General features: G+C 36.9%; 9 protein-coding genes and 2 long non-coding RNA genes across 23 annotated transcripts in view; 6 read left to right on the plus strand and 5 right to left on the minus strand.

Moving 5' to 3' along the window:
- The window catches only part of LOC138893324 (uncharacterized), a 7,088-nt gene extending 5,468 nt beyond the window's left edge, over positions 1-1,620 (plus strand). The window contains exon 2 of the long non-coding RNA XR_011408602.1: positions 1,093-1,620. This is a non-coding gene — a long non-coding RNA (uncharacterized lncRNA). The remainder of the gene's footprint in view (positions 1-1,092) is intronic.
- A 12,433-nt stretch (positions 1,621-14,053) lies between these two features.
- On the minus strand, positions 14,054-15,475 carry LOC138900478 (uncharacterized). Its single transcript, XM_070187313.1, has 2 exons — positions 14,810-15,475; positions 14,054-14,575 (listed from the first exon to the last, which is right to left on the minus strand). The coding sequence occupies exons 1-2, from the start codon at positions 15,473-15,475 to the stop codon at positions 14,054-14,056; spliced, it is 1,188 nt and encodes a 395-aa protein (XP_070043414.1).
- Positions 15,476-17,749: 2,274 nt separating this feature from the next.
- Positions 17,750-19,393, minus strand: LOC138900483 (uncharacterized). The gene is made up of 2 exons (XM_070187342.1): positions 18,907-19,393; positions 17,750-17,862 (listed from the first exon to the last, which is right to left on the minus strand). The coding sequence occupies exons 1-2, from the start codon at positions 19,391-19,393 to the stop codon at positions 17,750-17,752; spliced, it is 600 nt and encodes a 199-aa protein (XP_070043443.1).
- An 11,775-nt stretch (positions 19,394-31,168) lies between these two features.
- LOC104089451 (nuclear pore complex protein NUP62) lies at positions 31,169-42,233 on the plus strand. Of its 2 annotated transcripts, XM_070177411.1 has the most exons (10): positions 31,169-32,213; positions 32,256-32,869; positions 33,779-33,860; positions 34,980-35,058; positions 35,433-35,555; positions 35,954-36,031; positions 37,234-37,337; positions 40,002-40,089; positions 40,210-40,308; positions 41,779-42,233. In XM_070177411.1, the coding sequence occupies exons 1-10, from the start codon at positions 31,345-31,347 to the stop codon at positions 41,872-41,874; spliced, it is 2,232 nt and encodes a 743-aa protein (XP_070033512.1). In that variant the 5' UTR covers positions 31,169-31,344; the 3' UTR covers positions 41,875-42,233. The 2 variants fall into 2 exon arrangements, with proteins under 2 accessions (XP_070033512.1, XP_009592648.1); XM_009594353.4 differs by having other exon boundaries at positions 31,169-32,869.
- Positions 42,234-42,411: 178 nt separating this feature from the next.
- Positions 42,412-44,685, minus strand: LOC104089450 (uncharacterized). The gene is made up of 4 exons (XM_009594352.4): positions 44,287-44,685; positions 43,534-43,681; positions 43,336-43,432; positions 42,412-42,895 (listed from the first exon to the last, which is right to left on the minus strand). Exons 1-4 carry the CDS (start codon positions 44,562-44,564, stop codon positions 42,618-42,620), a joined length of 801 nt encoding a protein of 266 aa, XP_009592647.1. The 5' UTR covers positions 44,565-44,685; the 3' UTR covers positions 42,412-42,617.
- A 777-nt stretch (positions 44,686-45,462) lies between these two features.
- On the plus strand, positions 45,463-65,473 carry LOC104089448 (elongation factor G-2, mitochondrial). Its single transcript, XM_033654352.2, has 20 exons — positions 45,463-46,012; positions 50,609-50,830; positions 52,658-52,779; positions 52,862-53,012; positions 53,718-53,789; positions 54,528-54,623; positions 54,720-54,808; positions 54,894-54,960; positions 56,107-56,145; positions 56,370-56,430; positions 56,527-56,636; positions 56,744-56,818; positions 56,923-56,991; positions 57,086-57,207; positions 57,854-57,979; positions 58,254-58,374; positions 58,547-58,647; positions 58,750-58,810; positions 64,449-64,502; positions 65,137-65,473. The coding sequence occupies exons 1-20, from the start codon at positions 45,584-45,586 to the stop codon at positions 65,236-65,238; spliced, it is 2,289 nt and encodes a 762-aa protein (XP_033510243.1). The 5' UTR covers positions 45,463-45,583; the 3' UTR covers positions 65,239-65,473.
- Positions 65,474-65,834: 361 nt separating this feature from the next.
- LOC104089447 (3-hydroxyisobutyryl-CoA hydrolase-like protein 1, mitochondrial) lies at positions 65,835-78,500 on the minus strand. 2 transcript variants are annotated; one of them, XM_009594349.4, is made up of 14 exons: positions 78,221-78,499; positions 78,040-78,120; positions 77,631-77,699; positions 77,428-77,491; positions 76,979-77,058; positions 70,605-70,688; positions 69,794-69,878; positions 68,872-68,957; positions 68,637-68,758; positions 67,756-67,816; positions 66,658-66,756; positions 66,469-66,570; positions 66,347-66,388; positions 65,835-66,220 (listed from the first exon to the last, which is right to left on the minus strand). In XM_009594349.4, the coding sequence occupies exons 1-14, from the start codon at positions 78,341-78,343 to the stop codon at positions 66,101-66,103; spliced, it is 1,218 nt and encodes a 405-aa protein (XP_009592644.1). In that variant the 5' UTR covers positions 78,344-78,499; the 3' UTR covers positions 65,835-66,100. The 2 variants fall into 2 exon arrangements, with proteins under 2 accessions (XP_009592644.1, XP_009592645.1); XM_009594350.4 differs by lacking the exons at positions 76,979-77,058; positions 77,428-77,491 and having other exon boundaries at positions 78,221-78,500.
- A 20,882-nt stretch (positions 78,501-99,382) lies between these two features.
- LOC104097607 (malate dehydrogenase, cytoplasmic-like) lies at positions 99,383-102,646 on the plus strand. 3 transcript variants are annotated; one of them, XM_033656487.2, is made up of 8 exons: positions 99,386-99,631; positions 99,809-99,930; positions 100,726-100,884; positions 101,034-101,209; positions 101,330-101,607; positions 101,767-101,902; positions 102,009-102,120; positions 102,343-102,646. In XM_033656487.2, exons 1-8 carry the CDS (start codon positions 99,498-99,500, stop codon positions 102,435-102,437), a joined length of 1,212 nt encoding a protein of 403 aa, XP_033512378.1. In that variant the 5' UTR covers positions 99,386-99,497; the 3' UTR covers positions 102,438-102,646. The 3 variants fall into 3 exon arrangements, with proteins under 3 accessions (XP_009602485.1, XP_033512378.1, XP_009602484.1); XM_009604190.4 differs by lacking the exon at positions 99,809-99,930 and having other exon boundaries at positions 99,383-99,540; XM_009604189.4 differs by lacking the exon at positions 99,386-99,631 and having other exon boundaries at positions 99,753-99,930.
- Positions 102,647-104,179: 1,533 nt separating this feature from the next.
- Positions 104,180-121,132, plus strand: LOC104097609 (uncharacterized). 8 transcript variants are annotated; one of them, XM_070177476.1, is made up of 6 exons: positions 104,180-104,343; positions 106,087-106,176; positions 106,256-106,514; positions 120,019-120,163; positions 120,255-120,302; positions 120,461-120,871. In XM_070177476.1, the coding sequence occupies exons 2-5, from the start codon at positions 106,093-106,095 to the stop codon at positions 120,271-120,273; spliced, it is 507 nt and encodes a 168-aa protein (XP_070033577.1). In that variant the 5' UTR covers positions 104,180-104,343; positions 106,087-106,092; the 3' UTR covers positions 120,274-120,302; positions 120,461-120,871. The 8 variants fall into 8 exon arrangements, with proteins under 8 accessions (XP_070033577.1, XP_070033562.1, XP_070033558.1 ...); XM_070177461.1 differs by lacking the exons at positions 104,180-104,343; positions 120,461-120,871 and adding exons at positions 104,350-104,498; positions 120,967-121,132; XM_070177457.1 differs by lacking the exon at positions 104,180-104,343 and adding an exon at positions 104,350-104,498.
- Positions 121,133-132,679: 11,547 nt separating this feature from the next.
- LOC117275207 (uncharacterized) lies at positions 132,680-133,989 on the minus strand. The gene is made up of 2 exons (XR_004505369.2): positions 133,093-133,989; positions 132,680-133,050 (listed from the first exon to the last, which is right to left on the minus strand). It is a non-coding gene; the product is annotated as an uncharacterized lncRNA (long non-coding RNA).
- A 6,326-nt stretch (positions 133,990-140,315) lies between these two features.
- LOC104090092 (squamosa promoter-binding-like protein 8) lies at positions 140,316-142,786 on the plus strand. Of its 2 annotated transcripts, none has more exons than XM_009595125.4 (3): positions 140,316-141,159; positions 141,729-141,860; positions 142,413-142,786. In XM_009595125.4, exons 1-2 carry the CDS (start codon positions 140,546-140,548, stop codon positions 141,853-141,855), a joined length of 741 nt encoding a protein of 246 aa, XP_009593420.1. In that variant the 5' UTR covers positions 140,316-140,545; the 3' UTR covers positions 141,856-141,860; positions 142,413-142,786. The 2 variants fall into 2 exon arrangements, with proteins under 2 accessions (XP_009593420.1, XP_009593422.1); XM_009595127.4 differs by having other exon boundaries at positions 142,422-142,786.
- Positions 142,787-143,328: the final 542 nt, after the last annotated feature.

Genomic DNA, 143,328 nt, shown 5'->3' on the forward strand with positions numbered 1-143,328 from the left:
GATGTTATTTTAGACATAGGGTCTCCACTCTATAGTCTTCTTTTCCAACATAGGGTCTCCACTCCCTAGTTGATGTTATTCTAGACATAAGGTCTCCACTCCCTAGTCTTCTTTTCCAACATAGGGTCTCCACTCCCTAGTTGATTTTATTTTAGACATAAGGTCTCTAATCACTAGTCTTCTTTTCCAACATATCCAACATAGGGTCTCTACTCCATAGTTGATTTTATTTTAGACATAGGGTCTCCACTCCCTAGTCTTATTTTCCAACATAGGGTCTCCACTCCCTAGTTGATGTTATTTTAGACATAGGGTCTCCACTCCCTAGTCTTCTTTTCCAACATAGGGCCTTCACTCCCTAGTTGATGCTATTTTTGACATAGGGTCTCCACCCCCTAGTCTCCTTTCCAGCATAGGGTCTCCACTTCCTAGATGATGTTATTTTAGACATAGGGTCTCCACTCCCCAGTCTTCTTTTCCAACATAGGGTCTTCACACCCTAAGTTGATGTTATTTTAGACATAGAGTCTCAACTCCATGGTCTGCTTTTCCAATATAGGGTCTCCACTCTCTAGTTGATATTATTTTAGACATAGGGTCACCACTCCCTAGTCTCCTTTTCCAATATATGGTCTCCACTCCCTAGTGGATGTCATTTGAGACATAGGGTCACCAGTCCCTAGTTTCCTTTTCCAATATAGGGTCTTCACTCCCTAGTTAATATTATTTTAGACATAGGGTGCCACCATTCTCTAGTCTCCTTTTCCAGCATAGGGTCATCATTCCTTAGTTGATGATATTTTAGACATATGGGCACCACTCCCTAGTCTTCTTACCAGTACAGGGTACACTATTCCCTCATCATATTTTCTCCAACATAAGGTACACCAATCCTTAGTTGAGGCATCATTTAAACGCAAGGTACAACATTCCCAAAGAATCATGTTTTCCCAAAGTACACCAATCACAACCTTTTATTGCTTTTAATAATGAAGTAGTATAGAGTTTTGTTAGAAATAACTCACGAAATTTTTCTAGTGAAAACTGGGGCATGAAAATTTTGTTCGTTTGTTTGTTTTGGTGTCTAAGCAGGTTTTACCTCGAGGTACGTGATTCGAGATGACCAAAAGAAGAAGTTTCAATCCAAAACAAAGAAAAACAAATAAAAAGAAAAAAAGAAAAGAAAAAAAAAGTGAATCCAAAATGCAGAAGCGGATGAAATGATGTCGACTGCTCAAGACATGACTAAAGTCACGAGCATCGCATTTCCCGTTTTGATCAGAAAAAGCCATCGAAGAATGAATTTGCACCTGCAGCTAGCAAGCATCAAGGTTCAGATCAGAGTCTGCATGAAGGACCAGTCAAGACTCAAGATCAAGTTTCAGAAGACTTATAGATAGGAATCTTGTAACTCATAGTTGATATGCTTGTTTAGTTCCTTTTCATTTTGATTTGGTATAATAAGGAGTTCAGCAAGCAGCAACATCAGTGTAATCACAGCTCTTCGGTAGTTCCAACTACCAAAACTTTTAGAACTACACTAACCTTATTCCTTTATAGCCAAGGATATGTAGGCAACCTCCGAAGCAATGTTCGGTCAAACCTTTTCAAAATGCTTCCTATCGAGTATCAAACGGGCAAAAATTACTCATAATTGCTCACTTTATCTTTGCCCAAAAATTTTTCATGTTTTCGAGCAAAGGGGGGCAGCTGTGAGCACCTAATCTTTGCCCTTCATAGGAATTTACTCCTAAAAATAGTCCAAAATAATTTTAATTGTTGTTATAGAATTTTAGGAATTTTTCTTTTATTTGTTTTGCATTTATTCGCATTGTTCATGCATAGTTAGGAATGTTTTAAATCATCAAAATCATCAAAAATATTTTACCTTTCATTTAGTGTGTAGTTGCATTTAGCAATTAATCATATGTTAAAAGCATGATTAAAATAATAGTCACAAAATATACATTAGTTGTTTTTGGCGTCTTCCTTGCATTCTTAGTCTTAATTAATTAGTTTTAATATAGTTAATTATGTAGTTGCTAGTTGAAAATTAAAAATTAGATTAATTGTGCAAAATTAGTTCAAATTAGAATAGGTGGTCTAATTTTGAGAGAAAAGAAAAGGGTGTTTGGACATTTAAAGTATTTTGGGCTAAGATTTTAGCAGCCCAAGTTCACCAGGCCCGTCCAAATGCCTTTGATGCCCGACCTGCCTGGTCCAGTTCCTAAACGACGTCGTTTAGACCAAAATGATGTCATATCTCTCTTTTTCATCTACTAAAACACCCTCGTCTTCCCAATTCCCAGATAGAGATCATCTCTCCCTTTACACAAAAACTCTAGCCGCCCTTTAATTCCAAAACCCCTCAACACATTCACTCTTCTCCTACTGGTAACCTATCTTAACTCACACACACTCTCTCCTTCACAGAGATCTCACACGAAAAGAGCTAAAAATAATTTCTGGAATTCAAACTTTAGATTTGAGATCTGAAACAAAAAAAAATTCAAAAAGTTTCAAACAAAAACGAAAAAACAAAATTGCTCCAATTCCTTTTGGTTTGGCTTCGATTCTGCTGATTTTCTTGAAGAGTATTTTGAATTTCAAAGGACTCGTTTTGCTGTTGTTTTCCCTGCTGCTGTTGTTGAGCTTCATCCCTCCCCTTCTCTAATAAACTTTTATTTGGTTTCCCTGTATTTGTTCATCGGTAACAGGTAAATACCATAACCCCTTTTGTAATCATTTTTATTAGAATGAAGAAGTTGTGGATTTGAATCTGTGATGGATATTTAAAAGTTTAGATTTTGCTTTGGATGATTGAAATAACGGCTTGTAGTTTGTTTAAACATGTTTTATGTTCCATCTAATTGAATGTGCCGAAATAATATGATAAATGAGGGCACAATTAAAGACCCACTTGGCCCCGCTGTTATTGAAATCTATGAGTTGTTTAAATATGATTATGTGTTAATATCTGCTTGAAATCTAAGAGCTTAGTTCTGTTTCTCTCTTCGCTGCACAATCGTGCATCTGTAGCTACGGCATCGTTTCAAGTAATTTCAGCTTTTAAAGGTTCATTCTTACTATCGTTGCCCTGTATGTTTCGGATGATTTTGAAGCTTTGACGAATTAGCACATTGGTTGAATGTTTGAGTGCCTTTACAGTATTATCTTTATTTCTTTGCTCTCGATAAGTGTTTGCTTTTAAGTTCCTAATATTGTTAATTGTAGTTGGATTTATGAGATGTCAACACTAATTTTATTAAAGAAAGTATAAAGGTTTTAATATAAAAAACTTTTGGAGTGGACTGAACTTTGTGGAGTAAACGAACAAAGACGTGTGCTTGTTTTAAACTTTTCGCTATTTTCCCTACTGTGAAGTTATGTTGGAAGTATCCATATTATCAAATAGATTGTCTGATGTTTGCTGCTTGAAGTATTTGGATATGGTCAAGTTAATTTTTTTGAGTTAGGTCACGTATTAGATACAATTGTATAGACTAATGTATTAGTTCGTTCATTAATATTAATGGTAATTTCTTTTAGCCACAGTGTGATTTTCTTTTTAATGTTGAGATAGAATACTGAGTTATAATTAGTGACTTATCATAATAGTCAAAGTCATACATTCTTTTCCACAATAATCTTCCACAAATCTTTGAACTTCACGAGCCATCTCAAGTTAGTTTAGGAACAATTTTGAACATCGTAGCTTGCTTTAGCCGCGATTAATAATAAATTATCGTGACTATGGGTACGGTTCCCATGGCATAGTCATGATACGTAAACCCCAATTCGAGTGCGCGTTTCATGCGACTCGGCCATAACTTCAAATAATAATAATAATAAACATGTTGTAAATCAGGGGTGCGTTTTATGTGGCGCGGTTTGCAATGCTTACCAAAACGACAAGTGTACGATATCGTAGCTTGTTCAAAAATAACTCCATAAATACTAAAAAGTGGTTAAGTAAATAATTAAAAGCGGTGAAGAGTAAATGCACAATAGGTCTAAAACATATAATCATATAAATAAGTCATGTATTAATTATTAAGCGTCCGTGCTAAAATCACGAAACTCAGGAGTGCCTCACACCTTCTCCCATGTTAATAGAATTCCTTATCCGGTCTTTTGTGTTCGCGGACTATAAATAGAGTTAATTTTCTCGATTTGGAATTTTAAAAGCAAACCGGTGACTTGGGACACTACAATAACTATTCCAAGTGGCGACTCTAAATAAATAAATAACCTCATTTCGAATAATATCACTTTACTTGGAAAAACTCCATATTCTTCGAAAAAAGGTGTGACAATATGAATTCAAGGCATATGCTGGGGCCTTCGCTATATCTTACAAGGAATAAAGCCCAAAAGAGTTGAAGAACTAGGAATTCGTGCCTTACGACAAAGAGGAAGAACAAGAAGGCGAGGATGGGGGCAAGTTTCCATTCGAGAATGAAACTGAAGAGTCTATGCATATCACTATGCTCCTTGATGCATGAGCCTAAACTGCAAGTCGTAATGCTCGTTAACGCACGAGCCTAAACTGCAAGTTATAATGCTCCTCAACGCACGAGCCTAAACTGCAAGTTATAATGCTCCTCAACGCACGAGACTAAACTGCAAGTTATAATGCTCCTCAACACACGAGCTTAAACTGCAAGTTATAACACTCTTTAACGCACGAGCCTAAACTGCAAGTTATAATGCTCCTCAATGCACGAGCCTAAATTGCATGTTGCAATGCTCCTCAACGCACGAGCCTAAACTGCAAGTTATAATGCTTCTTGGTGCATGAGCATATATTGTATGTCACGAAGCTCCCCAATTTTGAACTAAATCTTTAAGTCGTAAAGCTCTTCAAATTCGAGCAAAGTCTTCAAGTTGTAAAGCTCTTCAAATTTGGGCAAAATGTTCAAGTCACAAAGCTCTTCAAATTCGAGTAAAGTCTTCAAGTTGTAAAGCTCTTCAAATTTTGGCAAAATGTTCTAGTCGCAAAGCTCTTCAAATACGAGCAAAGACTCAAGTCGAAAGCTCTTCAAAGACGAGCAAAGACTCAAGTCGAAAGCTCTTCAAAGACGAGCAAGGACTTCAAATCGCAAAGTTTTTCAAATTCGAGCCAAACTTCAAGACGTAAAGCTCTTTAAATTCGTGCAAAGACTCAAGTTGAAAGCTCTTCAAAGTCGAGTAAAGACTTCAAGTAGCAAAACTCTTCAAATTCGAGCTAAACTTCAAGTTGCAAAGCTCTTCAACTTTGAGCTAAATCTTCAAGTCATGAAACTCTTCAAATTCGAGCCGAACTTCAAGTTGCAAAATACTTCAACTTTGAGTTAAATCTTCAAGTCACGAAACTCTTAAAATTTGAGCTAAATCTTCAAATTACTACGCTTTTGGACGCACGAGCCTCAACTGCATGTCACGACGCTCTTCAAATTTGAGCAAAATTTTCAGGTTGCAAAGCTCCTCAAAATACGAGCTTAAATTGAAAATCGCTATGCTCTTTAACACAAGAGTATAAACTGCGTGTCACTCCTGGCCCGCATGAGTCTAAACTATATACGGTCCACCAAAAAAATAGTTCTCTAGGTTGAAAACCTTGAAAGAGGAGGCCTAGATAAAAGTTAGGACATATAAAAAGAAATCACTGATTCTGAACTACGGTATGATTGATCCTCTTCACCGAGGTACGTAGGTAGCTTAGAGTTTCCTTCTAAGTCCAGTTGCATAAGTTCAAAAGATACATAGTACCCCAATCTTTGTTCGAATGAAGTATGATGAAATGCAATCCATTCAATCAACGCTTGAAATCGAGTTGAGATACCATCTTTCTATTGAACTTTGGATCCCATTTGATTTAAAGGGGGCAAACCTCTATGGTAAATTGGTATCTTCAATGGAATGGTTAATTGGTTATAATCTTTTAAGAGGCTACTAAGTATTTGCATTGAAGCCCGGAGATTCACTATGTCTTCATGTTCGCCAAATCTTTATGCCTGCCGGTCTTCAAGTTCACCGCTCTTCAAGTTGAAATATTTAAGTCTTCCAAGTTTTCGAGTTGAAGTCTTCAAGCTTGTCAGCCTTCAACTTGAAGTCCTCAAATTCGCTGGTCTTCAAGTTGAAATATTGCCCTCAAAATCTCCATATTGAAGTCTTCGAGTCCGTCGGTCTTCAAGTTGAAGTCCTCAAATTCGCCGCTCTTCAAGTTGAATTATTTAAGCCATCCAAATCTTCAAGTTGAAGTCTTCAAGTCTGTTATATTTTCAAGTTGAAGTTTAAAAGTCTGCCACTCTTCAAAGTTGAAGTCTGCAAAGTCCACCAAGTCTTCAAAGTCCGCCAAATATTCAAGTCGATGTCGTCAAGCCCACCAAGTCTTCAAATTGAAGCTTTCTAATTTCTCAATCTTAAGGTGGACATTTTAGTTCCTTAGTGTCACACCTCTTTTTTCCCGAGTGGGATAGGAGAGTTTTTCCAATTGAAGTGACATTAATCAAAATGGAATTATTTATTTAATTCAGAGTCGCCACTTGGGATAATTATGGTGTCCCAAGTCACCGATTTACTTTAAATCCCAAATCGAGAAAATTGACTCTTATTTATGGTCTGCGAACACAGAAGACCGGGTAAGAAATTTTATTAATCCGGGAGAAGGTGTGAGGCACTCCTGAATTTCGTGGTTTTAGCACGGTCCTCAACTATTAAAAATTGGCCTAATTATCTGATTTATTACATGTTTAAAATATATTATGCATTTTTATCTTTTAAACCGCTTTTAATTATTTTAAACAATTATGAAATTTGTTTGAACAAGTTGCGATATCGCACACTCGTTGTTTTTTAATACATTGCGAATCGCGTCACATGAAATGCACCCGCAGTTTATAACATGTTTGTTTTTATTATTATTTGAAGTTATGGTCAAGTCACATGAAATGCACACCCGAATTGGGGATTATGTATCACGACTATGCCACGGGAACCGTATCCATAGCCGTGATGATTTATTTATTTAGCGCGCCTAAAGCAAACTGCGGTGTTCATTTTTGAAATCGTAATCGTGTCACGCGAACGTGTACATAATCACAGTAGCTTGATTAAAAACGTGTCTAACAGCATTTCTACGAACATTTATAAGCTAATTGAGTCTTGCTAAGTTTGGAATTTGCCTATGGCTGGCCATGAGTTATGAGATGTTATTGAGGGACAACAATCTGGAAATGGGCCTACAGGAAGCTAAAAGATTCCAGACATGATCACTGGAAATTATATATATACAAAAGATAAGTTATGATAATGGATCAACAAATTATTGGAAGAATTTACGGTTGAAATTACTAAAGCCTAAATGGAGCATGAGGACTTGCATAAAATCGTATGGGCCAATTTTTAGGCCCAATGACCTCTAAAATCCAGACCTGCTTGTCAATACCCTTAATGGGCTGATTTTGCAGGTCTGGCCCATTATGCATCCAATTATTTCAAGCTAAAAATATGTTCAAAATAGATTCCCATACCAGTTTTTTTTTTTTTTTTTTGTGCAAGCTATCACTAAAACAAGATCAACTCTCAAAGTTTTGAAATAACAATACAATTACGAGAGCTATACAACATTGCAAGCTATCACTAAAACAAGATCAATTCTTAAAGTTTTGAAACAACAATACAAAATCCGAGAGCTATACCACATTCAATCACTACTGAACTCACATGAGTGTCATGATAAAATCCTTTTCACACTTACTGGCCATCCCAGTTACAATCCTCATAGGGGTAATAGACACAACTATTTTTAATACTTACAAAACCAAAATCATTTACGCTAAAAGCATACGGAACCAAAATCAGTTATACTAAAAAAAAGCTAATTCAAAATAAAATATAACTAAATCTTCAACCTAAACCTCTTTCTGCCGACGACTTTGAATCCATTCCATGGCCTTTGAATTTACTGATCTGATCAACTAGTGGTTAGATCCGCAAACTACAATGATAAAGCTCTTGGTAGCCTAAAATCAACACACAGTTATGTACAGAACATTATAATGAAGCTTATGTTTGAACTGTTATCAAGTTTGCAAGATTAAAACAAAGAACTTTGATCTCATTCAAGCTTAACAAATTCAGCAGCTAATGAAAAGTGCTTGAATAACCAGAAATATTGGATTAACTCAGACGACTGCAACATTTCAAATTAATTTTCACGATTTCAATCACGTTTGAATTAAACAACTCATGAAGCCAGATGTTAGGGTAGCAGCAAACCAAAACATATAAGGATCAAACATGAACATAAACATATTTGGTCATTCAATGCAAATGTAATACATAAGACTTGAAACCGACCTATTCCAGCAGAACCAAATAAGAAAAACAGAAAATAAGTCTCTGAAGTTGAAGTGGAGCAGGAACACAACTCAGGTGCAGAAAACTAACAAGAATAAAGAACCAGCAGCGAATGAAATCAAGAAACCCAACTCAGGTCCTAGAAAAGATGAAAATGAGCTTTCTTCTCTTTTTTTTCCTCTAAAACTCTAAGGCTGGAATCTGAGAAAGATTGTGGATTTTCAGAGTGTATTTCGTGTGTGAGGCCCTCATGTGTGTGAGTGATATATGGCTTCTTATCTAGAATGTAAGAGTGTGCTTTTGCGAGGGAAAAATCAGAGGGGTGTGGGGAATCTGTAAGCTGAAATTTAGGGATATGGCATCTTTTTTTTCAACTGAAAATGGACAGCTGTCCAGTTTCAGATATTTTCTTTATTTTTAAAACCTTTAACTTCTGAAAACTATCCCCTTTTACCCCAAAATTGATCTAATTTCTGGTTTTTTATATGCATTTTAACCCCTTCTAGAGACTCCCCCAAACAACTGAAAAATATTCTATATTTTCAATGCCCTTTAGCCCCCTTAAGTTTCAGTTAATGCCAATTAGTGCCTTCTACCCTAACTATATTGTCTTCTTTCATTAAACAGAAACAACAATTACTGAACAACAACTAATTAATCTAAATTAAAATTAAATTATCAAGTACGATTTAATCAAAAACAACAAACTAGTTAACCTATCAATTTAGCACATACGTATTTTAAACCATAATCTAATTAACAATCGACTAATTTCAAATAATTATTTAGAAAGATAAAACATATTTAGGCGTTTAATTCTTAACCTAAGCATGTAGTGAAGCAAAACTGACAATTAAAGAGGAGGAAGTGATGAGATTTTACCCCCCGATTAAACTTGAAAAGAACAATAATGATGAAATCCGGTGGGCGAATGAAAAAAAAAATGAATTCTCGCCAGCCAATGAGGGGTCGGTCAAATTCCGACGACTTCAAAATGAACCGAAACTAACGGCAATCGATTGCTGTTGACAAGAGCAATCGATTAACGTAAGTTTCAGGCCAAAACGAGCTGGTATCACCAATGAAATCAGAAGAGGAAAAGTTTACATTTTTTCTAGATTTTAGATCTGAAATTGGCCGAGTTTGGTGGGGATTTTGGGAAAATTTGTGTGGGATTAAGGTTTAGGAGAATGTGGGGAGTGTGTGGTGTCAATTTGGGGTGGTTTGGGGTGTCGTCGCCGGCCAGTAAGGCTTGGGAATTTAGGGCGGCTAGGGTTAGGTTGGGGGTGATGAAGATGGGAAATTAGGTAAGTTTTGGAGTTTAGGGGGATTTAGACACTTTTAAATGAATTAGGGGTTTAGTTCTCAACCGTCTGATTGGAGATAATGAAGGGTTGAGATGAAATGCTCCAAACGACGTCGTTTGGTGGTCTCTTGGAGACCAGGTGAAGTAGGCCTGGTCCGGGGCGACTTGGGCAGGGCCATTTTGTTGGGCCGAATAAGATTGCCCAATTTTAGAGGAAATAGACTTCCTTTTCCCACTCTCTTTCATTATTTTTGCAAATTTGACCATTTAAAACTCAACTCTTAATTAAATCTTCCCCTTTTCCAAATAGCCTAAGATACTTAATGATGTGAGAGATGACAACTAAATATTTTGACTTTTTTCATAATTTAAAGGGTTCCTAATCATGCACAAAAAATGCAAATAGATGCAAAACAAACACAAGAAAAATTCTTAAAAATCTATAAAAGCAATTAAGATTGTTTTTGGACTACTTTAGGAGTAGTTTCATGTGACGCAAAAATTAGGTACTCACGGCTGCCCTTCTTTGCTCTAAAACATGAAGAGTTTTTGGGCAAAGATAAAGTGAGCAATTATGAGCAATTTTTGCCCGTTTGACACTCCATGGGAAGCATTTTGAAAAAGTTTGACCGAACCTTGCTTCAGAGGTTGCCTACATATCCTTAGCTATAAAGGAATCAAGTCAGTGTAGTTCTGGAAGTTTTGGTAGCTGGGACTACCGGAAAGCTGTGATTTCGCTGCTGTTGGTGTTGTTACTGCTTGTTGAGCTCCTTATTACACCAAAGTCAAAATGAAAAAGAAGCTAACTAAGCCTATCAGCTATGAGTTACAAGATTCATATCTATAAGTCTTCTGAAGCTTGATCTTGAGTCTTGGCTGGTTCTTCACACAGACTCTTATCTGAACCTTGATGCTTGCTAACTGCAGGTGCTAGTTCATTCTTCTTCAGCTTTTCAGATTAAGACGGGACATGCAAAGCTTGTGACTTTAGTCATGTCTTGAGCAGTCCACATTTTTTCTCCGCTTCTGCACCTTGAATTCACTTCTTTTCCTTTTCTTTTCTTTATTTTGGATTGAGACTTCTTTTTTTTGGTCATATCGAATGTTGTGCCTCGAGGTATAACCTGCTCAGGCACCAAAATAAACGAACGAAATTTTCTGCCCTAGTTTTCACTAGGAAAATTTTGTGAGTTATTTGTAACAAAACTCTATACAAAGGGTCGGGAATGGTGTACCCAGAGAAAACAAAGACTAGGGAGTGGAGACCCTATATTGGAAAGCGACTAGGGAGTGGAGACCCTATGTCTAAAATAAAATCAACTAGGGAGTGGAGACCTTATGTCTAAAATAAACATCAACCAGGGAGTGGAGACCCTATGTTGGAAAAAAGACTAGGGATTGGAGACCCTATGTCTAAACTAAACATCAACTAGGGAGTGGAGACCCTATGTTGGAAAAGAGACTAGGGAGTGGAGACCCTATGTCTAAAATAAACATCAACTAGGGAATGGAGACCCTATGTTGGAAAAGTGACTAGGGAGTGGACACCCTATGTCTAAAATAAACATCAACTAGGGAGTGAAGACCCTATGTTGGAAAAGAGACTAGGGAGTGGAGACTCTATGTTGGAAAAGAGACTAGAGATTGGAGACCCTATATCTGAAATAAACATCAACTAGGGAGTTGAGACCCTATCTTGAAAAAAAGACTAGGGAGTGGAGACCCTATGTCTAAAATAAATATCAACTAGGGAGTGAAGACCCTGTGTTGGAAAAGCGACTAGGGAGTGGAGACCCTATGTCTAAAATAAACATCAACTAGGGAGTGGAGACCCTATGTTGGCAAAGAGACTAGGGATTGGAGACCCTATGTCTGAACTAAACATCAACTAGGGAGTAGAGACCCTATGTTAGAAAAGAGACTAGGGAGTGGAGACCCTATGTCTGAACTAAACATCAACTAGGGAGTGAAGACCCTAGGTTGGAAAAGAGACTAGGGATTCGAGACCCTATGTTTGAACTAAACATCAACTAGGGAGTGGAGACCCTATGTTGGAAAAGAGACTAGGGAGTGGAGACCCTATGTCTAAAATAAACATCAATTAGGGAGTGGAGACCCTATGTTAGAAAAGCGACTAGGGAGTGGAGACCCTATGTCTAAAATAAACATCAACTAGGGGGTGGAGACTCTATGTTGGAAAAGAGACTAGGGATTGGAGACCCTATGTCTGAACTAAATATCAACTAGGGAGTGGAGACCCTGTGTCCAAAAATCATCAACTAGGGAATGGAGATCTTATGTTGGAAAAGAGACTAGGGAGGAGACTCTATGTCTAAAATAACATCAACTAGGGAGTGAAGACCCTATGTCAGAAAAGCACAGCTAGGGATTGGAGACCTTATACTACCATGATTTGGAACTTTCTTTCTTTTTCTTTTTCTTTTTCTTTTTTTTTTATTTCAAATAATGAGTAAATGCGGGAAAGAATTTGGAGGAGACTTCCCTTTTGGAGTGGTTGCTACAAAGTTATTTCTAGCCTTTGCGCAATTTTATTTTGGTTGCACCTGCTTCTTGCAAAGTTGCTTTTGGATAGCACATGTTTCCTGTTTCTCAAACAAAGAAAATTTTGTCATTTTGAAACGGTGGTTGGTTTTGTGGCCTTGATTGTTTTAGTCACTTGATCTCAGCCCTTTCAATTGTAACTAGTTGTTTCCTAAAAACCGATTATATTTCTAACCTTGGAGAACCTCTGGCTTTTCAAAACATTACCATGATGGTTGGTCGCGTGGGATTCAACCTTTTTTGACTTTATTTTGTCATTGTAGGCCTTTCACTTCTGACTTGTTTTTTTTTCAAATTTTAACTTCGGAACATTGGGGAACTTTTGGCTCCTCAAACTTTGCTGCAACGGCTAGTCGCGTGGGACTTAACCTTTTTCAACTTCATTTTGCCTTCGTAGGCACTTCAATTTGATTTCCTTCTTTTGAGAGTTTTCAATTTTGGAGCGTTGGCTACCATGGCCAGTCGGGGTCAACTTGATGCACCTACCGAGGCTGGGTACCTTCTTGAATATTGGCTTGTATCAGTCAAAAAGGTTGTAAATCAATCTTGCCATCCTTTCTTTGTCTTAGTTTCAGAACAGAATTAGACCGAAAGGGATTCAAAGAAAAACAAACAATGAAATGGACAAATGAACTTAGACGAGAGGTATCCCTTTCGGAGAAAGGAAAGAAGGACTTATCTGGAGTATATGCGGACTTCAATGAACATGACATGCCTTTTGGAATGGATGCCTGATCTGCGTAAACCGTCCAACTCTCAGAAATTCATCATAACTTATACCTCAAAATTGAGAAACCTTGCCAGGACTCTGCCGATGCCGATGGCTGTGAGGATCCCCTTTTCGATCAGTGATGCCCATTTTGGATTTTTACCAGCTGGCCTCTCTTATTTCTCTTCTCATCGTCGCCTTATAGTGCTCTTTGCGAGTTTCCACTAACAAGACTCTCTCATTTTAATTTCTCTTCTTACCATCGCCTTACGGTGTCCGTGAGGATTTTCACCAATAAGACTCTCTCATTTTATTTATCTAATTTTGTTGTATCAGATCCAAGTAATTGTATCCTCCAAGTTGAACATCTTTACCGATTGATCAGAAGGACTTGAACAGGGTTTTGGGGTAAAAAGCATTTGGATTGAATTATAACCTTGGAACCTTTCAGGCGAACCACATCGCCGAACCATTGTAACTTCTGCCCCAGTTTCAACTTTTGGGGGAATTTGAATTTTTATTTTGGTGTGACTGAACCCCAGAGAGAGGTTGCCTACGTATCCTTTTGGAATCAAGTCGAACGTAGTTCAAGGAACTTTTGTTTTTGATTTCTTTTGTTTTCTTTCTTTTTATTTTCATTTTTTCATCTATTTTTTCCATTCATATTTTTTTTTCGTTCATATATTTTTTTTAACATGACTTTCTGGTTCCAAAGAGGGTAATCAAAGAAAAGGGAACCGGTTCAAAGGGTTTGCAAGGGTTGGTAGTATTTGGGTAGCGAGAATGAAAGCCTTTGTCATCCCAATCAGAGAGTATTAAAATCGCGAAAAGGGTCAAACATAATATCTTTTGATCGCATCTGCATTGACAGTTGTTTCGGGGTCATTTCATTCAATGTCTCCCAAGTACAATGCTCATTTCGACAACAGTTTTCTTATAATATACGGACCTTTCCAATTTGGAGCAAATTTTCCTTTTTCTTCCTCATGATGCGGGAGAATACGTCTCAGCACGAGTTGCCCCACTTCGAATTTCCTAGGCCGCACTTTCTTGTTGTAGGCACGGGCCATTCTTTGTTGGTACAACTGCCCATGGCAAACTGCGGCCATCCGCTTTTTATCAATCATGGTCAATTATTCCAACCTGGTCTTGACCCATTCATCATCCTCGATCTCGGCTTCAACAATGATTCGAAGAGAGGGAATTTCAACTTCTGCAGGTATTACGGCTTCAGTGTCGTAAACCAATAAATAGGGCGTGGCTCCAACTGATGTGCGCACGGTTGTGCGATATCCCAATAATGCAAAAGGCAGCTTTTCATGCCACTGTCTAGAACTTTGGATCATTTTCCTGAGGATCTTCTTGATATTCTTGTTTGCAGCTTCAACGGCGCCATTAGCTTTGGGCCGATAAGGGGTAGAGTTACGATGCGTAATCTTAAATTGTTCGCATACCTCCTTCATCAAGTGGCTATTCAGATTTGCAACATTGTCTGTAATGATAGTTTTAGGAACACCAAAACGACAAATAATGTTGGAATGCATGAAGTCCACCACCGCTTTCTTGGTGACGGCTTTGAAATTGACTACTTCAACCCACTTTGTGAAGTAATCAATGGCAACCAGGATGAATCTGTGCCCATCTGAAGCTTTCGGCTAGATTGGCCCAATAATATCCACACCCTAAGCAACGAACGGCCAATGTGCTGACATATGATGCAACTCTGAAGGCGGTGCATGAATCAGGTCACCGTGTATCTGACACTGATGGCACTTCCGGGGAAAACTGAAGCAATCCTTTTCCATGGTCATCCAGTAATAACCCGCCCGAAGGGTTTTCTTTGCAAGGACATATCCATTCATGTGAGGTCCACATACTCCCTAATGTACCTCATTCATGGTCTTTTCAGCTTCTCGGGCATCTACGCACCTCAAAAGATTCAAATCTGGAGTTCTTTTGTACAAAACTTCTTCGCTCAAAAAGAAATTGCTGGCAAACCTTCTGATAGTTCTCTTTTGATCTCCACTAGCCTGCTCGGGGTTTTCCTTTGTTTTCAAAAACCTTTTGATATCATGATACCATGGCTGAACATCTGGTTCTATTTCAATTGCATTACAATAACCATGCCTTTCTCGAATTTGGATTTCCAACGGGTCAATATGGAGGTTGCCAGGATACGGCAGCATTGAGGCCAACGTAGCTAATGCATCTGCTAACTCGTTGTGGAATCGAGGAATATACCTGAACTCGACGGACTTGAATCGTTTGCTAAGATCTTCCACATGTTGCCTATATGGGATAAGCTTGATATCTCGAGTTTCCCATTCACCTTGGGCTTGCCGAATGATCAAATCAGAATCTTCCATGATTAACAATTCTTCCACATCCAGATCAACTGCCATATTCATGCCCATAATGTAGGCTTCATACTCAGCAGTGTTGTTGGTACAGAAGAATGGAAGCCGGGCGGTGGCCGAATAGTGCTGACCAGTGGGCGAAACCAAAATTGCCCCAATCCCGACACCTTTTGCATTTACAGCTCCATCAAAGAACATTTTCCAAGCATTGGTGTCTTCTGGAATTACTTCAACTGAATTTACTTTCTCGTTTGGAAAGTAAGTACTTAGGGGTTGGTATTCATCATCAACCGGGTTCTCAGCTAGATGATCCTACAAGTCTTGATCTTTCATTGCCGTGCGGGTGACATAGATAATGTCGAACTCCGTGAGCAGGATTTGCCATTTTGCTAACCTTCCCGTGGGCATTGGTTTTTGGAATATGTACTTCATGGGATCCATTCTGGTTATGAGATTTGTGGTGTAGGCCAACAAATAATGTCTGAGCTTATGGGCGACCCAAGTTAGGGCGTAACAAGTTATTTCCAACAAAGTATACTTGGCTTCATAACTGGTAAACTTCTTGCTCAAGTAGTATATGACTTGCTCTCTCTTCCCGGTCACATCATGTTACCCTAGGACACAGCTAAAGGAATTTTCCAAGACTGTCAGATACAAGAACAAAGGTCTTCCTGGCTCGGGTGGAACCAACACTGGCGGATTTGACAGATATTCTTTGATCTTATCAAAAGCCTCTTGACATTCATCTGTCCATTTGATCACTGTATCTTTCTTCAGCAACTTAAATATGGGCTCACACGTGGTAGTAAGCTAAGCAATGAACCTGCTTATGTAATTCAATCTTCCCAGTAGACTCACGACCTCTTTCTTGGTTCTTGGAGGGGGCAAATCCCGAATAGACTTTATTTTTGTTGGATCTAGCTCGATACCCCTCCAGCTAACTATAAACCCCAGAAGTTTCCCAGATGGAACTCTGAATGCACATTTAGTTGGATTCAATTTCAAGTCATACCTGCGTGGACGCTCAAAGAACTTTCTCAAATCTCGCACATGGTCTTCTTACGTTCTGCATTTAATGATCACATCATCCACATACATCTCAATTTCCTGGTGCATCATGCCGTGGAAAATGGCAGTCATGGCTCTCATGTAGGTTGCGCCATTAAATTGAAGACAGGAGGGTTTACATCAAAATTAAAGACAATAAAATAAAAACATTTGAGTTACACCCTGGAATAACTCGTAATGTAGAAGAGATGGCAAGACTGGTCTACCGGGACTCCCGTCTGACAGGGAATGGGGTAGCTTTCCAATTTTGAAGCTTGGCATCGGGCCCCATGTACAACACCTCGGCATTGCTCGTGCCTTCCCCGGGCTGAACCATGTGAGACTCATACAACATTTGTTTCATGGCTTCACAAATATCCTCAATCTCTTTGGTCGTGAAGGCCTCTTCTTCTACTTCTTCCGCATATTTGGGTTTAACGAATGACTTGGAAAGATGCGAAACGAGCTGGGGCAGGACCCACCCATTTTTCTTGCGCTCATCAGCCCATTTTCTGTCAGCCTCTGTAGCTCGAAAACCTATACCGAAGAACTTCTCATTGGCTGTTGAAATAACGGGCTCTATGATGCCTTGTAGAGATACCCCGAGACTCTTTCCGGGCTTGTACCCATGTTTAATCATTTCAGTGGCAACCATGACCGAGGCATTAGATAAGCAGGGTTGAGGGAATGAAGCCCCTTCTTCGCATTGGTCGGCGACCACAATTTCAAAAGTTTGGTATACAATTTGCTCACTTCCTTCTCTAGCTTCGAGACACGGGACTCAAGGGTCCCTGTAAATGGACTGTACATCCTCCCCATGGACAACAATTTCTTGGTTTTCAAACTCAAATTTGACCATTTGATAGAGAGTGGAGGGCACAACTCCTGCAACGTGAATCCATGGTCTTCCTAGGAGAAAATTATACGAAGTATCCATGTTCAGAACCTGGAAAGTCACTTCGAAGTCCATGGGGCCAATGGTCAAAATCAAATCAATTTCCCCTATTGTGTCTCGCTTGACACCATCAAAAGCACGCGCACAGATATTGTTTGGCCGAATTCTTTCTATTCCAATTTCCATCCTCTGGAGCATTGAGAGAGGGCAAATATCAACCCCGGACCCGCCATCTAGCATGACCCTCTTCACATAATAACCTTCGCATTTGACAGTCAAGTGAAGGGCTTTGTTGTGGGCGGCTCCCTCTGGGGGCAAATTATCACGGCTGAAGGAAATCCTATTGACTTCGAAGAATCGTTCAGCCATTCTCTCCAGTCGTTCAACTGAAGTTTCAACCGGGACATATGCCTCGTTCAATGTTTTCAGGAGTACCTTCTGATGTTCATTCGAGCTCAATAACAGATATAGAAGCGAGATCTGGGAAGGAGACTTCTGAAGTTGGTTAATTATGGCATATTCCGAAGTTTTCATTTTTCGAAAAACTCATCTGCTTCTTCAGCACTCACAGACTTCTTGGGTAGAAACCGTTTCTCCTTGTTCAGTTTTAACTTCTTTAGCTCTTCTAGGTTGTGGTACTTCCCTGATTCGTTCATTTCGTTCACTTATCCCATAATCTTTTTCCCCTTGTAAGTAACCACTGATTTGCTATAATTCCAGGGGACTGCAGTGGGGTCTCTCATAGGGCTCTGTGATGCGCGGCTGATAACCACGGGCTCAGTCAGCTTTGGTGAAATTACCGGCCCCCGCGCCACATAAGTCCTTTTTGGCACATACAACTTTGGCACATTTAGCGTGAATTTCCTTTGCTCAAATCTTTTGGGAGTGTTCAACATGAGTTATTCTTTCCTTGGGGCCCTAGGAACATAGAGAATTACGTCCTTAGCAGGTGTTTCCCTAGTATTTGTTTCTACACCTTTTTCTGCAACTTGAGGGATTTGAGTGATTTTCTCCTCATTGCTGGCTTGTTTTGCTGTCGCTTTGGGTTTTGCCTCCGAATCGGCAATGGCAATGATGAATTTTAAAGTTGGATCAAACTCTTTATCATCACAAATCATTCCAATGACTGGCCCATTATTGTGAGCCGGTAATGGATTGTTAGTCACATTGGGGACTTCCTCGTCCCTCAGCACCACTCATTTTTGTTCTATCAAATTCTCAACTGCCCTCTTGAGAGTCCAACAATCCTCTGTATCATGATCCTCTGCCCCCGAATGATAGGCACACCTGGTATCGGGCCGGTATGATGGAGATTTCGGATTTTGCCAGTTTAGAGGCACAGGTTGCAATAGGCCCATCTGGATTAATTTTGGAAACATGCTAGAGTAGGACTCACCAATAGGGGTGAAGTCATTTCTCTTGGGAGGCTCACGTGGGCGTGTATTATGTTGGTAGTTATTTTGTGGTGGGCGGGGGTTATATGGAGCTTGGTGAGGATGGTTATTTCTGGGAAGTGGAGCTCGATTTTGGTTGTAGTGCTGTTGTGGCCGTGTATAGGGTTGGGCATTCATCACCGCATAGGGAGGCGGTGCCACGACATATGCTGCATCTTGATGGGGGTAGTAGTGTTGTGTGGTTCTGGGAGGCAGGTAAGAATGATCACGGGATCGACGGGGGTCTCTCGAACCCGAAACCATCATGGCTCCTTCTTCCCTCTTCTTTCGATTTTCTAAACCTCCCGAGCCGTTCTGGGTGGCTTGGTAGGTGGCTCTCAAAGCAGATTGACTTATGATTTGGCTAGTTTTCAGGCTATTTTCTACCATTTCTCCGATTTTTATGGCCTCTGCAAAAGGTTTGCCCATGGCAGACATCATGTTCTGAAAGTAATCGGCCTCTTGGGCCTGCAAGAAAATATTGACCATTTCTGTCTCATCCATAGGCGATTTCACTCTGGCTGCTTGCTCACGCCACTTGATAGCATATTCACGGAAACTTTCCGCGATTTTCTTCTTGAAATTGGTTAAGGAATTCCTATTTGGAGCTATATCAACATTGTATTGAAATGGCCTAACGAAATCTCGGGCTAAGTCATCCCATATATGCCAATGGGAGATGTCTTGGTCCATGTACCATTCTGACATAATTCCCGTCAAGATCTCCCCGAAATAGGCCATCAAAAGTTCTTCTTTTCCACCCGCCCCTCTCAGCTGATTGCAATATCTTTTCAAATGAGCGATCGGGTCTCCGTGCCCATCGTACTTTTCGAATTTTGGCGTTTTAAAGCCAACGGGCAAATGAACATGAGGAAACATGCATAGATCAGAGTACGAGACACTCTTTTGGACACTCAGGCCTTGCATGTTCTTTAGGCTTTGTTCGAGCTCTTCATCTTCTCAGCCATCTCTTCTTGTTCGGGGTTTCTCACTGCTCTTTCCTGTTCCATGGGAGACTCAAACTGCGGGTGCTAAGGGTAAGAGTTTGGGGTAACATGAGTGGTGTCTAGCTGAAATTGGGGGACTTTAAAAGTGAAAGTTGAAGGCTCGAAGCATGATCTGGGCACTGTTGGTTGTGCCATAGTAGAGACTGGTGGTGCAGTGAATAACGTAGAAAGTACCCCTGAAAACGGTTCCTGGGGGCAAACCTCAGAAGGCATACCGGTGAAATTGACTGATATAGTGGGGTACCCAAACTGGATGAATGGGTTGGTTAAGGGGAGCAAACATAGCCCTAGAATCTTCCCTTCTGAAGTGCTGAAGGGTCGTATCTGCTAAAGTAGCCGTGATTTGTTTTAAATTGAATTTTGCTAAAATAATCTTTTCTGATCAGTTTTCAAACAAAACTCACATGTTTTAACCCAGTCACCCTATTTTAAAAATGTGCAGAATGAGCATTGTTCAGAATTTACCGGTGAAGGTCATGGATCAGATTCCACTAGCTCTCCACATGTGGTGAGAAGACTTGGGAAAGCAAGGGCAAGACAAGGTCAACCGATACCTAGGGGCACTCACTGGACTATTGAAAATTCAACCTAGAAGGGATTTGATAGAGGCACTGGTTTCGTTATGGGATCCCGCTCACAATGTTTTGTATTTCTCAGATTTTGAGCTTACACATACCTTGGAAGAAATTACGGGTTATTCCGGGAGTACGGAGGGATTAAGGCACAAGTATATGATATCTCCAAGGACCGTCACTTCTCATAAGTTTCTAGACCTACTGAAAATAAACAGGCAGATCAAGACTGAAAGTCTAGTATGTGGAGCTTCCACTTTTCACTTTCCATACCAGCGGTATGGGCACTTAAGGGAATTTGAAGACCCAGAAAATGGACTCTGCAGCAAAGGAAACCGGTCAAAGTGGAAAACGCATAGATTCTTTGCCTTCATGGTGGCAGTTTTAGGCCTTTTAGTGTTCCCGAGGGAGGATAGGTGCATTGATTTACGTGTAGCCGAATTTGTCCATGTTTTGACTACCCAGGCCAAGAGTACCCTCGCGCCCATGATCGTATCAGATATATTTCGAGCTCTCACATCTTGTAAGGCCGGAGTCATATTTTTTGAAGGGTGCAATCTGTTATTGCAAATGTGGATGATCGAGCACCTTTGTCACCATCCCCGATACATGAACTATAGGTCTACGAAAAAAAATGCATCGAAGAGTTTGGTACACGAGTAACAGAGTTTGAAATGCCGGAAGGGGTCAAAGATTGGATATTCCGCCTTCGTTCTATAACCGCGGATCAGCTAGAGTGGACATTGGGTTGGCTTCCCATTGATGAGATTGTTTACATGCCCGCCACCGGTCCCTACTTCTTTCTAATGGGTATCCAAAGCATCCAGCCCTATGCCCCGTACCGGGTGTTGAGACAACTTGGAAGATGCCAAATAGTTCCTAGAGATAAAAATCTTAGTACTCATATGGTTGAAATCCGTTTCGAGGCTCAGAATGCCAGTATTTGGGGGCAAACACCAGAGTACGCGATTTGTCCAGGGGTGAGATTTTACCTAATTATCTTGCTTGGTATGGAAAGAGAGTCGCAACAAATGATGAATCTGAAAGGCTGACTAAAAGGCCTCATATCCAAGAATTTGTCGACGCATCGCAGGAACAATAGGCTTGGTTAGCCAAAGAGAATGACTACCGGACTACCATAAGCAAACTAGAAGATCAAATCAGAAACATCAAATTTGATAGTAGTTTGCAGGCCGCTGTGGATGAAGGGGAAAAGAAAAAGTTGGCTCAGGAAAATGAAGCCCTCCGAGCTCAGATTCAGAAAATGAAAATAGTCGCTGAAAACTCGGGAAGAAGCGAAAAAGATGAAAGACTCATAAGGAGTCTTAGGCAAAAAGTGCATGATTATGGGTTTGATCTGACAAAGGCCGAGGATGAATTGGCAAAAGCTTGGGCAAAATTGGCAAAAAATGCAGAAGAACGGACAAGGTTTGTTCAGCGGTTAAAGCAAAAGTATGACAGGGGAGTCACGATCTTAAAGAAAAAGCTGACCACTCTTGAAAATAAAATGGTCTAGCAAACAAAGGATTTCAAAGCGGAAAGAAAACATGCAGCAATAGAAGACCAAAACCACACGGCCACGCAAGTATTGGAGTCCTGATCTCAGCAAATTGGATGCCTGCTCCAAGAAAAGGTTGTCATTAGAATGGGGATTAAAGAAATCGCTGATTACGTCGCAATGAAGTGCCATGAATGCAAAGATATAACCAGGTCCATGTTCTTTGCTTCTATGATGACCTTTGTCCGTCGAGTGATGGCTGATTTAGAGTACCTTCAAGAAGAGATTGCACGTAGGCCCGCATCGAGACCGACTGATGTCGCGCGGGCCACCGGAGTAGTGTTGGAGGCTCTTATGTATTCCTGATTTTTATTTTTTTTATTTTTTGGCTTTGAGTCTGTATTTTACCTTTTTGAGTCTGTTTATCTTTTCCAAGTCTATTTTCATGTTTTGAGTCTGTAAGTTTAATCGTCAATACTTCCAAAGTCTTTGTAATAGAAAAAACCCAAAAAAGATTTTATTTAGTGAAATATTGAAAAAACCAAAATTTTCTTTTCTTTTATTCTGCATTTGTTTCCTGAACTACGTAATGATCTGATTCATGCAACGTCATGATACGTAGGTAATCTCCATCGGATTCGATCATAGCTATAGACAATTTGAGTTAAAAAAAACGAAAACGAGTGAAAAAAGAGAGAGAAAGAAAAAGGACAAATTGAGTAAAAAAAAGGAAAGAAAAGAGTGAAGAAATAAAGAAAACAGCAAAGAGAAGGGAAAAGAAATCAGGGTTTGAAATTTGCAAAAAGAGATAACAAAGGGACCATAGGCGACTATTCTTGCAAAAACGGCCTTCTAGCGTTCGGTCGGGATATTTTTGGCTATTTGGACAAACACGGCATCACCTAACTTATTTATGACAAAATGATAGCATTTCATATTTTGGTTATTTTTTGTAGAAAAGCGGGGCTGGACCCGATGAAGGTTACCTACGTATCCCACATCCGGTGAGACTCAAACCCGCGTAGTTCGGTAAGTTTTGACGCAACAGGAAAATATGACTTATTTTGAAAAAAACTTTTTCCTTTCTTTTTTTTTTCAAAATTTTGGCAGAGTTTCGGGATATTTTGAATACCGGAGTTTTCAGAAACTTATGACTTTCTCTCTCCTACCTCAATCTTGATTTTTCTTGATTTTTCCTCCATATTCTAGAAGCCAGCCAACATGCAAGCCGAAGCAAATAAATGTACAAGTAGCATATAAAATGCATCAGGATGGTCTTTTTATTTCGGGTACACCTGTCCTAGACGGACCCAACTCATGTGTTGAGTCCCCAAAGTCAAATGCACGCGATGCAAACAAGCGTTTCTACTAGGAATCCGGCATGAGGCTATGTTACTCTAAGTTTAAATCATGGGTGTATTGTACTAGACTCGACTTACCCGAGCAGACAACTCGAGCCGAGGGGGCAGCGTACTGGTAACCAAAAGATCATCCGGCTTTGCAACTTGTCCGATCCTCATTTTAAATTAGGGATATGACACTAACATAAAAGAAGTCACGCCAGCGTGCACTTCCCGGAAGATTTAGAAGACTCAGAAATAAGAAGGGTTTCGTAACAGTTTTATATATAGTTCAAGCAATAACAAAACGGTAAAAAGCGCCATTTAGCACATTAGGCTCAAATATGTAAAAATCAGATAATAAGCAAAAACCAAGTATAACAGTTATTCTAAGCTCGAATTCTGAACCCTGAACAAGAGATTCTGGGTTCGATCCCCAACGGAGTCGCCAGAGCTGTCACACCTCTTTTTTTCCGAGGGGGATAGGGGAGTTTTTCCAATTGAAGTGACATTAATCGAAATGAATTATTTATTTAATTCAGAGTCGCCACTTGGGATAATTATGGTGTCCCAAGTCACAAGTTTATTTTAAATTCCAAATCGAGGAAATTGACTCTTATTTATGATCTGCGAATACAGAAGATCGGATAAGGAATTATGTTAACCCGGGAGAATGTGTGAGGCACTCCCGAGTTCCGTAATTTTACCACGGTCGCTCAACTATTAAAAATTGGCCTAATTATCTGATTTATTATATGTTTAAAACCTATTGTGCATTTTTATCTTTTAAACCGCTTTTAATTATTTTAAACAATTATGAAATTTGTTTGAACAAGTTGCGATGTCGCACACTCGTTGTTTTTGAACATATTGCGAATCGCGTCACATAAAATGCACCCGCGATTTACAACATGTTTGTTTTTATTATTATTTGAAGTTATGGTCAGGTCACATGAAATGCACACCCGAATTGGGAATTATGTATCACGACTATGCCATGGGAACCGTACCCATAGCCGTGATGATTTATTTATTTAGCACGCCTAAAGCAAACTGCGGTGTTCATTTTTGAAATCGTAATTGTGTCACGCGAACGTGTACCTAATCATGGTAGCTTGATTAAAACGTGTCTAGCAGCATTTCTACAAACATTTATAAGCTGATTGAGTCTTGCTAAGTTTGGAATTTGCCTATGGCTGCCCATGAGTTATGAGATGTTATTGAGGGACAACAATATGGAAATGGGCGTACAAGAAGCTAAAAGATTCCAGACTTGATCATTGGAAATTATATATATACAAAAGATAAGTTATGATAATGGATCAACAAATATTGAAAGATTTTACGGTTGAAATTAGTAGAAATGGCGTCGTATAGCCACTTTTAAGTGGTATTTACTTTTTAGCCAGTGTTTTTTAATGTTCGGCAAAAATAGTCACTAATCTATTAAAATTGATACGAAAAGTCTTTTTTACCCTTTCTTCATGAGTTATGTTAAATATTAAGGACATGGTGTCCTTAACTTCATGAGTGATGTGTAAAATATTAAGGACACTATGTCCTTAACATTTACATTGCACACATGAAGTTAAGGACACCATGTCCTTAATATTTACACAACACATATGAAGTTAAGGACACCATGTCCTTAATATTTACACATCACTCATGAAGTTAAGGACATTATGTCCTTAACATTTACATTGCATACATGAAGTTAAGGACACCATGTCCTTAACATTTACACTGCACATATGACGTTAAGGACACCATGTCCTTAACATTTACACTATACATATGAAGTTAAGGACACGATGTCCTAAAGTTTAACAACAAAAGTTGCAAATACAAGTTAATGATATTATATTCTTAATATTTACATTACACACATGAAGTTAAGAACACCGTGTCCTTAACATTTACACTGCACATATGAAGTTAAGGACATGATGTCCTAAAGTTTATCAGCAGAAAGTGCAAATATAGGACACTTTATCCTTAATATTTACACATCACTCATGAAGTTAAGTACACTATGTCCTTAACATTTACAATGAACACATGAAGTTAAGGACACCACGTCCTTAACATTTACACTGCACATATAAAGTTAAGGACATGATGTCCTAAAGTTTAATAACAGGAGGTGCAAATACAAGTTAAGGACATTATGTCTTTAATATTTACATTGCATACATGAATTTAAGGACACCATGTCCTTAATATTTATACTATACATATGAAGTTAAGGACATGATGTCCTAAAGTTTAACAACAGAAGTTGCAAATACAAGTTAATGATATTATGTCCTTAACATTTACATTGCACACGTGAAGTTAAGGACACCATGTCCTTAACATTTACACTGCACATATGAAGTTAAGGACATGATGTCCTAAAGTTTAGCATCAGAAGGTGCAAATACAGGACACTTTGTCCTAAATATTTACACAACAGTCATGAAGTTAAGAACACCATGTCCTTAATATTTACACAACACCTATGTCTAGCACAGGGGTATTTTTGTCCGGTGGATAAAAATTTATTAAGCACTGGCTAAAGAGTAAATACATTTAAAACAGTGGCTAAAAAGTAAAGACATCTCTAATCAGTGACTATTTGTGCACTTAGGCCTTGAAATTACTAAAGCCTAAATGGAGCATGAGGACTTGCATAAAATCGTATGGGCCAATTTATAGGCCCAATGACCTCCAAAATCTAGACCTGCTTGTCAATACCCTTAATGGGCTGATTTCGCAGGTCTGGCCCATTATGCATCCAATTATTTCAAGCCAAAAATATGTTCAAAATAGATTCCCATACTAGTTTTTTTTCCAAGCTATCACTAAAACAAGATCAGCTCTCAAAGTTTTGAAACAACAATACAAATACGAGAGCTATACAACATTGCAAGCTATCACTAAAACAAGATCAATTCTTAAAGTTTTAAAACAACAATACAAAATCCGAGAGCTATACAACATTCAATCACTACTGAATTGACATGAGTGCCATGATAAAATCCTTTTCATACTGACTGGCCATCCCAATTACAATCCTCATGGGGGTAATAGACACAATTATTTTTAATACTTACAGAACCAAAATCATTTACGCTAAAAGCATACAGAACCAGAATAAGTTATACTAAAAAAAAAAGCTAATTCAAAATAAAATATAACTAAATCTTCAACCTAAACCTCTTTCTGCCGACGACTTTGAATCTATTCCATGGCCTTGAAATTTACTGATCTGACCAACTAGTGGTTAGATATGCAAACTACAATGATAAAGCTCTTGGTAGCCTAAAATCAACACACAGTTATGTATAGAACATTATAATGAAGCTTATGTTTGAACTATTATCAAGTTTGCAAGATTAAAACAAAGAACCTTGATCTCATTCAAGCTTAACAAATTCAGCAGCTAATGAAAAGTGCTTGAATAACCAGAAATATTGGATTAACTCAGACGACTGCAACATTTCAAATTAATTTTCACGATTTCAATCACGTTTGAATTAAACAACTCATGAAGCCAGATGTTAGGGTAGCAACAAACCAAAACACACAAGGATCAAACATGAACATAAACATATTTGGTCATTCAATGCAAATGTAATACATAAGGCTTGAAACCGACCTATTCCAACAGAACCAAATAAGAAAAACAGAAAATAAGTCTCTGAAGTTGAGAAGTGGAGCAGGAACACAACTCAGGTGCAGAAAACTAACAAGAACCAGCAGCGAATGAAATTAAGAAACCCAACTCAGGTCCTAGAAAAGATGAAAATGAGCTTTCTTCTCTTTTTTTCCCTCTAAAACTCTAAGGCTGGAATCCCAGAAAGATTGTAAAATTTCAGAGTGTATTTCGTGTGTGAGGCCCTCATGTGTGTGAGTGATATATGGCTTCTTATATAGAATGTAAGAGTGTGCTTTTGTGAGGGAAAAATCAGAGGGGTGTGGGGAATCTGTAAGCTGAAATTTAGGGATATGGCATCTTTTTTTCAACTGAAAATGGACAGTTGTCCAGTTTCAGATATTTTATTTATTTTAAAAACTTTTAACTTCTGAAAACTATCCCCTTTTACCCCAAAATTGATCTAATTTCTGGTTTTTTATATGCATTTTAACCCCTTCTAGAGACTCCCCCAAACAACTGAAAAATATTCTATATTTTCAATGCCCTTTAGCCCCCTTAAGTTTCAGTTAATGCCAATTAGTGCCTTCTACCCTAACTATATTGTCTTCTTTCATTAAACAGAAACAACAATTACTGAACAACAACTAATTAATCTAAATTAAAATTAAATTATCAAGTACGATTTAATCAAAAACAACAAACTAGTTAACCTATCAATTTAGCACATACGTATTTTAAACCATAATCTAAATTAATAATCGACTAATTTCAAATAATTATTTAGAAAGATAAAACATATTTAGGTGTTTAATTCTTAACCTAAGCATGTAGTGAAGCAAAACTGATAATTAAAGAGGAGAAAGTGATGAGATTTTACCCCCGATTAAACTTGAAAAGAACAATAATGATGAAATCCGGTGGGCGAATGAAAAAAAAAATGAATTTTGGCCAGTCAATGGGGGGTCGGTCAAATTCCGACGACTTCAAAACGAACCGAAACTAACGGCAATCGATTGCTCTTGACAAGAGCAATTGATTAACGTAAGTTTCAGGCCAAAACGAGCTGGTATCACCAATGAAATCAGAAGAGGGAAAGTTTAGGTTTTTTCTGGATTTTAGATCTGAAATTGGCAGAGTTTGATGGGGATTTTGGGAAAATTTGTGTGGGATTAAGGTTTAGGAGAGTGTGGGGAGTGTGTGGTGTCAATTTGGGGTGGTTTAGGGTATCGCCGCCGGCCAATAGGGCTTGGGAATTTAGGGCGGCTAGGGTTAGGTTGGGGGTGATGAAGATGGGAATGAGGTGAGTTTTGGAGGTTAGGGGGATTTAGACACTTTTAAATGAATTAGGGGTTTAGTTCTCAACCGTCGGATTGGAGATAATAAAGGGTTGAGATGAAATGCGCCAAGCGACGTCGTTTGGTGGTCTCTTGGAGACCAGGTGAAGTGGGCCTGGTCCGGGGTGACTTAGGCTGGGCCGTTTTGTCTGGCCGAATAAGATTGCCCAATTTTAAAGGAAATATACTTCCTTTTCCCACTCTCTTTCATTATTTTTGCAAATTTGACCATTTAAAAACTCAACTCTTAATTAAATCTTCCCCTTTTCCAAATAGCCTAATATACTTAATGATGTCAGAGATGACAACTAAATACTTTGACTTTTTTATGATTTAAAGGGTTCCTAATCATGCATGAAAAAATGCAAATAGATGCAAAACAAACACAAGAAAAATTCCTAAAAATCTATAAAAGCAATTACGATTATTTTTGGACTATTTTAGGAGTAGTTTCATATGACGCAAAAATTAGGTGCTCATACTTAGCACCTTAAGTTGGCCTCTTCGCGTATTTGTCCTTAAAAGGAACTATGATTTTCAATCTTAAGGTGGACGTTTAAATCCCTTTGCACCTTAAGTTGGCCTCTTTGCGCGTTTGAACTTAAAAGGAACTATAATTTTCCAGTCGTAAGGTGGACATTTAAGTCCCTTTGAACCTTGAGCTGGTCTCATCACGGATTTGATTTTTCTATATGCTGTTGAGGATTTGTCCTTTCATAGGTTACCATGAATTGGTTCTTCTATATGTTGTTGCAAATTTGATACTCCATTTGATACTCTTGTATGCTGTTATGGAATTGGATCCTTTTGTATGTTGTTATGGAATTGATCTTTCTATATGTTGTTGTACATTGATCCTTCTATAAGTTATTGTGGATTTATCCTTATATATATATATATATATATATATATATATATAGAGAGAGAGAGAGAGAGAGAGAGAAGAGAGAGAGAGAGAGAGAGAGAGAAAAAATTTGCTGATGAAGATATCTTCATTACCTACAAAAAGGGAAAGAAACGAACGCAAAGTAAAAGGAAGAGAAATTACCGTGACACAGCTAAGTCAGAATAGCCAAACGAAAAAGTGGACTCAAAACAGCTCGCAATGGCAGCAAATTGATGATGACAAATGTAGAGCATTATGCCATATATATAGGAAAAGCAAAAGGTGGCTATCAAATAGTGATTTCGATGTGGGACGTTGCAATAATTAGTCTTCGAAAAAGACTCAGATAGTTGAAAGGCGGCACTAAGAGTTTGTTATCAACAAGGATTCTGTAGCAAACTTTGAAGACAAATATCCATGGTCAACTCCTAAAGGGATTTGGATAAGTATTAGCATGGTAATGCAGGCTTGAAATAGCTTGGAATTGAGTTATGTGAAAACTTCTTAAGGCCAATTAAATTGCATTAATTATGAATTGAGTTGAATTTCAATTTATGGCCTTATATGAGCTATACTAAACATGTCAAGTGTAGTTCTTAACTAAAATAATAATAATAATAACAATAAGAGTTCTTTTAAATTTCAAAAATCAAAGAGGACATGAGCAAATAATCACAACTCTCATATGATTGAGGATCGAAAACTTTAGTGTTTCAAGTCTTTAGTATTTGTAAGATGATTTGGATCGAGTTTTACGTAAAAAAGAGAAGGAATGACGTTTCGATATTACTTTAATCCTTGTCTTCCAAATTCATCAAAATGTATATTTTGCCAAGTCTTGAAGCAGGGGTATTTGTAGGCAATCGAAATTTTATTGAATTTAAATCCATAAGAAATTTGGATTTAATCTCAATTAAATATATTTCGATCTAAATAAATATTATGGGCTAATATAATTGGATTAATTATATAAGTCCAATACATAAAGGTTAAATAAAGAAGTCCATATCTATTGGGCTAGCCTATTTAATTGGACTACAAATTATGAGCCCACTTCATTAGGCCCGATATGCCATATTCCTAGAGGCCCAGTTTGGTACCACGTGTCAAATGACGTGGCACACCAAGTCAAATAAAGAGCCAATAGGATCGTGCCATGTGTCAAAATGATAAGGCATGCCATGTCAAATTAAATGGCCAATAAAATCATGCCACATGTGTAAGTGACATGTTTTGGCCAATCAAATGCGGCCTTGTCACTCCGCAATCTGATTGGTCGGAAAGAGTTTGTTCTCATCACAACTCTTCCTTCCTACAACTATAAATAGAGGTCTTCATAATCAGAAAAGAACATCAGAAGTTATAACAAGAAGACACAAGGGAGCTCGTGGATCAAAGGCCACAATTCTCTGCAAACTGCAAGTGTTCAAATATTTAAGCACTTCAAATACAAAATTCAAGTATTCAAGATCAAGAACGAAGTCAAATCAAATACAAGGCGTTCAAGATCAAGGCTACTTGTTCGTGATAAAATTCGTGGCGACAATCAAAGCGTTCGCAACAGATAAATCAAATTCAAATTCTACGTCAAGCTCAAAGGCCCTTGAATTTATATTGGAAAAGAAGAATGAGAGAATTCATAGAGATTGTACACTCATATTATTTGAAATCAAATACTACGATTGTTGTAATATTTTTCAGTCTCGATTATTTTCTTGGCGTAAACTTATTGTCTACAAATAGCATAGCATTTTGGCCATTTCAATTTTCTTGTTGGTGGGTAGGTTTAATTAAGACAGTTTATTACGATTGAGTTATGCTAAAATTAGATCATCATCGGTATAGATTTTCAAAGCTTTTGATCCATCTGATGAAAAAGATTGGCATGTCTTTTTTTAAAATTGATATTGTAGTCTCACAATTAACTTGATTTATGTAAAAGTTTAACCTTTATGGTAATTAACTTGATTTCTGATTTTTGTAAAAGATGTATGTATGTGAAATTACTGTAAAATAAAGTAACTTTCTTTTGAAAAATTTCAAACTCAAATTTTCAAAATATATTTGAGAAGTTAGTTATATTAAAAAATATCTTTTAAAAGATAGGGGTAAGTTGGCAGATTGTTGTCTTTTGGACAATCTAGGAATCGAAATTATTTTTGTTTAGCATGAACTTTTTTTCAAAAAACTCTGTTTCCTAAAATTGTCTAAAGACATAAGTTGGAGGGGGCAAAATTTCAAAACAAGAAATTTGAGAGGGCCAACTGCTCGGCTTATTCTCTACGCAGTTCGCTCGCCCATTGAAAAACCCTCACTATCCCCTGCTGATACTCTCCTTTCCTCTCCTGCTCCGGCGGTGAATTTTGAACAAGGAAGAAGTAGGATACACGCGCCACCGTAGCTCCGTTAGCAATGTCGACAGGCTTTTCATTATCCTCCTCTTCTTCGCCCTTCTCTTTCTCTTCAAACCCGTCTTCTTCCTCCATGCCCACCACTGCCGCTGCTACCGGTTCTTCCCCATTTTCCTTCTCAAACCCTAACCCTAACCCTAACCCCGCCACGTCTTCTCCTTTTGGATTTGGCTCTTCTGCTTCTTCAGCCTCTTCCGGTCCTTCATTTTCTTTCGCCGGTTTCGGTTCTTCTTCTACCGGTGCTTCTACAGCGTTGTTTGGCTTTTCATCTGGTGCCTCTTCTGGTTCCAGTCCCCCACCAGGCTTATTCGGATCTTCGTCCGGTTCGGGTACCACTTCAAACTTATTCGGATCTTCGTCCGGTTCTGGTACCACTACGAACCTGTTCGGATCCACTACATCTGCTAGTGGTTCCCCATTGTTTGGGACAACTTCAGCTACCGCCGTTGCCAATTCATCCCCCTTCGGTGGTTCTGCACTTTTCGGGTCGTCAAGTACACCGTCGCCGGGCTTGTTTGGGTCGGGCTCTGGTTCGGGTTCAAGTTCGAGCTTGGGCTTATTTGGCTCTTCTTCTTCTCTGTTTTCATCACCATTAACTGCTGCTTCTACTGGAACTGCAGCAACTACAACTAGCACTACGTTTTCTTCAACCACTCCATTCGGTTTTTCTGGTTCGGCCCCATCAGCATCCGCATTTTCTTCACCGGCATTTTCGTTTGCCAGTTCAGCAGCTGCCAGTTCAGCATCTTTTGCCCCGTCATTTTCACTGTCAAGTGCTGCAACCACCACTTCGGTATCTTCTGCACCGGGATTTTCACTCGCCACGCCATCAACTAGTTCAGCAGCACCTGCAGCGTTTTCATTTTCCACCTCTAGTTCAGCAGCATCTGCTCCAGCGTTTTCATTATCAACGCCAAGTTCACCTGCACCTGCATTTTCATTATCAGCGTCAAGTTCAGCAGCACCTGCATTTTCATTATCTGCGTCAAGTTCAGCAGCACCTGCATTTTCATTATCGGTGATAGCGTCTAGTTCACCTGCACCAGCATTTTCCTTTTCGACTGCATTTGGGACCACGCCAGCTTCAGTTTCTTCATCATCACCTTTTTCAGCTTCTACTTCTCTGTCATTTTCAGTTACAAAGGGGGCAGGAAGCTCTGTAACCGCTCCGAGTGCTCCTTCATTGACTTCTGCTTTTGCAATTAATACGTCTTCCTCTACTGCTTCTTCAAGTGCAGCCCCGGTGTCCAAACCTGCTAGTACCGGTTTTTCAATTGCTTCATCGCCTTTGTTTTCGACAGTTACTACTACTACTACTACCAGCATTTCTACCACTGCAGCTGCTACGGGAGCTTCCTCTGCTGTTTCTACAACTAGTGGAACCGGGATTGGTTCATCTCTGACATTTCCGGCATTTAATGCTGCACCCTCTTCTTCAGCTTCAACAACAAGTGCTGTTGCTCCAACCACAAGTTTTTCGCTGTCTAGCAAAACATCTGCATCAACTGCGGCTGTGCCAAGCTTTAGTAAGTTTCACTCATACTTTTGGTTGAATGTTGTTGTCTATATTGTAGCTGTTGTATCATATGATAACTAAACTTGCTTATGATTTGACTATAGTGGCCAATATACTTTAATGGAACCTTAATTGATTAATGAAGTGAAATTAATTGTTAAGGGAACTTCACACCCAGACTGGTGGATTCGTTGTCTATGACTTCAGAAAGTAAAATGGAAAGGCAAAGCAATGCTGTGCTAAACTGACACAGGGAATTGAGGAAGAACTCTTTTGCTCTTAAACTGGGTTGTTTAATCTCAATAGTAATTACAAAACTGAGCACTATAAACTTGATCTGTTAGGATAAGAACAACATTGTGAGATCATATGGAAATCTCTAGAAGAACTTTAATACGTTTTACAAGGACTGATGGTACCACATGCATTAGATAGGGGTAAGGTCTGCGTACAGACTACTCTCCCCAGACCCCACCTATTGGGAACATATTGGGTTTGTTGTTGTTGTTGTTGTACAAGGACTGATGGTAGTAGTCTGCTTAATCGTTTACACATCCTGAAATTAATAGTGCGTCGTTTATCTTCTGTTTTGAATTGCTGTGAATGTAAGAGCAAAATAAATCATTGACTAAGTTATCAAATGTATTTGGCTGCTCTTTTGATGAAAAATAGTAAGTGAGAATACTTTTTGTCGTTTGTAAACATTTAGTTATTACTTTCAAAGAATGAAATTATCACCCTATTTAAGCTCAAAGTAGGGTGAAATTGACCCTCATAAAGCAAACTCTGGTTTGATAATGTCGTTTCCCCCCGGCATCTATGTTACTTTGTCCTGTTTCAAGCACTTCCTAGGTATGGGATTTTAAGTGTCATTTGTTAAATATCATGGTTATTATAAGGTTTTTCCCTTACTCCTTAGGTGTCCCAAGCGCAACTTCTGGTGCTGCAACAAGTTCAGCTGCTCCGACATCATCAGCCTCGACTGTAACTGCTAGTAGTGGGTATGTATTTGCTTTATTGTAAAGTAACTTAAAACCTTTTTAGCTGACTGAATAAAGCCCCTGGGTTATGTCCCAGTGAAGAGAGTTTTGTAGATGAAAAGTGAAAAGTAAATGAATGACTTTGTGACTGCAGTAGATAGTTGATGAGTTCACTTCAGCGTGTGTGTTTGGATGGAGCAGCATTTTTGGTTTTTCTTTGTGATTAATACAGTAACACTGTAATAATTTATTTCAAAAAAGCTTTCGGTCCTTCACGGTCACGCTCCTTCACTGATTGACTTTTCAGATCATTAGGCCTCCAAAGATTGTAGAAAGCTCTATCCAGTAACTGTTAGTTTTTGTATGGCTTGCTGGTCTCTTATTCTCCTCACTGCTTTCTTCTAATTCACAAAATTCCTCAAATCTTGTAAGGAAGTATGTGAGTTCCTTTCTGTCATCGTGAGAACTATCAAGTTTAAAGCTCTAAATTGGAACATATTAGGATTACAAAGGTTAATTTTTGGAGTACCCACAAGCTTTCTATTAGTGTAGGCAATTGGCTATTATGTTTTGAAAGGCGATTAAGTATTATCTGTACAGAAGTATGTAGGTTCTGTTTTTCTTCTTTTTTCTCCGGATACTACCTGTATTGTTTTCCAACATCAGTAAATTCATTATTGTATCCCACCCCAAAAGAAGTTCCAATGATCACAAATAAGTCAATGGGGAAGAAGAAACTAGAATTGCTTGTCAATACTGTTTAATGTTAATCGTGAATTTGTAGAATAGTGCAGCGCTAGTCACAATTAGTCCCCTCAAAAATCACCTAGGCTGGATTCAGTTGTAATAATATAATAAAAATTGGTTATTAAAAAAAGTAGTAATATCAAATAAGTTCGCTTCTGTCTGCTTCCGTGGTTGTTTTATTTAGTAAAGAGAAGAGTCCTTCTATTATGAATTAAAGAGTTCTGCTTCTCCTTTCCCTACTCATGTCTAACTGTCTAAAAAACACTATTTTTAGAATTTTATTGCAACTAATTAGCGAATCTATTAATCAGTGGAGTTCAAATTTTGCTGTGACCTGCTGTATGTGCATTAGCTTGGCATTGAACCTTATTTTGTTTGTCCCTTTTTCTGCAGGACTACTTCAACTTCTACTGTAGCTGCCACTTCCACACCGAAATTACCTTCGGAAATTACAGGAAAGTCTGTAGAAGAGGTAATATATGTGCTAAAAATTGGTTAGTATGTTTTTCACTATCTTTTCCCTTGTTAATCAAATTCTAGTTTGATACAATGCACTTAGCTTTGGATTACATGTATTGAACTATAGGCTTGATTACTTGAACATGCCTAAGTTTCATTTTTTTTTTTGGCAGAGCAATGTTTTAGCAAAAAATTAATTATATGAACATACTTCACAAAGGAGGATAGGTGATAGAGGCAGTAACTTTAGTATTTTCTTGGTCGGTTGTCGAGGCTTTTTCAATGGATTATCACCCATCCCTGTTTCTTGTTGAGGAATTCACTTTTTCCCTGTTAGTTACGTTGTTACCTATTGAACTTATTGCATATTCCTTATTTCAATGAAAGATCATCAAGGAATGGAACGCTGAGCTGCAAGAACGCACTGCAAAATTTAGAAAGCAGGCTAATGCAATAGCTGACTGGGACAAAAGGATCTTGCAGAACCGTGATATTCTTCTCAGACTAGAGGTAACTCGAAGTTTATTTAAAGTCAGCATTCTTCTTTAAATCCCAGATGTAATTCAAGATCTCTGTAAATGCATTTCTATTTTGTATCTGCTGTATTCAGTTAGCTCTTAGCCCCCCAAACCCCCCTCAGGGGTGAGAATATTTTTCAAATTTCCTTGTGTAACAGTTAGGTAGATGTTTCCTATTAAGAGATCTACTCGTATTCTTTGAGATTAATAATGGAGCACTACGTTCATTCTAGTTAAGCTCTGCCGCTAATTTTCTGTTAATGGAGTTACTAGTATGATTTTAGCCTTGTTCTTTAGTTATGGTTTTGTTAAAAATACTTGTAGAAATTGCGTCTTCAGTTATTTTTCATAGGAAATTTGACATCTGCAATTACATTTTTACTATCTCAGAGTGAAGTTGCAAAGGTTGTTGAGACACAAGCCAGCTTAGAGCGACAACTGGAGCTAATTGAGACTCATCAGGAAGAGGTTACTTAATGACCATTATCTTTTCCTGCAATTTGAGTCGTTCATTTCATGACCTATGTCTAATACTTTATTTGATTGTGAAAGCATTCCATGCTTATCTCATCTTGTGCAATTTTAACCAAAATATTGGTGGTAAAATGGTCTTCTGAAGACGTGTTTCCAAATCCTAATTTGGTTGATGTTTCTGGAGTAATTGAATGAGATTCTTTGATACCCAACTTGTGCATACTTTCTAGTGTCAATGTATAATTGAAGAAAGCTGTTATTAGTCGGTATCAAGAGCTATGCCATTCCAGATCCATTAAGGTTGCTACTTCAATCTTATTCATTCTGTTCTGCCTGGGACCACTACATTCCGGTACAAAATGCTTTGCCTTTAAGGCAACTCAGTGGTTCTCTATATCTTATACTCTCTTGCACGTATAACTAGTTTAATCAGAATTAGTTTGATCCTTTGCTTCGTTGTGTTTTAATCATGGTCAAGTATGCATTGATGTCGAGAGATTTTAGGACTTCCCTCAACGTGCTTTATTCTGCCTGGTCCTCAATCATTAGATAGGCCTAATGATCACTCTCGTGTAACATGGTTGTCCCGCTCTATTGAACTTGCCTTTCAATTTTTCAGATATCTTTCTATCCCTAGTACTATGGTAGCGCTACTCAATTTCAGCTGTCATATTTCAATTCTAAGCATCATAGGTCTTCCTACAAAGAATCTGACTAGGGTATGTTAAATTTATAGAGTATTTAGAAGGATTTATTAGTCCATACACCTCTCCCCTGTTTAACAAGGGCATGTTTTGGCGAAATGAATTGTCAATTCAACATATATTTCAAGTTCATATAAGTTTAGATCTTCTGAAATCTTCTCAATCTGTCATCCATGGTTGAGGATGGACTGAGGCAAGGCATAATATTTTTTACCTTGTATATATGATGAGTATTGTGTTAACTTTTGAGTGGATCTTCACTACCTACTTAAGGCAGTGCTTAGCAGTTGCTATGTTTTTTTTCTTGTAACTCCTGGTTTGTGATTTATAGTGATTATCATTTTAAAGGACATATACTATGGTAACAACCCCGTGCATTTGTGATACTCATAGGTAATTAACTTTGTTGATTCTATGTATACACTATGCTCTAACTTGTTCTGGAATGATGTCATAGCAAAAGTTCGTTCTCTTTTTTCTCACTTCTGTTAGGTTGACAAGGCATTGCAAAGCATGGAAGAAGAAGCTGACAGAATTTACAAAGATGAGAGAGGTGTGATTCTTGATGATGAAGCTGCATCAACAAGGGATGCAATGTGAGTGCATGTTTGGTTAATCTTCTTTGCTTCTTGTTTCTTTGAAGCCATCGCATAATGATGGGCTTTCGAAATTCGTATCCAGCTTGTTGATAGTATTAGCTGCAAAAATCTCATTCCATTTCTTTGACTGGAGTGGTGCATTCATGACCTTAAACAAGCACGATAAAATGCATTATGTTGCCGTCTTCTGGTTTCCATTTTAATGAGCCAATTTCAATTGCAGTAATAAAGATGAAATAAGTAACAAGTAATTGAGATAATAAGCCCAGTTTTTCATGTAATAGCAAATGGTCAAGAATTTTTTCGTGGAGCTTAAACGTTGCAACACCCGCTGAGACATTAAATTTCCTTCTTAATAAGGACATGTATGATGGAGCTAAGACTCGTGTTAGGACCGTAGGAGGTGACTCGGAGCATTTTCCGGTGGTTATGGGGTTACACCAAAGATCTGCGCTTAGCCCTTTCCTATTTGCCTTGGCGATGGACGCTCTGGCGCACCATATTCAAGGAGAGGTGCCATGGTGTATGTTATTTGTTGATGATATAGTCTTGATTGATGAGGCACGAGGCGGTGTCGACGAGAGGCTGGAGGTTTGGAGACAGACCCTGGAGTCTAAAGGTTTCAAGTTGAGCAGGATAAAGACAGAATACTTGGAGTGCAAGTTCAGTGACGTGACGGGGAAAACATAATGTGAAGTGAGGCTTGATTCACAAGTCATCCCCAAGAAAGTGAGTGTTAAGTATCTTGGGTCAATTATCCAAGGGAACGGGTAGATCGACGAGGATGTCACACACCGTATATGGGCGGGATGGATGTAATGGAGGTTAGCATCTGGCGTCTTGTGTGACAAAAAGGTGCCACCGGAACTTAAAGGCAAGTTTTATAGAGCGGTGGTTAGACCGGTCATGTTGTATCATGCTGAGTGTTGGCCAGTTAAGAATTCTCATATCCAAAAGATGAAAGTAACATAAATGAGGATGTTAGGTGGATGTGCGTGCATACTATGTTGGATAAGATTAGGAATGAATATATTCAGGCAAAGGTGGGGGTGGCGCCCATGGATGATAAAATGCGGGAAACGAGACTTAGTTGGTTCGGGCACGTGCAGAGGAAAAGCCTTGACGCCCCGGTTAGGTGGTGCGAGCGGTTGACCTTGCCAGGTCTGAGAAGAGGTAGAGGTCGGCCTAAGAAATATTGGGAGAGGTTATCAGGCAGGACATGATGCGACTCCAGCTCACTTAGGACATGACCTTAGATAGGAAGGTTTGGAGGGCGAGTATTAAAGTCGTAGGTTATTAGGTAGTTGGGCGTTTTTCTTCCCCGTTGAGGTGTTAGGCTAGTTTGTTAGTGTCTTGCTTTAGTTTGATAGTAGTACTTATTGTGTTCGTACTGTTTTTCTGTTCCGGTTGCCTAGTACCTTTTCATTGCTCTGATTGACGATACTGCCTTTCCCATATTTATTTTTGGGTTGATTCTTAGGTTGTTGGCACTGTCTTCCTGACTTATTGTTGTTGTTATTGTCCCATTGCCTCTTTTTCATCTCCTTGTACCGAGGGTCTTTCAGAAACAGCCTCTCTACCCCGGGTAGGGGTAAGGCCTGCGTACACACTACCCTCCCAAGACCCCACACGTGGGATTATACCGGGTATAATCCCGAGTTGTTGTTGTTGTTGTTGTAAACCACCTTACAGATAATTAAGTTAGATAGCATATATATGTGCTTTAGAGTAGTTCCTACGTATTCCAACCAATAAAATGCGGGTTCTTTTTGTTTGGATTATTTCCTCGGATTCTATAGACTTTCCTGATTTAATCTGTTTTGTTAATCACTACGGGTCTCTGGAGCTATTTCTTCAGTAAGATATTATCTTAATTAATTTTTCCTAATCACACATTTATATCATCTGAATTTATTTTCATAATCCAAAACAAATAGGCCCCAAGTATGCTACCATGTAAACAAATTATTTTTATTCCCTTTCGAAGATCCGGCAGCCTCTTCGTTTTATTCCGATTGCTGGATGTGGACATGATGAACATTGAAGCTTGAATGAAAAGAATTGAAGAGACAAGGGAGTTGTAAAGAAAAAAAATGAGGCAATGGGGAAAGAAAAGAAAGGGGAATCGAGGTTGCTTAGTGCTTGGTGTTATACATTTTTCAAGAATGTCCACATCTCGTGCCATGCTACCTTGTTTGTCATGTTGCACTTGTGTACTTTTTGAATTGTACCACGCTATGAGTTTGCCTTGTTTTCACTTAAAAATTTTATTGTCAAAAAATTAGCATTTTTGTTTAGAAAAAGGAACCTTCTTTCTATATACATAATAAGTAACAGAGAATGAAGTATATTTTAAATGCAAATAATTAAGTTTATAAACCTGGAGATTAAAAGTATATATTTTTAGCGGCAATGGTTTCCATGTGAAGGTGATATTATCCATTTGCTAGTGCAAAAATTCGGGCCTTAAAAGGTAACTGTTGATTTGATCTGTCCTTTAGTTACTCCAGCAGGCAGAAGCAAGCTTGTACAATACCTTGTGCAGTCAAGAACTAAACTTTGGTTTTCTTAATTGTAGATTCTTTCTGCCTCTTTTTTCCTCTATAATCCTCCACCCAATTTTGTAATGCATCAATATCTGAGGACTTGGTGAAATTTCAGGTATGAACAGGCTGAATTTGTGGAGAGGGAAATGGAGAAGATGACAGAGCAGATCAAGTCAATCATTAATACACTTAACGCCAGCCAGGTCTTGTACCTTCATTTGTTTCTGCTTCCATCCCTGACCTTAGCATTATGACTAGATGGTGTAAAGTTAATACAATATGCTGGTTATATATTTTTATGTTTATTTTTCTATTTCATTTAGGGTGGAGAACTTGAGGCACCAGATGGAATGACACCGCTTGATGTTGTTGTTCGAATCTTAAACAATCAATTGAGTTCACTGATGTGGATTGATGAAAAGGTGAACATTGCCTCTCATGCTTTTTCTGGCTCTTGTTTTGTAGCCTAAAAATGAAATCAGAATGAAAAGTAAGTACGCTGGATTAGTAAACAATGATTGGAGAGAGGTGGAAGAAAAGAAAAACAAGGGAAGTCTTAGTCTTTCAATTCGATCTTCCAGATAATCTTATGGAACAAAAATGGCGATATTGTTCTGTATGAGTCAAGAACTTTTATATTTGTGAAATAGATATTGTGAGGAGACATTGCCATCCCTAATACAGTTTTTAACAGAGAAGATTAATTTATAAAGTAATTTAGTGTATGTGGGGTATTAGCAGCTGTTTGACAATTCAGCTGAAATCGTACTCATCTTTCCTTTACATTTCTTTTTGGATCATTTTGATGATATGATGCTAAAATGCCTCTTTTATGATTTTCTTAAGTGTCCTTGATATTGCATGGTAAGGTAGGGTATGATAGGCACTTGTAAATACTAAATCGAAGAATCATTGATCTTGCAGGGTGAGATATACTAATCTAGTAAGTTTCTAACTATTTAATTCAATTTATTATCCATTTTAAATTCACAAGCACAAGAGAAAAATCTATAGATAGGACAAGGTTTTGAATTTAATTCTTATGGATAAACACGAAGAGTCTAGTTTTGGTTAGAGGCTAAAAAGGTATTGCCGAAAATCAACACTACATGTGGTTCAAAGATTTAGGAAGGCATCACCACCTCGACTTGTCAATCTGATGAATTATAATTGCCGGTGGGAAATCACTTTCTTGAGGCCTGCGGTTATATTCCCACGCATCTACTTTAGGGCAAAAGGTCCATTATACCTCCTCTCTACTACCCCAAATTGTACCTTATGCCCAAAGATTGTTCTAGCAAGCTAACTAAATTCTGTTAAGCACCACTCAATTTTATTCAGGTATCTGTTAATTTGTCATAATATGTAGTTGCATGTCAAATGACCTTGACTTAAGAAGCAATAATAGGTGCTATTCTGCCATTTCATTTTCAGTTTATCTTTGTAGATTCATTGCTTCTGTCTTGGCGTAACTAGTAAAGTTGCAGCCATGTGACCAGGAGGTTAGGGGTTCAAGCCGTGGAAACAGCCACTTGCAGAAATGCAGGGCAAGGCTGCGTACAATATACCCTTGTGGTCCGGCCCTTTCCCGGACCCTGCACAACGGGAACTTAGTGCACCGGCTGCCCTTTGTGTAGGTACAACTGAATTTGTACCACCCAGTGAATGCTTTAGGGATCTACTATTACTGATACTGATTAATACATAGTCCTACTTTACCATTACAGGTCTGTTATCTACTCTTCATTTGTGAATAGATTTTATTTTGTTGAAGGCGTCGCCTAGATGCAAGTTTAGACTTGAACCCAAACCTTAATAAACTGAATATAGAGGAGTTATGGGTCTTTCACCTTAAATATCAGAAATTAATGATACCATTTACATTTGTTCAGGCTGAAGAATTCTCTTCTCGTATTCAGAAGCTTGCAAGTGAAGGATCTGCTGCCAATCGTGAATTAACGGGCCCTAAATTATGGTTGACCCGATGATTGGTGAACTCTGCCAGGTGCTGTGAACAGTGTCATGTGGAAGTACAAATCTGAGGGAATCTCTCGTCTTTTGTTGGATCTCTTATTCCAGCTATGTGTATGCCATTAGTTTTCAGCCAGAGATGTTAGATCGTGATACTTTTCAAAGGCCTTACATCTGAGTGGTGATTGAAGTGTTTCAAAATATAGTTTTCTGAAATGGTGCTTAGTTGTGCTCAAAATCTTCCTTTGTTTTTTGCCTATTGCTCTCAAGACACTGATGATTAAATGAAATGTAGAGGAAATTCAGGAAAAACTAAAATTAACAGATTGTATTGTAACATCTGGTCTCATATGAATATACTAAAAGGTTGAACATACTTCTTCTTGCATCGCCTCACCCCTTTTTTATTCTTTTGTTTGTTTTGAAATTGAGTGATCTCCAAACTGAAGCATAGAAGTATTAGTGATGGTTTAGTTGATGAAGAGCCCAGAACGAATTAACAACTCTCCCCTTCCCCCTTCAGTGATACCATTCAATTTGGGATGGGAAGGAAATTGATAGTGATTTCCATCACAAAAAGAACTATGGAAAGAATGAACTACTGTCAGAATAAGAGTAATATCTTAAAAACCGGAGAGGGAAGCAATTGTGAGGGTTCTAACTTCTGAAAAGCTGCTCACAATACTGTTTTTTCCCCCCTCTATATCAAAGCATGCAGCAAATTTATTATCTAAAAGACCCATAAGTGATTCGAAGCTGATCAAGATCCTTGGGTTCTTGTCAGGACCACAATCAACAACAGAACAACTGATAAAAGGAAAGAAGATATAATCTTCTCTTCCAAGAGATCAGACAGTTCAGAAGTGGGTTTTTCTTTCTTGGCAGGTTCAAGTATTTCATTGAATATTTCACTCAACAACGATCCCAGTGATTGGATCAGCTCCGCGAGCTTTGAAGTTGTGATGCCCATAATCCATTTCACTACCAGGGATCCGATGTCTGACTCCTCAGTTGAGCTTTGAAATTCTTCCCCTTCAGCTGTATAAAAAGAGTAGAAAAGTGAAAACAACAGCTTTTCATAAAACATGTGTACACCCTGCCCTTCCCGGACCCACTTGTGAGATTTCACTAAGAAGACTGAAACAATTGGACTCAAACGGGAAAAGAAGAAACTATACACTGCTGAGCATATGAATTTCCTTTTATTTCTCACGGTGAGTATAATGGTTACTTGCATATGTTGATTCTTAAGTGTTGCCATCTCAAATCCGAGCATTCAGACCTAGAAACTCCTTTAATTCTGACCAAAACTAAACTAAATCAGTGCACTTAATTAAATGTTTTCGTATAATAAGCAATAAAACTCCAGTTTGAAAAAAAACAGCTTAAGTCAATACTTTCATGCTTGTATCCATTTGTACCCTAATGAACAAAAAGGAAAGTGTTTACAATGAGTTAAGAATATGATCAATGTAAACCTGCACATATCAGTGAGCCTTTCAAATTCTGAACTGCCTTGTTGTTCATCATAGCTTCCCAAACAGCTCTATCACTAGCTAAGGAAACAACCAATCTCTACATGCAAATAAACTCCCTTCAGATACATATACATATACATATATATATATATATAGATCAATGACAGACATATCAAATGCAGGAATAAAATGTCACACCTGAATTGGTGGTTCATTTTTAAGCATATGAAAAGCATCATAAAATCTTGCATATCCATGGGACTGCAGCAGAGTCGACTGATGTGGATTTAGCATCGCTTTAGGCCAATTCATCTCTTCTTTAGGATCATTACACCCACTCATGAAACTGCAAAAACAGTATAATAGATTCAGACAAGTAATTGTTAGATCATGCAAACTGGGAATAGTGTTGAAAGGCTCTAATTACCATACCATACTCTCAATTTTTTAAAATTTCGGATTTGGGAGAATGGAATTCTTTATCTTTTAATATTAGTGAGTTTGGAAGACTCATTATAGCTTAAATTTATCTTGCTGCCATATCAGCATGAGCATTAGCACATGAAAATATGCAAGGGGAAATGGATTTCAGAGTTGATAATTTAAACCATTCAATTAACTATCTATCCGATACTAGCAAGATTTGGCTTCATAAATCCTCTATATCTACTTTTCTCTCTTCGGTATTTAAAGATTCGGTCATAATTTGGCTTCCTTGAACCGAGTTAGGGGTAAGGTCCGTGAATACACTATTTTCTCCGGACCCATTTGCGTATGTTGTATCGATATCTACGACAAACCTCCTACATAATTTGGTACAAGCTGTGTTGGGAAGCACAAAAAGAAAGTTATTGATTTGTCAAAGCACTCCAATAAACTATCCCAAAAGAAGAAAAAAAGAATCAATTAGCTTTCTCATAAAAGCAAAGATGACTCATTTGATCATTTTACCTTTGGAGATCAGACATGGCCTTTTCAACCTCCCAGCTAGATGGCACAGAACCAAATACACAGTCATAAGGAGACCCTGTTGTTCCTTTCTCATCAAAAGATTCAATATCAAGAGTCTCAGTTCTTGGCTCATAATCAAAACACCGATTCTTGACCCAAGATTCTTCAAAGGATGTGTTACAAAATGATGACAAAGAATGGGGAGAACTGAAACTGGAAGAGTTGTTGGATTGTCCTACTGTACTTGTAAATGGTGTCAACATGGCTCCTCCCCCCATGTTTTGGTTTTCCTCTATCCTTTTAAGTCAACTCTCAGAAGTGAGATAGTGTATTAGTGTGGGCTGAAGATATCTACATCTTTCGTAAGAATCAAGAAAAAGGGAGATGTGTAACATTCTTGTTGGTGTTAGATAAGATATTTTAAGCCAATAATCTCGGATATTACTATATTTGAAACAAGTCACCACAGTCCGTATATGTAATCACAGCAAGTAAATTTAACTCAATGATAAATAGTAGCCACAAATTAAAGTTAGGTTGGTTATTATCTTTTCTCTTCATTATGAATACATGATAAGAATGTTTGTTTTTGCTCTCTTTGATCATGTATCTTAGTGAAAAGTTTTTTCCCTTATAATGAATCGGTGGTAATTTGATATGAATTTTAAATTGTTTAATCTGGATTTGAAGTATGTTATTTTTCAAAATGTTATGAATAACGTGTAATGACATTATATTCACTTAAAGTATAAAGATATGTGAATAGATACTAAATATTTTAAAAAATATAAATCAATAAATTTTTTTTTTATGTACAAAATAATACATTTATTGATTTGATATTGTACACGCTTGTGAGATAAATTTTCAATCTAACAGTGATGAGGTTCTTTATCTCAGTTCATAAAAGATATTCACACCAAACAGTTAGGATTATGAGTTGCCAAGTATAAACCTTAATTAAAGTATTTTGGTGAAGTGCTAAATTTTACAAAGACTCGAAAGTTATGTAAAAAGTAAAGTAATTTTGCAAAGTGCTTTTTATTTTTATTTTTTATTTTTGCTCGATATCCGATACCCGCATTAGAATTCAATTATATCCGGATTGGTCCCGGAAGTTACAATGCGAGGTAAAGCAGCTAGCAGGTAGATTTTAGCAAACGATTTGACCCGCTTCGAAGTGAAATCCGGCCCGTTTTTATTCTTCATAACAGCATTAAGGAAAAAACCTCCGTACATTTCTTCTTCACAGGAGCAAAATTTCCACCAGGGTTTTGGTAAAAACCCTAAACCCCCAATGGCTCGGTCAGCTAGATCCTCTACGACGCGCCTACTCTACAATCTCTGCTCCTCCACCAAAACGACGACGCCGTTGAATCCTCAACACCCACCTCAATCCCCAATCGCCGCCTTATTGGCCGGAAACTTCCAGCTCCGCCACTACGCCGCCGCCAGCACTGCCACCGCCAGAGTGAGAGACGAGAAAGAGGCGGCATGGAGAGAGTCGCTTGAAAAAGTACGGAATATTGGGATTTCAGCTCATATTGATTCCGGTAAGACCACATTGACGGAGCGGGTACTGTTTTATACGGGTCGGATCCATGAGATCCATGAAGTTAGGGGTAAAGATGGAGTTGGTGCAAAGATGGATTCCATGGATTTAGAAAGAGAAAAAGGGATTACTATTCAGTCTGCTGCTACTTACTGCACTTGGAAAGACTATCAGGTATTAAAAAAAAATACATTCTTTTTCACCTTTAAAAGTTTTTACTAATTATTTTGATTGTTTATACTTGTTTATTTTCTTGCCAGAAATTGATTAGAACAGGGAAATGTGGTTGAACAAGAAATTTTTTGAAATTTGGTAAATGGTTGATTTATTGAAGCTGAATTGCTAAGAGTAGCTGAAGGGTGCATCTTGTGATCTATGAATGACTCCAGTAATCGTATTATTTAGCATTCTCTATTTGCAAGTTTGATTCTTTGATCTTAAAATTTCTGTCTAGACCTTCTTGACTGTCGAGAAGTATTGAAAATACATTTCTGAGGGAGGAGAATTGTGAAATTCTGAAAAAAGTGATTTTTTTTTCAAGTTTAAAATGGTATTTGAAAATTAGAGATGTGTTTGGACATGATTACAATTTGGAGCTGTTTTTGAATTTTTGTGAGTGCTTTTGAAGTGAAAATTTTGAATAATAGCCTTTTGGAGTTTTTCAAATTCCGAAATTCAACTTCAAGTTCATAGCCAAACTTTGATTCCGAAAAAAAGTGAATTTTTTTCCGAAAAAAAAGAATCTTTTTTATGGCCAAACGGATTTGGTAAAGTTATAGAGCTGATGGAGATATCTGGGGCTCGTTTTATGGATATCATTAACCCATTTTATTTAGTCAACCCGAGGTGGCCTAGGGACTCATGATTTTCCCAGTTGCTTCAGTGATCAGTTTTAACCAAAAATTTCGTTTTCTCCACAAGACAGTATTCAGCAACTTTCGATTTCCTTCTTCGGAGTACTAATCGTGGCTACTATGAGATTCATGCACTAACATAAAAATAAAAATTGAAGTGGTCCATGTTACCTAAATTGCTTGGACTGAGCCCACCTTTTGTTGCCTCTCACTAGAATAGGGATGGCAACGGTGCGGGGCGGGGCGGGTTTCAGGGATTGCAGGGCGGAGCGGGTTAGAGTATTTGCGGGTGCGGGCCGGGGCGGGTTCAGATTATTTTTTTAAGAAATCAGGGGTTGGGTATTTAAGTCTTTTGAACTGAAGACCTAAAAGGATGTTTCTCCGGTCTCTATACTCTCTACGTCGATCACAAACTCACTGACACAATCATGAAGTTGAATATTTTTCTGTTTACTTTAATTTTTTTTTTTTTTTATAAGAATTACAATTAACTGTTTACTTCTTTTTCTTTGACTGAGGGTACACTTGTACCTTTACCATATAGGAGTATTAAATAAAACACCTTTTCCAAATTCATTTGCAGAGCAATATTTTTTTGTTGTTGCACAATTAACTTTTTTATCCCAACATTGTGAAAGAAATTCAACGAGTGTATATGGCAAAGCATCATTAGCAGTACTTAAATAAAGTTTTGGTTTGAAGTCTTTCGTTTTTTTCTCTTTTATACCCTTTAACTCAATTGAATATTCATCTACTTCTTATAATTCACATCCGAAAAGGCGAAAAAAATGTTCGATCTGCTATGTGGCTTCTTGATTTTGTTTCAATCTGGCAGAAAATTCATTCTAGAAAAGAAAAAGAAAAAAAATATTATGCAGGGCGGGGCGGACTGAAAACAGCAAATTATGTACGCGGGGTGGGTTGAAATTTTTGCGGGTTTATGCGGGTTTGCCCCGCAACCGCCCCGCCCCGTTTGCCATCCCTACACTAGTGCGGAATTTCTTAGATGTTGGACTTCAGATTATGGCAATGTAATACAATCTGTGTTTTCAAATAGCTGGTCATCGGATCAATTTTTAAACTGTAGAAGACGCATGTTGAATCCTCTAGAGGTAGCAAGTTATACATTAGGGTTATTCCTACTGCAATTTAGACCAATCCGAATGGTCAATGGAACTTTCAATCTATTAGTGCTGGTTGGTGTTATCACCTACAGATTATAAGGAGGTAAATGAAGAAAATGCGAGGAAAATTGATTTCCCGTCATATTTTTGTTGTTGTTGTTGTAGCTGCTGGTGAATACACAGCAATGTGAAGAATATGCTTAGAGCATTTTGTGGGGTCTGCTAGAAAATGATTTGTCATGCCTATTCCTTTCTAGTATTTCCATGAATCAGTTCTCTGCTTTCCTTTCTCCACATTTCAGTTAAAGGGCTAATCTTGCTGAAGTAAATAATCAACTGAATCATAGTAGGTTTTTATTCGACATTTGTGCTCTATATAAAGAACATAGAGCAGCCATGGAATAAATGTCGCTTATATGAAAGTTTGATTTTCCTGCCTTTAGTGATAGATCCTTTATTATTTTGGGCAGGGAAAAACAAAAAGATAGAAATTTTTTATTTTCTATTCAACAAGGATTAGAATGAGATTGTTTTATTCCTTATCAATTTTTTGATAAAGGAATAGTAAAAATGTATTAGTTTTATTCTTTATTGTTATCCTATTGACGAGGCAAGTCAAATGAAACGGACAAAAATGAGATTGTCAGGACTGGTTAACAAGAGATTCTTGTTGGGTGCTTAGTTTATTGAGCTAAGTGTGACTGATCCAACCAGATAAGTGTAACATTATTGTAGCTTCCGCTTCCTATTTCTTTTCTTGGGTTTTCACTAGGAAAGATTAGTATAATATTGCATGCATATGTTTTCTCTTTTCTGAGGCGAGCCCATTGTAATAATCCTCAGTTGTTTACAACAACAACAACAACCCAGTGAGTTTCCACAAGTGGGGTATGGGGAGGGTAGAGTGTATACAGACCTTACCCCTACCCCGAAGGGTAGAGATGCTGTTTCCGAAAGACCCTCGGCTCAAGAAAACGAAAAGAGACAAGAGAGACAAGAGAGAGACAAAATGTAGTACCATCAGCAGAACCATTGAGCAATAACAACATAAGAACTAGAAAATAAATGAGAAATAATAACAAAAACCAGTGAATAAAGCCCGATACTATGAAAAACGAAAGAATAGTGTGGACACAACAATAATCGTAGCAGCCTAGGACCCAACCTTATCAGACCAGCCTCCCCCACGGATGAACCTTATCAGCTACCTCCTATCCTAACATCCTAATGCTCGACCTCCGCACCTTCCTATCAGGGGCCATGTCCTTGGAAATCTGAAGCCACGTCATGTCCCGCTTGATCACTTCTCCCCAATACTTCTTAGGCCGCCCTCTCCCTCTTCTCGAACCCGCCAAGGCCAACCGCTCACACCTCCTGATCGGGGCATCCGGGCTTCTCCTTCGCATGTGCTCGAACCATCTTCAGTTGTAATAATCCTCAGTTGTTTGGTTAGTAGAATTTTTTTTTGGTCACAAGTTTCACCTGGTCAAATGGGCCAAAGTAACTCAACCAAAGGACCTCGGTGGACTTGGAATAAAAGACTTGGCAAAACACAACAAGAGCATGCTAATGAAATGGCTTGGGAGATTCGGGGAGGAAGATACCAGCCTATGGAAGAAGGGAAGAAGGTGGTGACTGCTAAGCATGGACTACAAAGCCACTGGTATACTAAATTCAGCAGGTCTCCTCATGGTGTTGGCCCATGGAAATACATCAGTAGCCTTTGGGAGGATTTTTCACAGAATATTTCATTCAAGGTGGGTAATGGGTTACATGTTAGATTCTGGAAAGATATCTGGTTGGACAGTCGCCCACTAGAAGATAGCTTTCCACTACTGTTTCAGATTGCTAGTAATCCCAACTCTACAATAAGTTAATTCAGATCAGGAAACTCATGGGTCCTACTTTTCAGAAGGAATATGCATGACTGGGAGTTACGTAGTTTGTTTACATTGCGACTGGGAACCTTCACTATGAATGAACAGATCCCTGACAGAATCAGATGGGTTGGTTGTGACTCAAGTCCATATTCAGTGAAGATGGGCTACAGACGCATATGTGAGCATAATGGAAACATTGACTCGTAGCCTTGGAAGCTCATCTGGAAGACAAAGCTTCCAACAAAGGTTATCTGCTTTACTTGGACTACACTCAAAGAAGCCTGCCTAACTCAAGACAATCTCTGCAAAAGGGGCTTTCAGCTGGTAAATAGATGCTACCTATGTCAGCAAAGTTCTGAGTCAATCAACCACCTATTCTTACATTGTCCAGTGGCAACATATATGTGGTATATGTTTCTTTCTATCCTGGGAATAAGCTGGACACAACCACAGGGAATCAGGGAAGTAGTGGAAGGTTGGAGCAGCTGGAAAGTTGAAAGGGCATCAAGAAAGTCTGGAAGATGATCCCAGCATGCATTCTTTGGTGCCTTTGGCAAGAAAGGAATTGCAGATGCTTTGATGGCATTTCAACTTCTATACATGCTCTCAAAGGCAAATGCCTTGTGCAACTATTTAGTTGGAGTTTTCTAACACCTGTAAATAATGTAATTCCTCTTCTAGATTTCATTGGATCTCTGAGTCTAGCTTAACTCAGTTATATCCTTACTTTTGTTTTTTGAGTTAGCTCACTAAGCAGATTAAGTCTATTGTTGTAATGGAGCTAACTCAATTCCTTCTTGTAACTTTGCATCTTCTGGATGCCTGCAATGAAGAATCTTATTTCATAAAAAAAAAAAAGAATTCTTTTTTGGTAGATTTGTGGTTCCAGTTTTTAATTTCTGCTTGTTGCAGGTGAACATAATTGACACACCAGGTCATGTTGATTTCACGATTGAGGTGGAAAGAGCCTTGCGTGTTCTTGATGGAGCCATTCTTGTCCTTTGTAGTGTTGGTGGTGTCCAAAGTCAGTCTATCACTGTAGATAGGCAAATGAGAAGATATGAAGTTCCAAGACTTGCTTTTATTAATAAACTTGATCGGATGGGGGCGGACCCATGGAAAGTTCTTAACCAGGTCAGCTATGCATCATTGAAGGCCTATTACATTTCTAAAGTTTAATTCAAAGCTTATTTTCCTTTTAAGTAAGTTAAATTTTGTTGCTCTTTAATTTGTTGCTTGTTGCCAGGCGACATTTCTCTTGTTGCCTGGTATTTCAGAGAAATCGCAAGCAGCCAGGTTCATTGTCATCATGCGTGAAGGAACTAAACATGAATTTGAGTGCCAAATCAGTAGACCTCTAGAAAACATTTAAGGCGGGGAAGCCAGTGTGTTCATGCAGCGTTCATGCTAAGGATCATCGTCATAGTTCTTCTGTTAACTGAATTCCTTTATATCTGTCAATATAAAAAGTTGGACAGTTAGGTTGGGGTTCAGAAAGTCTTGTCTTTGTTATAAGCATCTGCTACTTGATTCACTGCTACCTCTTACTTTTTTGTGTGTGTTTGCCTGATTCTTTGGCAGGGAACACTTATTATTGTTATGGACCTCTATTAAAATGCTTTTTTCTTATATGCTGCTCAGCATCTTGTTATCATTGATATTACGGAAAAGGGCCAAAAATACCCCTAACGTATTGAAAATGGCTCAAAAATGCCCTCCGTTAACCTTTTGGTCTAAAAATACCCTTAATGTTTTATTTTTGGCTCACATATACCCTTGAAACTAACAAAACATGGATGATAAATTTTTGGCTCACCTTCCATCAGCATACCATATATTCTTTTATATGTGTTTTATACCACATATATAAATTATATATACACATCATAATACATGTAAACAAAAAAAAAATATACCATACATATTCTTTAAAGTTGTGTATTTTATACTTTATATATACCACTATTATATAATTTATCATATATACTATTATAATAGAAAATATATAAGAACCATCAGTCGAAGTTATAACATGTTAAAATAAGGGAGCGGCTCCGCTCCATTACAATTTGCTCCATTAGATGTCAATATAGCTTTAAATAACTAACATGTGTCCTTGTTAATTTTTAAAGGATAAGGTTTTTTTATTTATTAATTCTCTAATGGTTAAGTTTCTATTGATAAACAAAAATAAATATGTGAATGGCCCGTCAACATCATGTTCTTCCCCATATATATATATATAAATTACTTTCTGGGGAAGAACATGATGCTGACGGGCCATTCACACATTTTTTTTTGTTTATCAATAGAAACTTAACCATAATAATAATAATAGAGAATTAATAAATAAAAAAATCTCATCATTTAAAAATTAACAAGGACACATGTTAGTTATTCAAAGCTATATTGGCATCTAATGGAGCAGAGCCGCTCCCTTATTTTAACATGTTATAGCTTCGACCGATGGTTCTTATATATTTTCTATTATAATAGTATATGTGATAAATTATATAATAGTGGTATATATAAAGTATAAAATACACAACTCTAAAGAATATGTATGGTATATTTTGTTTCTTTACATGTATTATGATGTATATATATGTGGTATAAAATACATATAAAAAATATATAGTATATTGATGGAAGGTGAGCCAAAAATTTACCATCCATGTTTTGTTAGTTTCAAGGGTATATGTGAGCCAAAAATAAAACGTTAAGGGTATATGTGAGCCAAAAATAAAACATTAAGGGTATTTTTAGACCAAAAGGTTAACGGAGGGCATTTTTGAGCCATTTTCAATACGTTAGGGGTATTTTTGGCCCTTTTCCGTTGATATTATTTCTTACTTTGCTGCTTTCCTCTAGAACTTTGTTATGTGAATTCTGAATAACAGTCTAGCACATTGAAATTTTGAAGACAATCTCTTATACTTGTTCTGTTTCCTTCTCACACAGGCAAGATCAAAGCTTCGGCACCATAGCGCTGCTGTGCAAGTTCCAATTGGGTTGGAAGATGACTTCAAGGGTCTTATTGATCTCGTGCAGTCGAAAGCTTACTATTTCCATGGTTCCAGTGGGTCTGTCTCGAGCTAAAATATGTTTGTTAGATATGATTGGTACATTGCTCTACTTGGTCATATTCATTTTTGGCTTTTGCAGTGAGAAGATTGTCACAGAAGATATTCCTGCTAATATGGAAGCAATTGCTTCTGAGAAGCGGCGAGAGCTAATTGAAGCAGTTTCTGAGGTTGATGATAAGCTTGCTGAAGCATTTCTGAATGATGAGCCTATATCATCTGCTGAGCTTGAGGTCTGTACACAATTATTCAACGTTGTTTACAAGGAAATAACAACCTTCTTGTGGGGTGCTTTTGAGTTGTTGCTTTGAGAAGTCTACATTCTGTTTAAGACACAAGTGTTTCTTTTCCAAGTAGTAAATTTTGATAGATGTAATGGGTGGCAGGTAAATACGTAATTTCAATTATTGAGCGAAACTTGCAAGCTATGGTAATCATGTCGGGGATAGAATTAAAAGTGACTGTTTCCTGCCGCTTAACGTGGTCATTGTAGATCTTGGAACTATAGCAGTTGAATGCTAGGTGGGTTTTCAATTGAGCAAGCACAATGACGGAGATTTGGTGATAGTTTGAAAGGATACCTCCTTTCTTTCGCATAATGTTTTTTTCTGTACCATGTTAAATATGTGAGCATGGGACTGGTGTTGAGATGCTTTTGTGGTGGACAGGGTTATTTACCACAACTAGGTCAATTGGTTGCGAACAGATTTTTATACGACTATATGCTAAACCTTATCTTTTAACATGGACTATATAAAAGTGTTTAACCTACATTAATGTCTATAATTAATACAATAAGTATTGCAGTACTTGGTATTGGTATGGTAATGTACTGCTGCTGGATCTTTGAGTATTGACCTTATCTAAGTAATCCTAAGCTCTTTGGGACATCTATTCTTCCCTTACCTATTCTATAATTTTCTTTCTGTGTTCTCCAGGCAGCCATAAGGAGAGCGACAATAGCACAGAAGTTTGTTCCTGTTTTTATGGGCAGTGCTTTCAAGAACAAGGTGCTGTTTTGTTCACTGATTAACCTAATATGGAATGGACAATTTTGATCTGAAATTGATAATGGCTATATGGCTTACGTGTAGATCACTTAAGTTACATAAGTTTTACCTTAATTATTATTATTTTTTCCCACTGTAAACGCCAGGAGGTCAATGGTGTAATTTTTCTTCTAGAAATTAATAACCGCTTCCCTTTGTTTGGGTCAACCTCGTCAAATTGAAAATTAATATCAACTGAGATTCTGACTAGCTGTGACCATGTTATACTCTTCTCGAGACTGAATCCTTAATGATTACAACTGTGAGGCAAACAGTACTCTCTCCTTAATTCACTCTTGCGTTTGACTACTTGTTTTGTGGTAAAAATGTTCTCCTTGCTCGTGGTTTTTTATCCTATATTGGCGTATATCTTGTTCATGCCTGCTTGCCGTTCTAAAATTCCTGGTGTTGCTTGGCTATCTTTTCTCTGCTGATGCTTGATTTGGCACAATTTAATGCTCTATTCTGTTCTTGATTTTCAATTAACAATTTTCGGCCTGCCTTCAATTTCATCCATTCAAAGACACGTGTTGTAGTATCCTAAGGAAAGTGACCAGTTGCTGCATTTTATTGCCTTTTTTCCTCACTATTTTTACCTATCGTGTACAAAAGCCTTTTTCTTCCTTAAATGTATAATTCCCTTATACTTAAGTGGTTGCAATTTTACATCTGTACTTTCTGTTGTTTTGTGCTAAACAGGGAGTTCAAACACTTCTTGATGGTGTTCTCAATTATTTACCTTGTCCAGTTGAAGTTAGCAACTATGCGCTGGATCAAACAAAGAATGAAGAGAAGGTTAGTGGATAATTCTTTTCATTGAGTTCCTACTTTTTCCTTTCCTCCATGTACAGATGTAGAGACTAACGTCTTTTTGTGCTAATTTGTTGCTAGGTTACATTAACCGGAAGCCCCACTGGCCCTCTGGTTGCCTTGGCATTTAAATTAGAGGAAGGGCGTTTTGGTCAATTGACCTATTTAAGGTATATAAACTTATTTCTTGTGTAACTGTTTCTGTGTATGTGCACTTAGCAAGAACACACAATTTGACATAATCTTCCATCAAAGAATCTATGAAGGTGTCATCCGGAAGGGCGATTTTATAATCAACGTGAACACTGGGAAGAGGATTAAGGTGAGCTCAATTGAACTCATCTTTCTGATATGGAATCAGTCATTTTGAGCCAAAATATCTCATGTCAGTTTAGCATCTGAATGCATTGCCTTTGACCTTATGGTGATTTTAAGAATGTCAAATCAATTTTATATACATACTCACAACGATCTCTATAAATCAGAAGTGTATATTTGTTTTATAGTTTCACCACTTGAATTTGTTTGGTGTCTACTGGTATTGATATTTATTTTATTGATAGCCGATCCGAACTAGTTTGGATTGAGGCTGCTTTGTTACTCTATAAATGTTTTTGGAGGTTTTCATGGTTGCCGTGTTTACTAAATTCACAGGTTTATGAGACACCCTGCTTTTTCTTGGTTTTCTGGTCAGTTCCTGTGAAGTGTACTCTTCTCTGAACATTTCCAGCCTCACTGAATTGATAATGCTTTCTTGTTATATTCTATTCAACGAATGTTATTTCTGCTTATTCGGAAAAAAAACTTGTTTCTGCTTCACTTGTTCGCGAACCCATTCCATTGGCTTTCACTGGGATGCTGGTTATTCCTTATGCGTGTCAGTCGCCCTTTGTAAGAATCAGCTATTAGCACAAAAAAAGGAACGGAGAGTTTGTCCAGGTAGCAAGCCACAGCTGGGTTGAGAATATGGCCTCTCCAAAGGTATCAGCTTAAAGAAGATGTGGAATTGCAAAAATTTACTTGTGGGAAAAAAAAACTTCGTTGATACAAACTTATGAATAGGTATATATAGATACTTATCAAAAGAAAATTTTGGGTATGTCGATTCACCGTATTCGTATACCCTTATTAAAAAAGGTACATGAGTACGGTGGATCGGCATACCCGATTTTAAGCTCCTTTGATTTTGCGGCTGGTTGATGGGAGGGAGTTCAAAAGGAAGTTAAAAGTTAAGATTTGTTGTAAGGACCTTATGCAAGGGGAAAATTATCTGAAAAAACCTGTTCTCTACTTTGTGATATAGATACCAACATAACCTATGTCTTTGTTCGAATCATCCACTCAATCGTGTATGTGTGATTTATTTACGTGGAAAATATGCTTGCTGTTATTGCATACTATTAGAAAAATTAGTCTTATTTGTTATTCTACTGTTCTAATCCTAGGTTCAACTGAATTTCTTTTGTAGGTTCCTCGTCTAGTCAGAATGCATTCAAATGAGATGGAGGTTTGTCAGCCACGCCTTGCGCTTTTGACTTCTTGACTAAATTCATTTTATCTGACTATGTTGGACAATATATATTTTGTATTACTCTTTAATTGAATGAACCTTGGAGGAAATTTAAATAGATTTTAGTAGGGACAAAATGAATCTTTTGCATGGGTTAGCGGTATTTCTAAATTGGCCATCTTTCTTATCTTTGAGAAATGTATTATCAACTCTAATCATAGGATATCCAAGAGGCTCATGCCGGGCAGATAGTTGCTGTGTTTGGTGTAGATTGTGCTTCAGGTAACATCTTATTCTATCCTTAGATGACTTAGTGAGAAGAAGCATATATCTTTTCTTTATTATGTATTCTGATGCTTAGTTCTGATCCATTTGCAGGGGATACTTTTACTGATGGATCAGTTAAATACACCATGACTTCTATGAATGTCCCTGAACCAGTGATGTCATTAGCTGTTTCACCGGTTTCTAAAGACTCTGGTGGTCAAGTGAGTGCTCATACTAGAACCTGTTGTTCTGTTGGATCTACAAGGTGTGCACTCTATGCCATTGTTTTTTGAGCCTATTATAATTGTTGTCTCTTTTTGGTTGGCAGTTCTCAAAAGCTTTAAATCGCTTTCAGAGGGAGGATCCTACATTCCGTGTGGGTTTAGATGCTGAGAGTGGTGAGGTATGTTTTGTTTACCCCACATGTGGGCTCCATATTTAAAATGTTATGTGAATTGTCGATCTTATGGGGTGAGTCTCTCAATGTCTCAATGGTTTCCTGAGCAGACAATCATATCTGGCATGGGGGAGCTGCATCTGGACATATATGTTGAGCGCATCCGAAGGGAATATAAGGTTCATCCTCTTTTTCACAGATAGTTATTTTCGTCGTGCACCATCATTTGTTTGATCCTTTGATCCTTTTCTTACTTTCTCCATGTTTGTTAAGGTTGAAGCTCAGGTTGGAAAGCCTCGTGTAAACTTCAGGGAAACCATCACCAAGAGAGCAGATTTTGATTATCTACACAAGAAGCAAAGTGGTGGGCAAGGTCAATATGGTAGAGTAATTGGGTAAGTATAGATGTCTATATCATTTTGGTTAGTCCCTTTTTTTTATTGGGCTTATATGCTTGTTATGTGCAACTTATAAGGGCCTATAAATAATTACCATTAATTAAAGGAAGGGCAAGTGGAATAGAGAGGACTAATGCTAGTAATGTGATTTCCAACTTTCCTTTACCTTTCCAGCTAGCATCCGGAGATGAATTAGGCCCAAGATTCATTTCAGTTATAATTATGGCTTCTCCTTTTCTGCTAATATCTTGACATGAGCCAGTTGCAGCCCCTGGCAGAGTACTCTAAATTTTATAACTTAAACTAAGTCCCCCCCCCCCCCCCCCCCCAAAACAAAAATCCCCTTCCTGCTTTAGATAGTAATTTAGAATGCTTACAGTTGGTGGCTCAATTACAGATCCCCGTGCATAGACTATTGTCTTGGGCTTGTATAATAGATAAGGTTTAACCACGAGTAGTTCACTAGTTCTTCTACATTCCCCCTCCATTAAATCTGGCCTAAAAAAATTAAATCTGGCATAACCAAGAGTATGTTTGTTGAACCTGAGAGAGTTGGTTAGGGAGGGGGAGTTAGCTGATTATATTTTCGTTCATTTTGTGGCATTTTTGATATTCATGTTTCCTCGATGCTTTATTTCTACAGGTATGTTGAACCTCTCGAACAAGGGTCAGGCAGTAAGTTTGAATTTGACAACATGCTTGTTGGTCAAGCTATACCATCAAACTTCGTCCCTGCAATTGAAAAGGGTTTCAGGGAGGCTGCCAATTCGTAAGTATTCTCTTCTAATTTCAACTATGACTTGCCTGGAGATTCTTGGATATGTCTGCTGCTTTTCTTCAAGTTAAGAATTTAGCCAGTACTGTATTATGTAATTGCTTTTCTTCAAGTCAATGATCTAGTCGGTACTGTATTATGTAATTGCTTAGGAACTATCAAAGCTTAGTCAATTCAAGATTCAGTGGAGATCTTCTCATGACATGCTTGCCTAGTTCCCTTTACATGTTTTTGATTGAGTACAAATCTGGATCTTTCTGTGTTCCAGGGGTTCTCTGATTGGTCATCCAGTTGAAAATATCCGTGTTGTTTTGACGGATGGTAACTCACATGCTGTTGATTCAAGTGAACTTGCGTTCAAATTAGCTTCCATTTATGCTTTTAGACAGGTAACACATTCATCCAGCTGATCGGTAGACAATTACTCTTATGCTTGCTTGTACCTCCAACTTCCTGCCCTTTCTCTCTTTTCTCAGCTTGGTGAGCCTTACCGAAGTTGCATATGCTTGCAGTGATTTAACCATTTCCTCATTGTGTGTCACTAATTTCATTGCAAAACAGTGTTATGCTGCAGCAAAGCCTATCATATTGGAACCTGTGATGCTGGTGGAAATGAAAGTCCCAACAGAATTTCAGGGCACTGTTACTGGGGATATAAATAAGTTAGTGAACTTCTTTCTGGGAGTATGTTATTAAGATTTGAGAAACTGATTTATGCTTTTCTAACCATGCTCTTCATTTTTCTTGTTTTCTTAATATCACAGGAGGAAAGGTGTCATAATCGGCAATGACCAGGAAGGAGATGACTCTGTAATTACTGCCCATGTATGTTTATCTTTCTTTGCTCTTTAAGCTGTATTTTCTTCAGTTGTATTTTGAATTGATTTTTGGTGCCTCTTGCTGTCAGTATATATTGTTGCTTATTTAATCATGTTCTCCATCCCCTTTCTTTGTTCTGTTTGGGTGGCTTTATGTGATTATAAAAATCCACTTCCGAACACAGGTCCAGCAATCAATCGTTCATGCGTTTTTTTAGGTATAGAAGTGGCTGAAAAATGGCCGTAATGCATATCATAGTGGCATGTGTGTGAAACTTAATCATCATATGTTAACGTTGACATCTTTCTTTTTACCTACTGTTCAGATTTCATTCGAGCTGTTCTGTACTGTTAAATTCTCTACCTTTCTGCCAGTTTAGTGCTACTACAATTGAGAAACTTCAGTTGACCATGCCTCTGTTTTTTCTTATTCCAGTTTGCTCTTTGCTTACCTCTACGAATACTCTTGCAATTTTTGAATCTCCACAGTTGTTACAAAAAGTTTGGATATTGCAACAATTTATGGATTGTGCATGAGTTATAAGTTGCAGAACCATCATCTTGCTTATGCTTTTTATGTTTGATGGGTTTCTCCTTTCTGTAAGAAGAAATAAAAGAAATACTAAACCTCACGAGGAATTATAAACTCCCAATTCCCTGTTCATCAGTGCTTTTGGAGTCTTACGTAGGCGTTTGGACGTAAATAATTTATTATTTGCAATTCAATGTTTGTTTTAAAATTTTGTCCATTATTCAACTTCAACTTGAAATAGAGAATCTAGTTTGAGGAGTATTTTAAGTGAAACAATGGTTTTCACTCATAAGATGTAAACTGTTTTCAAGTGCAATTCATGTCCAAACACAATTTCAATTTCCAAATACTTTTTTTCAACTTCAAGTACTTGTTTTTTCAACTTCAACTTCAAGTTCTTGCTTTTCAACTCCAACCAAGTACTTGTACAAATGGGCCCACATGTCACATTGTTATGTTCATCTTCCTTGAAAAATGTGAAATACCTTTTTATAATCTTATGGTCGAGAAATCATTTAGTTTAGCTTTGGAATTCGGTGGATAATGGGCATCTCTCCAGCCTTTCCACTTGAATACCATACTTGGTGCAACAACCAGGTTTCAAACTAGTTACCTGTGTCTACTACGCATCCCGACTTGTACTATCTTTGCTGTTGAACTAAAGCCCTGGGGGTAAAAGGTTTTTAATACCTAAGGCAATATTTTTTGCTTATTGTTGTCTTTTGACCAAGGGCTACACCAGAACAAGTTGGTGATCGGCTGAATCTCTGGCTTACCCTTGGTGAAAAAGAATACTCTGCACCGAATGATATTTATTGTAGCATTCTAGTATATGTGTGACAAAGTTGTGTGAGAAAGATGGATCATGCTTATTTGCTAGTGTATTTATCTAATAATTAATACCTTACGCAAACAATGTCTACAGATCAGTTTTCAGGCAAGGAAGATGCAAAGTTATGAGAACTTGTTATCTTGTAGATTCATGAAACTTCAAGAGCATGTTACTTGCATATGTTTGCTGCTTTGACACTGGGATACAACAACAACATTAACCCACTAAAATCCCACAAGTGAGGTCTGGGGAGGGTAGAGTGTACGCAGACCTTGCCTCTACCCCAAGGGGTAGAGAGGCTGTTTCTGATAGACCCTCGGCTCAAGCAGACGAAAAAAATAATATATCAGTACCAAGCAGCAGAAAGCATAAAAATAATAACAGAATCAAAAGTACCAGAAAATAGATGAAAAACAATAACAGTAGCACGTAAGAAAGGCTCGGTACTATGAATAGTGAAAGAGAAGTGTGGACACAACAATAACCACTAGCACTCTAGGATACAACCCTGTCAGACTAGCCTCTCACCTGGTGCGGAGTAGCAAAGAGCTCCGCTACCCCCTATCCTACAACTCTAATGCTAGACCTCCACACTTTCCTATCAAGGGCCATGTCCTCGGAAATCTGAAGCCTCGCCATGTCTTGCCTGATCACCTCTCCCCAATACTTCTTGGGCCGCCCTCTACCTTTCCTTATACTTGTCAAAGCCAACCGCTCACATCTCCTTACTGGGGCATTTGGACTTCTCCTCCGCCCGTGCCCGAACCATCTGAGCCTAACTTCCCGCATTTTGTCATCCATCGAGGCCATGCCCACCTTCTCCCGTATATTTTCATTCCTAATCTTATCCATCCTAGTGTGCCCGCACATCCACCTCAACATCCTCATTTCTGCTACTTTCATCCTCTGGATATGCGAGTTCTTAACCGACTAACACTCGGCCCCATATAACATGGCTGGTCTAACCACCGTTCTATAGAACTTACCTTTGAGCCTCAGTGACACCTTCTTGTCACATAGGACTCGAGATGCTAACCTCCACTTCATCCACCCCACCCCTATACGGTGCGCGACATATTCGTCGATCTCCCCATCCCCCTGTATACCCGATCCAAGGTACTTAAAACTGCTTTTCTTGGGGATGACCTGTGATTCAAGCATCACGTCCACGCCCACTTCCCTCGACTCGGCGCTGAACTTGCACTCTAGGTATTCTGTCTTAGTTCTGCTAAACTTGAAACCTTTAGATTCAAGGGCCTGTCTCCAAACCTTCAGCCTCTCATTAACGCCGCCTCGCGTCTTATCAATCAGAACTATGTCGTCAGCGAATAACATACACCATGGCATCTCCCCTTGAATATGGTGCGTCAGTGCGTCCACCAGGGCAAATAAAAATGGACTAAGCGCAGATCCTTGGTGCAGCCCCATAACAACCGGAAAATGCTCAGAGTCGCCTCCCACCATCCTAACCCGGGTCTTAGCTCCCTCATACATGTCTTTAATCGCCCTGATGTAAGCAACCGGCACGCCTTTCGCCTCCAGGCATCTCCAAAGAACCTCCCTAGGTACCTTGTCATACGCTTTCTCCAGGTTAATAAACACCATATGCAGATCCTTCTTCCTATTCCTGTAATGTTCCACCAACCTCCTAATAAGGTGGATAGCCTCCGTAGTTGAACGACCCGGCATGAACTCGAACTGGTTATCAGATACAGACACAGTTCTCCTCACCCTCTTTTCCACCACCCTCTCCTAAACTTTCATGGTATGACTTAGTAACTTGATATCCCTATAGTTATTACAATTCTGAATATTGCCTTTGTTCTTGTACAACGGTACCATCGTGCTCCACCTCCACTCATCCGGCATCCTCTTCGTCCTGAAAATAATATTGAACAGCCTAGTCAGCCACTCCAAACCTGCTTTACCCACAGTCCTCCAAAATTCAACCGGAATTTCGTCTGGTCCGGTCTCACTACCCCTACTCATCATACGCAACGCCTCCACGACCTCCTCAACCCTAATGCGTCTACAATACCCAAAGTCTCGGTGACTCACGTAATGTCCCAAAACACCTAGCACTATATCCCTGTCTCCATCTTCATTCATAAATCTATAAAGGTAAGTCTGCCATCTCCTCTTAATTATTGCCTCTCCCATCAATACTCTGTCGTCCTCATTTCTGATGCACCTCACTTGGTCCAGATCCCGAGCCTTCCTCTCTCTTGCCTTGGCCAATCGGAAGAGCTTTTTATCCTCGCCTTTGTCCCCCAGTTCCTCATACAGACGAGCAAACGTAGCAGTCTTAACCTCCGTGACCGCCAACTTCGCCTCCCTCCTAGCTACCTTATACCTCTCTATGTTCGTTCTCCTCTCCTCCCCGTTTGTGCTCCCTACTAACCTCAGGTACGCCGCCTTCTTCTCTTCCACTTTACCTTGGACCACTTCATTCCACCACCAGTCGCCTTTGTGCCTGTCAGTGTATCCTTTCGAAACCCCTAACACCTCTTTTGCCGCCTCCCTAATACAGTCTGCCGTCGTCGCCCACATAGCACTCGCGTCTCCGCTACTCCTCCAGGCTCTTACTATCGATAACCTCCTCTCCAATTTCTGAGCTTTATCCTTAGTCAAGGCTCCCCACCTGATCCTCGGTCGTCCTCGTGCAGATCTCTTCTTTCTCTTAATCACGATACCGACGTCCCTCACCAAGAGCCTATGCTGCGTCGCGAGGGTCTCTCCCGGAATAACCTTGCAGTCCTTACGCAACCCTCTATCACACCTCCTAAGTAGGATGTAGTCAACCGGGGTCCTCGCCACCGTACTTTGGAAAGTAACTATAAATAATCTCCTCCATTCCTAACCCCAACGCCAAAGCCTCCATGCACCACGCCATAGCCATCAGAAGTCGACCCAATATGACCATTGAAATCTCCTCCTATAAATAACCTCTCAGCAAGCGGGATACTACGCACAACCTTATCCAACCCTTCCCAAAAGCGCCTTTGACCTCATCCAAGCCTGTATGCGGCGCGTAAGCGCTAATTACATTTAGAGTGCACTTCTCAACCACTAGCTTAATGGTCATTAATCTATCACTCACCCGCCTGACCTCTACCACCAACTCTCGAAGCTCCCTGTCCACCAAAATATCCACTCCATTCTTACCCTTCGTGACTCCAGAGTACCACAACTTATACCCGTCCGCATCCCTCGCCCTCGATCCTACCCACCCAGTCTCCTGGACACAAGGTATATTAACCTTCCTCCTCTGAAGAATCTTTGCTAACTCTATAGACTTACCCGTCAGTGTTCCTGCGTTCCATGACCCAATTCTCAACCTAGATGTTCGCTTGTTCCCCTTGCCTCCCGTCCCACCCCCTGTGCCCTGCCCTTCCCCCCGCCCCACCCGAGGACATGACCTTACTCTACCATCCCATACCTCAGCCACTATACCTACGGCAGACTAGGGAAAATCGCTAACCCAAAAATAGGCAAAAGGCCAATCTAGAAGAAAACGATAAGTAGCTATAGGTACACAGATATTATGATTATACTAATGCGACTGAAATGGCACCAATTTAACTAATACAACGAAGAGAGAGAGTGAGGCAGGAGGTACCAACTCCCGACAGAAGAACCTGGATATTTGCCGCCTTTGCTGCCACTTCTTCACGACTATCGCCGGAAAAGGTCACCGGACAGTTGGACGTAATGGCTATTGCTCGCCAGAGCCGGCTGAAAAGTTGTGGAACAGGGAACTTCTGAAGAGACTACTGTTGCGAGTGTGTTACTCTGTACAAACTCGCCGGAAACCCTAGATCTTTCTTCACTGTGCTCACACACAAAAGAGGGGGGGAGAGGGGGGGATATAAAAGATGACAGTCACCGGCTCTGTGCAAGCCGCTGGCGTAGGAGGGAAAACGGGTGGAGAAAGGGATATGGTGGAGATAGTAGAGGAAGGAGAGAGGGGGATGAGAGAGAGAAAGGAGGGGGGTAGAGAGCGAGAACTTGCCTGACGCCGGTGTCGGAGCTTGGCTTGTCACCGGTGGTGGCAGAGAGCCGTTAGGCACAGTAGGGCGTGAGAGAGAGAGAGAGAGAGTTAAATGCTATTCGAAACTGGGATACAATAATTGGCTAATTGCTAATTTACATGGCTTCTAAGGGTTCTCAAAATTCATTCTTTTCAGCTTTGGAACAGTATGCATTAATTCTGAAAGTATTATGACATGAGTAAATCATTTCTGTCTTCTGTTTGCTGAGGCAATACTGTTTGTTTCTCAGGTCCCTCTCAACAACATGTTTGGGTACTCAACGTCTCTACGATCAATGACACAGGTCAGTAATTTTGTTTCCATTTTCTCAACAAACACTTTTATCAAAGAAAGGGAGAGAAAGGACAGAGGTGATTTCAAACTTTTTAGCTTTTGTATTGATGGTAGGGAGTGAAATGAAGGCAGGAGAGAATATTAATTTTGTTTTCGTCCTAAAGTGGGTGAAAACCTAAAATAAGTAAACACGTTCTGATGAAGCTTTTGTAATGCCAAAAAGATTACTAATGTGAAGAATATGTCATTAAGGTGCTAACGTGAAGTGAGTCGGTCACCAACGTTGTTTTCATCCAAAAGTGGGTGAAAACCTAAAATAAGTAAAACATGTTCTGATGAAGCTTTGTAATGGCAAAAAGATTACTAATGTGAAAAATATGTCATTAAGGTGCTAATGTGAAGTGAGTCAGTGACCGACATTCTTTCCTGTTCTTTATATTCAATCAAAAAACTAAGTGTACTCCTCTCCTCTAAATTTGTTTTCTTCTTTTCTTTTTTGCCTATTCTCATTTTTTTTCTTCTTTTCCTTCCTTTCAATCCAAAATATCCGTACAATGCGTAGTGTAGAAATTTGTGGTACCAATCCATGCTCTCTTTGCTTAGTGAAAGCCATTGATATATCGAACATTTTTTGTTTCACGCAGGGAAAAGGTGAATTTACAATGGAATACAAAGAACATGCACCTGTTTCAAGTGACGTGCAAACACAACTGGTTAACACATACAAGGCCAGCAAAGAAAGTTGATTATATGGTGTGCCTTTGAAGCTGCTCCTACACTTACATCCTGTCTAATAATTTCTATAAATTTGTCTCCTTGGGTGGGCATGTTGTGAAATCATTAGGACCAGAACTGGTCTATCAATTTTGGTAAGCTGAATAAGACATCAACATTCCATTATGTATACAAATAAGGTGTGTATCCCCCTTGAAAAAGATTAACTGTACATTGATTTTACACGGATTTCTCCACCTTGTCAAACGAATAGCCTTACTGACACTTCTCTTGCTCTCCAAATTCAGTCGTTCCACTGGTGAAGCAGTCTGCTAAGACTTTGTATTTAAGCCTTGAAGGAAAATGATTTACATCTGTCAAACACTGATTAAAGGCAAACTAAATTCTAGTTGAAGGTTAGGTATCCCAACTATGGGTCTTTCAATTGAATTCTAGTACATCAGAGCGTGTCTGTGGCTGTATCAATTCAGAGTTTGACCGTATGTGTTTTCATGTATATTTTTATTTTTATGCAATACCACTAGGTTAAATGACCTAGTAAAAAGTACTGTAACTTTTTATAACAAACCTAATTTGGTAATATAGTAAATAAGTTAAAACGCTCTGATAGTGTAAAAATCAATTACTCTACTGAAGTTGGAATAGGGAGGATTAATCCCCACGGCCTACTAGCTAAAAGTTGTGTTTTTTGGTTACAAAAAAGAAATGTTTTGATCTATGTACGGAAAAGAGATTTGCAAATGCGACTATATCCAGACTTAACTGCTCAATGTTTATTCTGTAAAGAAAGACAAATGACATTCACAGATTGTTTTTTCTCCTTTTCTTATTCTTCTGCTAGCTTCAAAGTTGAGAAGTTGCTCTACCCAAAGATTATGTAAATGCTTCTCGCTGCTGTGTAGGTAGCTCTAGTTCAGGCTCAAATGCTGTTAGCCGAGAAAAATACTGATCTACCATGTCATCTGTTACTTTATCCAAGCTTGGAGGATCCCACTGCACGTTTTAACAAAAATCAAGAAATGCTCTCCAAGGTTAAAGTTTACTGTTAGGAAAATTCCTCCGGGAAGGGGATCATAATTCATAAAAATAGCATATTGGTCCACAATAATATTGATTTACCTTAGGTGCAAAATCTCTATCCACAAGCCGTGCACGAACCCCCTGATAGGAAGATATTAGTACACTGTGATGATCATCTACGGAATTTAGCACTGAGACCTTTTTTGAGCAGCATATATTACCTCACAGAAGTCATTAGTTATTTGTCCAGAGAAAGCTTGCACTGACATTCGATACTCACGAATTAGACACTGGTCCAGAGTTTGATGTCTACCTTCGCGTATCTGATCGGAAGCATTGTTGGAGGGTCATCTCACAATGCCCTGATGGCAGAGGGGAAAAGGAGAACATTCTATCTAAAAAAAACTTACAGATCTCAGTGAAACCTTCAAGCTCAGTGGGGTTGTTTTTCGTAGTTTTCTCAATGTTAAAATACACCATGCATCATGCTTCTTGGCTGCCTCACTTTCCTGGCAAAATTCAAATTTCTTTTTAAAAATGTAATCACACCCGTCCTTCAAAACTTCCACGCATGTAGTAGACTTTATATGTTTACTTAAATACGTTAGTGTCAGTATTTTAGAAACAAAATGAAAATCCATCTCGCTCGAAAGAGCACCCAGAGGTTGTAGATGCAAACGCAAATGACTCAGTTTGTACTATGGTGCAAAAAAGTGCAGCATTTAAAGGCTTCTCCGTGCAATTTATATGGGGATGTTAGAATTTCCACAATATGCTTTGCCCAAAGAATGATAGATATAGGTTAGTGTGACAATAGCACTAGGACCTATAGGTACATTTTGAACCCCGGGGAGCAAGCAAAGAGTATGCTGAGCAATGATCATTGTGTTGTTTCAGATTTTTCAAATAGTGGTAACTTGTGATGGCCGAGGTATTAAAAGCAAAGCAATCAGATGCTGAACATTATTGCATTGATCAACTAAAATTATGTTTCCACTGGCACCTAAGGGTGTAGACTATAGCCTAATAGTCAATGAAGTCAGTGAAAACCATGGGAGACTAGGTTCAAATCTAGTAGAGAGTCAGAGACAAAGGCTAGGTGATTTCTTCCTATCTCCCTAATATTTGGCGAGTAGCAAGTACCTGCTAGAATAGTCGAGATGCGAGCAAATTGGCCCAAACACCACCGTTCTAGAAAAGAATAATGTTTCTACTGGCCACGGTTTGACTCTATGCCCATCTGATCGAGTTTCTTACCCGGTAATAGCCTTCACACCCCAGTCTAGTGGAATTAAGATGTGCTATCCTATATAGGCTTACTTCGCCCTCCTATGTTGGCAAGGCTTCTACCTTCTGAATACCACATGTTTAATTCCTGTTCTTTCTTTTCTCACTAGAGATATTAAGCAAATTAAAAACAAATAACATCAGAATTTTGTATCTTTCAGAGACCTTTTCAGCATATATTTGGGAAACAAGTTACACATTCAGAGGAACTATATGCTCACCAAAGCATCAATAATTTCTTCGACTGTGTCATGGCTGAAACATTTATTGAGAGTTTCAATCCTAAAGAAAGAGAAAAGATGGATTAGATTAAGCTATCAAATACAGATTGATCTGCAAGCAAGACCACACAAACTTGATAAGAATTTCTTTTTATAAAAACAAAAGGTTGAACAAGAGTACATACAAAAACCAAAAGATCCATGCGAAACTATGACAAAAGTTATCATGAACCACAAAGTTTTAAGAATGAAGTGTGAATTTTCAGAGAGCTGAAAATTTGTTCCACTAGTTGATGTATTTTAATATAACTCAAGGAAAAGTTGGTGCCATTACCAGTTTCTCTATAATGGAAAAAACAATTTCGCCACTTACAAATCTAATGAAGCTAAATATGAAGAGCTAATTGCAGGATTTTGTGTTTATTAAATTAAACAATTTACCAGAAATTACCAATTTGATTCCTCGAAGAAGAAAGTAAGAGATTGATTTGCAATTCTTTCTTTTTGAGTAGTATGAAAAATGTTATGAAATAAGGCCAAGTGTCTCATCCAATTAAACCTATAACTTGCTTTCCAACAGCAGGTAAGATATTGAAGCAAGGCTGCAGTGTGTCCATTTATGATTTCAATCAATTAACCAAGAGCTTCTTTCTATGTTCTATAAGAAATGTGTACGGGATTCCCCGAAGATGTAGGTAGGGAATCCGCTGACTGGTGTGGTATATATTCTTGATTAACAACTAGAAAAGGTGTTTCAAATCCAATAGCAGCCCATAACACAAAATGGTAATTTGTATCAGTCCACCCCCTTTCAAACTGTAGCAAGAACTAACATATTTATGGACATTACATTTTACATGTTTACCAAGGATGACAGGTACCTGTGAAGTACACTTGTTGGATCTGGATGGACAATCTCTCCACAATTTTCAAGAGATCTTTCAATCACTGAGGGATCATCAGTCATCAATTTACCAAGTTGTTCCTCAATTAAGGGAAGCTTCTGAGAGGATTGGAGAAGGCAGAGAAGCAGTTTTCAGAGCAAAAGTCAAATAACCAAAGTATGCTATTGGTACCTAGGTGCAAAACAAATTTAAGCACAGGTATTAGACTTACTGCACTGTGTAAGTAGTGAGTGGCAAGCCCACAGGATATCATTTCTGCTCCATTGATCTTGTCTCCAGTTAGGGCCAGGTACTCTCCTGCAAATTGAAAACATTTAAATTGCTTTCTTCCATGCTGATTTTTTCTTTCATTTAGGCAGTAGCAAATCTCGAAACAGATGAGAGACAGAGAGAGAGGCAGCATACTAAAAACATATTCCACTTGGAACCACAAAATAGTAGTAGCATAAGATAGATAGGGCTTACATGAGCTGACATGAGTGCATTAGGTTGCTTAACATTTATATGCCATAGAATATGAAGTCATCAAAGAGCCAACCATGTAGATGCAGTGCTACATGATCTAGCATGAGTTATGAGTTATCGGTGATATCCACAAATAAAACGCTTGTAATCCACTAATTTTAGTCTGCCACCATTTAAAGCTAAATATTAAATAGACAGAACTACATATTAACATCATCGTATGAAGTTAAATTGTTTTTAAAAAAAAAAAAGAAACAATGGCAGTCCAGACAAATTCTGAACAGAGGCAGGATTCAAAGTCATAATCTTCAAAATACACGAAACAGGAGGAGGAACACAAGCTTAGTTCCAAAGAGATAGGGAAAAATAAGATGAAGTAAAAAGAACATCACGTTAGTACAAATATTTTGATAACAAGCATATAAGAAGGGAAACGTCCAGATATGACATGCTTATTTTTTCTCATAGAAGATGGGCATCTCCCCAGAGAAGAGGAGGGGTGTGTGTGTGTGTGTTGTGGGGGGGGGGGGGGGGGGGGCTAGGGAGAGGGGGGATCAGAAAAGTAGTTTCCAACTAGATAATTCATCACGAAAGACGATCAGCTACACGACATGATAGAAGTTATTGATGAATCCAAACCACAGCATGAGATCAGCAAAAGAATTTACCCAAATGACCAGGGAGGTGTGAAAGGTAAAATGACGCCCCAGCATCGGGATGGTAACCAATCAATGTTTCTGGTGTGGCAAAAACCTACATGATACAAGACTCAATACCCTTATAAGAACTCTGAAAAATCAATCTAACAGCACTTGAAACACCTAAACTATCACCTCGCACACCGGCCAAATTTGATAGAACTCTTTGACTATTAAGTTCGATAAAAAATTTATTTTCCTGCACATTCCTTTAGTTCTTGAGAAATTTAAAATCAGGTCATAGCATTTAAATAAGACCAAGATATCTTAATGTTTTCAGCACTTCAAACGCTAAGCCTGTGGTTATAAGTCATATATAACGGAAATAAACAAGCTTCATCACGAAAAGTCAAAAGATTTGATAATATACAATTGTAATTACTATTTAATTTTTTGGTATAAAGAAATTTCATCAATATAGAGCATTCAATTTAAGAAGATTAAAAGATGAATTTTATCAAATTAACTCGGTTGAACTCATAAATAGAGAATAACTAATGAGGCCAAAACAGTCAATAGAGGAAAAGCAAGAGAAGGGGCAGAGGAAAAATTTGCTGAATAAGTTTGTAGCACTAGGATTTGAACTTCTTCCTGAAGAGAACTTATTCAGATTTAAAAGAACAGAAAGTTCATGATATGTGAAGTCACTAAGCTTTAGAGCACAAATGGAACTTCACATTACTTAGCAATGTAGTCTAGCAGTTCTTGAACTAGGAGAATTTATTCTGAACCAACAAATGAAAAACTTATGCAAACAAAATACAACTAATATTTTCCATACAGTTTTCTCAGTTGCAACACGGAAAGTTCCAGGAATTGAGATGCCAGCCCCACCACCCATGGTAATTCCATTCAAAAGAGCAACCTGCATATGGCATCTGAGGATTAATATCTATACTTGGAAACCGCATCCAGGGACCAGCTAATGTCAACAGAAGTATGACAAGTACTGAATATGCAATGACTGAATTCCTTTAACATGGAAATGAGGAGGTGAGAGAGCGAAGTAACTCACATCAGAAAGTGCGCAAAAGGCTCTAGTCGATAAAAAGATACAAAGAGATAAGGATGATATAACTACTGATAAACGCACACCGGATTTCTGAACTAAAAAAAGACGTATATTATGATTAATAAAAGAAAAAAAAGACCATTAAGGTTGCACCTTGTCAAAGCAGAAAATGATCACATGATTTTAACAAAACAAACAACTTCCAAAATTGAGGAGATATAATTTCATGGGCAGAAAGGAACAGACAAAGTATAGGTCTAAACAGGTGACCACTTTGTTGAGCATCAACAATAGCTTATCCCAAATCTTTCATTTCAGAAGTCAAAGAACACAGCAGCAAGAGAACTGTGAATGAACTAAGAAAATGGAGTTGAATATCTATGAATAATTGAATCAAATTTGCATTTGTCTAAGAAGGTTCTTTAAACTTATGAATATGTGACTGATTATATTTTCCTCAACAGGCATAGTTATGAAGATTGTATAGCAGCCAGCATGATATCGTAATGTTGCTACCATTTCAAGTTTGTGAATAAGATCCAATTTTGTGAATAAGATCCAATCAAACTTTGGCAAGACACATCTAACCTCTCTGAATACCTTTTTAATTCAAAAAGAAGTGATTGGTGTAATTAACTGGCGAGGTGCTGCCTTTGCAGCAGCTTAGTCACAATAAGATGAGAGAGAATCCAGTTAACAGAACCAAGTAATCTTCTAATAAATCCAGATATTTCTTTTGATAAAAGATAAATCCAGATATTTTTATAAGAGTATCCTTGAAACTGCCAGCATAAAGTACAAAGGTGTTAAAATTTCAATATGCATTGGCCAATATAAGATGAAAATGTTGATTCACCATCTAATAGAACTTACATATATTTTTAGAAATTCTTAGGTTCCAACTACAGAAGCATATTTTATTATGTGGAAGTCTGGATGCACAGTTAGATCACAACATAAAAGACATGTAACTACAACATTTATTTTTTTGATAAGGTAAATTGTATTAATCAAAAGGGAGAAAAAGCTCCCGCATACAAGAAGTATACCAAAAAGTAGAGAATTTACATCACAACATGATTCTCTACAAAAGTCGCCCAATCTTCTACACAAGTAGGGGCTATATGGGTGCACCAAAAAGCGATCAAAGATAAAAGACTATTCTTAAGATGTGAAAAAGGAGACTCAATCCCCTCAAAAACTCTCCTATTTTTCTCTCCCCAAACTATCCACATGAGAGCTAACAGGGCGAACTTCCATGCCTTTTGCTTGCTTCTTCTGCGAAAACCGGCCCAGCTATATAGCATGTCCTTTACAGTGTTTGGCATCACCCATTGAACACCAAAAAGATTCAGGATTGCCCTCCACAAACCCGAGGACACAGGGCAATGCAACAGAAGATGATCAACTTCTTCCCCTGAGCTTTTACACATGTAGCACCAACTAACAAGTGTAATTCCTCTCTATCGCAGATTTTCAGCTGTCAAGATCACTCCCCTCGCCGCTAGCCATGCAAAAAAGCACACCTTCGTGGGCGCCTTTAGGAATCCAGATCGAGGAGTATGGAAAAGTAGCCTCCTCTCTCACCAACATACTCTGGTAAAAGGACTTTACGGTGAACAAACCATCGCCACGCAACCCCCATCTCCAAGAATCGCAAGATGGATGGGGCTTGTCTTGCCCGTATATCAATGCCAACAAATTTTGGAGCTCCGCGAATCTGTTGGACAATCAATTCCTTCTGGTTTGAAACTCTGAAGACATGGGGGAAAGAGGCCCTCAGAGTATCCTCTCCACCCCACCTGTGATTCCAAAAGCTGATTCTCCTTCCATCTCCCACCTTGTAAGTGATGTTGCCATAGAAAGCTTCCTAGTTCTTCATGATGCTCCTCAACATGTCACACCCGAACGGTGTTGTGATTGCCTTGGTCCTCCAACCCTCTCCCGTGGAATCGTACTTTTCTGTCAATTAACTAGATGAAACTTTCTAGTTCCATCCGTTGCATTCCAAAGAAAATTCCTTTGAAGTCGCTCCAGTTTTTCTGTAATGCTCACGGGAGCTTGCAACAGGGACAAGTAATAGGTAGAGATACTCGACAAAGTGCTTTTGATAAGCACTTCCTTACCGCCTTTTGACAAGTACCGTTTCTGCCAGCCTGCTAATCTTTTTTCAACCCTTTCAATGACTTAATTCCAAACCGTAGTATCTTTATGTAAAGCGCCCAATGGTATACCCAAGTAAGTAGTGGGAAGAGAGCCCAACTTACATTTGAGAACATGAGACAAAGCATTAATGTTAGCAACCTCACCCACCGGAAAAATCTCACACTTACCGAGGTTGATTTTGAGTCCTGATACTATCTAAAACCACTGCAGGACCTGCTTCAGGCAGGTCAACTGATCCATATCGGCATCGCAGAAAACCAGGGTGTCATCTGCGAAAAGCAAATGAGAGACTCTCCGGGCACTGAGCACCCCGATCGGAGCTGAGAATCCTCTCAATAAGCCTCCACCCGCCGCACGATCCATCATTTTACTCACAGCATCCATCACTAGAATGAATAGCATGGGGTATAGGGGGTCACCTTGCCTGAGACCCCTGGAGCTGCCAAAGAAACCACACGGGCTACCATTAACCAGGACAGAGAATCTGACTGAGGAAATGCAGAACTTGATCCATCCCCTCCATCTTTCCCCAAACCCCATCCGCATCATAATGAAATCCAGGAACTCCCAATTAACATGGTCCAAAGCCTTCTCAAGGTCCAACTTGCATAGTAAGTCGGGTTCTCTATTTCTCCTTCTGGAGCCTACAAGTTCATTTGCCACCAAAGCAACATCTAGGATCTGCCTACCTTCCACAAACGCATTTTGGGAGGACGAGACAGATACGTCAAGAACCTTCTTGAGTCTGTTTGAGAGCACTTTAGAAATAATCTTGTAAATGCTCCCCACGAGACTGATAGGCATGTAGTCTCTGATACAAAATGTGCCTTCTTTCTTAGGCACAATAGTAATAAAAGAAGCATTGATACTTCTCTCGAAAACATCATTCACGTGGAAGTATTCAATGACTTCCATCAACTCCCCCTTAATGGTGTCCCAGCAAAGCTGGAAGAAGGCCAAGGAGAAGCCATCAGGCCCGGAGGCCTTGTCACCAGCACAACTCGACGCATCCTCGTGCACCTCCTCCTCCTCGAAAGCCCTTTCTAGCCACTCATTGTCTCCCTCCCCTATGTGGTCGAACTCTATTCCCCCCAAAATAGGCCACCAACTAACTTCCTCTTTGTATAAGTTCTCATATAACCTCACTATCGCCCCTTTTACCTCCTCCTCTCCCTCAATCCTCACCCCGTCCACAATTAAGGACTCTATGAAGTTTCTCATTCGATTTGCAACCGCAACCCTGTGGAAAAACTTGGTATTCGAATCCTCCTCCTTTAACCAGAGCACCCTCGATTTTTGCCGCCATCTAGTCTCCTGTGCAATTGCTAACTCGATTATTTCCCTCTTAACCTCCCCCAATCTCGCTTTCTCAGATTCATCTCGCTCCCTCGCCCCTTCCCCTCTCTCTAATTCCCCCATTTCATGCATAAGCTCCCTCATTTTGACCTTTACCCTCCCAAAAACCTCCTTATTCCACCTAATAATATCTCCCTTGAGCAATTTGAGTTTCTTCGACAGACGGAATGAAGGTGACCCTGATAACCGTAGCTTGTCCACCATTCTTTCACTTTGTCACCAAATCCTGGCACTTTCAACCACATGTTCTCGAATCGGAAAGGAGCACGCACCCCCCTCCCTCTGCATCCATCTAGCAAGATAGGCAAATGATCTAAAGTCAGCCTGGGTAAAGGAATCTGCAGCACATTCGGCACCAGCTCATCCCAGGAGGGCGATATCAGAAATCTATCAAGTCTAGACCTTGAGTTGGAATCCTCCGCCCTGGCCCAAGTAAACATTTCCCCAGACAGAGGAAGATCAATGAGAAAGTGATCATTGATGAAGTCAGAAAACTCATTCATGGCCCTAGAAATCAAACAACACCCTAATCTCTCCTCCGGGAATCTAATAGTGTTAAAGTCTCCCCCTAGAACCCATGGAATGTCCCATTCCCCCATAATATTGGCCAGTTCCTCCCAGAAAGACACCTTGGACCCTTCCCCTACTGGTCCGTACACTCTCCCAAATCCCCACTCCACCCCACTCACTTTATCTTTGACGAGAGCTGCTAAAGAAAAAACTCCCTTCTTAATCTCCTTTACCTCCAAGCTTCTATCATCCCACATAAGTAGAATGCCCCCGGCACTTCCTGCTGCTAGGACCCAGTCATATTTCACACAACTACCTCCCCAGACACTTCTCACGATCGCATCCGACAAAACTTCCATTTTGGTCTCCTGAAAACAAACTAGGTTGGCACCCCCCTCCCTAACTCCCACTTTGATGATGGCCCTTTTGTTTGGGTCATTCATCTCCCTCACATTCCATGAAAGAATCTTAACTTCCATAAGTAACAATAGCCCCCTTTTCCCCACCCCCACCCCTTGCCGAGGTCCCTTTCTCTCTGTCACACACCCGGCCCCTTCTCTGATACACCACTACGTCCCCTAAATTATTTTGCTTAACAACTTTACCCAACTCCCTCCCTGCAACTTTATAAAAAGACAGTTGCTCAATCTCCCTCAACAGTTCTAGCACCTGATTCCGGCTTAGTCCACTGATCCCAAATTCAAACCCCCCGTCTCTTCTTGATCTAACATCTGATTCCGGCTTAGTCCACTAATCCGATGAGTCCTCCCCTCCCTTCAGAGACTGATTTTCCCTCCCCTCCCTTCTATTTGACCTTCCCTTTTCTTCCACCACTACCACAGGCATAAATATAGGGCAAAATTCAAGGCTCAACCAAACCCTGTAACTCAAGTAGCCATCTTCCACCACATTAGAGACAGGGATTCTGCCCCCTTTCCTCACCACAATCCTCACTCGCGAGAGATCGTGTAGGCTGCAAGTGACATCAATAAAAACCCCACAGATTTCCCCAATCTTCTTAAATAGATCAAGACACTAAAGATGCACCGGGAGCCCCACCATATTGACCACCAAAGTTTCGCCGGGGAAACGAGGGTCGAGACACCCATCGTGCTCCACCCATCTGTCTAGCTTTAAGAAATTCCCATCAAACCACTTGTTTCCTCTGACAAGAATTTTTGAAGCTTGAGACTCGTCAACAAATCGAAAGAGATATTGCGTGTCCCCCAGTTGCGATATTTTCAGTCCGTCATTGACGTTCCATACCTCTGCTGCCCAGTTCCTAACAGCCTCTGGAGAACCAACCCATTTGGAGAAAGACCCAATTAGACAAGATTCCAAGAAACCCTTGCGCCTGAGGGTGTGCTCCTGAGACAGCGAGAAGTGCGGCTCCTGTCCTACGTCGAGCTTTCGATGGCATCTTCTCCCAAGTTCTAGGGTTGGTCAAGAGGCAGCTTTGACGAAAGACATGTTTTCCAGCTTTCTAGATTCTAGAGAGAAGTAGGAGCTTCTCTCTCTAGAGTCCATCATATCTAAATTCGACCGTCCCAAAATACTATCCGTAGCTCCGGTGTTGCATGATGCCGGAAAATTCATAGAATGCCACCTGAATCTCAAGATTTTCGTCGGAAAAATAGAAGAAATCTTCTGATTTAGGAGGAACTGGGATGGGAAGGCTCGGAAAAGCCTCGCGAAGAAGCTGTCTGAAGGAGTAGTGAGGTCTGGTCGGAGAAAGCCTCACCCCTCGCCGGAAAATAGTAAAAGTCGTCGAAATTTGGAATTTTTTGGACGGGAAGGCTCGGAACAGCCTCGCGATGAGGCTGTCTGAAGGGGAAAAGTCAGATCTGGCCGGGATATGCCTCACGCGTTGGCGCGTGGCTGAGAAGTCGCCGGAACAGGGCCGCGCGTGAGGGCGCGTGGGTGGTCGTACGCCGGAGGTTCTAGCTGGGTTTTGGTCACGATGGGCTTGTCTCCTGGAGGGTGGTAGTACAATCCTAGGATTCATGAAAGGTAAGTGCCTCGGGGTGAGTGCCTGAGAGGCAGAAAACAGAAGAAAATTCAAGTCAACAGCTTCTTTTAGTATCTGATGTTTGAACAATAATGATACTTACATGTGGCTTCAAGAGTGTGCCAACAACGTATACTAAGTTATTTATTGTCCAACAAAAATCCTTACAGTCTTGAAGATTCCCTGCATCCATCCAATACAAATAATATTACACAAAGAATGGAGAAGATCAAATTAAAATTGAGGTAATAGAAAATTGGCAGCATGAAGATGCCTGCTGCAGTTTTTAAAACGATGCAGAAACGTTTTAATTGTTCCCTAATATAAATAGATATCAATTGCCTACTCACTAAAAACAACAGAACATCCAGCTACCGACACAAATAGCTTAATTAAGATAATTCACATCTAAACAACTTCTTCACAACCCAATTATACAATTACCGACAGTGTTTAAATATCTAAAAGTCCTCTAACCATGTATCACTTGCAACATAGCAGAATATGAACAAGTTCGCCGCGAAGTACAACAGTCAAAATGACGTACCATACCTTGTTTTAGCAAATTATAAATAGTGACAATGTCACCCCCAGCAGAAAATGCCTTGCCACTTCCCTTCAACGTTAAAGAATAGAGTGACTCAGTTATTACTCAGTAGATTAACATATGTAACTTCCCCTTAAAATAATCCAGAAGAACAATAATAGGAGAAGCCATATAAAAATTCAAACAGAAAATTTACTCAACAAATTACCTTCAATACCACGAATCCAATAGCAGGATCATCTTCCCAATTTTTGTACAGCTTCAGCAATCTATCCACCTAAACACAACAGTGTCAGGGAGATTTTATTATTTATTTTTTAAAAATTATAACTATAAATGGGGTGTAGGGGAAATAGGGAGGGGATTACAAGGTGGGGAATCGAACTCTCACCAATAAGGTGAAAATTCAAATAGCCAACAACCAACTGGAGTACTATGATTTCCCAGTATCATGGATAGTCATTCCCAAGACCAAATCAACAGCAAATTCAACATAAAAACACGATTCTGATTTCAAAACACGATTTTAATCAAAAATCTAAAAAGAGAGCAACCGATTTCAAAAATGGCAAAAACAGAAGTAAAAAGTAAAGGTCTTTAAAAGGCAGGAAACTAACAACTGAATAATTGAGAGCATTTAACACATGGGGTCTGTTAAGGATTGCTGTTCTCGAAGAAGCTTTTCCCTCCACTAACACCTGAAAAATACAATTCATATTTGTAAACCAAATGGAATTTTAGATAAAGAATCATAAATTGGATTGACAAAAATTTAAAAAAAAAATCAGAAGAACTGACGGTGCTTTCGGGTTCATCAACAAGGCCATTGCTAGAGACACTGCAAAAGCTTCTGGACTGAGAAACCAAGCGCGAATTCTGCAGTAAACGCCTCAAAATACTTGCTGATTTGAAACTCTGCATATTTCTGTTTGGCTTCTTTTTGTCAAAGATTTTTCTTTATATTGGTAAAGTAGTAGTCTTTGTCTTTTCTTCGATACACAGAAGAAACAGCAAAATAAGAGATAGAATCACAGATTGCTTGTCAAAAACGGCTCACATTTGACGTGACCATTAAATAGGAGCCAAACCTCAGATTGCTTTTCTAGTTTTCTATATTAGTTTCATGTCACATGTGCCATCTTTGAAGCAAAAATAAAATAAAATTCCGTTGACAAGTGCAAAAAAGGCCCACAAATTGGCCATTCCTTCTGACCAGGTACTTCAACCCTGTATTTTGGCACCTAAATTTTGGCACAGACCATAAAACAATATTCAATATTAGATTATTTGGAATATCCTACAAAATTCTAGATTGAGAAATAGCTAAAGCTTAAAAAAACAAGGGATTTTTACGTTGTAGAGCACTAATTAAGAATTTATTTAATAAATAACAATGCTTTTGATTTATTTTTAAAATAGCAGATTTAACAACAATTGTAGCACAAGATGCTCACGTGCAATAATTATCAGGTTTAGAAACTAATAAATACTAACCCTCAAATTAAGGGGATGACTTTAAATTCTTATCAATTTATTCCCCATCCTCTTTCATGATAACTCTATCACTTTTAATATTTAGATTTATTAACATAAGTAAATCTGCATTTTTTTCTAAATAAATTGCACAAATAAACACAAATGAATATACATTATTTCATTATTATATCATTTAAATTTTTATATACATTATAGATAACAATAATATTATACTCTATGAAATTATACAACTATCATGTACTCTGAATATACAATATTCATAAAATAAATATATGATACATTTTGAGTAATAAAATTTAAAATACTCCGAATATATATCGTATATATTCATGGAATTGATAAAATAATTATGTATGTGTATATCCAAATATCATAATATTATATAAAAGTAATATTTAAATATATTTCATAATATACTTATTAAATAATTATTTATTATACCAGTTATATATAACGTATATAATAGGAGTAGTTAGTTATTAGTTATTTATCCAAGTATGTATTATTATCCAAACATTCCCGTTTATCAATAAAAAATCATTTATACAAATGATAAAATGTGTATAACCACCATAATAGGTAGAGATGGAAAGTAATAAAATCATTATTTATGACAAAATCATTTTAAAAGAAAAAGATAAAATCATCTGTTGAGTTTTGATTAGCAATAAAATGCTATTAAATGCTTAAGGAAACGTGTGACTTCCTTCCAATTGAATTATGATATATGTGCAAATATATAATTGCCAAAAATGTCAATTAAGTAATTATGCTAAGATCCTGTAAAAGTTTTCAAAATACTGCCCAGTTATATTTTTTCCCCTAAAAACAACAACAACAACTCAGTATAATCTCACTAGTGGGTCTGGAGGTCTGGGTAGGATAGTGTATACGCAGACTTTACCCCTACCCTAGGGTAGAGACTGTTTCCAATAGACCATCGGCTCTCTCCCTTTACTCCCCACCTTACTCTTGGGATGACTCGAACTCACAACACAACCTCTTGGTTGGAAGTGGAGGGTGCTCGCTAATAGAACAACTCACTCTTGTCCTAAAGCTTAAAAACAACTACAAAATACTTTTTTTTTCGTTTCACATAATAGTTACTAATGGTAATATAATGATATACTAGAAATAACTAAACTATATAATTAGATCTACGAATAGTTACAATTTTCCTAAAAATAAGAAAATGAATTATCAACAAAATTGAAGAAATAAGAAAAGATAATGTCACCAAATTAAAGAGCATTAAGCTTTATTGAATAGGTCCATAGGAAGCATATAAAGCTCGATTTTGTAGTTAAATTGAACCTTTTCGTTATTCTCGAGATGAGGAAATATTTTGAAGCCAATAGTCTTCCAGCCGAAAAAGAACGGTCTCTACCTCAAAATGAAATTCAACATATTTCATTTATTTAGACCAATATGTAAATTTTGTTTTCATATTAACACTATAAAAACATCAGGTGAGACTTATAATTTGGGATAATTAACTTATGGCTTATGGCTTATAAGTAATTCACTTATAGGCACTTTAATATTTAATAAATATATAAATACATTAAAAAATAATTATAAGCTAGCTTAATTAGCTTATAAGTTTATCCAAACACATACTTGTTTTTCGCTTCTTAAATAATTCTAATATCAAACTGAAATTAGTAAAACTATTTGTAGCAACTACAAAATAAAGTTTTAATAAAATTAGATAATCTTGACTTTTTTCAAACCCCTTGATCTGTTAAAATCATCCCTCAAACCCCTTGATCTATTAAAATCATCCCAGGTGACATTAATATCCTTTGGGAAGAATCTCTAGTATGATAATATAAAGGGGTAAAACGAGTATTTAAAAATTCATTTGAAAAATGAGGGAAGAATGTCAATTATTTATAGTTGGAGGGAGAGTTCGATTTTTAAAGCAATGTTGTTTATCACCCATAAGTTTTGGGTTTTTTTTTTCCTTCTATAATAACTAATTAAAAATAGCAAAAGAAATAACATATCCGATTGAGTGAGTGAGTCAGCTCCAGTGTATGTAGCCACCATAAAGACCGAAATTCTTCCGTCACGGAACTTCTTGCAATCGCTTTCTTTTTTTCTTTTTGGGTAGACAATATCTTTTTTAGTTTTTATTAAACTCGGAGATATAAAACTATAAAAGTAGGAGAAGGATAAAAGAAAATAACGATATGTGAACTCACATGTACTGTACGTGAAACTTTTATCAATACCACTAAAGTAGTGATAAAGTAAAGAATTATAGCAAAGAATTAAGAAATAATGCAAGAATATCACACTTGAAATTTGAACATATAAACAAAAGTAATTTATAAATCACTTTTATAACTACACTAAAAAGAAATTCCTTATATTAAGCAACAACAACAACATACTCAGTATTATCCCACAACGTGGGGTCTGGGGTAGTGTGTACGCAGACCTTACCCTAACTTGTGAGGATAGAGAGACCGTTTCCAATAAACTCTCCGCTCACGAAAGTATAAGCACCACATTAATGAAAATATAGACAATAGAGATAGCACCAAAAAATCCATATAAAAGAAGAATAAAAACAACAAGATAGTAAGGTAATCAACAATGAAAGAAAACGACGGTTAGTCATAAAAACCTACTACCAACAGAAAGCGAGACTGCGTGCCAATACTACTGTTATGAACACTCTAGACTACCTACCCTACTACCCTAATCCTCGACCTCCATACCTTCCTATCAAGGGTCATGTCCCCGGTCAGCTGAAACTGCGTCATGTCTTGCCTAATCACCTCTCCCCACTTCTTATTTGGGCTACCTCTACCTCTTTATGGACCCTCCAATGTCAACCTCTCACACCTCCTCACTGGGGCGTCTGTGCTCCCCATCCTCTTCACATGACCAAACCACATAAGTTGTGCTTCCCGCATCTTGTCCTCAATAGGGGCCACACCCACCTTATCGCGAATAACCTCATACCTAATCCTATCTAACTTGGTGTGCCCGCACATCCTCATCTCTGCTACCTTCATCTTCTGGACATGAGCGATCTTGACTGGCCAAAACTCAGTCTCATACAACATAGTCAGTTTGACCAACACTCTGTAGAACTTATATTTAAATTTCGGTGGCACCTTTTTGTCACACAAAATACTGAAAACGAGTCTCCATGTCATCCATCCCGCCCCAATACGATGTGTGATATCTTCATCAATCTCCCCACCCCCTGAATAATAGACCCAAGGTACTTAAAACTTCCTCTCATAGGGATGTCCTGCGAGTCCATCCTCACATTCATTCCCCTCCCTCAGTCCCACCACTAAACTTACACTCCAAGTATTCTTTCTTGGTCGTGCTCAACTTGAAACCTTTAGACTCCAGGGTCTGCCTCTATACCTCTAACTGCGCGTTCACACTGCCTCGCATCTCGTATCAATACAATATCATCTGCAAATAGCATGCACCACGATACCTCCCCTTGGATGTGGCGTGCCAGTACGTCCATCGCCAGGGCAAACAAAAAAGGGCTGAGTGCTGACCCCTTATGCAACCCCATCATGACCGAAAAATGGTTCGAGTCTCCATTTACCGTCCTCACTCGGGTCTTTGCTTCATCATACGTGTCCTTAATCACCTTAATGTAGGCAGCATGTACACCTCTAGCCTCCAAACATCTCCATAAAACCTTTATCGGAACATTATCGTATGCCTTTTCTAAGTAGATGAACACCATATGCAAGTCCTTCTTCCTCTCCCTATACTACTCCATCAATCTCCTAACACGGTGGATGGCTTTTGTAATTAAATGCCCTGGCATAAATCCGAACTGGTTCTCGAAAATAGACACACTCCTCCTCACCCTTAGCTCTATCACTCTCTCCCAAACTTTCATAGTATGGCTAAACAGCTTGATATCCCGGTAGTTATTGCATTTTTGGATATAATCATTGTTCTTGTATACAGGAACCATCGTGCTCCACCTCCACTCTTCGGGCATCTTCTTTGTTCTAAAAATAATATTAAATAACCTAGTGAACTACTCCAATCCCGCCTTGCCTGAACTCTTTTAAAACTCCACCGGAATTTTATCCGATCCGGTCGTTTTGCCCCTACTCATCTTACACATAGACCGCTCAATCTCATCAACTCTAATCCGCCTACAATAACCAAAGTCACAATGACTCTCGGAGAGTTCCAAATCACCCAGTACAATGCTCATGTCCCCCTCCTCGTTCAAGAGACTATGGAAGTAGGCCTGCCATCTCCGCCGGATAAGCCTCTCATCCAACAAAACTCTACCTTCTTCGTCCTTGATGCACTTCACTTGGTGGAAGTCACGATCCTTTCTTTCACGCGCTTTGGCTAACCTGAAAAACCTCTTATCCCACCTCGGCCCTTGAGTTCCTCATGCAAACGACCAAAAGTTGCAGTCTTGGCTATAGTAACTGCTAACTTCGCCTCCTTCTTAGCTAACTTATAGTGCTCTCTACTCGCCCTCTTCTCCTTCTCGTCTACACTTTTTACTAGTTTCAGATACGCTGCTTTTTTGGTTTTCACTTTTTCTTGCACCTCTCCATTCTACCACCAGTCTCCCTTGTGACCACCAGAGTAACCATTTGAGACCCTTAATACCTCTCTCGTGGCTTTTCTAATGCACTGTGCAGTCGTGGTCCACGTAGCGCTTGCGTGCCCACCACTTCTCCAATCCCCCATAGTCAGCAGCTTGACCCCAACTCCTGCGCTTTAGCTTCCGTCAAGGCTCCCCACTTGATCCTATGTTGGCTATACACCACCCTCTTCCTCATCTTCCTCGTGATCTCAAGGTCCATGACCAGGAGCTTATGAAGGGTCGAGAGGTTCTCACTCGGGATAACCTTGCAATCCGTGCAAAGACCTCTATTGGACTTCCTGCAGAGTAGATAATCAATCTGAGTCTCGGCCACCGAACTCCGGAAGGTGACCAAGTGCTTCATCTTCTTCGGAAAACTCGAGTTTGCTATCACCAAATCAAATGCTTTAGCAAAGTCCAACATTGACGTTTCTCCTCAGTTTTTATCTCCAAAACCAAAGCCACCATGCACATCATCATACCCACAGACGTCGCTTCAATGTGACCGGTGAAATCTCCTCATATGAAAAAATTCTCGGTATGGGGGATACCACGCACCATCTCATTCTAATCCTCCCAAAAATGCCTCTTGACTTCCTCATCCAAGTCTGCTTGGGGTGCGTACGCACTGATTATGATCAAAATAAAACCTCCAACAACTAGCTTAATGGTCATCAACCTGCCATTCACCCTCCTAACCTCCACCACTAGTTCACATAGGTCCTTATCAACCAAAATACTTACTCCCGTTCTGGCCCCCACATCCCAGAATACCATAGTTTGAACCCGTCCACATCACGCGCCTTATCTCTTACCCATCTAGTCTCATGTACACAAGCTATATTAATCTTCCTTTTCTCGAGAATTTTCACTAACTCTACAGATTCCGGTCAAAGTTCCTATGTTCCAAGACCCCACTCTCAGCCTAGTAGCTTCCTTAGCCCTCTTATCCCCTTACCCCACGCACCCCCTCCCCTGCATCTCATCCAATTCCTTATATTAAGGCGATTCGATAATTTTTATTTATACATTTTGTCGAATTAGATTTTTCTCTTTTCCTTTGTTTTTATTTTTATGTTCTTTTTGTTTTTAAAAGGATAAACTCGTGTATATAAAATATAAGATTAATTGAAAAAGTGCCACGTTCTTTACGGGAATTTAAATACTCTAAGCTAAATCGTATAAGGAGAAATCAACTCCCATTTAATTCGTAAGACCGGCTGATCTCCTATGACGTGACTACTTATACATATATCGTTGGTATGATCTCGGTATCTTGATGGTCTGATTTTGTATTACGTGGTGATAAGGACTCATCAACTTTCAAATCCAAATATAGTACTCTCGTACACTTACATCGTTCATTTGTAAATAAATAAATAGTAAATAAAAATAACTGATATTAAGTTGCTCCACATGGAATTGTCTATTTATATTTTATAGTGTTTTAGGCACTAGGTTGGAACTACTTATTTTAAGTTGAGTATCTACAGTCAACCACCACTAGTTCTAAATTTTTTGTAAAACCATACCAAAATATTTAATCCTGCATAATATTACCTAGCTAGACCATGGTCCATGTATATCCTTATTTAATTCGAGTGTGCAAATACGTCATGACTAGAATTTTTTTCCTCATGTTATGTAATCACCTTGCGCTAAAATTTTAAAACTATAAAATTGATATATTGGGTCAAGTATCTATATCTATCTATCTATATCTATATCTATAATATATTAAAAGCACATAGACTTTTAGCGAAATATCGTTCATCTTTTGTTACTCTTAAAAAATAACTTTCATATTGAATAAAATTATAATTTAAGTCATTTTTTTAATATTTAAGACCTTGGAATCACCTAAAAATTTGTCTGTAATATCTTTCCTTATTAATCTAGGTACGAAGTCCTACTATTTAAGAGTTTAAAATATATCAATATTTTACCTTATATAAAGTGTGCTATTTGAAAATAAATCCATATATGTAACATATAGGATGTTTAACGTGATTAGCAAATAATTTATATGAAATCATCAGTTCATCACGAAGCACTATAGAGAAGATATAAAATTCATTCAAAACAGTACGCACGTACAATTGTCTCAACAATACATAATTAATTACGCATTTTAAAGACTTCTATTTTTATCATACAAAATGAATAGTTCATGTACAATTAAAGTCATGTATGCACAAGCCCCTCTCTCTCTCTCTCTCTCTCTCTCTCTCTCTCTCTCTCTCTCTATATATATATATATATATATATATATATATATATATATATTAAAAATATGAATACCTTTAGCGAATCGCTCGCCCTTTTTACCTTTTTAATATAGAGTTTATACTGGACAAATAAGTCATTTGATTATTTTTTTAATATTTATACGTTTTAAATTAATTTAAATTTTGACCATTAAATCTTTTCTTATTGAGTTAGGTAAAAACTCCTAATACTTAGAAACCTAATATCGAGTAAGATTTTACTTATATATAAATATAAATTATTTTCTTCTTTGAATTATCTTTTTTTTTTAAGAATTATAATTAAGTTTTTCGAAACTTCCAAAACAATAGTCATTAAATGACTCTAGAAGTCATTCGCCACACAATACGACTTGTTATCCTGGTTTTGAAATTTTTTATTTTTTTTGATAAAGGAAGAATGTGTGCCCGTCAAAGAAATAAAAAAATATACTTTAATAATTGTTCTATTTACTTAAACAATGTAGTAGGTGGCTTTAAGCATTTCAAAAATGTTGTGGATTTTTGAAAACAATGGCAACTCCGTTATTTTGGCAATACTTTTTTTAATTACGCACGGAAATAATAAAGCTCTAGCCAAATTTTCTTTTATGGATTTGACCCGAAAATAATATACACAATTAAAATAAATAGTCATTTGCATCTAAGAAAAAATAATAAAAACACAATTAGTACTTTATTATTTTAGCTAAAACTATTTTTATTTTTGGTGAAACTCCAACAAAGTTTTTACAAATGTAGCCCCCCCCCCTCCTCCCCCCCCCCCAAATAAAACATACAATTAGATCAAATAGCCAATTGTATATAATTTGTTTAGGAGTGTAACTAATTTTGTGCAAAGTATAAGGATTTTTTTTTAAAATAAGCTCCATATTTTTCGCTCATAGATTAATATAGTCCTTTTAGAATCATTTAACGGTAAGCAATTCCATTATAATTTTACTCTTACTTCCATAAAAGAAAATACTCAGATGCACATGGTTATGTGCTTGAGCGGAGAAAGAAAACTCACTCCAAAATGAAGAAAGAGTAAATCAAAATATAGCGATTGAATAATACCTTTTGTAATAATATTTAGTCTTTCCTAATATGTTGGAAATAATTCATAGGACTTTTCTTATTGATCATAGAAATAGAATAATTGTATTTTTGTCCTAAGAGTTTCTTCTTTCGTTGAAAGTTAGCTAATTATTAGGATCTATAATATTTAGAAACCTACCCTTTTGTTAATTTTAATTTTATAACTCTAACATAAGTTTTAATAGATTATTTATATAATCTTTTAAAATTTATATTCATTGAAATAGGATACACGTGCAACGCCCATATTCTAAAACTAGTACTATATTAAAAGCACGAAAGCCCTTAGCGAAATGTCGTTCGCCCTTTTTATCCTTTTAAAATAGTGTTCACGTTGGATAAAATAGTTATTTGATTATTTTCCTAATATTTGAAAATAATCATTTAATTATTCTCCTAGTATTTAGGTTTTTGAAATTAATTAGATTTTATATGTTAGATTTCCCTTAATTTGCACTATGTGATATAGCATATTTGTAAAGAAAAGTAACACTAAAAAAATCAAAGTAGAAACTTTCGAACCTAGAATTCCTTTAAGTTTTGGAGTCTTTGTTCTTTATTATAAATTCTAACCGATTAATTCTAGCAACACAAATAACTCCACCCTATAATTCCACAAAAATTAATATGCAAGGAACGCAGTCACTTGTCTTTGACTGTACTTATGTGTATAGTCTTAAATTTTATTTTCATATCAGAAACTTATGGTTTGATTGACTACATAAATTATGAATATATAAAGTTTGTTGTAAGTTTTTAATTATCTGTCTCACTATCTTATTAATTTTAAATACTTAATTATGCTAATATCCACTTTTATCATTGAGGAGTCCAACTCCTATTTGCAAGGTTAAATTTCCCAAAACTTTAAGTTATTGGGTTCATTCTTTGGGAGCATAGTTATTTGCCTCCACCTTAGTTCAGATTGGTTTCTAACTTCCCGTGACAAAGGCATGAACCCTATGCTGTAATATTTAGGATATTGGGAAGTTTTGATATTTTGGGTTTTAAAATCAAGATTTTAGGCTTCATTTTTTATTTTTTATTACAATGGGGTAGGAGAAGGGAAATGGGAAGCGGATTGTAAAGAGAAAAATCAAATCCTCTCCAATAAGGTGAAAGTTCAAGTAGCCAACCAACTGAGCTACTAAAATTCCTCGCAAGGCTTTATTTGAAAGGATAATGGTAAGATTTTTTTTTAATAGAGTGATTATATAAGAGACTTCTCTTTAAAAAAAATCAATTTAAAGCCGAAGTTTGTGGTTGATCCAAAGCCCTAAATATAAATATGACCAATATTTATTTTTTAGGAACTTTGTTTTGTTAATTTTATTTTACAATTCAAAAATATTTTTTGAATATTATTTATGTTCTTTTTAAAAAGTTTGTTCTTATTAATATAATTACACGTGCAACACGATTAAAAACACGAAGGCCCTTAGCGAAATATCATTCGCCTTTTTTACCCTTTTAAAATAGAGTTCACACTAGACAAAATAATCATTTGATTATTCTCCTAGCTAATATTTAGGAGTTTTGAATTAAATCAGATTTATTACTTATTTATTTTTTTCTTATTTGAATTAAGTAAGAAGTCATTATAATTAGGACTTTAAAATTATTAAATTTTCTTAACTTATATAAAATTTACAATTAAAGTATGATTAAATAACACCAAATATTAATGCTTATGAATTTTCTCCATTTGAACGTTTTTAGGTGCAAAACATATTGTACAATTGTGCTACATTTTAGGTGAAAAATTATGTTGTAAACAAAATAAAAATAAAAATTAAAGAAAGAGGAAGTATTTTGCTTTATCCTTTATCCCAAATCTATAATTAACCTCGAAATGCTATAAGTAGCCTATGTGAGATTGGTCCACTGACTATTAATTTATTTTTTGGTCAATAGTTTATTTATATATAAATATTAATATAGATTTTAAAACAGAATTAGAAAAAAATAATTACGAAAATATTAATAATAGCAAAAAAAAAGTGATTGACAAAAGTTATTTACTAACAGTACAACAAACATAAAATGCAAAAGTTTGATTTTTTATCATTTGACAAAAGATTTTTTGTGTATAAAAATATAGTTACCATTAAATACTTAATATATGGTATGAACTAATAGTAATAATTTGAATCCTCAAAAAATAAATTATTTCTTTTCGTAATTAAAAAAGATAATTAAGTATTTGAATTAAAAGAAATTAGAATATAAAACAAAATCAGTTATAATATTAATAATTAAATTGGTTAACATGCAAATTTTAAGAAATAAGGATGAAATAATAGAAGACAAAATGTATTTATAAAAAGATACAGGTGAGACACAATTTAACATATATGTATATCATATTACTCCCTCTATTTCAATTTAGATGACATATTTCACTTGTTGAGAATCAATCAATCTAAAGTTTGAAGCCAAATTAGATTAGTTCAACTTAATATTTTAAAATTTAAATTTAAATATTCAAAAACTATACGAGAAATACTATAAATTACAATTACTCTCATGTCAATATGATAAAAAAATATTTTAAAATGTTGGTCAAACGTCACACAATTTGAATATCGATAAGCGAAATGTGTCATCTAATTGAAATGAAGGAAGTATAAGATACGTATAATTATAAAATAAAGTACAACAAATTTAACTAAATTCATCATCTATGCATATTCAAAAGATATTGAATACAATTACTATGTTAGTGTGAGAAAAGTTATTTTCATCATTTAAACAAATATTTTATTTTATTTTAAATTCAATGTATATATTTTTAATTGGCAGATACTATATACACGTGGAACACACGTGTATATAATAAAACTAGTGATATTAAATACCTCGACCTCATTTTTTAAATATTGGGGAGGGGAATGGGGAACGGGGATAGGGACGCCGCGAGCTATGGAGGTTACAACTTATCATAAAGGGGACGGAACAAATGGTGGATAATTTTAATCCAAATGATGAAGATATTATTCAATAACGTCGCACTAATGACATTTTTAAGCAATATAATTTTTGTTTGAATTCTTTGACGGATATACTTTTGAGACAAAAGATAAAAAAGAATAAAAATATAACGATCAATTTTTTCTTTGGACTATCTTTATATCCCATACTTTTATGTATACAAAGATCTTTGTTTCCATTGTTTGATGTTTATAGACTTTTTCTCGTCTTTCTTACTATATTTTAGTGAGATTATATCTCCAAGAAAGTACTTTTAACTTTCCAAAATCTTGGCCACAAGTTATAGGTTTGTTTATCCTAAAAACGAATAACAATTAAATTTATATGTGTTTTAAGGATACGCGAATTAATTCAATACAAATGATGAATTGCATTAGATTAAACAAATGAATGACATAATAAATTGTCGAACCAATTAAGAAAAATGATCCCGGACTGAGTAACAGCTTTATTGAAATGCATGCCTTCGATCCCAGGCTCACGTTAATGATGAACTGATGAACAAAAGTAAGAACTTTGAATAACAGAGAAAATAAGAGTATATTGCCTTGATATGTGTGTTATAATGTCCGAGGGCAGGTATTTTGCCCGAACCCCAACTCGAGGGATCCTTGCAGTCACGTCTCTTGCTCCGTTTAGTTCATTGAAAACCGAAGCATCCCACGGGCTCGATTTCACTCGTATACAAGGTTGATGTCCTATTTCACTTTCTTTTCTCAAATAAAATTCTAATATATGAGAAAAAAGCATATCTGGTCGAGGAAATAAATTTGTGAGCAACCACGAAGAGATAGATTTGACAAATTTGCGACTCTTTTTCTCATAGCATTGTAATGAATTATTTTTCTTGTTTAGAATCCTATGATTAAGCAAATTGAAGTGCAAGAACTATGCATACCTAGTACTTAGCATTTTCTCAAATTGCAATTGAAATTAGCATTTTCTCAAATTGCAAATGAAACTTTTGGGACCAACAAGTTATAGATTTAGATCTCATTGAAATATGATTACCGAACTTAAATGCTAGTTTAACTAGCTACTTCCCGCATTTAGATTAGGTGGAGCAAATTTGACCCAACTTTATAATCTGTAATGTTGAAAATTCTGCTATTTGTTTATCAACCTTCATCGAAAAAGAGTTCCCATCCAGATTGGATTTGCACCCGTAGTAGTAATAAGATATCCTCCTTTTTACATGTTAGTCCCGCCAATATTACTATATTTGTAAATAATAATTCTGCAAAATATAAGTTAACGTAATGAAACAGTAATTAATTCGAGCCCACTGAATTCACAGTGTTTCCTTAAGGAATTTAATCCCCTCCTAGTACCCAAGGTAATGGATTATTTCCTCCCAGGATAGAACGAATCACACACTGGTGTAGCGGTACTTCAAACCCCAGTGTTTCAGCTAACACAAAATTCGGTAGCAAATCACACTTACAGTTGTTTTGTTTGAAGTTAAAAACAATGCAGAACGAAGGAGTAGAAACTCAAAAAATCGTATGGAAATGCTGAGAGGAAGGAGTGCAATGTATAGCCAAATCTGTTGAGCGATTTTTAATTTGTTGGTCTTGTGTACTGTGTATGTCTTTCTTCAACAGCTGCTGCACATATATATAGCAGCCAGTGTTGAAGAACACCAATCGTCCACCCTCCATGGTGGAGCAAGCATTAGCTTGTTTGTGGAGCAAGCACATTCATGGTGGGAAGAGCATTAGGCGACTGCCAAATGGTCAATACACGGATTGGAAAATATCCGTTACAAATGCGGATAATCTTACGTTAATATTTACTATTAACAAATAAATTTGGTCCAAAAAATTAATCAATCGATCATTTGACCAAATCCGAAGCCGAAGCCGAAGCCGTAGCCGTAGCCGAAGCCGAGCCGAGTGAGCGACGACGACGACGGCGCGAGGCTTGCTTTCTTCTTAACTCTTTAAGAGCTACAAGAAGAGCAATTACATATATACCCACCAAAAATCTTTTCCTCTTCCAATATGGGACAATGTCTCATTGTCAAGAGGGGAAAACTTAAAATTTTACTCAAAATTTCATTTTCCCTCCATTTCTCATTCACCCTCATTTTAAGACTATTTCATCTTAAAACATAAACCTCAACAATTCCCCACATGAATGGAAAATGGCTATATCACGGAAGTATGCATGGAAAAACAGTGTGATTTACAAGCAAGGATTAATCGCATCTGGATAGGTAGGTTTCCCTTTGAACTTTTCGTAGTAAACTTATGTCGGATATACTCGGTCAATCGGTAGATTTGATATCTTTGAACCGTCGATCTTTGGTGTATACCTAGACAACCATAAGTCACATAATCAACCCTTAACCGTCTTTGGTTCTCATTGTTGTGTTCGTTTCAGCCATGAACACCGCCTGATTTTATAAGTGCGTAGAGAACTGGCCTTACAAAGTTCTCCTTGAAGCGGCTAACACTTCACACTTACATAGGTGATTCCTAAACGTGTCATCCTGTAGATACACTATTTGATATACCCCGTATCAAATTTAGAAATCATTAAAAAGCCTTAATGCTTTATCCTTGAGTACTGAATATTGTCTCATCACGAGAACGGACTAAAATTTTATTTGACAATGTTGAACCGTCATTAATGACTTTGTTTGATCTCCTTGAACCTAGATCTTGGGATCTCCAGTCTTCTAGGTAGAGTTACCGCCACAATGACTTGTTCTCGGCCATAGCCCCATTCCCCTTGATGATTTCTCAACTACCTCTCTAGTTAGGCCTTTTGTAAGTGGATCCGACACATTATCACTTGACTTTACATAGTCAATCGTGATAATTCCTCTAGAGAGTAATTGCCTAACGGTTTTATGTCTTCGTCGTATATGACGAGATTTACCGTTATACATAACGCTCCCAGCCCTTCCAATTGCCGCTTGACTATCACAATGTATGCATATTGGTGCCAACGGTTTGGGCCAAAATGGAATGTCTTCCAAGAAATTCCGGAGCCATTCAGCTTCTTCACCGGCTTTATCTAAGGCTATGAATTCAGCCTCCATTGTAGAGCGGGCAATACATGTTTGTTTGGACGACTTTCAAGATACCGCTCCTCCACCAATAGTGAATACATATCCACTTGTGGACTTAGAATCAGTTGAACCGGTGATCCAATTTGCATCACAGTATCCCTCAATCACCGCAGGGAATTTACTGTAGTGCAAGTCAAAGTTCTGGGTATGTTCTAAATATCCCAAAACTCATTTCATTGCCATCCAATGAGATTGGCCTGGATTGCTCGTATATCGACTCAGTTTACTTATAGCACAAGCTATATCTGGTCGTGTACAATTCATGATATACATTAAGCATCCCAACACACGAGCATAATCCAATTGTGATATGCTTTGGCCTTTATTCTTTGCTAATGCAAGATTTACGTCAATTGGAGTCTTTGCAACTTTAAAGCCCAAGTGCTTGAATTTTTCAAGTACTGTCTTAATATAATGAGATTGTGACAATGCCAGACCTTGAGGAGTCTTATGGATCTTAATTCCCAGAATTAAATCAGCAACTCCCAAGTCTTTCATATCAAACTTGCTATTGAGCATACGCTTAGTAGCATTTATGTTGGCAATGTCATTACTCATTATCAGCATATCATCCACATATAGGCAAACAATGACTATGTGATTTGGAACATTTTTAATGTACACACATTTATCATATTCATTTATCTTAACCATTTGACAACATTGTTTGGTCAAATTTCGCATGCCATTATTTGGGTGTTTGTTTTAGTCCGTAAAGAGACTTAACAAGTCTACATACCTTCTTTTCTTTATCTGGAACCACAAACCCTTCAGGTTGTTCCATGTAAATTTCTTCCTCCAACTCTCCATTTAAGAAGGCCGTCTTAACATCCATTTGATGAATTTCAAGACCATACACTGCAGCTAATGCTACTAACATCCGTATGGACATAATTCTTGTAACTGGAGAGTATGTATCAAAGTAGTCTAGACCTTCTCGTTGTCTATACCCTTTGACTACGAGCCTTGCCTTGAATTTATCAATAGTGCCATCAACTTTGATTTTTCTCTTAAAAATCCATTTAGAACCCAAAGGTTTATTTCCAGGAGGAAGATCAACCAATTCCCATGTATGGTTGTTCAATATGGATTCTATTTCACTATTGACTGCCTCTTTCTAAAACAATGATTCCGAAGAAGTCATAACTTCTTTAAATGTTTGAGGCTCATTCTCCAATAAGAAAGTCACAAAATCTGGTCCAAATGAAGTAGACGTTCTTTGACGTTTACTACGTCTTGGATCCTCCTGATTACATATACTTTCTTTTGTTTCTTCCCGAGGTCATTTAGATCCTTCATCAAATGACTCACATTCTTTTTTATACGGATATATATTTTCAAAAAACTCAGCATTATCTGATTCTATAACCGTATTATTATGAATGTCGGGATTTTCTGATTTATGAACCAGAAATCGATATGCTTTACTATTTGTCGCATATCCTATGAAAACACAATCAACGGTTTTCGGTCATATCTTTACCCTTTTGGGTTTAGGAACTTGCACTTTTGCCAAACACCCCCACACTTTAAAATAATTCAAGTCGGGCTTCCTTCCTTTCCATTTTTCATATGGAATGGATTGTGTTTTGCTATGGGGCACTCGATTTAATATTCGATTAGCCGTAAGAATGGCTTCCCCCCACAAGTTCTGTGGCAAACCAGAACTTATCAACAACGCATTCATCATCTCCTTTAATGTGCGATTCTTTCTTTCCGCAATCCCATTAGATTGGGGCGTGTAAGGGGCTGTTGTTTGATGAATAATTCCATATTCTAAACATATTTCTTCAAAAGGAGATTCATATTCACCACCCCTATCACTTCTTATCATTTTTACTTTCTTGTTAAGTTGCGTTTCAACTTCATTTTTGTATTGCCTGAATGCGTCTATTGCTTCATCTTTACTATTCAGTAAGTAAACATAGCAATATCGAGTACCATCATCAATAAAAGTTATGAAATACTTCTTTCCACCGCGAGATGGTATTGACTTCATGTCACAAATATCTGTGTGAATTAAGTCTAAAGGATTTGAATTCCTTTCAACTGACTTATAAGGATGTTTAACATACTTAGATTCCACACATGTTTGACATTTTGATTTTTCGCATTCAAACTTAGGCAGTACTTCCAAGTTAATCATTTTCCGCAAGGTTTTATAATTGACATGACCCAAACGTACATGCCATAAATCATTTGACTCAAGTAAGTAAGAAGAAGCTGAAATATTATTATTGTTTTCCACAACCATTACATTCAGATTGAAAAGGCCCTCGGTGAGGTATCCTTTTCCTACAAATATTTCATTCTTACTAATGACAACCTTGTTGGACACAAAAATGCACTTAAAACCGTGCTTATCAAGAAGTCCAGTAGAGACTAAATTCTTTCTCATTTTGGGAACATGAAGGACATTGTTCAAAGTCATGACCTTGCCAGAAGTTATTTTCAGAAATATCTTCCCATATCCTTCAACTTTTGATGTTGAAGCATTTCCTATATAAACTGTCTCTCCGGGTCCAGCAGGAGCATAAGTAGCAAAAGCTTCTCTAACTGCACAAACATGACGAGTGGCTCCTGAATCAAACCACCACAGTTTAGGATTTCCCACCAAGTTACATTCAGAAAGCATGGCACACAAGTTATCAACATCATCATGGTTTACTACCATATTTGCTTGACCCCTTTTCTTGTCTTTCTTCGGAGCACGACACTCCGTAGATTTGTGTCCGATTTTTTTACAGTTGTAGCAGTTTCCACTGGACCGCTTCTTGCTTGGGTTGTATTTCGGACCAGAAGCCTTCTTCCTCTTTTTGTTATCTTCAACAATATTTGCTCCCATTATTGTTGAATTTCCACGGCCTCTCCTTTCAGCAGCTTTATTGTCCTCTTCGATTCTCAACCGAATAATGAGATCTTCAAGGGACATTTCTTTTCGTTTGTGTTTCAAATAATTTTTGAAGTCCTTCCACAACGGAGGCAACTTCTCAATCATTGCTGCTACTTGGAATGCTTCGTTGATGACAAGACCTTCAGCAAGTAGATCATGAATAATCACTTGCAATTCCTGGACTTGGGTAATAACAGACTTGCTATCTACCATTTTGTAGTCCAAAAATTTTGCAGCAACGAATTTCTTCATCCCGGCATCTTCAGTTTTATATTTCTTTTCAAGCGCATTTCACAATTCTTTTGACGTCTCCACGCTACTGTATACATTATACAGATTATCATCCAGTCCGCTAAGAATATAATTCTTGCATAAAAAATCAGAATGCTTCCACGCTTCAATCACGAGAAAGCGTTCATTCTCTGGAGTTTTATCTGGCAGATCAGGAACATCTTCCTTGATGAACTTCTGTAGACATAACGTAGTTAAGTAGAAGAACATCTTATGCTGCCAGTGCTTGAAATTAATCCCGAAAAATTCCGGATTTTTCTACTAGTGCCAACGCCGGTGTTCGGCTTATCGATGCGTTGGCAGTCACCATCGGAACAGCTTGGTTTTCGCTTTCATTCGTCATTTTTTCTGGAAAAAAAATGACACAAACAAACGTTTAATACACGTTTTCAAACTGGAGTAAAAAATCACGTAGATTTTAATCTCCAACAAAACGCCACGAAGGCTTTACTCTCCAAAACGTGAGTACACAAAATCACAAAGGTTTTAGTTTGCAGAATAATAAGAATAACACAAATATAGAAATAAATAATTAAATTCCTTAAGATTGTTAGTCCCGCCAATATTGCTGTATTTGTAAATAATAATTCTGCAAAATATAAGTTAACGTAATGAAACAGTAATTAATTCGAGCCCACTGAATTCACAGTGTTTCCTTAAGGAATTTAATCCTCTCCTAGTACCCAAGGTAATGGATTATTTCCTCCCAGGATAGAACGAATCACACACTGGTGTAGCGGTACTTCAAACTCCAGTGTTTTAGCGAACACAAAATTCGGTAGCAAATCACACTTACAGTTGCTTTGTTTGAAGTTAAAAACAATGCAGAACGAAGGAGTAGAAACTCAAAAAATCGTATGGAAATGCTGAGAGGAAGGAGTGCAATGTATAGCCAAATCTGTTGAGCGATTTTCAATTTGTTGGTCTTGTGTATTGTGTGTGTCTTTCTTCAACAGCTGCTGCACATATATATAGCAGCCAGTGTTGAAGAAGACCAATCGTCCACCCTCCATGGTGGAGCAAGCATTAGCTTGTTTGTGGAGCAAGCACATTCATGGTGGGAAGAGCATTAGGCGGCTGCCAAATGGTCAATACACGGATTGAAAAATATCCGTTACAAATGCGGATAATCTTACGTTAATATTTACTATTAACAAATAAATTTGGTCCAAAAAATTAATCAATCGATCATTTGACCAAATCCGAATCCGAAACCGAAGCCGAAGCCGAAGCCGAAGCCGAGCCGAGCGAGCGACGACGACGACGGCGCGAGGCTTGCTTTCTTCTTAACTCTTTAAGAGCTACAAGAAGAGCAATTATATATATACCCACCAAAAATCTTTTCCTCTTCCAATATGGGACAATGTCTCATTGTCAAGAGACATTGCTTTAATGCTTTAATGCTTTAATACTTTATCCTTGGTACTGAACATTGTCTCATCACGAGAACGGACTAAAATTTTATTTGACAATGTTGAACCGTCATTAATGACTTTGTTTGATCTCCTTGAACCTAGATCTTGGGATCTCCAGTCTTCTAGGTAGAGTTACCGCCACAATGACTTGTTCTCGGCCATAGCCCCATTCCCCTTGATGATTTCTCAACTACCTCTCTAGTTAGGCCTTTTGTAAGTGGATCCGACACATTATCACTTGACTTTACATAGTCAATCGTGATAATTCCTCTAGAGAGTAATTGCCTAACGGTTTTATGTCTTCGTCGTATATGACGAGATTTACCGTTATACATAACGCTCCCAGCCCTTCCAATTGCCGCTTGACTATCACAATGTATGCATATTGGTGCCAACGGTTTGGGCCAAAATGGAATGTCTTCCAAGAAATTTCGGAGCCATTAATAAATTTGGTCCAAAAAATTAATCAATCGATCATTTGACCAAATCCAAATCCAAAGCCGAAGCCGAAGCCGAGCGAGCGACGACGACGCGAGGCTTGCTTTCTTCTTAACTCTTTAAGAGCTACAAGAAGAGCAATTATATATATACCCACCAAAAAATCTTTTCCTCTTCCAATATGGGACAATGCCTCATTGTCAAGAGGGGAAAACTTTAAATTTTACTCAAAATTTCATTTTCCTTCCATTTCCCATTCACCCTCATTTTAAGACTATTTCATCTTAAAACAAAAACCTCAACAGTACATACTTGACTTTCTATTTTCAGAATATTAATCTAATTAACAACCCGATTTACGGATTAAACATACAGTAAATTGAGTTCGATCTATTTCAAACGATATTACAAAATAGGATGGGAAGTAGTGGCGTTCTTTATTCTGTGTGCTAAAGGGTGTCAATTAATGTTCGTTGAAGTGTAGATGTTGTAAAATATTCATTATAACTTTTTAAAACATGATGCTCTAATTATGCCATATGCAAATAAGGGGAATCTTATGTTACAATTGAAGCAGTAGTAAAGTGGATTAATTATTCAAGAAACAGAGTTGATTTACTCATTAATTTCTTGCCCTTTTGATTTCTGCTACTCTATTAACTAGGCATGTCTTTTAAGAAATTATAGAAAGTGCAGGTAGTTAATATTAAAGGTAATATTGAAAGAGAATACTTCCTTTTGTTTAAAAAAGATTCACATTATTTCTTTATTAGTCCATTTCAAAAGATTGATACCTTTCAATATTTTCGTAGTAAGAAGCATTTATAGTAATACAAGTGATATGCAGGTTTCAGACCACAAGTTATAGCCACACAAATGCTGACTTATTTAAGATCACATATCTCAAAAATATTTTATTCTTTATTAAAGTTTGTGTCAAGTACTAAGACAATTTTTTTTAAACGGAGGTAATAACTTTTGATTTGATATACTAAATAAGTCAAAGGAAAGAGGACCAATGAAAGGTAACAGAGGGAATATCAGAAAACACCAACAGTAAGTTTTGTCTAATCCTTTTTGCAACTGATTAATTAAAAAGAGATCTATAGATTTTGATTAAATAAAATAAAGTTTAATATTTAGAATAAATCTATTCGTTAAATATTCTGTCTTCTCAAAGAGAAAGAGAAAAAACAATCACAAGGAAAAAGTCACTGCACGGTAGCACAGTTATCGTCTCAGGCGTTCTCCAAATTAAAATTTGAACTAGTCCGATTAATGCCAAGTCCGTGAGGCAGCAACGAACATTCAGCTTTTCCTGTGATTACTACAACTGCTTTTGATGGCCATATCCTATAATCTAGGCAACTTATCCCTATAAATTCTCACTTGGATTTCTTAATACCTCGATACTCTACTTCTCATAATCTATATCAACAGACTTTTAACATTGTAAAATCATAAGTAACACATTAACCTTCATAATATTCTCTACTCAGGCTCTGCATTTTTTCAACCATGGCAAAACAACCTACTAGAGTTCTTGTCACTGGAGCCGCCGGTACGTTTTTTTTACGCCATGATTATATACCATTAGTTCTCATTTTGGTATTTGTATCAGGTTCTTTTCTTGACAAGGATGAGTTACTATTCTATTTCATAGCTTGTGGATTTTGTCTTTGTCATTTGTTTGCCTTGTCTTCAAACTTCTTTTTTGTGAAAATTCCTCTTTGTTCCTTTAAATCACATGGGATATCATGATTATCGTGTATACTTTTTGTGAATTTCCTCTCTGTATATTTTCTTCTTAAAATGGAATATTTGGGATCGATGGAAAAGCCTCTTGTTTTGTTGGGTTGTGCGTTTTTGTCATGGAAGATTGTTAGACACATATGGAGCTTCTTGAATATAGAAAAGGATCCCATTACAGTACTTGTTACTGGTGCTGCAGGCATGTTAATTTTTGTTCATTATATGGCTGCATTTATTTTCTATACTGTCAACATTTTATTTATTCTGTCTTGTATGATGTTTAATATTTTTCTTCATTTACTCTGTTAGGCTTCTGAATGTTTTGATTATGGTCCCCTTTGATACAACTCATATATACAAATCAGGAAATACGCCTCCTTTTTGTCTTCTCAATATATAAGCTCTGTTGGTAATCACATGTATTTGACAAGAATACGGCTATAAGATTTAGGTAATGCTTGGTCAATTGATTAAGCTTTAGAGCGGTATGACTATATGTTACAACTCAATTACCAATCAATATAGAATATAGATTCACCCCAAGAAGGAATTGGATTGAAAATCATCTGGATTGCCTTGGATCTCAAAACTAAATTATCAAGCTAGTCATCAGTCAAACCATGGTCGATGAATAATATTACATGCTATAAGAAATTCTAAAAGTGGATTTTTTTTGATCGGTTAACAAGGATATAGTGATTAGCAGTTTAGCACATGTGATTTTGCTCAATATTAGCTAAATTGTGAAAAAAAGAGAGGTTTTTTTTTTTTAACATTCGACTACTACAACGATAACTATGTCTCAATTCCAAGCAAGTTTCATTCGGCTCTATGAATCATACTGCTCACGTCAGTCCATCACATTCCAATATGGTGTCAAAACATTCTGATTCTGAATAATTCACAGGTCCTTTAATCTTCCTATTAGTACTCAGAGTTATGGTAAAAGATGTATGATGATGGTTGCTGTTGGTTTGAACTTCTCTTGTAACAGGTCAAATTGGATATGCTCTTGTTCCGATGATTGCTCGAGGAGCCATGTTAGGCCCTGATCAACCTGTTATCATACACATGCTTGATATTGAACCTGCTGCTGAGGCCTTGAAAGGAGTGAAAATGGAATTGATTGATGCAGCTTTGCCTCTTCTCAAAGGTAAGAAACTCTTTAATTTCAAGTATTGTCACTAAATTTTACCAAACACTACAAATGAGCGGAAGGTCAAACAGTAGAAGAGAAGCATTCAGACAGCTTTTATTTTTCTTTTTTACTTTGTTAATATATTGAATATTATTGTTCTATAGGTGTTGTTGCTACAACAGATGTTGTTGAAGCTTGTAAAGATGTCAATGTTGCTGTTATGGTTGGTGGATTTCCAAGAAAGGAAGGGATGGAAAGAAAGGATGTGATGTCCAAAAATGTTTCGATTTATAAGGCACAGGCCTCTGCCTTAGAACAGCATGCTGCCCCTGATTGCAAGGTAAAAAATATATTTGTAATCTGTGAAGACAACATGAGCTCAAAGTTTTTTTATTTTCTTCCATTGACTTAGTTCATCTTTGAAAATTGACATGTTTATCGTGGTCTGCAATTGTTGCAGGTTTTGGTTGTTGCGAATCCAGCTAACACAAATGCGCTTATTCTGAAAGAGTTTGCCCCTTCCTTTCCGGAGAAAAACATCACTTGCCTAACAAGGCTTGATCACAACAGAGCTTTAGGTCAGGTTTCAGAGAGGCTAAATGTTCATGTTGGAGATGTAAAGAATGTCACAATATGGGGAAATCACTCTTCAACTCAGTATCCAGATGTGAATCATGCAACAGTAAAAACCACTAGTGGTGAAAAGTCTGTCAGAGAACTTGTGGCTAATGATCAATGGTAAATTGCTCTATTCAATTATTAAGTCTTATTTTCATATCTTAACAACTTTAGGCAGACATGCTCTCCATAACTTTATACCTCAAATACAAGAAAGTATATAATCAAAATAAGAAGATCAAATCAGTACTAATAAATAAACTTTCCTGAAAATGTTAGGTTGAACACAGAGTTTATCACCACAGTGCAGCAGCGTGGAGCGGCCATCATAAAAGCTCGAAAGCTATCAAGTGCATTATCTGCTGCTAGCTCAGCTTGTGATCATATACGTAATTGGGTTCTGGGCACTCCAAAGGTTCAGTATCCCATTTATCGTTCTGTATAGTTATAACACTTACATGTATAGAATGCATATGTCACGTCGGTCATCTGACTAAATTTTTCTTACATTTTTTGTGTAGGGAACATGGGTTTCAATGGGGGTCTACTCTGATGGATCTTATGGCATCCCACCTGGCTTAATTTACTCTTTCCCAGTTACTTGTGAGAAAGGAGAATGGTCAATTGTGCAAGGTTAGTTTGTGGTGTCATTTTAGTACTCGCTCAAGAGGCAAGAAAAGCTAGGTGATTTCATCCTATTTGTCTAAGACTTAGTGGAGAGAGTTATCCAGCGCTAGTCAAGCTCGCGCAAGATGGCCCATACACCGCCATTATTTTAAAAATAATTTAGTACTCAGGCTAGTGAACATCTTTTGTTTGAGCTTGTCTAAAGACTTTCTGTGTTCTATGATGCAGGTCTGAAGATAGATGAGTTTTCAAGAGCCAAGATGGACGCAACCGCGAAGGAATTGATCGAGGAAAAGTCCTTGGCGTATTCATGCCTCAACTAATGGTGTGATTTTGCGCGCTCAGGAAAAATAAACATGGGAAGATGAAGTGCAATAAATGGAATATTCAGTATATTACTACTTGGAGTATATGTTGAATCATCTTTCTACTTAAAAAAAAAAATGCTTCCTTGTCTCTTACTTGTAACAAACCACGTACTCTCTTAGTCTTTTATATTTTCCAATGCTCAACTTGAAAAGTTGAATACTAATCTGCTCACTTCTAGGTTTCGTCCTGTTTTGGTGTCCCTTGAAAATCTGGATTCGCAACTGTGTGAATGATATGTTGTCATAAAAATTAAATTAATTTTTTTCACAGAAGCCCCATACAGCCAGCTATATAAGCGTGATTATTGTCCTGTAACATACACAAGGCTAGAGAGTAGAGATGGATATGCGCTTTCAGTAAGCAGCCGTGTGCAAATGTTTGCTAAATTTGAGGGTTTTTTCCTATAAGATTTATTTATTGCAACTAAAAGTAAGACTTGAATCAGCTACCCCACACTTCAGCGAGTTTCTTTGTCCAACAGTGTTATAGAGAATTCATCTAAAGCTAGTCTTACGAAAAATTTCAAAAAGCGAAAAAGAACTTTTTCTTTTCCTTATAGTTTGTTACCAATTGTTTCATAATATATTATATCGTGGATATAATATTTGAATAAATTACTACCAGCTGAACTATAAGACAACTAAAGCAATGGCCCAATCTTTTTGGGGCCCCATTTTTTCTAAAGACTGTATGTACATATATTGTTGAAACGAAATTTTTGGAAGAAAATAACTTTTTACCTTTTATGTGGGGATCGTTGCATTAATTGGAGAATGAAATAAATCTTTAGGTAATTTTATTTTACTTTCGGTGCCTAATTTCTTGCCTCAATTATATCCTAACAACTAGCATGAGCCCACATGACTATTCCTATATTTATCTTTTTCATTCTCTATTCTCTCTTTCACTTATTCTTACTCTCTTCTTATTAATTATTCCTGTATTCCATTCCAGAAAACTTATTGTTGTGTGCTCACAAAAGATCAAAGTTTGCTTTTGGTGTTTCTTCAAAATTTCAAGCATTGCAACAAGACAAAAGCAATCGTTATTTTGAAGCAGGGAACGACTATTTCGATATCGTTATATCAACCTATCAAATTCTTGAGCCATGTTTTATTTTTCTAACTTTATATTATATTTTTTCATTGAAAATTTGTCATTATTGATATTCTTACCTCCTAATTATATATTCTTGTTTTAGTTATTATTAGATTTTATTCAATTTAAATATGTCAACTAGAAAATATGAATCTGGTTATGCAAAAAGAGAAAATGTAAGAACAAATCGATTAATGATAATAATTAAAACAAATCGATTATAAGATAATAATTAATGATTTTACATCTAAAAAGCTAGAAAAGTAGAGTTTAAATAAAAATATATATGATGATCTTTTTTTTTAAAAAAATAAATAATTTAGGTCTTCTCTGTGAAGTTTGGCTTTAAGCCTCCAATCTTGTTGAGCCGGCCCGATAGATTGTATTTAATATTATGGTTTAATAATATTACTATATAATAACTGATAAAGTTACTAACTAGTATTATATTTGACTTATCAATAATTACCAATTTTTTTGTCATAATTTATCACAAATTATGCCTTGTAAATATATTAAGCTATTAAATTGATAAAATAGGTAGTCCTCTTATTAATTTTAGGAAAACTGTATATATATATTGGCCTAAGCCACGCTGGCTGCACTAATTCGCCGTCTTCAAACTTGGTTCAAACTGAAGGCCGTCCCCCAGCTTCTTCCTCCAGAATCTCATAATTGTTCAACTCCTCTTCCAGTTTTCTTTGTCCCTTCAAGTCTTCTCTTTTCCTACTCAATTTATGTGCTTGGTTGTATAGTTATAAGGTGAGTTTTGCTTTCTTATTTTTCTGATTTTCGGAATCGCTGCTAGGTAGAAAATGTTTAAATTGGATAAATTTTGGTTCACTATTTTCTGTGTTTGTCCGCAAAAAATTGCGACTGATTGTGGACTCTGGAAAACGGGGCACGCGTGCAAAGGGGTAGGTTCTTTACCAAGATATTTCTGTTCTTTATTATGTTTACAAAGTAGGTTCTTTACCAAGGTTTGTCTGTTCTTTCTTTAGTTTAAAGAGATGGCCATAAGGTGTCTGCTCATTTGCCTGAATGAGTTATTCCACTATGTGCTTGTTCCTATACTGTGATGCTGAATCTATATGACTGAAAGCTGCTCATTTACACTACTAAATAAGGAATAATGGTGAAGTTTGACTACAAATTGAAATCATTGGTTGTGAAAGGCATTAGCTTTAGTCGAACTGGGCAAAATTATGCAATGACAAAATTGATTGCTGCCATCTTCCATGGAGTTAGATGATGTTAAAAAAAAGTTGGGGCAGATTGGTTGAGTTAAATGTTAGTGGTGAATTTTCCATATTGTTGTTCTAAAAATGAAAGTTTTGGTGCATATTCAAGTCACAACACAAGGAGGAGTCATAACGTTAAAGTAATGATTCAAATCATCACCAGAGTATAGAATTAAAAATCTGTGATTGTACCTTGTAATTAAACTTTTTTCATATGTCATATTTTCATTTTGGCGAACTTATACATTTTGGTTATGATTAGTATTGACACAGGTGATTATGTGAGTGGGCTTTTTGAATAAGATGTTTCACTATTAAATATAGCAGCTTCTGTATGGAAATTTCAGGCCAATAAACCACAAGCTCAAAAACAATCCCTGATTACTTGATTCCAAGCTGCTTTTACTTCTGCAATTTGTGCTTGCAATTGCTCCTTTGGATCTTTGTTTTGTATTCAAACCAAGTTTTCTATCTGTGACTTGAATTTGAATCCATGTTGTTGCAAGACACATAAACAGAGAAAATCCGGCAAACCCTCGTTTTTTCTAAAAAAAAGAAAAAGTTTCCCCAAAAGATGAAAGAGAAAAACAAAAAAAGACAAGAGACCTCATTCTTTAAGAATTGATTTCCTTTGTCCCAAGTAAATATTGTTTAGTGAAATATATTTCGCCAATGAATATAGAGTAAAAATATAGGTTGCTACAAATAATAGCTCCCAACCGCAGCCGGATTTAGTAGAAACCCTGATTCCAAAATCGCTGCTTCTCAGGGTGATACTCACACCGGAATTCCTTACTGGCAAAACCCAACTTGAACTCCGCAAAGCAGCCGGCGAGCTCAAAGTTTCTCCTTCGTCCCTCGGCACTCTGTAAGCTGTAAAGCTCTCCCCTCACCTCTTTCTAATGACATATAGATTCTGATTATTAAAGCATCTTAATACTTCATGATTTCCTCTCTTTTTTTATGCAAGTTCGTTAGGAGTACTATTTTTTGTTGTTGTTGTTGTTGTTATTGTTGATGAGTATCACAAATTATGACTTATTTATTTGTGTATCTGCATAACTGTATCAAACGAATGCGGAAGTGTGTCTGATTGTATTAGAGAATATAATTGGTGGAGATTAAACTTCTATTTCTAATTCCTTCCCCTTACACTCTGACATTACTTCCAAAGTGATTTTGCCAGAGTTGTTTTGTGCATAGAAACTTGATGAATTAGTTTGTGGAAAGTCGAGGACACTCATAACTGTTATTGCTATTTCAGAGATCAATGGACGACTCAATGAAACAATTGCAAGAAAAGCTTATTGAGGTTGAAATAGAAGCTGAAAAACTTTTATTAGCTCGGCAACAGGTACTTGAAATGCCCTCTAGGTTGAAGCAAAATAGTTTCTGATCAAATGTATAAACAAACTATGTGTAATGTGATGCAGTTAATTGAAAATGATAGAGTGAGGAATGGGAACAGGGAAGCATTAACTGCACTAAGGAGGAGGGCCAAGACGACGAAAACTAGCGTTCCTACACCGTTTGAGTCTCTTATGAGGGATGTTGAATCAAGACCACTAGTGAAAGAGGTTTGTCCAACCTGTGGTAATCATGATTCAAAGGAGAAGACTTGGGTCATGTTCCCGGGAGCTGATGTATTTGCCAATATCCCTTTTCATGCTGCTCATACCATTTTGGAGAAAGGTTTCTTTCTTACCACATTTATGTTGTGAATATTTATTAGAAAGTATGCACTTGTTACTTACACCTTCTATATAGACTTTATGCGAGTATAATTCCTCCGCTTTATCTGAGTGAATGAGTTATACATGAATGCACGAGGAAGAAGCTTCTATATATGAAAACATGTGCTGTTTCAGGAGCTGCATTTTCAGAGCCAAAGCTTTACCAGTCACCAGTGAAGAGGAGCAATATATTAAAATTAAATTGCTTGAAAGCCGATAGAAATTATTATTATTATTATTATTATATAGAAGTTATTTAAGATGTAGACAAATTTCTTGAGAGTTGAGACTTTTTTCCTCTCATGAATTGGGTTGCAAGTGAGGTTGCTCTGGTTACATGATCAACTTCTAACCAAGAGGGTGGAAGTTTGAACCAAGAGTGAGCATTCCTCTGATCCATTTTATAAATGACACACTATTTGGAGAGCCAACTAATTTTTCAATTAAGATTTTCTTGAATACGTTCTTAAATATGCTAAGGCTGCTTTCATTGTTAATAATATACATGTTATCTTGTTCATAAAAAGAAAGGCTACATTACTTCTTGCTAGTTTCTAATATACAATAATTAGACTTGTTTGACCTTTGTAATCCAAATTGTGTCATTCTTTTTGCATGGAGGGATCGCTTATTGCGACAGTGTTAGGATCGGGAACCCGGGTAGTGCGGAATTTAGCCAAACAACGGTATAATGACAATAACAAAGACAATGGAAGTTGATAACAACGGCAATTAAAGAAGATAAAGAAGACACCAATTTAACGTGGTTCGGTCAGTGTGACCTACGTCCACAAGCGGAGAGGAGCAATTTCACTATAGCAATAAGAGTACAAAAGAGAGTACAAAATTAGAGTAAACACTCTAATTAATCTCAAATACCCTAAGAGAATAACCTCACAAGATCACTCCAAAGAAAGGGTTCACACAAGTGCTTCCCAACACTAACTCTCATACAAAACACTCTTAATAAAGGAAGAAAGAAAGAAACAAGAAATGAAGACTCAAGTCTTGTTGGTGTGTTTACAAATAAGTAGAGAGTCCTCATTATATAGGAAGAGAAGAAAGAAATGCTTGGCAAACAATTGGCCACATCCTCTCAAAATACAAGGCCTTAAATAAAAGGCTCCAAATGTGCCAACAAGGCTCACAAATAAAAAGCCTAAAAATAAGGCCACCTTTTACAAATCTCCACCTTGGCCTAATTTTAGCTGATATAGTAAATTTGCTTCACCTTCTCCGCAAAAGCCCCAATGGGCATATGTTAAAATTTAATGCCATCAAAATCAGACAAGTTGTCTGATACCGAAACTGCAGTAGGGCTTATAACAGTGGAGCCCAATAAAGTATACAACGAACCAGATCTGTGCGCTTTCATGATCACAAGAGCATCTTGAAAAACTTTTAAAACTCCACCTTCACTAGTGAATTTGCACCCAAGGGATTCTAAAGTGCCCAAAGATATGAGATTTTTCTTCAACTCAGGAACATATCTAACATCGGTGAGAGTTCTCACCACATCATCGTGCATTCTGAACCGAATTGTACCTTTGCCAATAACGTTACAAGTAACATTGTTACCCAGTTGGACAACTCCACCTGCAACTGAATCATATGTAGAAAACAAGTCCCTGCTAGGACACATATGATATGAACAACCGGAATCTAAAATCCACTCATTGTCTAATCTGAAACTAGTTTCAGTTGCTAAAAATATAGTTCCCTCAATCTCATCAGTTGCTACACTAGCTTCGGCGGTGTCAGCATTTTTGTGCTCATTTTTTCTTTCTTTATGCTTTTCTTTATTTTTCAATTTATAGCATTCAGAGATATTGTGACCTTTCTTATGACAATAGCGACACTGTAAATTATTATATCTGGATATGGAGTCGAATTTGCCCCTAACAAACAAGCAAACTTCCGCTTGAGTTCCACTAGCTTTCCCAGTAATATCACTATCTATCTGTTCTTTTGATTTTAAGATAGATTTAATATCCTTATAAGAGATATTATCCTTTGCATAAAGCATAGTATCTCTTATATGCTTAAAAGATGGATTAGAGAACAAAGCAGTAACACGGCTTGATCCTCATCTTTGCATCTATATTACTCAAATCCATAAGAATGGAATCAAAGGTGTCAAGATGAGAGAGAATAGAGGTACCTTCACCCATACGAATTGTATAAAGCTTCTGCTTCAGGTAAAGTCTATTTTTCACCGTCCTCTTCATATACAAGATTTTCAATTTTTCCCACATGCCTTTGGCTGTGGTTTCTATATAAACTTCACGTAAAACCTCATTTGAGAGATTTAAAATGATACCTGCTTTTGCCTTTTTGTCTATGATGACAAACCCCTCATCCGTCATTTTATCCGGCTTCTTCTCCTTTCCTTGCAACGCCAAGTCTGAGCCATCCTGAATTAGGATAGCTTCCATCTTTAATTGTCACATTCCGAAGTTTGCACTTCGGTCAAATTTCTCAACATAGGTCTTTGTTAGAGTCGTTTTGGCTATTGAAACTAACCCGGTTAGATCCGGCTCTGATACCAATTTGTTAGGATCGGGAACCCGGTTAGTGCGGAATTTAGCCAAACAACGGTATAATGACAATAACAAAGACAATGAAAGTTGATAACAACGGCAATTAAAGAAGATAAAGAAGACACCAATTTAACGTGGTTCGGTCAGTGTGACCTACGTCCACAAGCGGAGAGGATCAATTTCACTATAGCAATAAGAGTACAAAAGAGAGTACAAAATTAGAGTAAACACTCTAATTAATCCCAAATACCCTAAGAGAATAACCTCACAAGATCACTCCAAAGAAAGGGTTCACACAAGTGCTTCCCAACACTAACTCTCATACAAAGCACTCTTAATAAAGGAAGAAAGAAAGAAACAGGAAATGAAGACTCAAGTCTTGTTGGTGTGTTTACAAATGAGTAGAGAGTCCTCATTATATAGGAAGAGAAGAAAGAAATACTTGGTAAACAATTGGCCACATCCTCCCAAAATACAAGGCCATTTATTTTGCCAACAAGGCCTTAAATAAAAGGCTCCAAATGTGCCAACAAGGCTCACAAATAAAAAGCCTAAAAATAAGGCCACCTTTTACAAATCTCCACCTTGGCCTAATTTTAGCTGATATAGTAAATTTGCTTCACCTTCTCCGCAAAAGCCCCAATGGGCATATGTTAAAATTTAATGCCATCAAAATCAGACAAGTTGTCTGATACCGAAACTGCAGTAGGGCCTATAACAGTGGAGCCCAATAAAGTATACAACGAACCAGATCTGTGCGCTTTCATGATCACAAGAGCATCTTGAAAAACTTTTAAAACTCCACCTTCACTAGTGAATTTGCACCCAAGGGATTCTAAAGTGCCCAAAGATATGAGATTTTTCTTCAACTCAGGAACATATCTAACATCGGTGAGAGTTCTCACCACATCATCGTGCATTCTGAACCGAATTGTACCTTTGCCAATAACGTTACAAGTAACATTGTTACCCAGTTGGACAACTCCACCTGCAACTGAATCATATGTAGAAAACAAGTCCCTGCTAGGACACATATGATATGAACAACCGGAATCTAAAATCCACTCATTGTCTAATCTGAAACTAGTTTCAGTTGCTAAAAATATAGTTCCCTCAATCTCATCAGTTGCTACACTAGCTTCGGCGGTGTCAGCATTTTTGTGCTCATTTTTTCTTTCTTTATGCTTTTCTTTATTTTTCAATTTATAGCATTCAGAGATATTGTGACCTTTCTTATGACAATAGCGACACTGTAAATTATTATATCTGGATATGGAGTCGAATTTGCCCCTAACAAACAAGCAAACTTCCGCTTGAGTTCCACTAGCTTTCCCAGTAATATCACTATCTATCTGTTCTTTTGATTTTAAGATAGATTTAATATCCTTATAAGAGATATTATCCTTTGCATAAAGCATAGTATCTCTTATATGCTTAAAAGATGGGTTAGAGAACAAAGAAGTAACACGGCTTGATCCTCATCTTTGCATCTATATTACTCAAATCCATAAGAATGGAATCAAAGGTGTCAAGATGAGAGAGAATAGAGGTACCTTCACCCATACGAATTGTATAAAGCTTCTGCTTCAGGTAAAGTCTATTTTTCACCGTCCTCTTCATATATAAGGTTTTCAATTTTTCCCACATGCCTTTGGCTGTGGTTTCTATATAAACTTCACGTAAAATCTCATTTGAGAGATTTAAAATGATACCTGCTTTTGCCTTTTTGTCTATGATGACAAACCCTTCATCCGTCATTTTATCCGGCTTCTTCTCCTTTCCTTGCAACGCCAAGTCTAAGCCATCCTGAATTAGGATAGCTTCCATCTTTAATTGTCACATTCCGAAGTTTGCACTTCGGTCAAATTTCTCAACATAGGTCTTTGTTAGAGTCGTTTTGGCTATTGAAACTAACCCGGTTAGATCCGGCTCTGATACCAATTTGTTAGGATCGGGAACCCGGTTAGTGCGGAATTTAGCCAAACAACGGTATAATGACAATAACAAAGACAATGGAAGTTGATAACAACGGCAATTAAAGAAGATAAAGAAGACACCAATTTAACGTGGTTCAGTCAGTGTGACCTACGTCCACAAGCGGAGAGGATCAATTTCACTATAGCAATAAAAGTACAAAAGAGAGTACAAAATTAGAGTAAACACTCTAATTAATCCCAAATATCCTAAGAAAATAACCTCACAAGATCACTCCAAAGAAAGGGTTCACACAAGTGCTTCCCAACACTAACTCTCATACAAAACACTCTTAATAAAGGAAGAAAGGAAGAAACAAGAAATGAAGACTCAAGTCTTGTTGGTGTGTTTACAAATGAGTAGAAAGTCCTCATTATATAGGAAGAGAAGAAAGAAATGCTTGGCAAACAATTGGCCACATCCTCTCAAAATACAAGGCCATTTATTTTGCCAACAAGGCCTTAAATAAAAGGCTCCAAATGTGCCAACAAGGCTTACAAATAAAAAGCCTAAAAATAAGGCCACCTTTTACAAATCTCCACCTTGGCCTAATTTTAGCTGATATAGTAAATTTGCTTCACCTTCTCCGCAAAAGCCCCAATGGGCATATGTCAAAATTTAATGCCATCAAAATCAGACAAGTTGTCTGATACCGAAACTGCAGTAGGGCCTATAACAGTGGAGCCCAATAAAGTATACAACGAACCAGATCTGTGTGCTTTCATGATCACAAGAGCATCTTGAAAAACTTTTAAAACTCCACCTTCACTAGTGAATTTGCACCCAAGGGATTCTAAAGTGCCCAAAGATATGAGATTTTTTTTCAACTCAGGAACATATCTAACATCGGTGAGAGTTCTCACCACATCATCATGCATTCTAAACCGAATTGTACCTTTGCCAATAACGTTACAAGTAACATTGTTACCCAGTTGGACAACTCCACCTGCAACTGAATCATATGTAGAAAAAAAGTCCTTGCTAGGACACATATGATATGAACAACCGGAATCTAAAATCCACTCATTGTCTAATCTGAAACTAGTTTCAGTTGCTAAAAATATAGTTCCCTCAATCTCATCAGTTGCTACACTAGCTTCGGCGGTGTCAGCATTTTTGTGCTCATTTTTTCTTTCTTTATGCTTTTCTTTATTTTTCAATTTATAGCATTCAGAGATATTGTGACCTTTCTTATGAAAATAACGACACTGTAAATTATTATATCTGGATATGGAGTCGGATTTGCCCCTAACAAACAAGCCAACTTCCGCTTGAGTTCCACTAGCTTCCCCAGTAATATCACTATCTATATGTTCTTTTGATTTTAAGATAGATTTAATATCCTTATAAGAGATATTATCCTTTGCATAAAGCATAGTATCTGTTATATGCTTAAAAGATGGGGGTAGAGAACAAAGCAGTAACACGGCTTGATCCTCATCTTTAATTTCAGCATCTATATTACTCAAATCCATAAGAATGGAATCAAAGGTGTCAGGATGAGAGAGAATAGAGGTACCTTCACCCATACGAATTGTATAAAGCTTCTGCTTCAGGTAAAGTCTATTTTCCACCGTCCTCTTCATATATAAGGTTTTCAATTTTTTCCACATGTCTTTGGCTGTGGTTTCTACAGAAACTTCACGTAAAACCTCATTTGAGAGATTTAAAATGATACCTGCTTTTGCCTTTTTGTCTATGATGGCAAACTCCTCATCCGTCATTTTATCCGGCTTCTTCTCCTTTCCTTGCAACGCCAAGTCTAAGCCATCCTGAATTAGGATAACTTCCATCTTTAATTGCCACATTCTGAAGTTTGCACTTCGGTCAAATATCTCAACTTAGGTCTTTGTTAGAGTCGTTTTGGCTATTGAAACTAACCCGGTTAGATCCGGCTCTGATACCAATTTGTTAGGATCGGGAACCCGGTTAGTGCGGAATTTAGCCAAACAACGGTATAATGACAATAACAAAGACAATGGAAGTTGATAACAACGGCAATAAAAGAAGATAAAGAAGACACCAATTTAACGTGGTTCGGTCAGTGTGACCTACGTCCACAAGCGGAGAGGAGCAATTTCACTATAGCAATAAGAGTACAAAAGAGAGTACAAAATTAGAGTAAACACTCTAATTAATCCCAAATACCCTAAGAGAATAACCTCACAAGATCACTCTAAAGAAAGGGTTCACACAAGTGCTTCCCAACACTTAACTCTCATACAAAACACTCTTAATAAAGGAAGAAAGAAAGAAACAGGAAATGAAGACTCAAGTCTTGTTGGTGTGTTTACAAATGAGTAGAGAGTCCTCATTATATAGGAAGAGAAGAAAGAAATACTTGGTAAACAATTGGCCACATCCTCCCAAAATACAAGGCCATTTATTTTGCCAACAAGGCCTTAAATAAAAGGCTCCAAATGTGCCAACAAGGCTCACAAATAAAAAGCCTAAAAATAAGGCCACCTTTTACAAATCTCCACCTTGGCCTAATTTTAGCTGATATAGTAAATTTGCTTCACCTTCTCCGCAAAAGCCCCAATGGGCATATGTTAAAATTTAATGCCATCAAAATCAGACAAGATGTCTGATACCGAAACTGCAGCAGGTCCTATAACAGTGGAGCCCAATAAAGTATACAACGAACCAGATCTCTGTGCTTTCATGATCACAAGAGCATCTTGAAAAACTTTTAAAACTCCACCTTCACTAGTGAATTTGCACCCAAGGGATTCTAAAGTACCCAAAGATATGAGATTTTTCTTCAACTCAGGAACATATCTAACATCGGTGAGAGTTCTCACCACATCATCGTGCATTCTAAACCGAATTGTACCTTTGCTAATAACGTTACAAGTAACATTGTTACCCAGTTGGAGAACTCCACCTGCAACTGAATCATATGTAGAAAACAAGTCCCTGCTAGGACACATATGATATGAACAACCGGAATTTAAAACCCACTCATTGTCTAATCTGAAACTAGTTTCAGTTGCTAAAAATATAGTTCCCTCAATCTCATCAGTTGCTACACTAGCTTCGGCGGTGTCAGCATTTTTGTGCTAATTTTTTCTTTCTTTATGCTTTTCTTTATTTTTCAATTTATAGCATTCAGAGATATTGTGACCTTTTTTATGACAATAGCGACACTGTAAATTATTATATCTGGATATGGAGTCGGATTTGACCCTAGCAAACAAGAAAACTTCCGCTTGAGTTCCACTAGCTTCCCCAGTAATATCACTATCTATCTGTTCTTTTGATTTTAAGATAGATTTAATATCCTTATAAGAGATATTATCCTTTGCATAAAGCATAGTATCTGTTATATGCTTAAAAGATAGGGGGTAGAGAATAAAGCAGTAACACGGCTTGATCCTCATCTTTAATTTCAGCATCTATATTACTCAAATCCATAAGAATGGAATCAAAGGTGTCAAGATGAGAGAGAATAGAGGTACCTTCACCCATACGAATTGTATAAAGCTTCTGCTTCAGGTAAAGTCTATTTTCCACCGTCCTCTTCATATATAAGGTTTTCAATTTTTCCCACATGCCTTTGGCTGTGGTTTCTACAGAAACTTCACGTAAAACCTCATTTGAGAGATTTAAAATGATACCTGCTTTTGTCTTTTTGTCTATGATGACAAACTCCTCATCCGTCATTTTATCCGGCTTTTTCTCCTTTCCTTGCAACGCCAAGTCTAAGCCATCCTGAATTAGGATAGCTTCCATCTTTAATTGTCACATTCCGAAGTTTGCACTTCGGTCAAATTTCTCAACATAGGTCTTTGTTAGAGTCGTTTTGGCTATTGAAACTAACTCGGTTAGATCCGGCTCTGATACCAATTTGTTAGGATCGGGAACCCGGTTAGTGCGGAATTTAGCCAAACAACGGTATAATGACAATAACAAAGACAATGGAAGTTGATAACAACGGCAATTAAAGAAGATAAAGAAGACACCAATTTAACGTGGTTCGGTCAGTGTGACCTACGTCCACAAGCGGAGAGGAGCAATTTCACTATAGCAATAAGAGTACAAAAGAGAGTACAAAATTTGAGTAAACACTCTAATTAATCTCAAATACCCTAAGAGAATAACCTCACAAGATCACTCCAAAGAAAGGGTTCACACAAGTGCTTCCCAACACTAACTCTCATACAAAATACTCTTAATAAAGGAAGAAAGGAAGAAACAAGAAATGAAGACTCAAGTCTTGTTGGTGTGTTTACAAATGAGTAGAGAGTCCTCATTATATAGGAAGAGAAGAAAGAAATGTTTGGCAAACAATTGGCCACATCCTCTCAGAATACAAGGCCATTTATTTTGCCAACAAGGCCTTAAATAAAAGGCTCCAAATGTGCCAACAAGGCTCACAAATAAAAAGCCTAAAAATAAGGCCATCTTTTACAAATCTCCATCTTGGCCTAATTTTAGCTGATATAGTAAATTTGCTTCACCTTCTCCGCAAAAGCCCCAATGGGCATATGTCAAAATTTAATGCCATAATAATCAGACAAGTTGTTTGATACCGAAACTGCAGTAGGGCCTATAACAGTGGAGCCCAATAAAGTATACAACGAACCAGATCTGTGTGCTTTCATGATCACAAGAGCATCTTGAAAAACTTTTTAAACTCCACATTCACTAGTGAATTTGCACCCAAGGGATTTTAAAGTGCCCAAAGATATGGGATTTTTCTTCAACTCAGGAACATATCTAACATCGGTGAGAGTTCTCACCATATCATCGTGCATTCTGAACCGAATTGTACCTTTGCCAATAACGTTACAAGTAACATTGTTACCCAGTTGGACAACTCCACCTGCAACTGAATCATATGTAGAAAACAAGTCCCTGCTAGGACACATATGATATGAACAACCGGAATCTAAAATTCACTCATTGTCTAATCTGAAACTAGTTTCAGTTGCTAAAAATATAGTTCCCTCAATCTCATCAGTTGCTACACTAGTTTCGGCGGTGTCAGCATTTTTGTGCTCATTTTTTCTTTCTTTATGCTTTTCTTTATTTTTCAATTTATAGCATTCAGAGATATTGTGACCTTTCTTATGACAATAGTGACACTGTAAATTATTATATCTGGATATCGAGTCGGATTTTCCCCTAACAAACAAGCCAACTTCCGCTTGAGTTCCACTAGCTTCCCCAGTAATATCACTATCTATATGTTCTTTTGATTTTAAGATAGATTTAATATCCGTATAAGAGATATTATCCTTTGCATAAAGCATAGTATCTCTTATATGCTTAAAAGATGGGGGTAGAGAACAAAGCAGTAACACGACTTGATCCTCATCTTTAATTTCAGCATCTATATTACTCAAATCCATAAGAATGGAATCAAAGGTGTCAAGATGAGAGAGAATAGAGGTACCTTCACCCATACGAATTGTATAAAGCTTCTGCTTCAGGTAAAGTCTATTTTGCACCGTCCTCTTCATATATAAGGTTTTCAATTTTTCCCACATGCCTTTGGCTGTGGTTTCTACAGAAACTTCACGTAAAACCTCATTTGAGAGATTTAAAATGATACCTGCTTTTGCCTTTTTGTCTATGATGACAAACCCCTCATCCGTCATTTTATCCGGCTTCTTCTCCTTTCCTTGCAACGCCAAGTCTAAGCTATCCTGAATTAGGATAGCTTCCATCTTTAATTGTCACATTCCGAAGTTTGCACTTCGGTCAAGTTTCTCAACATAGGTCTTTGTTAGAGTCGTTTTGGCTATTGAAACTAACCCGGTTAGATCCGGCTCTGATACTAATTTGTTAGGATCGGTAACCCGGGTAGTGCGGAATTTAGTCAAACAACGGTATAATGACAATAACAAAGACAATGGAAGTTGATAACAACGGCAATTAAAGAAGATAAAGAAGACACCAATTTAACGTGGTTCGGTCAGTGTGACCTACGTCCACAAGCGGAGAGGATCAATTTCACTATAGCAATAAGAGTACAAAAGAGAGTACAAAATTAGAGTAAACACTCTAATTAATCCCAAATACCCTAAGAGAATAACCTCACAAGATCACTCCAAAGAAAGGGTTCACACAAGTGCTTCCCAACACTAACTCTCATACAAAACACTCTTAATAAAGGAGGAAAGGAAGAAACAAGAAATGAAGACTCAAGTCTTGTTGGTGTGTTTACAAATGGGTAGAGAGTCCTCATTATATAGGAAGAGAAGAAAGAAATGCTTGGCAAACAATTGGCCACATCCTCTCAAAATACAAGGCCATTTTTTTGGCCAACAAGGCCTTAAATAAAAAGCTCCAAATGTGCCAACAAGACTCACAAATAAAAAGCCTAAAAATAAGGCCACCTTTTACAAATCTCCACCTTGGCCTAATTTTAGCTGATATAGTAAATTTGCTTCACCTTCTCCGCAAAAGCCCCAATGGGCATATGTCAAAATTTAATGCCATAATAATCAGACAAGTTGTTTGATACCGAAACTGCAGTAGGGCCTATAACAGTGGAGCCCAATAAAGTATACAACGAACCAGATCTGTGTGCTTTCATGATCACAAGAGCATCTTGAAAAACTTTTTAAACTCCACATTCACTAGTGAATTTGCACCCAAGGGATTTTAAAGTGCCCAAAGATATGGGATTTTTCTTCAACTCAGGAACATATCTAACATCGGTGAGAGTTCTCACCATATCATCGTGCATTCTGAACCGAATTGTACCTTTGCCAATAACGTTACAAGTAACATTGTTACCCAGTTGGACAACTCCACCTGCAACTGAATCATATGTAGAAAACAAGTCCCTGCTAGGACACATATGATATGAACAACCGGAATCTAAAATTCACTCATTGTCTAATCTGAAACTAGTTTCAGTTGCTAAAAATATAGTTCCCTCAATCTCATCAGTTGCTACACTAGTTTCGGCGGTGTCAGCATTTTTGTGCTCATTTTTTCTTTCTTTATGCTTTTCTTTATTTTTCAATTTATAGCATTCAGAGATATTGTGACCTTTCTTATGACAATAGCGACACTGTAAATTATTATATCTGGATATCGAGTCGGATTTTCCCCTAACAAACAAGCCAACTTCCGCTTGAGTTCCACTAGCTTCCCCAGTAATATCACTATCTATATGTTCTTTTGATTTTAAGATAGATTTAATATCCGTATAAGAGATATTATCCTTTGCATAAAGCATAGTATCTCTTATATGCTTAAAAGATGGGGGTAGAGAACAAAGCAGTAACACGACTTGATCCTCATCTTTAATTTCAGCATCTATATTACTCAAATCCATAAGAATGGAATCAAAGGTGTCAAGATGAGAGAGAATAGAGGTACCTTCACCCATACGAATTGTATAAAGCTTCTGCTTCAGGTAAAGTCTATTTTTGCACCGTCCTCTTCATATATAAGGTTTTCAATTTTTCCCACATGCCTTTGGCTGTGGTTTCTACAGAAACTTCACGTAAAACCTCATTTGAGAGATTTAAAATGATACCTGCTTTTGCCTTTTTGTCTATGATGACAAACCCCTCATCCGTCATTTTATCCGGCTTCTTCTCCTTTCCTTGCAACGCCAAGTCTAAGCCATCCTGAATTAGGATAGCTTCCATCTTTAATTGTCACATTCCGAAGTTTGCACTTCGGTCAAATTTCTCAACATAGGTCTTTGTTAGAGTCGTTTTGGCTATTGAAACTAACCCGGTTAGATCCGGCTCTGATACTAATTTGTTAGGATCGGTAACCCGGGTAGTGCGGAATTTAGCCAAACAATGGTATAATGACAATAACAAAGACAATGGAAGTTGATAACAACGGCAATTAAAGAAGATAAAGAAGACACCAATTTAACGTGGTTCGGTCAGTGTGACCTACGTCCACAAGCGGAGAGGATCAATTTCACTATAGCAATAAGAGTACAAAAGAGAGTACAAAATTAGAGTAAACACTCTAATTAATCCCAAATACCCTAAGAGAATAACCTCACAAGATCACTCCAAAGAAAGGGTTCACACAAGTGCTTCCCAACACTAACTCTCATACAAAACACTCTTAATAAAGGAGGAAAGGAAGAAACAAGAAATGAAGACTCAAGTCTTGTTGGTGTGTTTACAAATGGGTAGAGAGTTCTCATTATATAGGAAGAGAAGAAAGAAATGCTTGGTAAACAATTGGCCACATCCTCTCAAAATACAAGGCCATTTTTTTGGCCAACAAGGCCTTAAATAAAAAGCTCCAAATGTGCCAACAAGACTCACAAATAAAAAGCCTAAAAATAAGGCCACCTTTTACACACAGCCTAAGCATAAAGGCCGTATACTTGCTATGACATGGATTTTATACTGTAGAGGATTTTATCTTGTTCCTTGGATTTATTATTTTTTGTCTATCATTTTGTTTCATATTGCCTTAACACCCTCATTTCATATAAATTAATATTCTTAACTTGCGTCTACTTATTTGCCTAACTATGTTTTGTTCTCTTTTTTCATCTAGTAAGTAAATAATTTTTTAGACAAAGATATCCCAGGATGCAACCTGTATTACTACCAGTACACCTTACCCACTTTCTGACATCCCTCCGAGCCCCATATTTTTGTGCATTCATGCTCATGTGAAACTTAAAAAATTTAGTGTTGATTGTCAGCTGTTTAAATTTTTTTACCTTGCTCTTTCATATGAGTAAGTAGATTTCTAGTCCTTATCAAAGCCAACCCCATCATGACTTTGCCACATTAGGGTGGTCTTATTGAGTGTAGGAAGGATTTTATGCAAGTTGAACCACTAGAATGACCATTAACTTTAACTTATGTCTCACTTTACTTTTCTCTCTTTCATAATTCATTTCCTTATTCTTGCTGAGAATTCTAGTGTTTACTTTGGTCTTCTACTCTGTTTCAATATTTGAAACATGAACCGGTCCAAATAGTTTGTTACTTGATGTAGATCAAACTCTGCTTGATTACGAAGCGAAGAAACTCCAGAGCTTTGTAAAGGAGAAGTCTTTATGGATATCGGATCAAGGAGTTCTTGCAGATAGTATTAATCCAGATGTCCTCAGATCTATGGTGACTTTAACTGACAAACCAAAGTAGGCTTTGGCGGTTGCATTGCCCTTTTAATCTGTCTTCCTCTAAATGTTTTATGCCTTGATGTGTATATTTTTTCTTTTGACCATTCAGGACTGGGCAGAATGAGTAATCAACTTCATTAATAAATTGCATATGAAGGTAAATCGTTGTACTCCCTACCTCTTGCACATGTGTGCATTGGTACTTAGAACACCAGCATCTCCATATTAAAATAAACACTTGTAGCATTTGAATCCATCAAGAAACAGATTGTAGTTTGAAGGTGGTGAAATCATCTTTCTTTGTTGATTAATCAGTAACTCGCAGCATATAGCAAGAGAGACTCGTCGGGTGCTTTCAGCAATTGAAGACCTAATTTAAAACTGTGAGCAGCAATATTCTTGACGGTACTGTTAGAAATGTAGCTAGCTGGAGAAATTTTGAGTGGAGTTCAGTCAGTTTGTTTATCTTCCTGCCGTGGAATTGACTTGTAAATCTGAGGTGCATGCCCCTCATGTCATGAGACTTGTTTGTTAACATGCTATTAGCAACACTCTGAAATATGTTGTTAGAAACAAAAAATCAACCATTATTCACACTTTTGTATCATCACATTATGTAGCGCATTTCCTTCATCCCATAATGTGGGCGAGAATGTTTATTTCAGATACCATGATTAAGCTTCCAAGGTACTGTTGAGTTTTGAATCAATATGTTTTTTCTGGAAACACAGTTTGGTCCTTTTGAGCTGTGTGGTTCATAATTCTTCGGGTGATTATCTAAGTTTGTTTCTTCTTTCACCAGATTCTTCTTCCTCTTATAGGCTATAGCATTAGAGAAGGGGGAAAACTTAAGTTGCAGACTTGCTTCACACTTGGGTGAAAATATCAATGTCAATGTGCTCAAGGTTGGCAAGATTGTATGGTTCACTTCGGGAAAATGAGCAGAATTTTATTAGCGCCTCCTCTTTTTCCCTCTACAGCTCAAAATCATGTACAAGTTACCTGAAAGATACAAACTAGATTATCTCAGTTTCGTTAAAAGATTGTACCTGAAATGATCAAAATGGTCCTTAATGTATAGGGGTTGGAATGTTTTGGTCCTTGATATATACCACTTAACAGGAATAGTCCTTAATGTATACAAAAGGTGATAGCTTTGGTCCTCAACCCTAAAACTAATGGTAGAAAATAAAAAATCTGTTAAACTTAATCCCAATCCCTCAAAAGCAAAGCCTGGCAGACCCCTTTCCCCCTCCTCTTCTATCTTTTACCGTGCCAAGCTCTCAATAAAAAGACTCAGCCCCAGCTCGCATCTCTTCCACCATTTTTGTTACTACCAAAGCATCCATTTCAAACAACCAAAGCTTTTGCACATGATTGATATGTTGAATGGAAGAAAATATCCAGAACAAGAGTGAACCCATATGATATATCCTTGTATTTAAAGATCAAAACTTGTTTTTGCACAGCAGATACGAAGCAACTTGGACAAGACGATTTTAACTGTCCCTGTTGGCCTTGTGGCGATTGCTCTTTCTATCAATCTTTGCCAATATGAAATCTTGTCAAGCAACATTACTGATTGCATATCACGAATTGGCCCATCACCTCTTCTTCGACTATATTACTAGTCCTATAATGGCTAGAATTTTCTGGTTTAACATTATTCTGCTTCTTTGAATCTTTCCCAGCAAGAAAACAATTCAAATTTCATCAAGATACAAAGCAAAAGTTTAGAATTTTGTAGCACATAGAAAACTATTCTCTTAAGACTTAATGATATTAAATTGGTTTTCCAAACTTGGAATACTATAGAGAATATATTTCACAATCCATCGTTCAAGCATTAGATTCAAGTCTATGTATCTCCGGTTGCAAAATCAAGCATTAGATTCAAGTCTATGTATCTCCGGTTGCAAAATTATAAATCAAACTGAAATTTTAACAAATGAAGTGATTAAAACAGATTCGCAAGTAAATTCAAACAAGAAAAAAAGGATTTCCATTTATAAAATCCATAAGATTAACAAGCAAAACAATTTAGCTTCCCAAGCAGATCTTGTTTGTCTAAACTTCTTCGACATCCACCAGTGCAAAGTTATTAGTAGTGTGCACCTGCTGTACACCAGCATTCACTAGCACGATTGCATTGCCAGTTGCCCTTGTACCTGGGTTTTGTTATTTTTGTTGGTTCCCCGATTATCTAGAGCTTCCTTCCACTGTTCACCTACGTTCCCGACTACTTTTCTACTCGTGAGAATGGGTAGTGTGATTTTTGGTTTTTCCTTGTTCATTAGCAGCAGTATTCCAGTTGTTCGACTCAGCAAGATCATTCCTTTTCTTGTTACTTCGATATCTCAGTTTCGTTAAAAGATTGTACCTGAAATGATCAAAATGGTCCTTAATGTATAGGGGTTGGAATGTTTTGGTCCTTGATATATACCACTTAACAGGAATAGTCCTTAATGTATACAAAAGGTGATAGCTTTGGTCCTCAACCCTAAAACTAACAGTAGAAAATAAAAATTCTGTTAAACTTAATCCCAATCCCTTAAAAGCAAAGCCTGGCAGACCCCTTTCCCCCTCCTCTTCTATCTTTTACCGTGCCAAGCTCTCAATAAAAAGACTCAGCCCCAGCTCGCATCTCTTCCACCATTTTTGTTACTACCAAGGCATCCATTTCAAACAACCAAAGCTTTTGCACATGATTGATATGTTGAATGGAAGAAAATATCCAGAACAAGAGTGAACCCATATGATATATCTTTGTATTTAAAGATCAAAACTTGTTTTTGCACAGCAGATACGAAGCAACTTGGACAAGACGATTTTAACTGTCCCTGTTGGCCTTGTGGCGATTGCTCTTTCTATCAATCTTTGCCAATATGAAATCTTGTCAAGCAACATTACTGATTGCATATCACAAATTGGCCCATCACCTCTTCTTCGACTATATTACTAGTCCTATAATGGCTAGAATTTTCTGGTTTAACATTATTCTGCTTCTTTGAATCTTTACCAGCAAGAAAACAATTCAAATTTCATCAAGATACAAAGCAAAAGTTTAGAATTTTGTAGCACATAGAAAACTATTCTCTTAAGACTTAATGATATTAAATTGGTTTTCCAAACTTGGAATATTATAGAGAATATATTTTACAATCCATGCTCAAGCATTAGATTCAAGTCTATGTATCTCCGGTTGCAAAATTATAAATCAAACTGAAATTTTAACAAATGAAGTGATTAAAACAGATTCGCAAGTAAATTCAAACAAGAAAAAAAGGATTTCCATTTATAAAATCCATAAGATTAACAAGCAAAACAATTTAGCTTCCCAAGCAGATCTTGTTTGTCTGATCTTCTTCGACATCCACCAGTGCAAAGTTATTAGTAGTGTGCACCTGCTGTACACCAGCATTCACTAGCACGATTGCATTGCCAGTTTGCCCTTGTACCTGGGTTTTGTTATTTTTGTTGGTTCCCCGATTATCCCGAGCTTCTTTCCACTGTTCACCTACGTTCCCGACTACTTTTCTACTCGTGAGAATGGGTAGTGTGATTTTTGGTTTTTCCTTGTTCATCAGCAGCAGTATTCCAGTTGTTCGACTCAGCAAGATCATTCCTTTTCTTGTTGCTTCGATATCTCAGTTTCGTTAAAAGATTGTATCTGAAATGATCAAAATAGTCCTTAATGTATAGGGGTTGGAATGTTTTGGTCCTTGATATATACCACTTAACAGGAATAGTCCTTAATGTATACAAAAGGTGATAGCTTTGGTCCTCAACCCTAAAACTAACAGTAGAAAATAAAAAATCTGTTAAACTTAACCCCAATCCCTCAAAAGCAAAGCCTGGCAGACCCCTTTCCCCCCTCCTCTTCTATCTTTTACCGTGCCAAGCTCTTAATAAAAAGACTCAGCCATAGCTCGCATCTCTTCCACCATTTTTGTTACACCAAAGCACACATTTCAAACAACCAAAGCTTTTGCACATGATTGATATGTTGAATGGAAGAAAATATCCAGAACAAGAATGAACCCATATTATATATCCTTGTATTTAAAGATCAAAACTTATTTTTGCACAGCAGCTACGAAGCAACTGGGACAAGACGATTTTAACTGTCCCCGTTGGCCTTGTGGCGATTGCTCTTTCTATCAATATTTGCCAATATGAAATTTTGTCAAGCAACATTACTGATTGCATATCACGAATTGGCCCATCACCTCTTCTTCGACTATATTACTAGTCCTATAATGGCTAGAATTTTCTGGTTTACCATTATTCTGCTTCTTTGAATCTTTCCCAGCAAGAAAATAATTTAAATTTCATCAAGATACAAAGCAAAAGTTTAGAATTTTGTAGCACATAGAAAACTATTCTCTTAATACTTAATGATATTAAATTGGTTTTTCAAACTTGGAATACTATAGAGAATATATTTCACAATCCATCTCTCAAGCATTAGATTCAAGTCTATGTATCTCCGGTTGCAAAATTATAAATCAAACTGAAATTTTAACAAATGAAGTGATTAAAACAGATTCGCAAGTAAATTCAAACAAGAAAAAAAAGATTTCCATTTATAAAATCCATAAGATTAACAAGCAAAACAATTTAGCTTCCCAAGCAGATCTTGTTTGTATGATCTTCTTCGACCTCCACCAGTGCAAAGTTATTAGTAGTGTGCACCTGCTGTATACCAACATTCACTGGCACGATTGCATTACCAGTTTGCCCTTGTACCTGGTTTTTATTATTTTTGTTGGTTCCCCGATTATCCCGAACTTCCTTCCACTGTTCACCTACGTTCCCGACTACTTTTCTACTCGTGAGAATGGGTAGTGTGATTTTTGGTTTTTCCTTGTTCATCAGCAGCAGTATTCCAGTTGTTCGACTCAGCAAGATCATTCCTTTTATTGTTGCTTCGATATCCCAGTTTCGTTAAAAGATTGTACCTGAAATGATCAAAATGGTCCTTAATGTATAGGGGTTGGAATGTTTTGGTCCTTGATATATACCACTTAACAGAAATAGTCCTTAATGTATACAAAAGGTGATTGCTTTGGTCCTCATCCCTAAAACTAACAGTTGAAAATAAAAATTCTGTTAAACTTAACCCCAATCCTTCAAAAGTAAAGCCTGGCAGACCCCTTTCCCCCTCCTCTTCTATCTTTTACCGTACCAAGCTCTCAATAAAAAGACCCAGCCCCAGCTCGCATCTCTTCTACCATTTTTGTTACTACCAAAGCACCCATTTCAAACAACCAAAGCTTTTGCACACGATTGATATGTTGAATGGAAGAAAATATCAGGAACAAGAGTGAACCCATATGATATATCCTTGTATTTAAAGATCAAAACTTGTTTTTGCACAGCAGCTACGAAGCAACTTGGACAAGACGATTTTAACTGTCCCTGTTGGCTTTGTGGCGATTGCTCTTTTTATCAATCTTTGCCAATATGAAATCTTGTCAAGCAACATTACTGATTGCATATCGCGAATTGGCCCATCACCTCTTCTTCGACTATATTACTAGTCCTATAATGGCTAGAATTTTCTGGTTCACCATAATTTTGCTTCTTTGAATCTTTCCCATCAAAAAAATAATTCAAATTTCATCAAGATACAAAGCAAAAGTTTAGAATTTTGTAGCACATAGAAAACTATTCTCTTAAGACTTAATGAAATTAAATTGGTTTTCCAAACTTGGAATACTATAGAGAATATATTTCACAATCCATCGCTCAAGCATTAGATTCAACTCTATGTATCTCCGGTTGCAAAATCATAAATCAAACTTGAAATTTTAACAAATTAAGTGATTAAAACAGATTCGCAAGTAAATTCAAACAAGAAAAAAAGGATTTTCATTTATAAAATCCATAAGATTAACAAGCAAAACAATTTAGCTTCCTAAGCAGATCCATTCTTGTTTGAGAGAGGGTTTGGATTTAAGATCGTTAATGGTGAATGAGAGAAGAGGAGAAGGGAGTCGGGAGAGATTGGGGTGAAGTTTAACAGAATTTTTTATTTTTTACTGTTAGTTTTAGGGTTGAGGACCAAAGCTATCACCTTTTGTATACATTAAGGACTATTCCTATTTAGTGGTATATATCAAGGACCAAAATATTCCAATCCCTATACAATAAGGACCATTTTGATCATTTTCTCATACAAGACTGTAGGATGATAAATGGTACATAAATTATTTTGGAGTATGTGTGCATGTGACTTTACTGCTCTTCTCGACTAGTGCATGCTAAAATCAATTGGCAGAGAATGGGTATTAGACAGAAAAATAAGGTATCTAAAGTCCTCTTTTTCTAGATTATCTGCTTTTGGGTAGGTCTATATTTTGGAGAATTTGATATGATAGTGTTGTGCAGGAACAACTTCAATCTCTCTCTCTCTCTCTCTCTCAATATTCTGATCCCCTTTTGGAAAGGGGAGAATGATTTGGTACAAGAATTAATCTTCACATGTGAATGCCACGGTCGAGAGTGAAAATGGACAAATGTGTCCTCATATTTGAGGAGACCTCCTAAATTTTCTCTGTGGAAATAAACTATTCTCTGAACTGCTACAATAAAAAAGAGAGAATTATTTGGTAGTAATTGGTATTATAATCACATTTTCACATTAAGTCAATGTGCATGCTATAGTCGAGACTCGAGAGTGAAAATTGTCTATTGTGTCCTAACCGTGGAAAGGGACATCCTTTACTACGTCTGCGGAAATAAATTCAGGTATAAACTGCTCATATAAATGCACCACAATGAAGTTGTTTTAAAACAAATTCTTAATCTTTTACCTTGGACATATGATGTTCACGTTCGAACAAAAATAGTGGGACAAAGGAAGGTGCAATAATAATGACACCATTCTTGGTATGATACACATGGCACTACATGTTAGTGAGACTGACAAAATTAAAACATAGTTGTAGGACCACAACACCATAAAAGTGTGCACATTTTTCATCTTCCGAAAGTGAATGATTGGACCCTATTTTAGTTGTGTTTGTAATTTTCTTGGCAACTTCTCTTCCTCAATTTATTGTCTTCACTGATAAGTACTACCCTTTGTTCATGGGCCAGCACTGCAGGTAGCATCAACCTTTATCATTGTTCTTGTTAGACACTCCTATAATTGAATTCATCTGAAAATCTTGGACTGAATTAGGACGAGTTCTTGACTTCAATTTAACTCATTGCTTTCCTTATGTATACATACGCAAAAAGGTAAATATATACATATTACTCATTTGAACCCACTGACTGTAGATCTTGAATTCGCTGTTGCAAGTAGATATATAGGTATTGGAGAGGGGAGTGGGAGGAGTCGGAATGTCGGACACCTGCCTCTGCTTGTACTCCCAATTATTTGGAAATGCATTTATGATCATTTTTTAGCAATCATTAAGATCAGTTGTGAGATGGTGACAAGACTTAGAAACAAGACGTTCGTTTTGCTGTGATGATTATGGAAATCTTATTGAGCTTTGCCTCACAAGACTTCGATATTGCCAGGGCATTTGCATTAGTTGGTATGGCCTTGCTTTAAAATCTGATCATCCGACATGTTTTTCTATTTTATATTCAACATTCTCCCATAGATAATACACATGATGACAAGTGGATACCAAAGGTGCTTAAACATATCATGATAAGCAGCAACAACAACAACCCAGTATAATTCCACTAGTGGGGTCTGGGGAAGGTAGTTTGTACGCAAACCTTACCCTTATCCTACGACAGAGAGACTGTGTCGATAGATCCTCGGCTCCCTCCCTCCAAGAACTCCCCACCTTGCTCTTGTGGTGACTTGAACTCACAACCTCTTGGTTGGAAGTGGAGGGTGCTCACTGCTAAAGCAACCCACTCTTGTCAAAGTTACAGCTAAAAATCATGATAAGCATAAGCATAAATGAAGTTACATGAAGTTACAGCTTTTTTTGCAAATTGCAATATACCCTTAAATACAAGTAAAAATAAATGGCAATTACTGAAAGGGATATCTTTAAGATTTTGAGAAAAGGCCACACCGAAAGCTATATCATGTCTTCACATACATTGTTATAACTAATCAAATCTCAGTTAATTGAGATATTTATATTTTTATCTGTTTGTTGTCACGTATATTTTAGTTCTCATTTTCTCTCAATTAAATAGTTTCTGGTGCGGGCTAAAAGTGATAATATCCCTTTTGCCTTCCATGTTATTTCTTTCACCAAAGTCTTGTATTCTTGAAGATAATGTTCAGTTCTCTTTAACTTTGAGATATGGTAATGTTTTAGTTACAGATATTGTTGCTTTACATCTATCTTCTTTTCTAGTTTTCCCTGCATTGAAGCAGGAAGTCACTTTAATGTTTCGTTAAATATGTTTTCCTTGTTGTCTTGTAAACATTAAATTGATTAGTAGCAGGGGGCAATTCATTACACAAGTCTCAGCTTATCAATGTCGTCTAACTAGATTCTGTCCAAAAAAAATGGGACAGTAGTTATATAATTTTCCATTTTCAGTTGCTTAATTCCGATAACTTTCTTTGATCTGTTTTCCCATTAAGCTTTATACATCATGAACCTCTTGCAGACAACAATCTTTTAGCTCATTCGTTCTTTCTTCCTCTGTCACTTGTTATTCGTTCACTTCGATTTTTTTGATTGGCTTGCTGGGTCGAGAGTCTGGAAGGTCTATCGGAAACAGCCTCTCTATCTCAGGGTAGGGGTAAGGTCTGTGTACAAACTACCCTTCCCAAACTCCACTAGTGAAATTATACTGAGTTGTTGTTGTTGTTGTTGTTGTCGTCGTCTCAGTCGAGGGTCTATCAGAAACAGTCTCTCTATTTTTTCAAGGTAGAGGTAAGGTTTGTGTACACATTACCCTCCTTAGACCCCCAATTGTGAGACTATACTGAGTAAGTAATTATTGTTGTTATTGATTTGTACTTAACTATGTTAAATTAGTATAGTTTGGTGTAAACCGAATGTAAATAGGTTTTACACTGAAAAAAAGGGTATGGCTAATGTTCTTTTTCTTTCTTGTCCTCCATTCGAAGTGTATTTACAGTTTGACCATATTATCAATCAGACTTGTTAAGGTATTTGGAGTGACACGGTAATGGAATTTGGTTGAAAAAGAAATCGAATTCTAGCACGTTTTACCAAATTGCTTTCTACCGATTCATATTCTTTAAAAACTTTAACTTTGTTTTTCTTCTTTGGATATTATGAGTTACGTTTTGTTTGCATTTTCATCACATTCTTACGATCGATTGAACAGACACAAAAGTCACATATGAAAAAATGATGTGAACTCACAATTACAGTTTCTCTTATCTATCATTATATCCCCACTTTCATAAGTCATAAATTAATTGTGTGGGAGACATATCTTTACCATTGGTAGAAAATTAGGGATCGTTTGGTAGGAGGTATAAGAATAGTGCTGAATAAATTATATTAGTAATACTTAGTTATGCTGGCATTAGTTTCGTTGAGATTATGTCTTATCTACTGTTTGATTTAGTGTATAAAAACATTGCATAATTTCTTACAAAATTGATTGTTTACAAAAATACCCTTCACATTATTTAACTTTGTACACTATTTTTATTGCAACGGTTTTATTACTATCCACATTTTTTACTCTCTCAAGTCAACTTTTTTTTTTTACAAGAGAGCAAAACTAAAAGAGAAAACTAATTGAAATATCAAAGTTAAAAGAGAAGAAAAATTTAATTGCTATGACATATAATACAAAATATCAATTATTAAAAAAATAGGTAAGAAAACTTCAGTTTATACTTTGGACGAATTTAAAATCAAATTTAATACTATTAAATATGATATTTTTTTTTATTACAGTAGAGTGCTAAAGGGAAAAAATTAATTAAAATATCACAATATAAAAACATACAAAATATGTCAAATAGTATTTGGATTAGGTTTTGAGAGATTCGAGGGGCAGTTATATTTTAACTAAGCTTATATATGTATTAATAATCTTGGTATTGCTAATACCCTGATTTGCTATGTATTAGCTATAAATATGATAATACCAAATAAGGTGTATAACTAATGCTTGTATTAGTTATACATAAGTTGAAAAAGTATACCAAACAAGATATTACTGATATATGTATACAAAGTTAATGCATGCATTATTTTTTCAAACACACTTTACCTAACGACCTCTTAGAGGCACAATATCGTCTCTTTTATATACTATAGTAATTTAAGGGGTGTGTGATGCAAAAAGAAAAAAGAAACTAAGTGTACTTACATATGAAATGAATATGTATGTGTTTGTTCCAAACTTCTCAGGTCAAGCATACCTTCCTCTGACTAATTAGTGGACACTCACTTAGAGTCAACTCTGTGGCAGACTAGACATTTTCCAACCTAATGCAATAAAACTCTGAAATCGCCTTAAATATTTGAATAATTATTTCTCGTAAAATAATTGAAACAAAAAAAATAAGAAAGGAAAAGATAAAAGTTGGAGTACATTCTTATTACTTGCTTGCCTATGCTGAACCACTGAACCTAAAGTACTTGATATGATATGTACTGCGGGGATGGGAGGCTTTAGAATTTGCTGTAGGAAATTAGGAATAATAAAGTTAATTTATTAAATGGTCAGTCAACTTATTAATTAAGTTTTATACGAACGTTACTGAATCAATGAACTTATGATTGATTACTCGGAAAATAAATTTGGCCAACAAAATATATTAAATCTGATCGTAAAGTTAAGTAAACAGAATAATCACCTTACATGCCAGGTTGATTCGACAAAATTATTTTATTACAGTAAAACTCGTGGTCGATGGTACTATAAATAATTATATATATATATATATATATATATATATATATACTAGTCGGACAGAATTAGTTCCATAGTCGTAATCAGGATTTGAACCTTATGGGTTCGGAATTGTAATACTTTTAAGTTACTGGGTTCTAGATTAATAAGTTGAACATATTTAATGAATTTCTCAAAATAAATACATGATTTGAATAAAAATTACTGGGTTCGGCCGAAATCGCATCCCACATTCTGCCTCCGCCCCTTATTAGTCCCTGTCATTTGTACAACTACGTACATTGAAGATTTCTTGAAATAATAGTATATGCATGCAACTGTCATGCGTTCTTAGTAAATAATAATATAATCAGAGGCGGAGTAAGTTATTGGGTTCAAGATTCTAACGTTTTTATGTCACTGAGTTCTAAAGTAAGAATTTGTACTTATTCAATGAATTTCTTAAGACAAATATATGATTTGAACTAAAGTTACTGGGTTCGGCCGAAACCTTTATCGAAGCTCTAGCTCCGTCCCTGAATATAATATGGACCATAGATTTGTACGAAAAATATATAGATCTTTATGTAATTTTAAACTAAAATAACAGAGAAAGAGTTCTCCTTTTCATCTTTAACAAATTACTGTTAGAGCTTCACTTTATTTTTTGCTCCAAACATGTATCTAAAATACATAGCTCGACTAATTTGGACTCATGCGGAGAAGGCCTATTACAGGTTGTAAAGCATCCTCCCATAAAAGACTTCAATTTTAAAACTTGAAATGAAGACCGTTAATTAAGAGCGGAGAAATGTGACTTTTACCATCCAATTGTACTATATTCTTAATTACATGGGTTAGAATAGATAACTTTGGTGAAACTTGTAAATAGAAAAGTTTAATTGTCGTACACTGATAATTATGTTAATAGTTTTACACCATTAAGTTAAATTACTCACAATAATAGATAATTATTTGTAACTAACATGATCTGATAATCCAAAAAGTAAAAGGAAATAACCTCTATAAAAGTTAAATTACACTAAAAAAACATAAAAGTTCTATATACGTAATTGAAGTCAGTGCTTCCGTCTAGTGGCAAAATATATTTTAAATAAAAATTATCCATTCATTTTATTTATTAAAAAATCTGTTGAATAATAATTTTTTTAAAAAAATTAGTCAAATATGAATAAGATCCATATTATCATTTAAAAATGGATAACCAATGAGTTTAATTTTTACATATGCTAAGACTCAAATTTGAAGTTTCTCAAGTTCGGGAGATTAGATATTCTTCTAAAAGTGATCATAATCAAGAATCCATCCATATTATCCGTCGATTAATCCATTTTTTATCTGTATTAAATATAAGTTGGGACAAATAATTTATCTATTTTTGCATTACCTATTCTCGACCTGCCTATATCTAATCCAACCCGTTCGTTTGCGACCCCTACTTCCATATATAATATGCTCTCCTCACCTCTTCCCTGTATGGCTGTATTCTTTCTACTGGCTTCAATGAAATTTCCTTCAGCAGTCGAGGGTAAATGGCTACACAGCCTATCTCTGAGAAAATCCGCCTCACATCAGTTAGTACTTACTATTATTCTCAACTTTTTTCTCTCTCTTCTTAGCTAGAAACACAAACATAGAGAGAGAAGACAATTACTTGAGGAGATATTGAGGAGATACAAAGATGCCATTATAGTGAGAGAAAATAAATGTGTTTCAACTAATAAATGTGTTTCCCAAGTTGTTTTGTTTGATTTGTAATGGAATAATACATAGTTACCCATTAGGGTTGTCCCAATTTACCAGTTACACCCTCCAGGGACGGATGTAGCACTTTAGTGACGGGTCCAATTGAATCCATATCTTTTGATGCGTAATATAAATTAATGTGTAAAAATTCACTAAAATTATAATAAATAGTAGATTGAACCTATAGTTTAAAAAATTTAATGGGTTCAATACTAAGAACTTTAAATATTGAACTCATAAAATTTAAATTTTGAATCCGCATCTAACACCCTCATACTTTGTAGGTCCTATGTCTTTATTTGAAATATAATAAATACCACCTCCCGTAACTAATACCATTTTCAACCAAAATGATATATGACACGAACCAATCATATTTTGACATGTGTTTATAAACCGCATAATATCTTTTTCATTTATTATTTAGTTTATCTCTCCATTATTTTTTCCTTTTCTTTATCCCCAACCCCCACCCCACGCCACCAAGCCTCCTTCATCATCCCCGCACTCCCTAGCTATCTCTTCCCCCAGCTGATTAGTTCTTGTATTTGGTTTTTTAATTTCAATTTTTTTTATTTATGGCTTCTTCTTTTTCTCGTTACATCCAATCTCCCCACCTATTTCTTCATCTTCTTTTTTATATTAAATATCTCCATTGTTTAAAGTGTCACCGGAATCACCATTGTTTCCGGCGAAAAATAAGAAGAAGAAAAAGAAAAAGAAAATAAGAGAAAAATGTACTGGAGATGACTCTTAGGAAGAAACGAAAGAGTTTTGAAGGAGAAAAATGTACCGGAGATGATTTCTATTATGCTGTTTTTTTTTTGTTGAAGTTTTCTAAGCTTTTTTTTTAAAAAAAATATCGATGTGGCAATCAAAGTGGTGGTGGGTGTGATTTAACGGATGAATATACAACAACAATAACCCAGTATAATCTCACTAGTGGGGTGTGGGAAGGGTAGTGTGTACGCAACCTTACCTCTACCATGAGATAGAGAGGCTGTTTCCAATAGACCATCGTCATTTTTCCTCCAAGAACTCCCCACCTTGCTCTTGGGGTGACTCGAACTTACAACCTCTTGGTTGGAAGTGGAGGTTGCTTACCATCAGAGCAACCCCTCTTGTCCATTTAATGGATGAATATATGGAGCGTAATTTTTTTTTTTATTGAAGAAATTCTGGTGGGTTTGGTGGAGATGGAGGCAGTGAAGTGGTGGAAGAAGGGACCTGTTATTACAGAAGAAGAAAGGAAAGGAAAATGACGAGGAAAAGTAAAACAAAATAGAAAGAAAAGGAAAAAGTTACATTTAAATAAAAAAATTTGCAAAAAATTAAATTTTTAACTTTATTTTTAATTTCCTCACTCTCTTTAAGCAAGTGATATTCACTCTCCATATCATATGGACTGAAACGGAAATAATGATATCAGTTCAAAGTTGTTAAGGGCCGCAAAATAAAAGTGTGCATCTAGTAAAAATCGTGACAACCCAATGGTTAATTATGTATTATTCCATTTGTAATGGCCGAGTACATAGGTTTTGAATAGTTCTAAATTTCTCTCTTTTATTTCTCTCACTTCCAAACTGTGCATAAGGTGAGAGAGTTTCTTATTCCTCCAACCCTTTGCTTACCACCCCCTTATCCCAACAATCAAACACTACCTTTTCTCCTTAAGAAAATGTCACTTATGTACGAAATATAATGAGTGAACATTATAAAAAATCAAAGTTAAAGAGTTCATCATAAACAAAAAAGGCTTGATAATTTCTTCTTATCTATCGAAATTTCTGTGGTATATAATGAAATAATCAAAATGTTATATATTTCAAAACAAAAAAAAAACTCGTATTTCTATCTAAGTTTCATTCAGCAAGAAAAGCAACAAGTCCGTCATAAGCCGACATATCTCTTAAAGGCATTCTAAAACTCAACACACAAACTTTATTTATTCTTTTGTTGAGAACTCAAAAAGATAAGAAAAAAATATGTGTTATAAGAAAATTAAATTATGGTGGATGTCTACTCTTCTTCATTATCTTCATAATTCCTAATACTCTAATAATTATGGAGTTATGATTGTAACTCCTCCATGATCTTCCTCTCAAATGTTTAATGACATGCTCAATGACATATTTTGCAATAGTGATTCTTCACTTTTCATGCATATATAAAGGTCTTGTGATAGATAAGAATATATATACACAATTGAAGAAGAAAATCTCTTCCTTCTCTCTATCTCCATTTCTTATTCATGTTTAACTAAATTGCTTTTATTTCATAATAATATTTCTTTTTCATGTTTTACTAAATTGCTTTTATTTCATAACACGTTATCAGCACGAGTTTCTAACCAATTGAGTTTGATCTCTTCCTTCTTCAAGAATTTTTGTATAGAAAATAGAAGAGACGGTATCATCATAAATTAAAGATGTGATGGGACGGAAACTCAAGCAGTATATTTGATATCACAATATTTGTTGATATAGCTTAAAGGTAACATTGGCATAACTTACAACTTATGGTAACTTCCCTTGAAAATTAGTATTGCTTCGAAATTTTTGGTTAAGGAATAAATATTTTTTTTATCTTTGATTAAAATATAATCGTTACTGATCTTAATTCGAAGTTCACCAAAGTTTGGCTACACCTGCACTTCAAGTTTTTGCTGAAGTTCAAGTAATTATGTTTTATATATATATGTTCTTGGGCTAGCTTTCTATTTAGTTACTATCGCCATTTTTTTTAATCTTCAATTAATTAGATAAATAAAAAAGATATTCCTTTGTCATTTAGTTTCTATAATTTTATCAATGAATTGGCTTTTATCGAGGCAAGCTATAGATTGATATAAGAAGTGGAATAAGAAGATAATTAGGTGATGTAATAAAAGATCCCTTAATGGTTACTAATCAGTAGCTTGCTATTACTGAAGTTGACGTCAAGTTACACCTCACAATCTAAGTTCAAATTTGATCTTATTGATGGTTCTCTGTTATTGTTTGATTGTAAATTATAATCTCTTTTATATGTGGTTTGAGACTGGTAAAATTTTTAAAGCTCGAGAGTGTCTTTGTGAACTTTGGCCTGTTTGATATTATGTCATTGGTTGAGGGTAAGACGATAGGTTCAAGTCCCAGCGCACCATGAGGGTAACACTTCAGATTGGAGTCCTGATGCATCATGATTGTAAGAGTTGAGTTCGAGTCCCAACTTATTATAGCCTAACATACCTTTATAGGGGTAAGACATTGTGTATGAGTCACAATGCACCATATTGTTGATATAATGATGGCTAAGAAAAAATAATATATTTTTTAATAAATAGCATAAAACGTGTCCCAATTAATTTGCTCCATTCTTGAAGTGAATGCGATAGTGATGCATAATAAGTCTAAATGAAGACAAGTGATTGACTAATGAACGCGGGAGTGCCAAAGACCAAAATAATAATAGTCATCATTCTGGTAATTATAAAATGGAGAACAATAAAAGTTCTCATAAAATAATCCTTCATAAGGTGAAGGAAATATTTGCCATTAATGTGGTCTGTAAATATAAGGCACATTCAGATGATTATGGTCCATTCTTTGAAAATATGACTTGTGATAAGCATTGTAAATGCAGATCCATTCCTGAAAGTGAATGTGAAAAAATATATATGTGATACAAATTATGCATAAGAATGTATTTATGCAAGGATGAATAAATACTACAACTCACCTCTACGGGAGGTTTGAGAGAAAGAAAGATAATGAGCATTACTGTATGGTTACATGAATATGTCATTGGTCGCGTACATGTGGTACACCAAAAATATTTTGCCATGTCTTATAAAAAGTTATTAAAGGCAAAATTAAAGCAATAAATGATTTTGCTTATGATGATTTTGACCATGACAATTATTATGATATGATTTTCTCTGTGAAGGAGATATTCACCATATGGATGGTGTGACAAAAGATCTTGTAGTACAAAATCAAATAAGAGCTCCAGAAGAGCGAATTTGTTACTACGCGGATATGTGAAATTGTTCGTGACATTAATATTGTAATAAGTCTCAAAAGAAACTTTTTGAGTTTCAAATTTATTAGCCAAAGTGGTTGACATATTGAGACTATAACTGAAAGGAAGATTGAATGTCTTCATATTTCTATAATCATACCGGGTAAATATGAAAGGTTACCTGATTTTCTTTCTATCTGTACTACACAAGTATAAGCATGATGATGGAATAATATGCCACAAGTAAACTAGAGGTTTATTGAAATAAATATTAGTTGACATGACCGGTTGACCATCCCGATTCAATTATAATGCGAAAAATTGATTGAGAATTCACATTGGCATATATTGAAGAAATAGAAGATTCTTCAAGAATTCTCTTGTGCTACTTATTCTCGTGATATACCAGTTAAGTTTGGGATTAAATCCCTTGATTTCTGGAGTAAATAAAAGGTGATAAATATATGGGCCCAGTCACCTACCATATAGACCTTTTATTAGTATATGATTTTAATAGATGCATCTATTCTATGGTCACATGTGGATTTGTTCAACTTACAGTTTTACTTTTGCAAGGTTACTTGCTCAAATTATTAGAGTAAAGTTCTAGAATATAAATTATGATGATTTATCTTGATAATATTGGTTTAAATCTAAGTTGGTTTAGCAGAAATTGTATGCCTCCAATTATAGCTAAACCACTGGTTATGAGAACAAAACTTCCAAAACGAAATTTGGTGTGAGATGTATTATTTAATATACATCAGCACTTGTATGCATCTAGCCAAGTTATGAAAATATCTCCCTATCACAATTGGTTCAGGGTCAGGAACCAAATAATTTCCATCTAGAAATATGGATGTGCTATATGATTTAATTATGCCACCATAATGTACAAAGATGGGTTCCCAAAGAAGGTTGAGAAATGTGTTGGTGATCTCAACATTAGGGAGAGAAAATGGGCAGCTAAGAAAGTGATACATTGGAACGAATTATTATGAATACATATAGATTCTCGTACAAGAAAATATGAACTTGAAGTTCAAGTGATAATTCATTTACAAATTATTGGTAGACGCATTTGCTGACCCAAAGCTAAATATCATATTTCAGCTGCTAATGCTCCAAATAGAATAACGTCTCTCATGGACATATTTTATGGCACTCATAAAGCGTAATAGACTAATCAGTTCCAAAGATAAAACTCCTTGAAGAAGAAGAGGAGCAAATGTTCAAGATGATCATAATAAAGAGGCAAATGCTCTAAAAGAGCACCACGACATAACACTTCATAAGACCTCATGGGAGAGGCTCAGATACCTAAAAATAATGAGATAAAGAGATCTCAATAAATTATGTCCTTATTGAATAATAATGGAACCGATATAAAATGATCGTCGACGATGTTGTTAATATAATATAGCGCTCAATATTATTAATATTGACGAGAATTTTGAGCTCAAATATGTCATGGAATGTAGACAGATAAATGATTGGCCAAAAATAAAAAAACGCAATCAAGATTGATTTCACCTGAAAAATATGAAGTTAAACGGATAGTCTAAACACCTGAAAGTATAAAACACTGGAGGTATAAATGTGTTCTTGTGCGAAAAAAGTCAATTCGATAGACAAAAAGACGACTTGTGTCACAAGAAGATTTGTAAATATCCTGACATTGATTATATAGAGACATGTTCTCATGTGGTGGATGTAGTCATTTCAGGTTTTAATCTGGCAATACATAAAAAACTTGATATGCGTATAATGAAAATCACTGAATGATTTAAATTGTTCTGAAGTATATTAAGGTTTTCAAGAAATTTATTAAATAAAGCTTCAAAAATCCTTATACGAATTGAAACAATCAGGGCGCATGTGGTATAATCGCCTGAGTGAGTACCTGTTGAAAGAAGGGTACAAGAATGATTCAATTTGTCCTTGTGTCTTTATAAAAAGATCTGGATCTGAATTTGTTATAGTCGCCGTGTATGTTGATGATTTAAATATTATTGGAACTCCTGGGGAGCTTCCTAAAGCAATAGACTGTTTAAGAAAGAAGTTGAAATGAAAGATCTTGAAAAGATAAAATTTTGTCTTAGTCTACAAATTGAGTATATGAAGGATGAAATTTTTGTCCATTAATCAACATACAATGAAAAGATTTTAAAGCGATTCTATATAGATAAAGCACATCCATTGAGTACTCCGATAGTTGTAAGATCACTCGATATAAATAAAGATCCATTCCGACCTCATGAAAATAATGAAGAGCTTCTTGATCGTGAAGTACCATATCTTAGTGCAATTGGTGCACTAATGTATCTTGCTAACACTACAAGGCGTGACATAAATTTTTCAGTTAATGTCTTATCAAGATATAGTTTTGCTCCTACAAGAAGACATTGGAATGGAATCAAACACATATTGCGGTATCTAAAAGGGACTACCGATATGGACTTATTTTATGGCTATGTGTTTATATGCGGAGGCACTGCTATATTTTGGCGATCGACTAAGCAATCAATCGTGACTACTTCATCTAATCATGCTGAGATAATTATTATTCATGAAGCAAGTCGAGAATGTGTATGGTTGAGGTCTATAATATATCTTATTCGAGACAAATGTGGTTTGAAGCGTGACAAACTACCCACAATTTTGTATGAAGACAATGCAGCATGCATAGTCCAATTGAAGAGAGGATTCATAAAGGGGATATGACAAAGCAAATTTTACCAAAGTTATTTTTCACACATGATCTTCAAAAGAATGGTGATATCAATGTGCAATAGATTCGTTCAAGTAATAATATGACTGATTTGTTCACCAAATCTCTACCGAATAACCTTCAAGAAACTAGTGTACAAGATTGGGATGCGAAGGCTTAGTGATGTGAATTGATGCTCTCATCAGGGGGAGTTAATACGTGTTGTACTCTTTTTTCCTTACAAGGTTTTGTCCCACAGGGTTTTTCTTGTAAGATTTTTAACGAGGCAACCAAAAGGCGTATTTCTAAACATGTGTACTCTTTTTCTTTCACTGGAATTTTTTTTCCATAGAGTTTTTTCCTAATAAGGTTTTAACGAGACACATTATCTATGGACATCCAAGGGGGAGTGTTATAAGAAAATTAAATTATGGTAGATGTCTACTCTTCTCCATTATCTCCATAACTCCCTATACCCTAATAATTATGGAGTTATGATTGTAACTCCATAACCTCCTCTATGATTTTCCTCTCAAATGTTTAATGACATGTTCAATGACATATTTTGCAACAGTGATTCTTCACTTTTCATGCCTATATAAAGGCCTTATAATAGATAGGAATATATATACTCAATTGAAGAAGAAAATCTCCTTCTCTCTATCTCTATTTCTTGTTCATGTTTTAATAAATTGCTTTTATTTCATAATAACATTTCTTGTTCATGTTTTAATAAATTGCTTTTATTTCATAATAACATTTCTTGTTCATGTTTTACTAAATTACTTTTATTTTATAACAATATCTTCTTTTTTCTATTTATTGCTATACGTACATAGTCCTATAAAGCACACCTACTAAAACTCTCTTCACTGAATGCTAAACAGTAAAGTCTTTAGCTGCAGCCTTTTTCACTCCAGAAAATCTTCCCTGACAGATTTCTTCCCCACTCCACCCTCACTTCAAAAATTCCACCAATTTCATATAGAGAGAGTGTAATTTTCAATTTCCTTACCTTTATTTTTCTCTACTTATACACAGCTTATTGACAGTGAACGGTTTTTCCTTACTGAAGAAAATCAAAGTGAAAGTTAGGAGAAATTATGCTGGACTATGAATGGGGAATTGGCGAGGAAACAACCCAAGAAACTGACCAAAACGATCAATTTTTTGACCCTTTTGTCAACCCTCATGCCCATTTTCCTCCTATATCAAACCACCCCGACCAACGACAACAACAACAACAAATACAAAATCATCAATTTCCCCAATTTCAAACAACTCCAAATAACAACCATTTTAACTCCTTGTACAACCCACACACTAATGATGTTCCCTACTCGCAAACACATCATACATCCATGCTTTCTCTACAACCAACCGGTTCAGCCGGGTTCAATATGGTTTTACCAAAAAGCGAACCCCAGTTTGTGGGTGGTATTGATTTCACTAATACCAGTAGGATTGGGTTGAATTTGGGCGGAAGAACGTATTTTGCATCGTCGGAAGACGATTTCGTGAACCGGCTTTTCCGACGGACTAGGGCGGTGGAGGGCGGTTCAGTGAACTCGCCGAAGTGCCAAGCTGACGGCTGCAACGCTGATCTCACTCATGCAAAACACTACCACAGACGACATAAAGTGTGTGAGTTTCACTCCAAAGCTGCCACTGTTATTGCCGCCGGTTTGACTCAGCGCTTCTGCCAACAATGCAGCAGGTTATATTACGTTGGAAAAAAAATATTTTTGCATCAAATCACACTATTTTATGATAATTATGTGATAAATAGAGTACTAATTAACTTTATTCTTTTTATGCAAATAAAAAATCCAGATATTTCCATGTTTTTTTCCTTTTCCACATTACAATAATCTTGCATTGTACTACTGTAACAATGAGAATGCGTCGTTCCAACTTCCATGGAGATGACGAAAATGCCCTTTGGTATGTTAACGAGCTAATGATTGGGGTTTGAGGAGTTGAAAAGTCGTACGTACATGGGATTGGGAGGGGATATATCCTGAGGGCATTTATGTCCGTAAAATTATGTTCCCTCAATGAGTTTGCTACCCCGTTATGACATGTTACGTACTGTCCTATTTTTGCTTCTTATAGTAAAGACAGCATTTTCCGTTTTGGTTTAAGCATTAAAAGAAAGGATCATCAGCTTTAATCAACACAGAGAAAAGGACATTTAGCAAGCAGTTTTTTTTTAATTTCTTCTTAAATTCAATTTAATTAGTACCATTATTTCATAATTATTCTGATAAAAAAGCTGCGCCGCAGGTTCCATGTTCTGTCGGAATTCGATAATGGGAAAAGAAGTTGCCGGAAACGATTGGCAGATCACAACCGGAGAAGGAGGAAGAATCAGCAAGTAATCAACAAGAAGCAACCTCAACTTGAAAGTTAATTCAAGTAACTTTCCATCTCCTAGGGCTTTTTGGGATTTAAATAGTAATATATATTAATAACGCAAAGAGTAGGATCGCGGTAGGAAGACAGTCAAAATAAAACTATAGTCAACCCATTACAAATCTCATAATACAGATATTTTTTGTTACAATGGAAATATTTTTTACCTTAATATTTATGTAGTTTAAATAACTTGTGATAGCATGTTATAAATTACATCACTTTAGTTTTACTATTGTTACGGGCCAATCATAAACATACACTTATAACTATGTAAAAAAAAATTATACTTCAAAGCATAAAACTTAAACTCTTTTTTTCTTCTGTGTGGTCGTTTCTTTTTTCTCTCTAGCCAAGGGTATATTAGAAATAGTCACTCTGTCATCTTATGGTAGGGCTAAGGTTACTATTCTTTCCAAACTTCATTTGTGGGAACTCAGTGGGTTTGTTGTTGTTATTGTTGTTCCCTTTTTGTTAAAAACTTGTTAGGAAATTGAAAATTGGCGTTTTCTCGTTTTTGTTTTTGAATATATTTTGTTTTATTTTTTGGGGAAGAGTTTCCAGCTTGAATCAGGAGCACATTCATCAACAGTGACAGTGGCCATATCACCACCAAAAAATTCTATGGATTGTTTTAGGCAAAGAACATATCAACAAGCTGCAGCTGCTGCTGATGCAACAACTTCCTGATCAACATCAACAAGCTCACTCTTCTTCTCGAATGGGCGACCAAATTAATCTATTTTCTTTTGAGCTTCTCAAAATTTCAAGCTTGCTTTAATGGCCACAACAATCTAGTATTTTAGTACTACCATCTACAAATTACATACTTCCCCCTCCACCCTCCACCCCCACCGAAAAAAGGAAGTTTAAATATGAATTTTATGAATGATTGAAGATTAGGTTTATATATTTCTTAACCTTTGCTAGCTAGTTTATCTCTACTCTCTAGCTAGTTTATCTCTACTCTATCGGTGTAAAAGTAAGGTCTGCGTACACACTACCCTCCCCAGACCACTTGTGGGATTTTATTGGGTCGTTGTTGTTGCTAGCTAGTTTTCCACCTTCATATATATTACACAAAACTTTGATTTCGTTAATCAAATTATTATAGTATAGAGAAGACCTAATCTTATTATCATATGATGTACTTAGACACTGATTAATCTTGAATAATGAAAGAAATTTAAGTTTCCCCACAATTTCCCCTCACTACGCATTCTGGCCTAATCCAAATCGTTGCTTAATTGATACTAGTTGAATATGATGGGGGGTAAGACAAATTACATTCAAACGTTTTCACGAGAAAATAGCAGTTTCTATTTTTGCTATAAGGGTTGGACATGGCAGGCAGGTGAATTCCCATTTTTCAAAATTTGCATCATTATATTTTTCTTTTGTCTGGTATTTCTTTTTCTGGAAAACCTCAGTAAAAAAAGGAGTTCCTTTTTTATACGTGTAACAGCATATT

This window comes from Nicotiana tomentosiformis, chromosome 1, assembly GCF_000390325.3.
Source record: "Nicotiana tomentosiformis chromosome 1, ASM39032v3, whole genome shotgun sequence".
NCBI lineage: Eukaryota > Viridiplantae > Streptophyta > Magnoliopsida > Solanales > Solanaceae > Nicotiana > Nicotiana tomentosiformis.

What these genes read in the sequence shown, in the direction of transcription:
- LOC138900478 (XM_070187313.1), bottom strand. Translation starts at nt 15,475, where the DNA reads ATGTTCTTTGATGGAGCTGTAAATGCAAAAGGTGTCGGGATTGGGGCA. An exon ending in CTGAAAAGACCATGAATGAG is followed by an intron (nt 14,576 to 14,809) that starts GTACATTAGGGA and finishes GGGCCAATCTAG; the next exon opens with CCGAAAGCTTCAGATGGGCA.
- LOC138900483 (XM_070187342.1), bottom strand. Translation starts at nt 19,393, where the DNA reads ATGGCCTATTTCGGGGAGATCTTGACGGGAATTATGTCAGAATGGTAC. An exon ending in AGGAGCCATGATGGTTTCGG is followed by an intron (nt 17,863 to 18,906) that starts GTTCGAGAGACC and finishes TGAACGAATCAG; the next exon opens with GGAAGTACCACAACCTAGAA.
- LOC104089451 (XM_009594353.4), top strand. Translation starts at nt 31,345, where the DNA reads ATGTCGACAGGCTTTTCATTATCCTCCTCTTCTTCGCCCTTCTCTTTC. An exon ending in ATATTCTTCTCAGACTAGAG is followed by an intron (nt 35,556 to 35,953) that starts GTAACTCGAAGT and finishes TTACTATCTCAG; the next exon opens with AGTGAAGTTGCAAAGGTTGT. An exon ending in TGATGTGGATTGATGAAAAG is followed by an intron (nt 40,309 to 41,778) that starts GTGAACATTGCC and finishes ACATTTGTTCAG; the next exon opens with GCTGAAGAATTCTCTTCTCG.
- LOC104089450 (XM_009594352.4), bottom strand. Translation starts at nt 44,564, where the DNA reads ATGGGGGGAGGAGCCATGTTGACACCATTTACAAGTACAGTAGGACAA. An exon ending in GCCATGTCTGATCTCCAAAG is followed by an intron (nt 43,682 to 44,286) that starts GTAAAATGATCA and finishes CTGTTTTTGCAG; the next exon opens with TTTCATGAGTGGGTGTAATG. An exon ending in AAAATGAACCACCAATTCAG is followed by an intron (nt 43,433 to 43,533) that starts GTGTGACATTTT and finishes ATTTGCATGTAG; the next exon opens with AGATTGGTTGTTTCCTTAGC.
- LOC104089448 (XM_033654352.2), top strand. Translation starts at nt 45,584, where the DNA reads ATGGCTCGGTCAGCTAGATCCTCTACGACGCGCCTACTCTACAATCTC. An exon ending in GGTCAATTGACCTATTTAAG is followed by an intron (nt 54,809 to 54,893) that starts GTATATAAACTT and finishes CTTCCATCAAAG; the next exon opens with AATCTATGAAGGTGTCATCC. An exon ending in ACTCTGTAATTACTGCCCAT is followed by an intron (nt 58,811 to 64,448) that starts GTATGTTTATCT and finishes TTTGTTTCTCAG; the next exon opens with GTCCCTCTCAACAACATGTT.
- LOC104089447 (XM_009594349.4), bottom strand. Translation starts at nt 78,343, where the DNA reads ATGCAGAGTTTCAAATCAGCAAGTATTTTGAGGCGTTTACTGCAGAAT. An exon ending in ATGCTCTCAATTATTCAGTT is followed by an intron (nt 77,700 to 78,039) that starts GTTAGTTTCCTG and finishes TGTTGTGTTTAG; the next exon opens with GTGGATAGATTGCTGAAGCT. An exon ending in TAACTAATGACTTCTGTGAG is followed by an intron (nt 66,389 to 66,468) that starts GTAATATATGCT and finishes TCTTCCTATCAG; the next exon opens with GGGGTTCGTGCACGGCTTGT.
- LOC104097607 (XM_033656487.2), top strand. Translation starts at nt 99,498, where the DNA reads ATGGCAAAACAACCTACTAGAGTTCTTGTCACTGGAGCCGCCGGTACG. An exon ending in ATGCTGCCCCTGATTGCAAG is followed by an intron (nt 101,210 to 101,329) that starts GTAAAAAATATA and finishes CAATTGTTGCAG; the next exon opens with GTTTTGGTTGTTGCGAATCC. An exon ending in AGAATGGTCAATTGTGCAAG is followed by an intron (nt 102,121 to 102,342) that starts GTTAGTTTGTGG and finishes TCTATGATGCAG; the next exon opens with GTCTGAAGATAGATGAGTTT.
- LOC104097609 (XM_070177461.1), top strand. Translation starts at nt 104,397, where the DNA reads ATGTTTAAATTGGATAAATTTTGGTTCACTATTTTCTGTGTTTGTCCG. An exon ending in CGGGGCACGCGTGCAAAGGG is followed by an intron (nt 104,499 to 106,086) that starts GTAGGTTCTTTA and finishes TTGCTATTTCAG; the next exon opens with AGATCAATGGACGACTCAAT. An exon ending in TTTTATTAGCTCGGCAACAG is followed by an intron (nt 106,177 to 106,255) that starts GTACTTGAAATG and finishes AATGTGATGCAG; the next exon opens with TTAATTGAAAATGATAGAGT.
- LOC104090092 (XM_009595125.4), top strand. Translation starts at nt 140,546, where the DNA reads ATGCTGGACTATGAATGGGGAATTGGCGAGGAAACAACCCAAGAAACT. An exon ending in TTCTGCCAACAATGCAGCAG is followed by an intron (nt 141,160 to 141,728) that starts GTTATATTACGT and finishes GCTGCGCCGCAG; the next exon opens with GTTCCATGTTCTGTCGGAAT.